The 144179-nt window shown below is 42.0% G+C and overlaps 2 protein-coding genes across 6 annotated transcripts; both read left to right on the forward strand.

The window, feature by feature from the left end:
- Positions 1-48016: 48016 nt before the first annotated feature.
- LOC100538470 (epigen) lies at positions 48017-106203 on the forward strand. Of its 5 annotated transcripts, XM_085222490.1 has the most exons (11): positions 48023-48205; positions 52396-52580; positions 53527-53649; positions 57101-57253; positions 58008-58115; positions 61513-61605; positions 64925-65050; positions 103220-103303; positions 103747-103870; positions 104445-104591; positions 105796-106203. In XM_085222490.1, the coding sequence occupies exons 1-11, from the start codon at positions 48078-48080 to the stop codon at positions 105854-105856; spliced, it is 1332 nt and encodes a 443-aa protein (XP_085078616.1). In that variant the 5' UTR covers positions 48023-48077; the 3' UTR covers positions 105857-106203. The 5 variants fall into 5 exon arrangements, with proteins under 5 accessions (XP_085078617.1, XP_085078615.1, XP_085078616.1 ...); XM_085222491.1 differs by lacking the exons at positions 103220-103303; positions 103747-103870; positions 104445-104591; positions 105796-106203 and adding exons at positions 81437-81557; positions 82202-82354; positions 82647-93161 and having other exon boundaries at positions 48017-48205; XM_085222489.1 differs by lacking the exons at positions 103220-103303; positions 103747-103870; positions 104445-104591; positions 105796-106203 and adding an exon at positions 72289-73785 and having other exon boundaries at positions 48020-48205.
- A 9539-nt stretch (positions 106204-115742) lies between these two features.
- On the forward strand, positions 115743-122570 carry AREG (amphiregulin). Its single transcript, XM_085222498.1, has 6 exons — positions 115743-115902; positions 115989-116147; positions 118254-118437; positions 118887-119045; positions 120680-120782; positions 121344-122570. The coding sequence occupies exons 1-5, from the start codon at positions 115860-115862 to the stop codon at positions 120765-120767; spliced, it is 633 nt and encodes a 210-aa protein (XP_085078624.1). The 5' UTR covers positions 115743-115859; the 3' UTR covers positions 120768-120782; positions 121344-122570.
- Positions 122571-144179: the final 21609 nt, after the last annotated feature.

The raw sequence follows: 144179 nt of genomic DNA on the forward strand, positions 1-144179 counted from the left end.
AATCTTGTCTATATACCCTCATAGACTTCAGTGGCTTATACTGCAAACGGTAACCAGATATTGTTGCAAGTGATGCATAACAAACTATAAAAGAAAGAGACAAAAAATGTTACTGGGGAGCATTTGCAAAGAATTAAATTGTGTGCGTCATTGTCAGCAGAGTAAAGAAAAAGAATTGCCTAAAACACAAGGAATAGATACAGATAATGATAAATAGCAACAACAACAACCACCACCAGCTTGGAAAGAGCTAATTCATAGGGATTTTTCTAAGTGATTTAGGCTGCTTGAAGTACAATACCAGCAACATTGCAGTGAGCAGGATGAGAACATTTATTGTTAGGGATTTGGTTTTGATATATTATCCAGGCAACCCACACTTGCTGCCATTTCAAAACAAATAAAAGCAGACAGCCAAATCTATCACTCAGACTTGCTCTAACACTGAAACAAATTACATGTTTCATTAACCCACTCTGCTACAAGAAAACTGAAACCAAAGTATTGGATTTTTTTAAAAATCTAGTTATAAATCACGGGAGCATGTATGAAAATACTGAACTACGGTGTATGTCACAAAATGCTCAAAGTATTACGTAGTTTGTTCACACAACAGAAATAGACTTGCCCTGTCAGTGCTGTACAGTGGAACATTTGCTATTCAGCAACATCCACCACTCCTGTCTGTCCAGTGCCACGCACAGCAGTAATGACATTACCACTCATCACATTTTTATATTAATTGTCAATAAAACCCAGTATATCTGAGGACAACGTCTAAGATGCAGTCCTTGACTCAGGACCAAATGATTTATTCCTAAAAATAAGTAATATTTATTTTTAAAAAATAAAGAATAAAATCTGCCAACAAGAAGCTTTGTATGTCCATCATTTTTAGCAGCTGCTTTGAAAAACACTGTAGAGGTTCACTGGAATACCAGGCATGTAAAGTAAAATTTGTTTGATATGCTACATGGAAATTCTTAAATTCTACCTCAGATTCTAAGTAGATTAAAACACCGCTTTTAAAAGGAGGCAAACAGATTTTTACAAAGCCACATCTGATCATACTGCATTTTATGTTCTGTCAAATGACCACCATACACCTGTGAAAGAATGAAAAAATAATTCCTCCTTCAGTAAGAGAATGCAGAAAATCTCTCTACCTTGAGAAGTCAAGATTTGCATGCTCTTTAACATGCCATTCTAAGGGGAAGTTAAAGTCAGTTCTATATTCTGCTGGTACACAGTTGGAACTTTCACAACCTTTAGTGCTTCGTACTTCTTAAACGACTTACATTTTTTCACTACCGAACTCTCGCTATCTACTTTTTTTCTTTGTATCCAGAATCAACACTATTGGATAATACATAATGCTGGATAAAAACACACTCGAAGAAATGTTATGGATAAATTTTAGGCATATGATCACCATGGCTAGTGAGGTCCGTGTCCTATTTATCAGGTATCACAAGGAATAAGGCAGCCTGCATCCATGGTTTCTTCTGAGGCCAAATCAAAAGCATGGAGCTCAATTGCATGCTACAGACACAGGTGAAAAAATTATTTGGAATTAGACTTCCTTTATTCAGTGCTCCCTCACAGGCAGACCTGTAGCAAAGTGTAATTTACTGTCAGCAGACAACAACGATTTCTGCAATTTCCACTCTGTGTTGGGAAATCTTCCTAGGGCTCCATGACCTCCACTTTGCAACAGCGTCCAGAGCCCTTTGGGGGGCCACTGATCACAGGACTTTTCCTTTGCAGCACACGCTGCCTTCCAGCCTGTTTTCTTGCTTTAGCTGTGAACTTTTACTCCTCTTCTGAGCCAAAAACAAGCAGAAAGATCGTGGGACTACTGCTGTCCTGCAACTAGGCAGGGGAGATTGTGCTATTAGCTTGAATGCAAAAGAATGTGAAGCAGAGCATACAATGACTCCTTTTGGGTTACACACAATCTAACTAGCAGTTATGCAGAATTATGTTCTACTCTCCACCTGTAGACCATGTATTATTTTACAAGAAAGCATTATGTTTATTCTCACTCTACAGATGAAAAAAAAATCAAATTTTTCTAGGACACCAACACAGTTTAAACAAGAATCAGGAGTCAAACCTTGACTGACAAACCTGTGTCCTGGAAAGTCCTCCAGTTCCTGGACCAGACAATTTTGATGGGATATTGATTAAGTGATCTTATTTGTTTTTCAGGTTAACTAAACATTTTGAGATAACAGTATTTTTGCATTGCCTTACACAGACTAAAAAAATTAATCTTTGACAAAGCAGATTTTAATAGCACAATGAAATACTCTGAAGTTTAGCTTCTTCAAACTATCAGTTGTCTAAATACTCCAGTCACAAACACACCAAAGTCTCAGGAATTACATAGTAAAGTTTTAATTTCATGTGGACAACTTGAATAATGTTGAAAATGTGAATGTATGAATTTTTATAGGTTTGATATTGTGTAATGTGTCCACTGTCCAGCAGTGGACACAGTTGTAATATCAAATTGCAGGGAACATTCCTTTGCCTTACAGAAAAAAGATCAGAGACAGTTTATCTCAAATATGAGAAATATAGATATATGTTCAACAGTTGGCAAAATATTTGTGTTCAATAAAAGCTGCCACAAAGAAGTTACAAGAAATCATTTATGTTCAAGGAATAAAAGCATGACTGAAATTATTTTATTAGTTTGTGTACCAAATAGCATAGCAGTGGGCAAAGTAGAAACTTCAAGTGATTGCTCACTAACCATTTTGGCAGCAGAAAACTATTCATATATTTGCTTCATAAAGCAAGAAACCTAACCTTGCAAAGAAAATAACCTGTGTGAATTCAGATTTAAGGGTAAATATTCAAGTAAAACATTGAGATGACAGTCTCAGAAGAGGTATGTAAAGTAATTATTTTTCCTAATGAAGAAAAGAAGGAAAGCTCAAGAAAAAACCTAAGCAGTTCACATTCTGTCATAAAACATTGATGCTGATGCTAGAGTATGGATAAGGAGTTGGAAAAAGTAAATGGATATAGATTTAAATCCAAAAATCCACGAGTAGTAGACTTGGCACATTTCAGAATTCATGAAGGAAACTTCGTTTGAAATAAATCATAAAGCATAACTGTCAAGTAAAGCTGAGAATTAGCCAAGAAATATAGAAATACAAGATGCTAGAATTGAATTTAATTGGGATTTCATACCTGAGTGGAAGGTAGATTTTTGACAAAAAAAATTTCAGACTTTGAAAATCATTTGGAAATACCAAGTCACAAATGCAATTCTGGATATCTTTAAGTACTGTTACATTTTCACATCTACTCCCTTAATTGTTAAGCTCTGCAGACTGCAAAGTGCCGTTACCACTGGTTCACAGAGAAAAGTGTGTATACTTGGGAATCCTACCTTCCAGAAAAGAACACTCTGCTCATCAGGTTAATGGTACAGTATTCCCATTCCCATAGCAGGATTAGTGGGGCCAAAAATTAAATTTTGCAAGAGAGAGTGCTTGACTCTGTTTTAACAGTTAGCAAATGCCCCTGTTCCTGCACAAAAAGAAGATGTAGCTGTGATCTTACAGGCTTCAGTTTATAGAAGCTGGACATAGGAACTGTTCAGCTACAGCCTGCTGAAAAGTCCAATAATTCACCTTGGCATCCACCTTGTTGTATACCTTCACAACGGAATCTTTGGTGTTTACGTAGTGCTGAATACTTTAGTGTCAGTTTCATCTAATCATATTATTTAACAAGGGGGAATTTAGGAGATGGTTTTGGAAACCTTGGCAGTTTCTTCTCCTGAAAGTGAATTTATCTATCCTACGCTAGCTAGTCACTGTTTACTAGGAGGCTGTCATGGTTTTATGACTTTATGATTTTTCATTATCAGTATTCCACATCATAGCATCATGTAGCATTAGGAGTTAAAGAGTTAATGTTCCAGTTCCGGGTACCTGGTTCCCAGAAGAGAAGAACCACATACCCCAGGGGACTTTGCATTCAGAGGGAACAAAAAACTCTTGGCAAGTTGTGAGACTGTCTCCTCTTTTCTCTTCTGCTCGACCCAACTGCACATCTTGCAGCATTAGAATAAGGCCTTCAGTTTTCAGATACTCTCATTTTATTTGATTTACTAGCTTCAATTCTAATCACGTTGTATTATATAGTATTATAGTGCATTATCTCGCATTCTGATATTTTATTTAGTAAATTAGTTTTTCTCCTCAGATCATTGCCGCTGTTTTGTTTTTAGGCCCATCTCTCTATCCGTTTCCTCTTTTCCTTTTCCCAGGGTGCAGATCTGTTGGTCCCTTCACCCTGCTAGTCACAGACCTGGGCCAAAACAGCCCAGAAACCTTTGACATTCCTGGTGGAGAATGCAGGCGTAGGCTGCTTTTTGGCTTTTAGAACAAATCTCTCTGCTCTCAGAGAGCTTCATTAGAAAACGTTATCAGTTCTTTACTGAAAACACAACCTTGAAAGTCCAGGCAGATTGCCAATATTCTGGGATACTTGTAAACTTTTTAGTACTGCTAGCTAGCTTCTGTAAAGAGGAAAAAAAAAATTGATCCCACCTTCTCTTTTAGAAAAGACCCCAGAGTTAGCTGCTAATTCTACAGAACTTGAAGAACTTTTGATTTTTGAACAGTGTTTTATTCTCTCCCTCGTAGCCTTAATGCATAGTTTGAATGCCTGTCCGATCATATGTTTTGCTTCTATGGTCACGTGTTTTATCACCCTGATTGAACTACTCGTCACTTTAATACTTTTACTCTGTCTCTTTATTTGCAATATTACGAGCAAGCTTTCCTCAGAGACAGAGAATACAAACCGGCAGGGAGTGTGGAAGGACTTGGGAGAAACTTTAGAGAGAGTGACATCTTCAGAGTCTCCTGAACCACGTGTAAGATCCTGTGAGCCTAAGCAGATATTTGAAACAGGGATGCTCTGGCTCAGGCAGATCTGAGGAGATGCAGATTATTTGGCCTGCCTTATGATTTTCAGGCCTTAGTCAATTCTATCCTAGGCAATAAAGAGAGATTCCTAGGCAAGAATGAAATTCTCCAGATCTGAGCAAGAGAGTCTCCGAGTTGAAAAGTCTCCAATCCAAGAGAGAGAATCTCCAACCTGAGAGAGAGAAAAATCCAATCGAGAGAAAAGACCTCCAATCTGAATCAGACACCCTTCAAAATGAACAAGATGCCTTCCAATCTGAGCGAGATACTCTCTGAACCAAGCAAGACACCCTGCAATACAAATTCAATAGCCTCCAAACAGAATGAGACAGCCTTTAATCAAAACTAGACAGTCTCTAATCCAAACGAGACCCTCCAAACCACACAAGACACCTTCAAGTCCAAGTTTGATAACCTCTGAACCAAACAAACACCCTCCAGTCCAAACCAAACAGTCTCCAAACCAAACAAGTCAAACTTCAATCTCAACAAGATATCCTCCAAGCTAAATGAGACCTCCTCCTAACTGAATAAGACAGACTCTGAGCTGAGCTAGAGAGTAAGAGTGTCAAAACTGACCAAACTAATCAGTAGCAGGAGGCACTAGAATCAATGTCATTTGCCTCTGTAAAAGGACTGAAAATGAAACAAGCATCACCTCATTTAGAACAGAAGAAAGGGGAAGAGAAGGAGAAAGCAGAAGCAGCAGAAATTATAAGAGAAGAGGAGGAAAGAGGTCCAGAGGAGCAGCTCCGTCATCCAAAGGATCCAGAGAGAGGACTTAGACCCCAAGTGCCCAGGAGGGTAACAATAAGCCCTGAATGAGTAGAAAGTGGGGAAAACAATATCACCATTACTACTTGACCTCTAAGAATGACTGAAATTTAAGGTTTGAGAAAAGATTTTTCACAGCAACCAAATGAACTCATCATCACCTGGTTACTTCAGTGTTGCAACAAGGGGGCCAACAGTGTATTGCTAGATAGAAAAGAAGCTCACCAACTGGTAGCATTACTAGGGACTTAGACATTGGCAAAGGGGTATTAGTGGACTCAGGATGAGGCCTTCCCCCTCTGGAAGCAGATGCTGCTAGCCGTAAAGGAAAAAAAACCCTTTGAAGATGATCTGTTGCCTTAGATAAAGAAATAGACTGCTATGAAAAAAAAGCATCTATTATTTGAGAGAATGAATCATGGTGGAAAAGTTACATGATCGCACATTCATTCCTGATGATCCAAACCAAGATCATGATCCTGACACAGTCAGGAGTACACCAAATACGTGGCATAAATTCACACGAACTGCACCAGAAAGATATGCCAGTACACTAGCAGCAATGCATGGCAGAGAGCAAAGACCACCCCCTTCAAATGAACTGATAAACAGACTTCATGACTTTGAGTTACATTTAACCCCTCTATGAGCTTCTGTTTCAGCCATTTCAAAAGTAACCGAAAAACTGGACAGAATGAAGAGCAATCAAGAAGATATGATGGACGAACATTCTACTGTGCCTTACTGTGATGAAACTGATGAATTCATGGTGGTATCAGAGGCACCTGATGGGGATCAGGATTATCAAAACAGCCTACTGGAGGTGTTGATCCAATTGTTTTCCTCCCGACCTGCATCATCTAACATCTCAGCTATCAAAAGACATCCTCCTGCTCGACTAAGAGATGACAGTAAGATTATGTCACATATTGCCTTGCGGCATTACCTACGTGACCATGGAGAAGATATGAAGTGGCATACAAAACCCACTCCTGCACTTCAAGCACAGATAATTACAAAACAGATCAACCACAAAGGCAAACTCCTCCAAAAAGGTGATTGTTCCAGTTGCAGAGGAACGTGGCAAAAGCTATAAGGACTCTGACTGATCATGACTCACAGAAGTCTGTGAGTCTAGTCTGATCTAGCCTGGTCTAGTATTAAATGTGGAGGTTGGTGGCCCTGCATGTGGCAAGGGGGTTGTGGATTCATGATCCTTGAGGTCCCTTCCAACCCTGGCCATTCTGTCATTCTGTAAGAACAATAGAAGCAACAAATAGAGGGACCCTGCCACCAGCCAGTGGGGGGAAAGGGATAATTGATGCACTGTACTGTGTGGATTAAATGGCCTTTCCCCTTTTCCCTTTCATAGGGTGCAAATCTGTGGGTCCCCTCACCCCACTCGTCACAGAACTGGGCCAAACCTGCCAATTGATAGAGACATAGAATATTAAGATTGGAAGGAAGACAGCTATTATCCTGGACTGGAATTCCTGGCTCAGGAACAAGGACACAAATAAATAATTTGAAGCTACACTAAATACTAAAGAACATTACTCATTTTCATTTTCTTCTGCTTTAGTGAATCTTTGACTCTTCAGAACAGCACAGCTTTCACAAGGGTTATCAGTGTATGTATCCATGTAATATGAGCAACACAAAACAGTAGAAATGTGTAGAGTTAAGGGAAAAGAGTTAAGGGAAAATAACTAAACCTATGTCAATTTAATGAGATTTCTAAACATTAGGATGAAAAATGAAAATTTCATCTGTTTCTTCCAAATTTCACCTGAAATCCCTACTAACATGAAAATCATTCATGTGAGTAAAAGGAAGGACACAAACACTTACTAACAGAAGATTGCCACCTATGACTGTTGCTCAGAGGGAGGCACTTAAATGGGCTAAGCATTTAATCTATATCCTTCAGACAGGATACCTGCTCAAGTGGAGAGGTCTGACCTGGGTATATTTACATTGAAAGCTGAGTAACTTGGCTGCCCAAGATGGACCGATTCCATTTTGAAACATCTGATTTTGTCTATTTCAAGACATTAGGCTCAGCATCTAACTCACTGCATACAAGGTTGCAGAGTAGGTGCCTAAACCAGAAGTGGTACAACCCACAGCACTATTGCACAGACATCATCTTGCAGATATATTCCAAAGTTTATGAATTAAAATACTTCAAACATTGCTCACATATAGCAGTATTTCCTGGACAGAGCTCTGAATGTGTTGAACAATAATAATCACCCATCTTATTTTTAATAATCCCTGGAAATTGTTAACTTTGGTATTGTATTGAGTGGAGGAGTACAGGGCTTTAATGTGACTACCAGCAATTCAATTTTTGGATGATTTGTTTGTGGTATGTACACAAACAATGTGCCCCTTTTTCACTTACATTGATAGTAAATAGTAACAACAAAATTATCTACATGGTCTGAAAGATTTCAAGTTACACTTTCAGTAAGACTCATCTCCATCAACAACTAATTTATCACAATCATTCAAAAATTGTAAGGTGAGAATACAGAGGTGAAGGTTATTTGACCTCACTTAACCAAAACAGAAATGTAATTTGAGTAACTCATTTGATCTTTTAAAATCAATAGATAAGAAGCATATTGCTTTATCAGAGTTTTCCCATCAATCTAAAATGTATTCTCTTTACTTTTGCTTAACTTCCCACACTACAAAATCGTAATCACAAAACTAGAGATTTTTGAAATGACTACAAGCATCAAAGCAATAAACTACTACAGTTGTTAACCTTTATAATTGTATAAATTAAAGAAAAAATAAGTTGGTTGCAAATGGGCTTATTTCCAAGAATTTACAGGCTAGAAGTAGCAACATTAATATGTGTCTCCAGACTCAAACTAAATATCTGCACATATAAAGAGAACCATGAAATAATAACTAACTGGGAGAGATAAGCAAGATCTTACTTGGAGAAAGAAAGTAAGACAAATAAGACAATAATCAATATCTGGTTAAAGCTTTTCTAGCAATATCTTCCACATAGACATATCCATACCCAGTTTTGACAAAATAAAAACTGAACTGATTAAAAGGAATCAATCAACTGACACAACTTAGAGAATCAACTCACATGGTACTGTGCTTCAGGAAGAGACTTCTTATTCTTCTTGGCACTCAAGAAGTTTGCACTTTTAGAAAGGTGCCTGTGCTATTCACTCAAGCAGACAGTCCAGGTAGCAGTATGACCTTGCTTTTTCATTTTGTGTTTTCACGTGTCAAAAGATGAGCTAGTTAGTAAGGGAACTAACAGAGATGAGGTAACTGGTGAATTACAAATCTTTCATAATCTTGGCAAATTGCCTGTCCTTCCTTTTTCATATTTTCCAATGCTTTAGGTATACATTTTCTCAAAAACAACCCTAAACAGTGGGTCACATTCCTATCTTAATTCTATCTGCATGGCCTCTGTGATTTGCCTTCCACCAGAAAGTGCCTGTCTTCTTGACTACACTTCTACATCTCTTGCAGGCATTATCATTCATCTTACTGAAGATAGTTTCAGATATTTCAAGTCTGAAACAGAATTTGTGTAAAATACATGTGAAATATCTGAGATCAAGGACCACACGATAGCTCAAAGAGAAAATAGGTGGTCTTCAGCAACCTCTGGATAGCCTTCAATAAGCTAGTTCTACCTATGTCTCTTTTTAAGAGCCAGTGTAAGATGACTGTTCTCTCCACAAAAATTACATGGGCTGTCTTCAGCCAGAGCTGGTCTTCACTTTTACGCATGACATCAGGAGCAAAATAGGATTAACAGAGATGATAGCAGTTTGTTAAGCCTATGTTCAGTGATATATTCATGTGTACATTGCAATTTTTCATATTAAAGAAGTTCAGTCTTCACTGAAACTAACTGAGAAGGTTTGGAACTAATTTGAATTCTTTTGCTTTGCTAGAGAGTAACTAAAACAAAAGAAGCATTGAGATTAACAATTAACACTAATTCTTAGAGGCAATCCATTTAGGATTAAGTAGTTCAGGAAAGTCTTATGTTTGTTTACATGTATTGTGATTCTCCAACCAATAAATTAATTGCATGTTTACATATTTCAGCTTCATTCTTTATACTCCTCACTTTAAACATGTCCTTTGCTGCTCTTCAAAGGAGAAGCAAGCTCCTGTGCTAAAGTTTCCTTGCTTATTCACCTTTCTACATCCTCAGAGGAATTCTTTGTTATCACGTTTTCAGCAGAACAGGACAATCTCAAAAACGAAAACATTCCCAGATAGTAACTACCTTTGCTTAGAAACAGTGAAGTGGCCTATTTGTTCTTAATTTTAGACTTCTAACTGCCACCTAAATGCATAACAGATACTTTCACTCTGAGCAGAACACAGTTTCAACAACACAATTTCTCCAGCTAGCAAATATTACATATAAATTACATATAAATTTACATTAATTTCTTGTAAGAAAAGAGGTTTCGAAAAATTCACTTTTCAGGCACTTAGATTTTTTTATATCATCTTCAGAGCTCTGTCTTGTAGATAGACTTTAATGTCACTATCTTACTTTCTTTGTCATAGCTATCAGTGGTGTCCTGGATGGTACTGTTCAGACAGCAGGTTAAAGATAACAGCAGTTTAAATTGAATAAGATGTTGCAGTCAAGTGAGTAAGGTGGAAAAACATCCATGACTACATAACATATTGGGTCAACTTCCACTTGTCCCTGGTATTATGGACTGGCTGGCAACATGGCAAACAGTATGCTCCTACACTGCTCTTAGGAGAATTATTTCTCTTAGAGACTGAGGTGTTTTGTAGACTAGGTATCTTACCTTGACATGATAGGGACATGAACTGGGAAGACTGAAGGTTTGTATGGACTGTTTGTATACTTGATTAATAAATATCTTGTTCTAAACAAGAACTACTTGGCTTTAAAATAGAAAAAAAAGCAGCAAAAAATAGGATGGAATATAGCTGTGTGTTAGTTGCCGTTCGGATATCTTTCATTTTCGATGCACATTCTGCCCTGCTTCACAAACTATACTTCCCACATCTCCTTTATATTCCTGCTACCCAACCCTAAATTGGATGCCATGACTTAAACTTCATTTATACATTATTAATTTGAAAAATGAAACATTAGTAGATTGACTACATCCTTTAGATTATTCTGTGTATCTACAGTACAGCAGATGCAGAAGTTTTTTTTAAGAAACATGCAGCAGCTGAGGTGCTTTCACTAGTGAAGACAACCTAGTAGCAAAGACCATCTGAGGTACATTCATCTGTATCACAAATAGGAAAAATTGTTTTCACACTCTGTTTCTAGAATTACATAGTTATGTAGTCTCTCTTGCTGTTAAGATGATGATGATGTCCTCTGAACACAGTACCTCTGTCCCTGCTTTGTGTGTGGAACCATAGTTTTGCAAGTTTACTTACCTGGAAGTTCATTTCACATGCTGCATGCATTATACCCTTGCTTCTCATAGCATGTTTTCATTAACAACACATTATTTGAATAGATATTTCATGTTTATTATGCAGTTAATTCTTTCTTGCCTCAATCTTCAACCAATGCTGCCTTGTTTGAATGGTATTTGTATATCAAATAAGTTTTCTAAAGGATGAATCTTTCATTAAATGAATTTTTATCTTACATACACATTTTCAATGGGTGAAACAAGAATCAAATCAAAAGATGATTCCAGTAGCCAGAAAATAAATAAAAAATTTAACTGTCTGCTTAGTCTGTCTGAAAAAATAGATATCGCTTAAAAATACATATATTCAAGCTTGTCTCAACAAATGCAACTCAGTAGCACTAGAAATACGATAAAGAGCATCTAGAAAATGCTGGCATCTACATGCTGAAATGTGTTCTAGAATCTGGTACTCCTAAATTGAGCCAAGAAAAATAACACACACTGTAAATGCTTCTAAACTGCCTTCTCCACCCTCTCCTCCCCTCCAGACAGGGGGAGTACTTCACCAACAAAAGTACCCAAAACTGGAATGCTTGACACCTAATCAGACAAGTGTTTTCTGTCTGCAGTAACAATTCATAAACCATAAAGTAAAACTCTGATCATGAACAAGACTGCTAACATCTGTTCTGGGCATCGTTATGGTAAAAGCTCATCCACATGATGACAAAGGAGCAGAAAGACAGTGGCAGAGGTGAGGTGTGAAGGAAGCCCAACAAATATTCTGCTCTATTCTATTCTAGGCATTTGAACATAATCTACTGCATTGATTTGGAAAGTAATATGACAAACACATACATATTTAGAAAGCATTTATGACTTCTCTACTAGCTTAAGTAAAAGGAAATGAATAATTTTATAGACAAGTACTCATCCTTGCATATGATTTAGTACCATACAAATATTTTTTTCCCCATTGTAACCAAGAAAGTCTTTGCAGATTTCAGTCTTCACTCCATGCTCTTTTCATTAAAAAAAAAAATCCAGTTATGCTGACAGTCTCTTTTCCACAGACAAAGAAAAATGAAGAAGAGAGAACATTAAGTAAATAGAAATATAAGCAATGCTACCTGCTATTTCAGGTAATAAAACAAAAGTTACTTCTTTACTAAGTTACTTAATTACTGAAACTTCTGCACAGAAATGATAATACAAGACTGGAGAAAAATCAGAGCATAGATCTAGAATAGATCTCCTGGTACACCTTCGTACCTGGTATTTTGGAAGGGCAAAGAAGGTTCAAACAAAATACCTTTCAATGAAACTGTACTTAAGTATTTTGTCTTCTAGAAACAGAGTCCATACTGCTACATACACTGCTTATCCAGGTCTCTGATGTTTCTAATTTGGCAACAAGTATCAGTGGGTACTTTCTATTGCAATTCTGCAAACTGATTCTGCAACTCAATGGGAACAGTGTATCACCTTACGTAAGGCGGCCTGGGGAATATAAATGAGTTTAATCAAATAAGGTACTGCGGACCATTTCTAGTGACAAGGTTTAAACAAATAATATTTGTATATTGAATGAGATATGGGATTTGGCTTTTAATTATAGAAACTTAGGCTATTTTCCCTAAAATCTGTACCATAATGTATAAGCAGTTCAATCAGCACTGCACAATAAACTCAAATGTAGTCTCCAAATTCTTGGCTTTGCAACATGAATATTTCTATTGTTATGATTTTCAAATTATCAGATTAACCCTTCTCAGCAACTCCCTCACGATATCCTTGATGAAAAGAATTACAGATCACATTTTTTTTTTACTCTACCATACATGCTTTTCTTTCTCATATAAGGAATGATTATGCCAGTCATAAATGTCATGAAACAGATTACCTGCCACTGTAGAAACACTGATCACTTACTCAAAGAAGGGAAGAGGAACAGATATTTTTCTTGAAGGAACATATCTAACCTGACCTAGTACAAACCTACACAAAGAGGAAAATATTGTTTAAGATCTGATCTAATCTGTTCACTCTACTTGCACTTTCTCCCCTCTAAGAATTCGGTTTTTAAACACAGTATCAGAGATCAAATTCTTTCATGTCAATTAATTCTTTTGCACCTATCAGATGCATTGCAATAGTGGGTATTTGTTTTTTGCAACCATAGTGATGAAATGTGTTTATTGGCTACAGTCACAAGAACATTAAGCAAGTATTTGTCTTTAAGTTCAGAAAAATCTGAACATCAAATAACAGGGATTTAGGGAGTAGAGCTACAAAAGAAGTTGTGCAATATTTTTCAGACACCCATCTATCAATGTGATTTTTCAATTAATTAAAAACATTATAACATAGGTAAAGAGGAATCAGATAACAAGTTCTTCATCTAGTGCTGTATTATGGATGAATTCTCTCAAATTCTTCAAATTCTTATTCTTTAAAACTTTTTTTTTTTTTTTAAGTCCTACATGTATATTTTTAAATTAATCTTATCAGTAGTTAACAGAAATTATCAGGTAACATTTCTTAATATAATTTAGGTGGTAGTGTTGTGATCCAGCAAATTTTAAACTATACATTCTTAAGGGAATTTAGGAAGTGCAGTGTTTGTCCCTGTTTGGCCATCAAGAACTCATGATCCATCAAAGTCAATAAAACTGTTAGCACAGTTGGTCAGACTCTCAATGAATGACAGATGTTGTAAAGAAGATAAATATTAAATGGATGATATCACACAAGAATGTACGCCAAGGATTATCAGCATCTTTGTATAGAACAATACAGAAGAAAATATAAGTATTGTGTATTCTAAGACTATCAAAGAAATGTGAAATGCCACAAATCTGTGCTAAAACAAAAATAACAGTCTGTGCCTGATGCCAAAGTTACTGAAGCACACAGTGACTTCACTAGCATAAGCCTTTCACTTCACTCCAGATGGGGAAAAAAGCCTAAACTTTCTATTTCTATTCTAGCTTAATTTTAAATATCTTTCTTGAGGTACAGAAATTACAATCACTGTATCAACTAGAGACTTCATGACAGCTGCAGATTCCTTTAATTCAGTGATATACATTTCAGTGATCTGTACTGTTTCCCTTCCTCAAAAAACTTTAACATCTACCTCTTCACGCAAAGACATGGAAACAAATTGAGCTTTTTTTATAGTACACAGCATAGGCTTGTTATCAAGACAATAGGCAAACAAGTAGAAACTCCAAAGGGATACAACTGTATTCTACTTCATTTCTTCAGTACTTGTTTTTACAAAGTTACAGTCATTAAACCACACAAAATAAAGCACTATGGTTCAGATGGAATTAAAAATACACTTATCTTCTCACTGGAAGAAATCCAATTGATTAAGACAATGGAGTAACTCTTGATTATAAAAATTTGTTTGTTCATTGTAGTTTCCACAGAAATAAGAAGGATGCACTACTTTCAGAGTAACCTATAATAGACATATGAGTTTACATTATTCTAGGCATCACATGAGTTTTATCTCCTGAGGAGTACTAAAATGACCAGAATTATACCATCCAACTGATATTTCCCACATATTGAAAAATTGCTATTATCATCAAATAACACTTCAATTTAACCTACAGTGTGATAATTTTACATGATGTGTAAACAACATGGCATAGAAACATTTCTGCAACAACATACACAGTCGTAATGCTTAGACATGTAAAAACCCACTAAATAACGAGAATAAATATTGCTGTTTACCACCACCAGATAGTACTCCGGACTAGTTTGAACTTCATATCTCACACGCTAGCTTTGCATTTTTTGAGGAGCAAGAGTCTTTCATCCACTGAGAAATGATAGGTGTACTTGCCACTTAGCTGTGTAAATATTCTCCTCTTCCAGTTCTGATTTTTGCTTCAGTGAGATGGCCCAACATATTCACGGCCAGACTATTGGTAATGGCTTGTCCATGCCAATATGAACTCTCAGTAGAATTTTTAGATAAACATTGCTCTTTGACTGCCTGGCTGAAACAATGAACATATGTTTTAAATAGATGAGTCTCTTCTGGCTAGATAAAATAACCTGGCATTGAAGAAGGCCAAAGACATCAGATAATAGCAGATATTTTTAAATATTATAGTAATTTTCCTTTCTCTAACTTCTGTGTTGAGTACAGAAATGAAATGTCAAAAAATCACCCATCACCAAGCTCAAAGAAAACCAAATTTTCTGAGAAAATGAACTGACTTTGATAGCCAAATGATTCCTTCAACTGAAACGATCCTTATTGTCACTCTTTATCATAGTGTCCCTTTATGATACCACTATAACACGTACTGGCAATCTGATCTTTTACTTCATTTCTCACACTTCTAAACAATTTTTTGTGTGTGTGTGTTACATAACTCCATAATTGCACTGTGACACAGCAACTAAATTTGGCTTGCCTACAATCAACCTAACTTGTACTCTCAAACAAATACTTGACCTGGACTGTAAGAGATAAAAACAAGCTTTTTTTCCTACATCTAAACACAGTATGTCACAGATTTTTCAAAAGCACTTCTGAAAAGTTAGTAGAGACAAAGGCTGTTAACCATCTTAAAATAATCATTATCTTCCATAAGAAGAAAAGAGAAAAAACATCTTAAAAGCAGCCTGTTTTTAACTTCATAGCTATTATTACAGAGTTAAAACTCGATTCTCTAAAGTTCAAAATCAGCATGGATAAACAGAATGTTAAAAAGACATCTCAAAGATGATCTCATAGTTCTGGAAGACCTGTCTTTGTTTTAATGTTCCTACAGATGGCAATACAAGTTGAGAATTTTGATACTAACTAGACAGTTACAAAATGAATGAAGTATGAACATTCAGCTTTTGACTGATTATCCTTACAAAATGCTTCTTCTGTTTAAAACACTGATTTTAAAAACATGAAAGTTTTATTTCTGAAAGTTAGATTGCTATGAACAAAAATCTCCATTGCTGCAGTCTTCATTTGTCTTGCCTTCTAAAAATACACTCTGAATTTATTAGCTTGCCATGGAATTATGAAGACACTGTATCAAAAGCAATACACATTAGTGAAGGTTCTTATTTGAGTACATTCACAATTGTACTCGTTTCATAAGATTGAAATACCTTTCCATTATACCTAGATCACTTAATAGAATTCCCTGGATGTGACACACAACCTGATTTTTAAACAGTTTTCAAAACAAAACCTAAAAGGCCCAAATAGCAGCTTGTGCAACTCCAAGCTGATTAGCATTTTAAACAAATGTTCCAAAGTAGCCCTAAAAAACCAAAGTGTTTTAGTAGGACTAATCTATCCAACCTGCTCAAGATATACAAAAGCCTGTATTTGGCTTCTCTTCAGCTTCAGAAATCTCAGACTTCAAAGCGATTTTCTTCTGGTTAAGAAGTGTCCAGAATATGCACGTAATCCCTCCAAGAGTTTACCTAATTGGGTCAGTCCTTGTGACTTAAAATTGTCCCTACATACAGCTACATTGTAAGGCAAGTTAAACTTCTAGTTTTTCTGACATTAGATGAGTTTGTAAGGGATCCATATTAAACCGAATAGCATGAGCTACATTAAAATTGTTTAACTGTGCATAAGGTTCCCAGCACCATTTAAGTAATATTTAAGTGATAAATGCTTGCATTTTGGAAAGAGATACTGTAATTATGATGCACCTTTCCAGTCATTTTATCCACATAGAGGAATATATTAAGTCTAGTTAGTTAACCATAGACTAAAACCAAGTCGCCTGAACCACCAGCGAGTGCTCAGAGGCAACTGGGCAAGATATATACATATGCAATGTTAACAGAATTTCATAGGGCTTCTAGGGCACATTAGTGAGATCCACACTGCATTAGTGCATAAAGCATTCTTAATTGCATTAATCAAGTGAAGTTGTTAGTAATAAGGCGTTTACAACTTCAATGTGTATGCATCTTCTAACAAAAAAACTGGGATCCTACTATTTAGCCTACTACCAAAACTGTCATGGGAAGAACTGTTGGTGCTATAGAAGTTTCTAATTCAGAAAGGATAGATAAATTGCCCATTTACTTTAATCAGCAGCATAGTGAATGTTTTTAAGGAAATATCAGATTTTCAATGTCTTTTCAGAAAAAGACAAAAGGAATTGAAAGAAAAAAAGCCAGGCTAAAACCTTAACTCTGCTCTCGTGAGGCCTTCAGCTGTGTAACATTAGATTAACAGCAAATGCAATCCTTTAAAGATGAAGGATATTTTCTTTCACTGATACAAAAGTTAATTCCGCTTGGCATTGTGCTTTTTTTTTTTTTTAAACCACATCTGATGAAGAGGTTTCTATTAACTGCATTTTAATGAATAATTCTAGAATGATACTAGAACTATTATAGAAAGCATTACCTGAGATGCTTACTTTGATAGTTGAATAATTTGATTAAGAAAACAGGGAATTCAAATCCATATAGAAGATAGAAGGCAAAAAAAATTAACGGAAATACATGGTGATTACATTCTGAACCCCAAAATAGATATTTGAGCTCTTTATTTGACTACAATATAATCTGAGAATGCATGGAAAGACCATTAGAAGCTGATGAGTAACCAGGAATAAGTAGTACTGAAGAGTAAGGCTTAGTTATACAGCCTTTCTGGAAATAATTATTCCCTTCAGTTGTGACCAAAACCATGCCAAATTTTGTTTCCTAATGAAGTTCATTTGTTTATGAAGGCTTTTTTTTTTTTTTAAAAAAAAACATAATTGGGAAAACAAAGAACCAAACCACAGAACTAGAAAACTTGTCAGGGTGGGGCACAACAGCTTCAAAGCTGTTCATTAATAACACTGCCCTGTATAATACAGGGAAAAGGTCATCAGCAGCAAAGGCTCTCCCCTTGACAATGTTAAAATTTCTAAATACTTAAACAGTCATCGGGGGGGAGGAGCAGGACAAGTGAAAGAATATCTCAGCTCACCTAGGATGCTGGAAGTCATATATGTGTGTTTTTATTTATTCATTTTCATATTCTTTAAGAAAGTACCTATATCCTGAGACCAAAGAGTGGGTCTTTTCAAAAAGCTCATTTCTACAAAGAACATGAAGCAGATCTCATATTTATGCCCTTTGCAAGTTAGTTTTACAGACAACATCTGGACTAAACCCAACCACATAATGCTTCACAATATTCATGTGATCTTTCTCCCCAGTCACGTAGACTGTCTCTCATAAAATACAACCGAAATTGTAGTCTACTGATTTTTAGTGCCTTTAGAACACAACCGCATTCTGGGCCTTTCCTTGTGGTCCTTGCTTTGTAAGTGTATAATTGAAAACACAATGAAGGAATATATCAACAAAAAAAAATATTACTCTACCAACAAATAGACTTTTAAAAACATCTCAACTTTAGATTATTACCTTTCCAGCAACTACTTCACATAAAATATTTACATAAATGTACCTATTTATATTTTGAATTTAAGACATGATTTTTTCTATGTCATTGAGTTCCCTCTGTGTAAATAGTTTGTAATATATGTCATTCTAGCCTATTTCTCAATTTTCCTATAACTTCTCAGTGGCCAGGGCCACTATTAGCTCCACTTTACCATTACAGAAAGAGACAAGAGGTGTTGTCAGTATTGTATTGAGAGTCCTTGAAAATTTCTTCCCTGACACATAGCAAGTAGTGCATACACGGGGGAGAGACAGAACAGCAGTGGGGATCTAATCATTTATTTTTCTTATTTGTTGAAAAGCCCACAGCTTTCTCATAATATATTAACAAATGTCTTACCATAACCAGATTAACAAACACATGCTTACAGATAAAAAAGAAAGCATTATAGTTGGGAAAAGCACATCTTCCAACTACCTACACCTTCCCTCCTCCCCCCCTTCTTATTTTCTTTGGTTTATTATTTTACTTAACGAAAGCTGTCACATGGACTGTCACATGGTAAGTGAATAAACTTTTACTTTCCATATATAACAACTTTTAGACTTCAGGAGTATTATTTCAAGAGGTAAACTAGCGTTATGCAAAGAGAAGACTTGCTGTCTTGGAAAAGCAGTTAGCAGTATTATATTTATTTTCTGACAGATCATTAAGAATTTACCCAAAGTTAGAGCTAGCAGGAAGAGTTAAATTTCTCTTTACAACACTAGCTCCCAAACCACAGTGTTTCATCAGGCAACGTTGCCTCCATTGTTTTATTTTCAAAAAATGTGTAATACCTCAGCAAAATATATTTTTTCACCCTGAAAAAACATTGAGTAACTGTTGTAAAAATTATTTAAGATGTCAAATAAACATATTGTGTTTTTAAACGGTTGTGTAAGAATAGTGTTCTATACGCACAAACCACCACAGTGAATGGAATTAAAGAAAACAGAGACTGTTGAATAATCTGTGCATCTCAGAGAGAACTGTAGACAAGTGTATCACTCCTCAAGAAATAAGTCTTAATACAGAAATACTGGCAGAAGTGTACAGGTAAAGTTGCAAAGAACCTTGTAATATGTCCTCTTTTGCTTTGCACTTTTGTAGGTTTTAGATGACAGAAATTGCACTTAAGTATATTTGAAAGGGTATTTCTAACTGTTGCTATGTTACTGAAAACAAATCAGTTGATGTGTAATTTGAGTTGAATTTAGGAGGAATCTAAAAATGCTAGTTAGAGCTCCCAAAATTACTGATCATATATTTAACCTTTATAGTTATTTAAGTCTTCCTTTAGAGCTAACATTTCATCTGTTCTATACAGCAATTTCTCACAACACTCAAAAAAAATCACAACGTCAATACACTGGTTAAGATCATGTGCTCACATCTCCCTCTAGTGCCTTCATCTGTTCTGCATAGTTTTAAGTGAATTTTAAAAGGTGACCATCAGTAGAGCCTGTAGTTTGGTAAAGTCATCACAGAATTCAAGCAAGGAGAAACAGGTCAGATGTGAAGTATTTGTAATGCCTATGTATAAGTTTGTATAGATATGTATTATAAGTATGTGCCTACAAATACTTGTTTGTTTGCTTTGGGTAGAAGGAATGTTTAAGGTAAGGAACAAATAAAGAAAATAGGAACATAATTATATTTCAGTATAGTCTGTGATATTTTTCAGTGATCTCTTCTCAGTCTTTATTTTAAATTTGCTAACTTCTTTCTTCAGTGGGAAGGCATGCTATTAAGATCTTTTATCTAAACCTTTTCAGAGTGCAAAAACAACACATCATTATAAAATGTACAGATGACTTTAAAAGCTTGTTTGCATTCGAAAATACCACAAAAATTTGGTTTCAGTAGACTTTGCAAACAGCTGACCTCCTGCTATGTGGAAGACACAAAGATGGGAATTTTGGTTTTTCCTCCTACTCTCTTTCATTACTGATAAAGCTATAAGTGGCAGGAAAATAGGTAACTGCATTTGCAGCAGCTCTCACCAGTCATATATCACATCTACTATTATCAGATATTGCAGATTTTAACTACTTAATGTTTTGTTGTAAAATACTGGGAAATGGACAAAAATTCTTCTGAATTAGATTGAAAGAGTCCCTCAATAATCACCATTCTCCAGCAAATTGAATTCACAAATATAACTAAATGCAGCTTCATGGTGGTTGTTTTTTTTTTTTTTTTTTTTCCATTTGCAGCCTTTAACATAAACAGTTCACTCAGAGCCAGCATAGAAACACTGCAGTATTCTGACATTTATTGTATGACAATCATAGAATGGCCTGGGTTGAAAAGGACCACAATGATCATCTAGTTTCAAACCCCCTGCTATGTTGTAGGATGGCTAACCACTAGACCAGGCTGCCTAGAGCCATACCCAGTCTGTCTCTAACATTTGACAATGTCAGTAAACAGCCTATAATACCAAGTCATTTTATCTCTATCAAGGTAAATGAATTCTGTTACATCTGAATGTATGGACATTGACTTTAAGTTGTTTATTGCACCTAATAAAAGACATCTGTTTTGTGCTACAGTTGAATTCTGCAGGACATACTCTCCTAGATTTCATGTATAGTACCCTTAATCTTGTTTTCTGTAATTAAAAAACATAAGAACTGGTTAAGTTCATACCAGTCAAACATAAGGTAACCTTCAAAACAATGTTTTCCTAGATATATTAATTCAAAAAGAAAAGAATTTAACAGGATATTCTGCTCGTTAACACTTCTGTTATTCTTTTGTTACCGAGTAATTTTACACTGTATTCAGCCTATTTACTTTACAACTCACAAATTAAAATTAGCAGCCAGAAAATTAGAAACCTAAATCAAATGAATCTACCGTGTGAACACCTAGGAAGTCTAAGTCCTATCAGGTTTCCCACCCAGTGAGATGAGTGAAACTATTTTACTTGAAAAATATTTCTCCTGTGACCTTAAGATTAGCTGTATTCCCATCACATTCTGTGTTTTGGATGAATTTTGGTCAGTTATAATAATCGAATTTTGTGTTCATTTTTCAAAGATTTGCATGAAGAATCTCCGAAGTAGAAATTTCATAAAGCTGTTCAGCTATTTATATTAGAAAATATTAAGTGATATGCACAGTATCAATGATGAGAATACCAAAACATTTATCACATAGGGAAACCAACCTAGATGCAACAGTATCTAAATAATATTTATTATTTGTAGTGCTTCATGATTTTGAGCTGAATTAAGTAAATCAAAAGAAAATGCTGTAAATTATTTTTAATTATAGTATGAGAACGTAAATTTATATTTCTTACACATCATTACAGTTAGCTTTATACATGAAGCTACTATTTGGGGTTTGAAAATCACCTGTCCTATTCTTAAAAGAAAAGCAAATTTTAAATTGAAATACATGCAAGTACATATATATACATACACATAGCTACAAGCAACAGAGGTAACCTTATTTGGGACATTTACAGTAAGATTGCTCAAAGCCTCTATTTTATAGGACCCAGGCAAAAAAAGATTTTTTTTTTTACTGTTGTTTAAATAAAAGTGCCTGTGGTCTATTAACCTTTATGCCATTCAGTCTCCAAACAGTTGGAGGGCAGACGCTCTCATTCCTGGATTGCCAGAATATGAGAACTTAATACAAAGTTTGCTATGTTAAGTAAGGAAAACCATTTGTCTAAAAATAGTCTAACTTCGTAAGAAAGTAATATTTCTACAAGAAGTATTTCTCTTCAGAATATATTTCATAAATAACATACGCTGTAGCAGAACATTTAATTTTATCACACTTTTCAAAACTGAAATATAAATATTTTTATATAACTGCAGTTTGCTCTTCTCCAATCAGTCTTACACCCTTCTCTGCCTTTCAGTTTAAAACACCATTTTCTATCATGTCTGTCTCACTCTTAGAAATAATGCAGGCATGCTTCTGGAATCTGTGATGTATAATACACCCAGTCCTTAAACATGTATACAAATGAGTCTCAGACAGAAAAGCTAGGGAGAGTGCTGCTATGTTATTAGTTCCAAGTACCATCTCTGGTTGAGAATTGTAAGAAAGCTCTGTGAATGCTGAGAACACTAACCACTATGCTCTCATGAGTCTAATGAATTATTATTAGGTAAGTTAAAGTGCAATGCTAGTTTGAGTGTTTATATTGCAAAATCTGTTTTTCACAATATAAAAATACTTCTTAAAAGAATTTTTACATCAAAATGCATTCACCAGAAATATGCACACAGAGTAACAGCAAGATGCTGTGCAAAGGTACTCTGCATGCCTGTGGGCTTTCCAAGCTGGAATAGAATCTGTTGTTTCTACTAAGAATGTGAAGAAAACTCCTTACTAGTATCCCTTCTGTGGGAGTAGTTGCTCAGATGTCCAGTTATGCTCTCATCACCTACAACAATCAAGCTCCCAGGAAAACTGGCAGTCACACACTTCACTGTATTTAATATTGGCCTCCCTTTGTTCAGTTAAATCAATTATTTCTTCCATCTTAGTTTCAAACAAAGGTTTGGGAAACAAGAGCAAAAGCCAAAAACAGAGTCCAAAGAGAATCTCTCTTTCTTCATGCAACTCTGATGGATGTGACAAAGTTCCTTTCTCAGCCCTCACAAAGTGAATAAAAGGCTCCATTGACTAGAACTAATTAAGCTTTACTAAAGATCACGTAATTAGACAAAGTTTTTCTCCTCATTCAGACTAGTTTTACATTTTATTATAAATAACCACTGAAAGAAGGCAGATGTCTGTCTCAGTATGTTGCTATTGGACAATTAAAATCTCTGAAATATGATAACACTTGCTGGCCAATTTATCAGTTACAACACATGCAGGAGGTAATCTGCTGAGTTAAAATTTGCTTGGCATTCTCATAATGGCAGCATCAGATCATGATCTTGACCACACTCATCCTAATTTTTGAATATCATTCATAACAGTTAACTTACATATGTTCTGTACAAGGAAAAAATTGGCATTTTCTTCTTACTGAAATCAATCAGCTTGCTTCCTATTGCAGTGTAGTGGATAAAGGTGAGGATATGAATAAACAAGACTATGTAAACCTACAGTTAGAGTTTCATATCACATTATTTGCTGTAATAATCATATTTCATCTAAAAAAGCATTTTATATGGCATTGTGTTGAGGCAGTCTCAACTGTGCCTATAAAATTCACACAAGATTGCAGTCACAACACATTCATTAGTAGAACTGAAAATTTCTGCCTGCTCCAACATACATTTGCTAAGTCTTCATTAAATTAACTTACTCTCAAAGTGACCTCTGAAGTCCAGCAGGTGAAAATCAGCTCCTTTAAGATGTTTATTTTGCCAGATCATATATAATTTTTATGTCTAGTACAATGTGCCATGCATTAATGCATTTAAGTTTCTGAACAGATTCACACTGGCTTAATGATTTTCAGTATTTAACTAAGCAAAAGGACTACCTAATTTCACTTCATTTTGAAACATGGCCATTGAATATAAAGTGTTCTGTTACTGTTTTTGTTCATTGCTGTGTGTGTTTTTTTTTAATACTTGCCAAGCCCTTTATTTTGTTTGGAAGCAAGCAACTGTCAAAAATTGAAGGTTGTCTTCTATAGAATGCATTCCTTTGCTACTTCAAGTCTGTAATGCTTTTTCTTAGTATTACTGAAGAAATACATGCATTTCTGTGACTTTTTATTGACTGTGCTTGTAGAGAATCTCAACATGAAGAGATACATTAATGGAAAAAAGGAGAACACTTAGTGTTAAGGTGTTATTTCTCAATTAGATAAAAAGAATTGCATTATTCATAATCAAAATGGATGTGACATGATAGCAAGAAACTACACTCTTTACGTGTAGCACTCCTACCCACGAAGGAGTCATTCTAAGAAATTTTCAGGCTTGCACTCCAGTAAAACAAAGCTCTTCAACTGGAACACTGGATCATTTGAATAACAGTATGGAATATCAGGTCAGTAGCAGATTTCAGTGCTAATAAAGAATGGTACTTTACACATCTTATTGGCTCCACAGGAAAGTGACCCTGCACATAGCAGGGGGGTCGAAACCAGGTTATAATTATGGTCTTTTTCAACACAGGCCATTCTACAATTTGAATAAACTTGTTTGATTATGGTATTTTTTCAAGCCGAATATTCATCACCACTTGTGTTTTCTTCTCCCCACATATAACGGAAGGATGAGGTTTTGACACTTGCTAGCCAAAGAACCTGAACATTTAAACAACATTGAGTAGACCGCTCCCTGGAAACAGTCCCCCCCACTAGAGCAAGGGAAAGACATAGGAGAAATTGTGATTCTGAATCACATTTCCTGACTGAAACTGGACTCACAGATTAAACGTCTCCCACTATCCCCTACTGCATAGGATAAACCAGAGAAATACAGTTTAAACAAATATAAACCTCAAAAAAGTAATCAAGGGAGTAGAGTGAGTCAGCTATAGCTGCTAAAAAATATACAGCCTTCTGCATACAAAGTTCACTCTCTGAACTTAAATGTTTCTAGGAATTCTGTTACTTCAGATCTTGCTAAGTTTTCAAATTAAACACACCTTGGGGAAACCATTTGACAAACTTCAGACCAAACCACACTTTTTCAGAAGCCTCTAGTTTCTAACCAAAGTCATATAAATTGTTCTTTATTAAATTTTGGCAAAAAAAAAACGTAAGGTAGTCTCAAATTAGTTTAGACTGTGATACTTCCTAAGAAAGGAAATATATTTGAAGTGTTTTCTAGCTGAATCAGATTTGAACATGGTAGATCAACCGAAGCATAAATGCAAAATTATCACTAAATATCCACTTAATGTGACTGCTATATTAGATAGTGCTACCAAGAATCTTTCATTTTATTCTAGTTCTCTACAAGAGTTGACTGTATCTGGAATGTGTTAAGACTTATTTCAAGCTGAGAATGAGAATTAACCACAAAGTTTTGAGTAAGATGGAAATACAAAGCTATGTTTAAAGAGAACCAGCATGTAGTTACGTGTATTAAGTAAAAGATGAGTTAAACTCACTGAACATACGAAAATCATCAAAACACATTTGTTCAAAATTCAGTATTATGATATAATAAGAATTTGGTTTTTACATCATAATTTTATCCTGGAGTAGAAACAATACAAGAATGATGTTACACACAATCATAATTAAAAAGTACATATTAAAAGACAGGATGAAATGAACAAAAAAAGTTTGTCAGGCAGTAAAATTTATAAGCTCACACTGAACATGGTGCATTTTTAATTTTGCATTCCAGGAAAGCAATCAGAAATAGGTAGAAAAAGAAAAGAAAGGATATGAAATTAGAGCAAATGCATTTCTTTTAAATTACTCCATTCAATCTCTGATGAAAATATAAAGCAACCCAAAATTGCTACAAATAGCTACGTTGAGAGAAAAAGGTAACTACAATACCAACACTCTTTGGACACAATCCATTTAAATCAACATAAAAAAAAGAAAGCAACCAACTAACTTCTTTTCTTACTTCGGGTTTTACAACACAGATCCGAGGCACTGATCCTGCACTGTGTGAAGCAAGGTTCAAAGAAACTCGCACCATTAAATCTAATCTACCATAATGTAATATGGGAACAAGCAAAAAAAAAAAGTCTCATGCAGAGCATATTCTTATATAGGATGTTAAAGAAAATTTATGCTCAGACTTCCCCCAAATGTTGCACAAGTTCTGATTTCAAACGGTGCTGTAATTCCTTGCCAAATACAGTCGTGTGAAGTAGATTACAAACTATGGTAGTTTGGATTGAAAACTGTACATCAAGCAAAAGCAAGATGTTTGGAATTCTCTAGCAGATTTTCCTATGTTGCTTATGGATATTTAGCACTGAGTTTTATTTAAAGGCCAGGTTAGTTTTTCACTAGTGCTTTGACTTTATACTTTTGCTGAATATAGAAAGAGTAAAACTTGGTTTTGTGAACTGTACTCTCAGTTCCACTTCAGTACCGGATATCTGTACAATACACATAGTATTTACACACTAAAAAAAGAAGTCTCAAAACAAAGAAATGCTGACAGATAGAAGATTAATATTTTTTTCTCATGGCAACTGAACTCTTTCTTCCGCTAAAAATACATTAATCACTTAAAATATTTTTATCATATTTATATATTTTTCCATAGAGAAGAGAACTAATTCCAGTGAGCTAGAATTGCTCATACTGGTTGAATATATCATGAAAAAGTAGCAAAATATTGCCCAGCTTAGGTGATATATTGTCTTTAGTATCAACTTGTATCAAATACATTTGCAATTGATTCAGATCAGTCCATATAGTGTTTTCAAAGTTATTACCCCTGAATCTTGTATATAAAGTTAGTTGAAATATTTTTGAAATATTTAAGCAAAATTTTTTTCATTTTGAAGGAGTTTGTAGGAAAGTTTTTGAAAAAGAAACTTTACAAAGTTTGTAGGAAGTATTTGAAAAAGAAAAAGGCAAGTATTTTCAAACAAAACAATTCTGAAGAAATATTCTGACATGACAAAGGAATAGAGTTGCCTTTCAGCTAGAGTCACTAGTACATTGGTGAATTCACTCAGCTATGAACACTCAGACACAAAGCTGTTACGGTCAGTAACAGGGCAGTTTTTGCCTTGTTCTTCAGAGAGAAGATCTGCATGTTCTTATTTTCACTGAACTCTCATGAGAAAGCAGAGTGCAGGCAGATTGTCCCCACAGTTTACATGAGGAAGAGATTTGTTTATCATAATGATCTCTCAAATAACGACTTTCTAAATCACTGTTAAAAAGGGAAAAATATCTGCATTTGAAACCCTTCTCCCAGCTGTGTATTGCTCAGTTGTTGGTTTTTCAAGACATTCAGGAATTGGTGTAATTAGACTGAAGGGACACTGGGTCATGCTCTACAATTAACTTCACTAATACAGCTGATGTGTCCAAGTGTTCCCAATGAGTATTCGTGTAAACATTTTCTCTTAATAGCTCTCTACTCTCCACTTCTTATCATAATGACTTGGCAGTACCTTCCAATATCTGCAGTCTGTATTTATCAACTTCTAAGATAAATATATTTGGATACACTTTCTCCTTTATTAAAAAAGATTGAAAATAGTATATTTTCTATACGAGAAGGATAGGATGACCTCAGAAAGCAGATTATGAAATTACAGTATTTCAGCATGGACAACAAGATTTATAATCCATAAAGAAAGACTGGAAATTGTAAACTGATGAATACTTCCCAAATTGCAAACTCATTGACTCAGTGACACATAATTCAACTGTTGTATTAGTCTTTAATTTAGATCATGTACTTTGCAGTTAGGCTACATCTGATCCTTCAGTGAGCAAATGTGAGTTACTACAGGTAATCGGACTAAGTATTTTACAGAATCAGCCCAGAAACAGCTATCTTTGTAGTTCTCAGAGCAAAAGGAGGATCAGAAAAATCGTTACAATAATAGAGCATATTTGAAAACAAGAAAGCTACTTTGCAAAAAATAAAGTCAAATACATATACATCAAAGTTATGCAGTTAAATCATCTGTCACGATACCAGCACCATCTCACTGTAGCAGTGATGGGAATAAATAAGTCCAGTTGGAAGAAAAGCAACATGAAGTCAATTGCCTCTACGCTAATGAAACACACACTCACACCCTTGTTCCGCTGCTGAAACAAGGTAAGGTATTTCCCTCTTCTCTGCTATTCTGGTATTATATTTTTCAGAGCCTTATCTCTCAGTTATTTTTGCACAGCACTTAACAGGGCAGTTTCTTCGTAATTATAAACATCAGGAATGATTCTCATACAAAAAACACCAGCCACAGAAATAATTGCAATGTCTGAATTTAAAAAAAATCGCAATTAAATATATTCACTGAGTACCACTCTGCTTATTCTCTTAAACTAAACCCTGATTCCTGTATAATCAATATAATAAATGATAACATACCATAATAAAAAGCAGAGTCCACAGCTATCAGGCATTTTCAGGTCATGCCAAGCACACACCAACAGTAACTTACTTCTAAACTTCACTTTAACTGCTATGACCACATTTGTGGAGAAAAACAGCAGGAATGCAGCCATAGTCTTCCTATACCAAAAGGAGGAAACCATGGTCTGTGACATTAGTTACTTAGCTCACTCCTTTAAGATCACTACCTGATCCGATACACTCTGGATTTCCCCTTGTCTCTGTACCACCAGGGTGTTCCTCAAAGAGATCTGCATTAAGGTTTTATTTCAGACTTGCAGTACACCATTCACATGAGTCTTCCCGCTTACTGTGCCTTGCATCAAATCAAGGTTTCTCATTTTGTTCAGAGGAATCTCAGCTGAAAACTTTAGCCTAGTTGTCATCAAATTCTATAGGAGACACTCATGGGAACAAACTACCACTGGCAAGAGAACCACCACTGCTTCTCCTCTTGTTACTCATCTTGTTCTCAAAATTTTAGTTAGGAAAATCAAAACATACGGTGCAGAGTAGTTAGCAGATACTTAAATATTATCCAATAACATTAGTAACCAGAGCATAATATTTGCACCTATTTATCGTACTCCAGTCATTGCTAATCCCATCAGAAGCAAGAGCAAACAATAGGAAATTTGAACAAATCCTCACAAAAATTTAGTGCTAGACAAACAGCTAATTTGGCGTAAAATTGTTGTCATTATCCTCACTTCATAATCGCCACCCGCTGCAGCACTCTCTTGAATCAACTCCCCCTATTAAAGGCAATACATACCATCAGCTACAGACCCCAATACAAAACCTCTGTGCCTATCACTCTAAGACTTTCAGTATCACATATGCACAAAAACAAGGAGGAATGCTCTCAGGTTGCAAATTATTAAATGACAATTAATCAAAAATGAAAAAACTTAAGCACCAGTGAGATCTTGTTCTGTTGACACAAACTCTTACAATTTGCTACTACTAATGAATGCAGTTCAATTGTACTAAGACTAAAAGTCTTTTCCTGCTCTTGCTTACAATGAAAGAGGCCCTGCTCATCTAGTAGTGTTCTCACAGTGCATAGGATCTTTCTTCAGCTCTTGAATCTTTCTAGACATTCTGTGAATAGCTGTCTTCATGAACTTGAGGACAGAACTGTGACATGGAAGAGGAAGATAAGGCTCCTCTGGAATAGCTCAGATTCTGCCTGTCTAGCCCATAAAGATCTGGGAACACTCTTACTTCCTTTCCCATGGTCATAAACTCTGGATAGAATGTGGAACTTGTGTCAAAGGGGAAGACTGCTTAGCTAATGAGTTATGTTGCTTATCCTTATTTAAGAATTTGTCTGAATCAGATGATTGCTATCAGAAACATCCTCCTCTGTTAAGAACTATGGGGGTGGTTTCATCCTGTAGACATTGCCTGAGATGGAGAAAATCCTAATTTAAGACTTCCTTGACTCCTTTTGTCTCCCATATACAATCTTGGCTCTTGGGCAGTTGTTGTAAGGCCTCTCATATTTTAGTGCTCAAAAGGACCAAATCCAAACTGAACTGTGTGGTGATATTCGAAATAAGTTGACAACAAGTTTTAGGCTACAGCAAAACTGAAGGAATAATGAGACCATTTTTACTGGACATTATAAAAACAGACTAGAAAAAGCGTCATAGATGAGTAGAGTTAAAACTTTCTCTGATTTCTCTGCTTCTGCTCATGAAACCTCATTTAGTAAGACAGTCCTTTCTTGGGGGTCCTTGGCTGCCACTAGACCACAACAAAATATGAAGAAAAAGCAATTGAACTCACCAAAGTTGATTGTACAAACATTCTCTTCCCTTCTGTTCCTGGGAAAGTAGCTATTAGGGATGGAAGTGTACAGGTCACTACTCCCTTAGGGACACTGAACACTAGCAAGAGAGACTGGTTTTATACTGGCAGTATACTGGCAATATTTCGTATTTGTCTGCATTTGGATAGATTCCAGTCATTGTTCAGTTTTGAATAAGAAAGTGCTGGGGCAATGGGTATATAACAAATTCTTATAGTATCTTTCATGAGCATGAGCCTACTTCTGTTGGATTTTAGTTTTTTAAATGAATGACAGAGACGCACCAACTTATAAGATGCATACAAATGACAATTGCATTCATCATGTATTTTCATTTTTCATACAAATTAGCAAATTCAAAACAAGCCTGGACTCTACAAAGCTTAATACCACTGGAGAACAGAACATGCCATTTGCAAAGAAACATGGGAAGAAATTCTTCATCAACTTATGCCACAACATACTTCATTCTCCCCAGACAGCCAAACAATGAACTGGACAAGGAGATTCTGTCTCTTGCTCAACCTGAGACATTCTGCAATTAAGTGGCTTAGTAGTATTGAGCTCTTGTTCCCAGAGGATGAAGATGCTCTAATACAAGTAACATTTGACTTTACAGATTTACTGGAATAACTTGAGGCAATGGTGACATGAGGCAATACTATCCACTCACACCTCATAACACAGCCAGTATGACACAGCAGAGCATCCTGCCTGAGCAGCCAGCCTATTCAGCCCTTTGGGATTGACAGTCAGACAGTTTATACAACTATTTTATCTTATTAAACACAAAAACAAAGTGTGCTGAACTGTAAAGAATGTCAAAGCTTATAGATGTCCCACATTGTTTCATAAATGATGCTGTATTTGATGTGAAACATTTTCTAAAAAAACCTGTACATGTAACACCATTTAAAAATACTTTCTTACTTGCAGACTGTAAACAACTGTAAGATGAATACAGTGATGGATAGAAAATTGGTTAATGAAAGAGGTTGATAAAAACTACACCAGAGCACTTGTTTTATTAGTTACACGCAGGCTAAGGTGTTGATTCATATTTTTTCCCCCCCCTCACACAGAATTCAGTCTGCTACCCAAAGGGCCGATGAAGCACGTTCTTTCTGATTCCTACTGAAGAAAATGCTTTCACATTATCTGTGATAAAAATGAAGTTGAGTTTCCATATAGGTAACAAGGAAGGAAACCTCATTCTTTCTAGCATTTGTTTAGCAGCTAGACTTCAAACATTCTATGAAAAGCAAACAACTCCAGGAAAAGACAAATTGAAACACAGCAAGCACACTGAACAGATGAAAGGTTCTTAACTGCATCTACAGATTACATAACAGGTTAACAATGATGGGAACGAAACCCAGGGTTACAAATTCAAGATAAAGAAGGGAACCAAGCTACACAGGGCTCATGACAAGTACTAACTCTTTCACAGTTAATTTCACAGGGTTATTGTTCTTATTTTATACAAAATAGAGTGAGAAATTTCTTCTGTGGGTACTGAGGTATCATGAAAATTCAATGCCACAGTTTCTTCTTTTAATGTCCACATAAAAAACAAATAGCAGCTGAAAGCACTGGCATTTTAAGTGAACTACTATACAATAATTGACTTTCTCATCTGATGCTTTACCCTCTAACAAATGATTCTCATCATGACTCAAAACAATTACCCAGAAATATTTTGACCTTCTGTCTTGGAAAAATAAAGCAAGAGCTCCCTCTGTGTAACTCTGGATGTATTACTTCTCAGTATTTCGTGTTACAAATATATTAGTCTTAGATATTACAAGTATCACTGTGCAAGTAAATGTCACACATAAGAAAATAAGCAAAATACGCAGAAAATTCTCCTGTAACAGATGGATTTTTTCATTAAAATTATAGAGATAATTATAATGTAAGAGTGTAAGCATACTAATTCTAAATAAGTTGATAGTAAAGATCCACAGAAGGTAAAAGGCCAAAATTTCAGATGACTCAAACCAAGATTTGGACACACAAACAGCTATTCTTCTATGTAAGATAAATCAAACTAAGAAACACCTGAGGAAGTTTGCTACTACTGCTGTCTGAGTGTAGCAGCAAAATTTTACCATTCTTGGCTGACTTCCTTGTCTCTCTATCTAAAGCATGGATGTTCAACCTTCTGGCTTGCCTGGGCCACATTTTTTTAAAAACATTTCTTATTAAAACTTAAAGAAAATGTAACAAAAACGTAGAAGTAGAATCTTGTTCTTGTGAATCAAATGCATTAATATCTGGTTCAGTTGAATTGTCTGCAATTCTTAGAGCATTCAAGGTGTCTGTCAGATTTTTTATGATTTCCCTGTTTCTGTACTTAATCTTTGAAAACAGTTGTTTGCAAACATACATACTGCCAAAATCAATGACATGAATGAGGCATGATTATGAATCCTGAAATATCTTCTGAAATTCAAAGCAGAAAAGGAGGCTGCATGTTTCTTTTGTTGTTCACAGGAGTGTGTTTAGCCAATGTATCAAAAGGCACGAAATTATTTGCCGTAACTTGAGCTTCCTGCATGTTAAGACTCATCTTGAATACTGCTATGGTATGAAGCAGCATAGTTAAGTTGATCATTTGCCTTCAAGATGGATCTTTAACTCATTTAAATGAGAGGTCAAATTCAAAAACTTTAGCACAAATTTTCCTTTTGATCCCATTACCTTTGGTTCTGTTTCTCAAAGGGTCAAATACTTTTTGTATTTTACACTAACATAGCCACCTTACTTTAGAAAATTACATTCTCATAATCAGCTTCTATACTTCTAAGAGACTCATGGAATTGACAACGCCAGCTCCTTAGATTTCATGAAATGCATAGCTTTGATGATGATTTGCATAACATTATCCACTTTAAAAGCTTTTGTGCGTGTTTTCTTGATATAAGATGCAGTTATATTTCATCAAATTTGAGTTGCTAGCAGTAATTGCACCAGCTTTTTTTTTTTATTTTAGAAGTCCCTCTTTTTTTTTTTTTAATCAACATCACTGGAGCACCACCAGTAGCATTACCAGATATTCTGACAAAGGATAAATTACTTCAGTGCATTTTTCGCTGCTTCATACAAATGAAGAGATTAAGTTGGGTCTTCCAATGGCAGCAAAGAAGTCATTTCTACAACTACATTACATTCATTATCAATACCACTAACAAAAATGGCAAGTTGAATAACAGTAGCAACAGTACTTTCATCTACTACCATAGCCTAGCATTCAATCTAGCAGAATTATTCTGCAAGCGTCTTTCCATAGGTATTCCTGTTTCATCAATTCAGCTACAGTTTGGAGAGAAAAGCTGATTTTACAAAACTTTCTTTTAAATGAGGACAAATTATATCTGCCACGCTTTCCATGTATTTCTTAATAATCATCAGTAAATTTTGACTTTTTTTTTTGCAATTAGATGTGCTACCATAAACAGTTTCCACTTGAGTTGAAACTTTAAAAAATATTGTTGATATGACAGACTTTCAGTTCTGTTCTTTTGCTGTTGTTTTTTTTTTTTTCCCAAGAAAATCCTTGCATTGAATTTGGCAGCATGCTCTTGTTTGCCTTTTTAAACTGTAATCTTTAAAAACAACACAATTTCCTTACAAATTAAGAATAGTATCATATCGTCTAAACAAAAAAATTACCTGTCCATTTTTCATTGAATTCCTTCATTAACTTCCTCTTTTTTTGGGGGGGTTCTGTTTTTCTGAGATAACATTAGGTAGGTTGAAACACTTTTAGCAATCACTATGTTTTACTCAACAAGTGGCACAAGCTGTATCACTTGTGTCAATTCCATTTTAAATTTAACACATCTTAAGGGTGACATGGTTAATGATGCAGGCCACTACCATGTTAGCAATATGAAAGCCATACTTCCTGCATTGAGGCTTCCTTCCCTTCTCCTTAGCGGCTAGGCTGACCAGCATTTTGCAGAGCTATAAAGAGAATGTTGAAAGCTAGTAGCTCATTGACTTCACAGATTGCTTTCTCATACTCTGAGGAAAGCAAAAACATTGTTTAACTCCAGAATCACTGATTATCTAGGAAAAATACTGCCTCGACACCTGAAGTTTCCTAAGATAGAGCACTTTGACCAGGGCATTGTTTTATTATCAATCTATGCTATTGAGATATTAACAACCTAACCTGTGAAGAGATACTCCAAAACTACTCTCAGGACTTTCAGACACAGAATATCCTAAAAAAGGCTATTGGGAGTCTTAGAATTTACTTACCCCAAGAGAGATTGTCCCCAGCCTGGACAATCTGATTACAGACTATCTACACTTGCATTTTGTAAAGCATATTCCTCTCTTGAAGAATGGACTGTGTTTGGCTAGGTGACTTTAGAATTAACAAGTATCGTATCCAGATCTTTATGCCAGCAGTTCACTGAGGAATGTGTCTTTGGATTATACTATTAAGTAGCTTTGCAGAACTCCTCACATTTACACATTCCCACTACAGAACGTTGGCTCTAAATTGCTCATCTGAAAAACTCACTTCCACTCCTGAGGTTTTCCTGGTCAACTAATACGTTAGGAGAGCAACAATAGAAAATGCTTCTCTAGACAATTTTGACCACTCTGGAGATGGCACAACTAAGAAATTAGATTCCAAATATAGACTTGTAAGGCATGAGGCAGGTATGACTGCAAGACAGGTGAGCATACAACTGATAAATATAATATGACTAGTATTAATTATTTGGTGGCAACTACAATGTAAGTTCTGATAATTCTGTGCACATTTTTGGGTTGCTCAAGCCTGTGCAGTTGTATTTTTACTACCTTTGTGAAACTAATCAATTTCACTAAATTAACTGTGTGATCATATCATGAGTAATTTGAACAGTCGGGTCTAATAAATAACATTAATCTTTCCAAGAAATTCTGAAGTACAGGGAAGAACAGCAGATATAGCTGAATCTTCCTTGGCTGCCAAATGGAGGTAGACCATTGGCTGCTGCATATTAGACAATGTAGCCTTTCACTGTAAAATAAAGTATTTTCTTCAAAGTCTAAAACTGTATACCAAGCAATTCAGATAGATAATGAAATCTCATATTGTGCTGATTTGTCTTTACTGAAGAAGGACATCTTAATACTGAACTGTATCTTTTGTTCCTATTTAAATATGGGTCAGGCAACAGAAGTGTGAGTTTACATTCATAATTCCTTTCTGAAAAGATAATTTGACATGCTCTCCCTCTTTCCATTTTGCTGCGTATCCAGCTTTAGTTGCAAAGATCATTTACTGTCCTAATGCTTTTCCCCCTTCAAAAGTGTCTACACATGCTATGTCTCGCGATGAATACCCATTTGTAAACAAAGCAGTGATTCATTATTACAGCTGAAGGGCACTGTTTTACCTGAATGTAAACTCACCATTTTTTAAAAACCTCACAGCTTGACACTTGAAATCCCATTGAGCACTCTGAAAGCCTTGCTGACATGGACTGATGTTCCAAACAATTAACTTAATAACATCAACAACTGGAGGTTAGTTTCAGCCAGGGAAAGCGAGTCAAGTTCATCCCTACTGTAAACCTAATAAAGTCAAGGGAGGTAAGCTAGGGTTCTACTTATTACGGACAAGTATTTGACCTCCATTTTTCCTGCTCTGAATTAATTTCATGAGACTAGCTTACTGCATTAACTGCTCTGTAGAAAACTAATTGAAACAGTTTTGTTGTTTTTATTTAAAAATTAGAACCTATACACTATAATCCTGCTTTCTCAGAATACTTTCTGAAATATTAATCTGTTAACATTGTTACAGCTCAGAAGGAGATAACCACTTCTCAGCTGTTAATTATCCCTCACCTGAGATATGGAGATGTGGTAGCTGCTCACATAGGTATTTCTGTTGCCCTTCTGGCTTATGGATTGTCTGTCCTAATGCATCTCTACATAATTTGGAAATCAACTGATCAACTAAAGACATCATTTGAATTCATGTTGAATCACAATTGTCTGAAGAACGAACATCTATGGACTTAAGGACTGTGATCATGACAATCTCCTTATTATCACCTTTGCTATCAATTTCTCGACAGTGTATGTTGTATTAACCTCAACTTTTAAAGAAATACCCTGTACTAACTTAAGCTAGCAATTTTATTTCTTCCCTACAACTCGATTTAACAGTGATAGTTCAATAGTGAGCCTACTGTTTTGTGGCAACTGATGTTATCATACCTGGCAAACAATACCTGGGAACATCCAGTTTCAAGCTGGAGAATGACAGATTAATAGTTTTTATTTCTGAAGAGAGACAAGTGCTTGGAGTTAGACGACAGAATGACCTGGGTTGAATCATCCAGTTTCACCCCCCCCCCCCCCCCCCCGCTATGTACAGGGTCACCAACCACCAGACCAGGCTGCCCAGAGCTCCACCCAGCCCAGCCTTGAATGCCTCCAGGAATGGGGCATCCACAGCCTGTTCCAATGCGTCACCACCCTCTGGTGGAAAAAGATGTAAAGATGTGAAGGACTAAGGCATTGCCTTGAAGTTAAGCTGTTTCCTCCTCTCTTTGATAGTCATACATGAGAGAAATTCACAAGTCATACAGAAATACTCAGGCTCCAAAAATAACATCTGCCACAGCCTGTCCATAGTGGGTTTTCATTCTAGCTTTTATCTATCTTCATGATACTGATAATTTCTATTGCTATATCACTACTTTAACAGAAAGACTTTAGAGATTTAGTACAAGCTTTTCAGTTATTTCACACCAGTTAAGTCTTCAATGGTACAGTTAGGGTTCCCATATTAACACTAATCCTTTTCCACTTGTACATGCTGTGCTACAAAAGAAGTTAGCAAAGTAGTATTCCTGCTTATAGAATTCAGGCACACTTATATACAGTAGCTGCTTGCATTTGCCATCTCAGTCACACATTGATGACCTTGCCATTGCAATTTAGTTGCAGGAACAGTAAAAGAATATATGATATGAAGATACTATTCAGTAGTTCAAGTATAATTATTTGTAATAGTTTTAGGAATGTTATTAACACAATAATTCAGGCACTGAGTAGCTGTAATGAACTTGTCTTAAAACACTAGGTATGTTCAATATGAAATTGCATTCAAGAGAAACAAAAGTCATTAACGTGATTTTTCAGAAAGACTATTAGGTACAACACCATAGAACTGGAGATGATTATTTATATATCCAAAAAGAGGAACTATCAGGGAGCATACTGACATACAGCAAGGTCATGCTTAGATCAACACATGCTCCTAAAGCATGATAAGCTGTAGGGAAGACAAGGAGGCATATACTTGCATATAATTTAAAGGCATTTCTCCAAATCTTTCAGAAGATGAAGTTCTTGGCTATTGTTAATGATTTCTGAAAAGCAATGAATGTAGGTTGAAGGTTGAGGTAAATTTTCTTTCATAATATAAGAGCAAGGAGCCATTTAAAACTGATAAATAACATGTATGAAATCGAAAGAATCTTCTATAAAGTGCTCATTTAATACATTGAGCTCTCCACCATGAGTAGTAACTGTGTTAACAGTTGACAACATTCACATATCTATTAGTAGAAAAACACAGTAAAGAACATGACTGCTTCTGCATGCCCAGAGTAAGTCTTAATCTTAAAATAAAGATACCTATGTAGCTCACAGATTAAGCACATTCTTTTCATGCACAGTTAAGTGATTTGTATTAGCACAGAAACTGAATTTTCCAGTATAGGATATGCTGGATAGATATAGGATATAGGATAAAAGCACAAAGATTTGTCTTGCACATTGCTTATACTTCTAACAAGTTAGAATTACAATATATTCTTAGTTTGCGCTGAGAATACAGAAAAACAGTATAACATACTATGCCATTTCATAGACACAGCAACACTGAAAACATTGCTAAAGCAAGTTTGCCAATTACCGATGAGATTCAGGTGAAGTTCTTTAACAGGCGTTTTCAACATCAAAATTGTATTTCGTCTGCCCTGATTACAATGATCCTGAGAACCCATTGTTTGATTCAATGGTCAACACTTCTTCTGTATTCCTTTAACAAAAATTTCTTGCAATAGATTTTCCTTCCACACAGCAGCTGGTAAATACATTTATGGCCCTGAGTCTCTTACAGCAAAGTTGTCATGAACACAGGAATGCTGTAGTACAATTAGGGGTTTATCAACAGTCATACTCCAACAAAATGCATATATGTTATTTTCTTTGCCTTTTTAAGCTATTATCCTTGCAGTGAGAAGTGACTACTATAAGTTGACCTGGCAACCAACATATTGAATATTTCTACTGCTGTGCTCTAAGATGATTATCATTTAATATATATTTACTTCAACAAGCTTCGACAACTGTTATTGTTTTTAGATTACTTCTAACCTGCAATGCACTGTTCAGTATTCACTACTCCTACTAAATAACTTTTTCTTCAATTTCCACCATTAAACATTGAGACATCCTTCCAAAAGGGACACTGAGCTCCAAAATAAGAATTCACCACTGTAGGTGAGAGTTTCAATAGCTAGGAATGCAATTGCTCCAAAAATATAGCAGATAGAAATACTCAATAAGCTTGAAAATATGGATGATAAAGTAACATTGTTTTAACATAATATCCAGTATCTATTTCATATGTTTTGGTTTTTTTTTTATTTTTAGGAGTCTTCAAATCTAGGATAATGCTAATAACATAACATTTGCTTCTTTAAAAAAAAAATTGTATACTTCTTCCATTTCCACTGATTTTCATAAAGAAAATACCACAGCTCAATTCAATTATGAATAATTCAGGTACTTCGCATGGCATGATTTGCTTTTGAAACAACACAATATCTTATGACTAGGCTGAAAAAAGACATAAGCCAAAACAAATATCTTCTCTTAAGTTTAATTTGATTATAAATACCTACAAACTTTACTTCGACTAATGAAAGTCAAGAGTTACTAATTGAAATTAATGGACCTTTCCAGCATATAACTAGCATAAGAAAAGACTCTTGATCTCAATAAATACTTCTAAACAGCACGTCATCCTATTTGAGCTGGACCACAAGAGACAGTAAGCCACTGAAAAACTGCTTAAGTCCAGCAACACAGATTTTCTAATTGCAGTGCTCATCCTGGGCAACATAGAAATTGAACATAAACTCACCTTAACAGCTGAAAACATACATTTAACAATAATATCACTTTGCCTGTCTCTCGCACATAAATCATGTAGTGCCACCTCATCTTTGCAACCCGTATCTCCTCAACTACTAAAAATTGCTGGCATCACTAACTCATTTCATATTATGCTATTTCTTTCTGTCCAACCTGTCACTTCCTCATTTGCTCCTGCACCTCATGGTTTGACAGATGCACTTGTAGGAATGTTTCTCTATTTCTTGCCTTATTCAGATTCTTCTATGATGCCAGCTTCCCCAAGAGCACTGCTGCATCATAAACTGCTTCCTATACTTATAAATAGAACTACAGAAGACATTGAAACACTACAAGAGTTGTAATACTGCATATGCGTAGGACACAACTTATTTCCAACATAACTTATGTGGGTTTACTCTCAATTCATAAAGCCAACTGACATTTATAAAGGAAAAGCATACAGCCCAGATCACTGTGGCCTGAACAAGTCTATCTCACTGAAATGAGCAGGGAATATACTCCACATGTATACAGCCTAAACAGAGTACTACACGAAGTATATTCATAAATTCTGAAAAAACCAAGCAGATTTGTATTACGGGGTGTTTGATTTTATAGGCTTGATTTTTAGAGCTGCTGCTGATAGCTATACTTGTGTACCTTGAATGGTCTAATACAAAAACAGGTATGTAAGTTTCATTTTTCTTCTTTTATAAGTTTAAAAGGGAAATTAGTGTACACTGGTGAGTGGCTAAATTGATATGAAACAAAATTAATGAAATTGATGACACAACATCAGTAGGGATTTAAAGTACTACTAATGAAAAAACCACCATGGTCTCCCATAAATCTTATCAAACAAGTCTGTTGACCAAGTAAGAAATCAAAATACATAGCTAAAGCCAAGGAAATACTTGTGTAGCTGTTATTTCTCTCAAGCTGATGAATATTTATTTGAAAGACAAAGTTTGAATGTACAGGTGATATAAAGTTAATGATTCATATGTGACTGCATGCAAACAGAAACTGCTTCTTCCCAAATTATTTGTGTTTTGTTAATACCAGCCTTTGCTTTTTAGTCCACATCATCTAGTCCAGCTAGAATCTTAGAACTATTTCTATGTAGTATCTGACAATTTAATTAATGGTTTGCTTAGTCCCTCTTCCAAGTCATTAATGAAGGTGTTAGCTGAGACCAATTCAAGCAGTAATCCCATGGTGCTCTGGCAGACCCCTCTCCTCACAACATAATTCATCCTATCTTTTGTTTGGAAGATACAGCTGATTCAAAAGTAGGCTGCCCACCCACTTAGTGTGTTAACCATAGGGAGCATATTACACCAGTTACAGAAAATCACTGACTTCATTACTTGCTGCAAGCGGAGTATGTTGACAAGGTATCAGAGGAGAATTTGAAATCTTTTGGTTCTCCACACCCAAGAGACAGTTCTGTAAATGGACAATTCACAGAATCAGATCCCTACCTTCTGAAGAGAAGCAGTGTTGAATTACCCGAGATATGAACTGAGGTAAAAAGGAAAAAATTCAAGTTGAGGGAAGCAAGCTATTTTTCTTTTAGTGTTCCCAAACAAGAACATAAACTGAAAGTGACTTATGAGAAGTCAGCTCCCTCTGCACCTGTGAGGGTAAAGTAGCTGAACTAGCATGCTTCTACAGATTAAGGATTCAAGATATTTTTCTCCTCCAGATAATCACACAGGTAATGTTCTTATCTACGTGGAATCATTGATTAATTCCTATCCACCCTCCACTCCCCTACTCCCCTCAGTGGTTTGTTTCTCTTCCTATAGTCTGTCATATATTGTTGATAGAATTTTCTTTTCTGGTAAATCAGCTTCCAGGTGTTAAAAGCAAGATCTTTCACCCTTTAAACAAAAGAAAGTTATAAAAAAAGATTTTGGTTTATTTCATGCAGTTCATTTCTTCCACACCCAACTCTACTTAACAGTAGCAAACAATATTTTCCTAGTACTTTGGTACAAAACATTTTACAAAACTCACCCTTCTAGTCACCATTTTAAACAGCTTCTCATCTCCTTGGACTTAACTTACAATCATACTATGGGAGATAGGTAGGAGAACAGGCACAGTTCACTGCTTTTTTAACTGCTTTTTCCTTAGCCTGAGATGGGCCAGACTACAGTCCACTATACAAAATTCTAATCATTTATTATGTCTGCATGAGGGAACTCAAAGTAGAGTTTGAAACACTAAAAAAACATTCAAAATATCCACAGGCAAAAGAAATATATAATTACTTGTATTGCAATATTACCAGCTATTAAACTGAGGAAATGTATCAAAAAAGCAAGGTTTAAGCTTAACAGTACTTTTATCAAACAACTTTACACCATGTCATACACTGCCAAATAACTTTGCTGCCAAGGAACATTTTCTCCACAAACCATGAGAAAGTTAATGGCACAGGAGCCCATCTCTTACTGCCAAAGCAATCAAAATCAGCACCCCTATACTGTTAGTCCTCTGCCAGCACCTCTTAAAAATAGTATTACAGTATCAGAAGGTGAAAAAGATAGGAGCTAAGCACATACAAAACAGAATTTGAAATTCAGTTAAATGGCATGAAGAATCTTGTACAGAACTCAAAAATAGCCAGAGACATATAGCTGACAAGCAGTGTGGATCTCAAATGCATAGAAATACACAGACTGGAAGAGACCTCTGGCATTCACCCAGTCCAACCTGCTCCAAGTAGGGCCCAATTGCAAGTGAGAGCTGTTCCCCAGCATCTTACATTCTTGGAGAATATTCCTAATGATGTTTCACATACACCCTGGACAACTCATTTATGTGCTTGCTCTTCATGATTTTTTCTTTAGTACAGTCAGAATTTTCCTTGCTGAGCAGAGTTTTCCCTCTCCCTTTTACTGTGCAGCTCTCTGAAGAGCCACTGCTTCCTTAATAAGTTCTCCTCTCCTTAAGTAAAAACAGCAATTGAAGCTGTGTATAAAGTCTCACCTTCTCTTCTGTTAAGTAAGCCCTGCTCTCAGCCAAGGTCATTGTGTACTCCAGCCCCCCAGAAAGGCACTGGTAGAGCTCAGCTGGTCTCTCTAGTTAGAGAATATCTTCATGCAGTGAGAAATCCAGAACTACACAGATATGGTCTAGATAAAGTTCCACACCCCCCAAGCAAAGAAGTAACCATTTCCCTTGACCTGATAGCTATTTCCCTTCCAATGCAACACTAAATGCAGTTCACTGACCCTGCCATAAGCACACAGAGCTGACTCGCTTTCTGTGATCTACCACACTCCTACAGACCCCATCCAGCAAAGCTGCTCAGAAATGTACATACTGACATACTTTGTAAAAAGCAGCACCTTTGCAAGCCCAATCTTCTGTTTCAGTTTTCTCAATGCTACAGAATACCCTAAACAAATACTCCACAACCATCCACCCTGACATCTAGCAAGCTATCTAGTCTTTGAGGGGGACATGTTTTTTCTTTCCTTCTGCTTCCTACTACTTCTTGCCCTTAAGAGGAAAATAATTCATTCTGGTTGGTCCTTCTCCTGATTCCAAAGCTCTTTTCAGCTTTCAGACAAAGAATAACATGAAAACTTCAGCTACAGCCCTGATAGGCTGCTTTCTTCTAGTCAAGAAAAAAAACCTGTTTTACTCTCCATAAGGAAAGTAAGAAATTGCTTTAGACCTAAAGCTCTTTGCCATATTTCAATTCTGTCTCTAGCTTTTATCAAACTCATTCTTCCCTTTTACCCTTGACTAGTGGTTCAAGATCAAACAGCAAGTGCAAGGTTTTTGGACACGGGCTTGCACAGCTTCATCAAGGAGCTTTACACCACTTTTGAGCACAATGAAACAGCGAGTACTTCAGAAAATGAAAGCAGAAATAAAGTTCATAAGAAGCAACATTCATATGACTTTCATGAGTTAATTTGACTTCTGTTATTGTATTCTTACCTAACTTGCTCATGGAGTGAAAGTAAAGATAATAAATAGATGTATGAAGACATCTAGTTTAATTTAAATGACTGTTTGAGAATCTATGAGCTATATCAGAGATTTAATCAGATTACTGATGGAGCAGAGCATAATCATTCTTCCAACACAACAGCTGTTGAGAAGTTGCCATAATAACAGTTACTTTTAATTAAGTGAATAACATCAAAGCCTTATTAACTTCATATCAATAATGCAACTTTGATTCAAAAGTTACTAAAGAGATAATCCCCAACTTTTTTATTGTTGTTGTTAAGACCAGTTTGTGAACATCAATGATTTCAATCCTAAAGTCAGTTTGTGGGTTTTTTTTTCTCCTCTCCTGTACTTGGAAAAACATAAATAACAGAAAACATTCTCACAAAAGTCCTTCAAGAAATGCTACCTATGTTCAGATAAATACATTTAAAATATACTCAAAATACTATACAGACAAAAAAAGAATTGGAAAATACCTAGTCTGATGCTATAGGTATTGCTAATTAAAAAGCTTCAATGTGTAAAGCTAGATATTTCACTAAAGGATTTACTAAAAGGGTTGCTTTAGTGATTTTGAAGACCCAAAAGAGTAAGTGAAGAATCTTGATTTACCTTCTGCTCTTCCTGATTCTCTCTGTGATTCAATAGTGGCTTCATATTTATTCATTCCTTATTTTCTGAGCACATGCTTAGTTTGTGAGAAAAATTAGAGATCTTTTCTCTTCCTCTTAAGTGTCAAATCTTAAGGCTATTTAAAATGGAGTACTACACATACACAAACGTTAGATGAATGCTTGCAGCAAGGTATTAGGAATCATGTTCAGGCATAACAGAAGAAAAACCTAAATACATATCATACTACCATTTCTATAAAAGCCCTTGTTTGTCCTCTGAAGCAGCAAAACTTCTTCTGGTAAGTTCTTTACAGTATCAGGCAAAGTTTTACAAGGGACAGCAATAGTCACATCATTACAATCAGAAAGATCAACACAATGGAAAAGTGACACAAGAAATGTAATGGTAGAGAAACTAACACAATAGAGAGAGAAGGAAAAAAGTCTGCTCACCCCTCACTGAAGATCTAGGTTCACAGGGAAAACTCCACAAAAAAGAGAGCCTTCCAGAGTAGGGTCAGCCCTTAAATGGGAGTCAGGCTCCACCCCTTCTGGTCACACAGCTAAATTGCCTTCACCTGTGCTCCCAGGGCTAACCGGGTCCTTTCCCCAGGTGCTCAATCAGTGGTTCGGGCTGTGACTCAACAGTTACACATACACACATAGAGAAAGAAAAGTTAACTCACTCAGTTGGTGATAAGGATCTCTGCCCGCAGAGCACGCCACCTCAAGAAGTTACTTTCCTCCAAAAAACATTCTCCTTTCAGCGGCTAACCTTTAAATAAGGTGCCCAGGGGGAGGCACACCCTGGGTTCACTTATTCTGGTCATGTGGGAAGCGCCAGTAAATTGTTTGCACCTCTGCTTCTTGGGCCAACCCTCTACCAGATGCTCAATCAACAGCTCAGGCTATGACCAAACCGTTTCCCCCACACCCTTCTCTGCACTTTTTACTACAATCTTTGCTTGCTTAGTTCTGTTTTTAAAGTTTTTGAGATCTTATCAAACTATCTAAGTTTTTAAACAAATATTTGTGATGTTTTAAAGATAGCAAAAAAGTATGACATATAAATCTGAAGATGGCAAACTCTTCATCCCGTGATTGTTTCCTCCTAACTCATCTTTTCTACTTTTAGAAGTAGATATCCACACTAAGAGAACACACCTTGGAGTACTACGTGTATACAAACAATGCAAAAAAAAATATAAAGAACATTTCTATCTCTCTCCAAGCACCAATTTTCTCTTTTTCCTACTGTCTGTTTTAGCATGTAATTAGCCTAGGGGCACTGCTGGACTTTTCCTTAAATACCTGCAAGGTTTTACTCTTTGAATAAACTACTGCAAGTTTTAAATATTGTCTTTCCTCCTCCAGGCAAATACAGTAACTTTCACTTCATTTGGTTAAGAGCCAGTATTTGTCAACAACAACAAAAGTTCTGCTGGCACCAAATAGTGTCTTGAGATGTAGTAGTTATGAGTGCTGTTCTTAAGCTCTGAGTAGATTGTCTGCATGTATTCCAAGAATATCCAACTTCAATGAGATCTACTGTTCGTATCCTAAGGCAGTTCCACATTGCTGTCAAACTTCTCAAAACAATTGTCTAAATGAAGTTAAACTGTGACAATAAAACAGATTGTGATATCGTGAATGGGCAGAAGCACCTTTGCTGATGGACCTGGCTACCTGAAAGAAACCAGAGGATTTGACTGGGTATGGAATGACAGCTTTGGAGAAATTTATAATTTTCAAAATAAATTTATAAAATAATTTGCTGGGTTTTTTTAAATGAAATTTTCAAACATTTTATTTCTGAATTTAGGCAAGGTCTTGGTCATTGTTCTCTGATATTTCTCTGTTGTTCATAAACTGTAAAACATATTTTGTTTCTTTGGGCAAAATATTTTGGAAAAAAAATTCAGGAAAGAGACTGGATAGTGCTTTTTATGGTTATAGACTTTGAAACACTACAACTCATATACTATGCTGAACATTTCTGAAGGCATCCACATATTTTCAGATCTTTATTTTTCTCAAGTTCTATTTTCTAGCATATTCACAAAAAAAATAATAGTATGCCCTTCTGACCATGGGAGTTACAAGAGTTTGAAGTGTTCATCTTCCGCATCTTTCTGTTCTCTTATGAGTTCTATTCAGAGAAATTGATGTTAGCGTGGCTTAAAATTACATTCAGTTTAACTTAGTTTATTTTTGCCATACAATAATATTCCTTGCTACCATCTTTTATTTTCAAAGCTTTGTTAATTACAAGCTTAACAAATGTATTTAAGCTGTGTACCATTGTTCCGAAGATAATCGTATGGGGCTGCGAATCACGGCCTGAACCTCTGCTTGATCACCTGAGGCAAGCAATGAGTCAGCTACGGGAGCACAGGTGAAGGCAATTCCCCTTCTGCTGCAGGAAGGGGTGGAGCCTGGCTCCACCTCTCCTAGACCCATTTAAGAGCCGACCACCGGGGGAAGGATCTCTTCTAGAGATCCACTCCACCAGAGTTTCCTATGCAAGCCCAGGATAGGGTGAGTGTCCTTTTTTTGCTCTAGTATAATAATTGCATAAGCTAAGCTCTCAAATATACTATATCATCTGTGTATTTGTTGATTGTACAATAATACATTAATACAAGGGAGAAAATGCACATAAAACAGAATTTGAGCATTTAGATGTTGGGAGCTCTACTCTTGCAAGCCGATCGCATAAATGTAATATAAAATGTCCTGCAACACAAACAAGTACAGTGAGGCAGGGAATCAGTGCTCATGTGCAAGGTTTGAAAAATGGAAACAAACAAATAAAAGCATGTGTATGCTTATCATAATTCTGGGGAAAGCTGTCAGACTGGTATCTCTTAGTGTGCTGCCGCCACTCTTCTGTTTCAAATGCATTCCTAAATCCTTTTTATAAAGTCCCAAATCTTTATCATGGGACACCTTAATATGAAGCTCACCAACAAAGTTTCACACAAATCTTGAGTTCAACTTCTAGTGAAAACGAAGTGCACACAAGTTTAATTATTGTAGCTTCTCTAATTAAAATTCACTTGTGTACATGAGCGGGAAAGGGGTAGAACCTTATTAAATGGTTAGCATTGGAATGTCTAATTGGAAGTGAGATGTGGAGTTAAAAACCAAGCATGCTGAAGCCATTTGCAGAAAAATATCTAGTTATAAATTCCCTGATCACAAAATACAGTTTATATGATAAGCAAATAACAGGAACTGTTACTTATATAGTAGCATAGAGTAAAGTTATTTTGTTACACATCTGAATTCACATTTTTATTTCAGCAAACTTAATTAACCACACTTAGTCGTGTCCTTTAAGGGTAAAAGTGGTCATCCTTTCAGGAACTGCACAGATTGTATTCAAGGCCTGATCCTTGATAGAAGACTGGGTATGGTCTGTTTGTGCAAGAAATAATTATCACAGAGACACTTGTGAATGCCTCATGAGGTGCATGTTAGGAAAAGGCATCCAGTGCTCTACCTTCAATCCTAAGGAACCTGAGTATTTGTTAAGCTTGTGGAGTTTACTATATCCCTTCTTAAAGGGCAGAAGGAAGAAGAATGGATGGTGCACTTGGAAATGGCACGGTTATGGACTTCCCAGACGTGACTATCGTGTGTACTTTCGTCTTTTTAGTGATGAAGTAACCGTTCTCTCAGGGATAAGTCTCCAGATCCCTCACCCGCTCCCCGCAGCACTTACGCCTCACACCGCTCACAGCTCCGTCGCCCATCTCTGGACACGCTCCACCGCCTCAATCCCGTCTTTTAGCGAGTGCACCGCCCAGCCCCGCTGCCCGTCACAGCGACCGGCACCGCCCTCCTCGGCCCTCCGGGCGGTGGCGCTTCCGCTCGGCGCAGCGCAATGGCAGCTGCCGCGTTCTGCTCCCCGTGCTCCGCGCTGCGGCCGGGCCTGGCCCCGCTGTGCCGATGGCGGGCCCTGCCTCGCCTCGCGTCCCGCCGCGCCGGCAGCGTCCCCCGGAGCGCCGCCAGGTACGGCACGCCGCCTTCCTCCTCCTGGTCCTCCCTGCTCCTCCTCCTCGCGCTGTTTGAAGGGAGGGGAGGCCCGGCCCTGCCCTGCCCTGCCGGTGATAGTGTTCCCGGGCGGGCCGGGCCCTCCCCGGGGTGGATGGGGCTCTATTTTGGGCACAGTGTCGGTATTTCTGAATGAACGCGCGCTGCTGCTGTGCTCACCTGCCGGGAGCTGCTGCTTTCCAGCACAGATACCAGCGGGTGCTCGCATCGGGTCAGCGTTAGGGATGCTTTCGTTGGGAAATAAATCGTGAGCAGGCTGGAGAAGATCCTGTTGTGACAGCTCCTGTTTTCAGGCTTGTGTAGACGCGGATCTAAGTTAGCAGCTTACCGCTGTGTGATGCCCCGCACGTCGTCGGCAGCGCAACCGAGAAGGATGCAGAATGTGAACCATGGATGCAGTGGGGTGGAGGGCACAGTGACGGTGCTGGCTGCTGTCCCACCACTCAGGGGCTACACGGGGTTGTTTTCAATGGGGATATATTGATTGCAGTGCCTGGACTGACTTGCTGCACTGCAATCTTCCTCTGTACCTGATGCCTTACTATTTGCTGTAGTTTTGTAATCCTGTCTCTGTTCAAAGAGTTAAATGAGATTTTAAACTTGAGAAGCATTGGCACAGAATCACAGAACCGTTATGATTGAAAAAGACCTCTGAGTCCAACCATAAGCCCATCCCCACCATGCCTACTAACCGTATCCCTCAGCATCACATCTTCACGGTTTTTTAATGCCCCCTGGGACTGTGACTTCATCACCTTCCTGGGCAGCCCATGCCAATCCACCACTGCTCTTTCAAAGAGTAAAATTTTTTCAAATGTCCAATCTGACATTCTCGCCATATGTTGAGGAATTGCCTTTTTTCTTGTTTAGCTGTGCTCCTGAACATATACAGATGTGAGCTATTATGTGACAGGTTGTTAATTGCAAGTTATTACACTCTGGTCCTGTAGTCTCTTATAGTAGAGGCAATATAGAGTGCAAAACTTTGTTCTGTGTGTTCTGAAAGCGCAGTCTTGTTTTCCCGAAAGAATATGGCTTAGACAGGAGAGGAACCAAACACTGATCAGGCTTGTACAGGTGGGAAGTCAATCCAGTCTTAATCTGAACCAGGAGGTTTTATTGCTTTTGCAAGCTACCTTCCAAAATGATTGTACAACTTTTTTTTTTTCCCAGAGTGATTCTTATTAGGAGCAGAAAACACATTTCTGTTAGACAAAACATAGTGCACGTTTCCACGTACTCTGAATTTCTACGCTTGTCTTAGAACTCTAGACAAAATTCTGAACCTGCTAGAAATTAAATAATAATGATGAGAAATAATAAATACTGCTGCCTTCCTAGAAAACGGAGGCAAAATGCCAGCACAGGTTCTTCTCTTATTTGATGTGTCAGGCAAAGTTTAAGTAACAGATACCAAAGTAACTAAGAGCAAGATGTAAAAATAAATTTAATTGCCAGAATTAATTGCTTGTTGAAAACTTTCCTAAGATAGTATGTTGGCTTGCTGTCATGATCATCAGATGAGATAATTTCTTGTCAATACAACTAATCTTAGGGCATCTCTCAGTGGTCCTCATTTGACACAGCTGTTTAAGTGCTGATAGAGATCTGGGTTTGTATAACTGAAATACTATGGTTAATAGTAAACACGAGATGGTCTTTTCTGTTGCATTTAACCAAATAGACAGCAGAGTGGTAGTGTGTGAACTGCTATATCTGCGTACAGGAACGTAATCTTTGTATTCTAAGTAATGTAATATTTATTGTATGCTTGTTTGTTTGTTTGTTGCCATTAGATTTGTAAAGATTTAGATACTGGCTGAGATGAGGCCAAACTCCTGGGTGCTTGGCCAGTGAGGTGGTCCTCAGGGAAGGCTGACAAAAAGGTCGTGCTACATGTGATGGTTCTTGAGGTAGCCATATTGACAAGTTGGGTATAGTCATGCCATTTTCCAATAGAAGGTCAAGCTGGTGGGTATGTGGAGCACTTCCAATTGCCTGTATCTCGCGACAACTGGAACACTGGCTTGCTGAAGCTTTATACTACTGTGCTCTGCTAAAAAAAATAAAAATAAAAAAGGGTGTCCATCAATGGCTTTGTACTGAGGTTGGCTCTTCCCTTCCTTTGAAGAGAGAATGCATTACTTGACAAACTTTGTATCTCCTTGAGGTGCTCCATTTTCCAAGGATTTGTCTCACTTGCTTCATGGTTTGTTGTCAGTCAGTCTCCAAAGTGCTAGCTTGGTATTTCAGCCAAGTATTCCTTTTCTTTGTACTTTATTTTCACTGTGATACTCTCTGAGACTGGGGGTTGCTCTCCTGGCTGTTTGCTGTAAATGTGTCTGCTCATTAGCATCTCACTCCCAAGCACCTCAAAGTTAGGAATACAAAAAAATAGAGCTACTCTTTGAGTTAATACCTCGTTCTGTGTCTTCTGAGTATCTCTATTGTAACATCAAAAAGGGATAGCTCACAGACAGTCAGACTGTTGTGCACCTTAATGCAAAGATGGAATGTTGCTTGCTCATTTCTGCATGCGTGAACTAACGTGGCGCTGACTTGGTCCCTGGTACCTGGGGTACCCCCGTATGAGTTTCCATTCAAGTTTTTCTCCTTTGTAACTTACTGTCACTTAAGCTTGTGAAAGTTGCTCTGTGCTATCTTCAGAAAGATCCGAGCATGGGAGAGCCTGCTGTCAGGCTCCTGGCTCTGATAGAGAATGTGCATTGTATCCTTGCTTGTAGGATGCGAGAGTGTTTTCTGTTTGTGTGCATGCACGGTTGTGGGTTGTTGTTTTTTTTTGTTTGTTTGTTTTTGTTTTTTGGCTGGTTGGGTTTTTTTGTTTGTTTTTTAGCATTGTAGTTCTCTTCATTTGCTTTGGATTTTTTGATATTTTGATGGCAGAGGGGATGGAGTGTGATGGGGTGAATATGGTCCAATTTCATTGTGGCAGATCTTTGAGACTTACTCAGCAATTATGTGGTTATATCTATAAGGGAGTAGCATACACTTAAAATCAGTTGCCCAGAGTTGAGGAAAATGAATACTTTGGCCATGCACTTAGAGCAAAAATAGCGTAAATGGCTTTTGTGTGTGGGTTGAAAACCTTTTTTGGCACCAGAAGGTTGTTAGCTCTTTCTGTCCTTAAACATTTATGGCATTGCTACATTGTTAAGCACTAACTACTTATTTGGCCAAAGAAGTACATGGAAACAAATGTCTTGTGCCAATGCTATACATGGCCTAAACGTGACTAATGGCAAGGAGAGAAGTGGGGAATGAGAAAGTACAGAGTAGACCATTAGGAAAAGAATAAAAACACATGTATTGCTTTAAAAACAAAAAAATCAAGTTAAGCAATGCCAAAAATAACCTTGAATGTATCTAAAACTGGAGTAAAATTGATGTCAACAATGTGTTCATTTATTGTGTTGTATGATTGTCATTTTATTGCTCCAAAGTTATGTTATTTGAAGAGAGTGAGCAGTAGGAGAAATTCAAGAGTTGGGTGCTCTTAGTTCTGGTCCAGAACTGTGTGGTTTTGGATACTTCGTTCTTCCCTCTGCAGCAAAATCTTCATAGAACTGCTCTGTGGTAATTAATACAAGCGTAGCCTGGATTTCTTCATCCATCAGTCAGATGTAGAAGACTTGTATAAATAAAGCCCCGATTTGGGATTTGGGTACTTTGGAGGATTTCTTCCTGCCCCAGTCTCCTTCTTGTGCACCTTCCTGCTTTTGTCTCCCACCCAACAAAGTCTGTGTTTAATGGCTAGATTACGTGATACAACAATGGCGGTATTGTAGCATTTGAAAGCAGTGCGTGCTGGAGGCTTCTCACTTACTGCAGATTGATGGGGTGCATGGGGGTTTCCACATCACTGCTTGGGGTCTTGATGACAGCAATGAGAGAGAGGAAAAGAGGGTGGGTGGCAGGTGCTGAGACAAGCTCAAGGCACAAGACTCTTTCTTCAGCTTCCCTCTGTCTTTCATGCAGGAAGCTACATGAGTATTTTTCAAGTAGTGTTAGAATTCAAATTTGTGCATCAAAGCATGTGCAAGTATTTAATGCAGTAGACGGTGTGCTCAGAAGTGCCATGGTTATGGACTGTCCAGATGTGACTATTGTGTGTACTTTTGTCTTTTTAGTGATGAAGCAGCCATTATCTCAGGGACAAAACTCGCTAAACAAGTCTTGAAGGAAGTTCAAAGGGATGTGGAATCGTGGATATCCTGTGGGAACAAGAGACCTCATCTCACTGTCATATTAGTAGGAGACAACCCAGCTAGTCATATCTATGTCAGAAATAAGGTAAAAGCAGCTGCAGCTGTAGGTATGTACTAGGTAATATAAGTGTTCCTTTGGTGAGCACAGGACGCTGTTCTTTAAAAAATTCTAAAAGTCGGGAAGAGAATCCCTTTGGATCTTTATCTCATGTCACACCTTTTTCTTCCTCACCTTCTCTGATTTACCTAAGGTGAAGAAGTTGCAGTGATTTATAAAGGAAGTAATTCTTATGTCATGTGCATGGTAGGCATAAATTTAATGGTGCATCTTAAAATGTTACTGGGAGGTAGTTTGCACTGTTACTTTTAGAAACTGCAAATGAAAGGTGAGTGCTGAGGAATAACATTTTTTTTTTCATAGCATCGTATTTACCTTCATCTGTATGTGGTGCATCTCATGGAATTTCTGGCTTGTTGGATGCTGTAGGTCTGCAGTAAAGCCAGGCAGTCTCATCCAGAACCAAAGTTTCACAGCTGTATATGTGAAGGGCAGAGTTTTAGATATAAATCAAATAGTAAAGCTGAGGGACTGATTACCTGGAATACGACTCAATCACCTCAGAATGGAAGAGCATCACAGCTTAAGCAGAAAGCATTTTCTTGCTTTTGGTGGAGCTGCAATCTTGTCCTGTGACTTGAAAAATCTGTTGTAAGTTTGGTCCTGCAGAAGTAGAAGAGCCATCGGATAGTGCCAGCGTTACTAGCAAAGCTAGGTCCATTTGGTTTTACTCATAATTCTCAAGAGCATAGTTATAGATAAATTCTTTTATGCATTGATTTCCAAATATTCTTTGTCTTTGTTTTAATTTTGAAGCTGCTGTGTCAAATTACTAACTTTGTTGTGAGATTGCTCTTGATAACTGGAAATATAGCATTAAAGACCAGAGAGTCTTATTCAAGACAGTTGTTGAACATTTAACAGATTTTTGTACAGCGTGAGTAATCTCTCTCTAAATTTCCTGATACAAATAAGTGTCTTTCTTTTCCTGTCAGGAATTTCTAGTGAGGTCATACTGAAGCCTAAATATATTTCTCAGGAAGAACTCTTGGATATGACATTAAAACTCAACAAGGACTCAGCAGTTAGTGGTGTATTAGTTCAGCTGCCTCTCCCAGGTGGGTGTTATCTCACTCCCTACGTATGATCTATGTAAGAAGAAAATGTTTGATAACTTTTGCTGTTGCAAGTGCATCATAGTGACATCAGTGGCTCCAGAAAGAGAGCAAATATATAATGAAGGGTTAGATGAAGAGATGTCTTTTTCTGTTATTCTATAAATAGCAAGTCTTCTCTCAACTTTGTCAAGTTAACTTCTCTGATTTTGATTTTATTTTTTCCTACCATGTTGCAGTATTTTGTCTTGAATACCAAAACCTTTGTTCATCTCCTGCATTGTGCCAAGATACACTGCTTAGCAGATAGTGCTACAGTCTTTCTCAGAGTGGCTCTTGCTTGCACTCTAAATGTTCATTTGCCTGTTGTGTGCTTTCACCAATATTTGAGATAAGCATTGTGTTAAAGACTTGAAAGCCCCTAGCATGCTCCTGTTGATTGTTTCCCCACTCCAGTTCTGTACAATAATCTCACTCTTTGCAGCTGGCAGTATGGTACTTAGTGCTAAAGTTTGTAGCTCTTCATATCAATCTCTAACTTCATTAAACCAGTGTATGCTTTCTCTTAGGGATTTGCCTAAGCTAAGAGAGTCATTGTAATAGACTGGGTGACGTGTTGAGTTTTCCCCTCTTTTTTATTTTCAAATGTTGTCTTTTATCACATATTTAGACTCTGGGCACTGAAGGGCAGGAGCTGTCTGTTTTTTGAGTTCATAAAGGAACTGAAGGATGCGTTTTGTTCACGTTTGTAATAACAACCAATGTTAATTATTAGTAAGTTCTGTCATTTGTATTACATGAGAAAACTGATGGTTGTGGACAAGTTTGCCATCTGCTGCAGTGAGTTAGCCACTAGGTGGAAGTAGAACATAAGGGAGGAGGAGGAAATCCTGGGCACAAAGTCGGGAACAGCTTGAAAAGGTGGGCTGGTTTGGGAAACATCTATCCCTGCAATAACAGATTAAGGCAAACAGGTGATTTAATGAATTGTCCTCAATATTAAGAACTTACACAAAAGGTTAAGTACTGAGAACCTAGGGATAGAAGTCTTCCTCTCTGTGTGTTGCATAGTTCACAGACTCTCCATACAGATTCCCAATCTACTGCTGTGTTCTCCGGGAATTGGAGGTATTGTGCATATCTTAGTTGCACTGATACTCCATCAAATGGTTGGATACCACTTGGAGGAGTACTTTTTGTGTGTGTGTGTGTGTGTGTGTGTGTGATAGATAAAAAGTCATTGCAATCACCTCTTGAGCAGTCTGCTTTATAGGGACTTGAGCCTTGCAACTTGTCAATTTTAAGCTTGTTGAACATTTCACAAGGAAGGATCAGAACATAATTCCAGTTATGTCAGTTTAAGTCAGTTTAAATATCTGTTGCTGATATGTTTGAATATTTTAAATTCTCAGGTAGGTGGTGAGCTTGCCTATAAACTGATACGTCTGTTACCATAACCACATTAAGAATAAATAGTCTTTCTTCAGCCTGTGAAACTTGTTGTTTTGGGGCTGGCTGCTGTCTACCTTACTAAAACCTTAGAGGCATTTGATGAATAGTACAACGTTTTCAGCGTTACATTGTTTGTATACTTATCTAGCAGAGGTAAATATCCAAACCATCATGAACTGAAAATCTTCCGGAGATTCTTTCTACAGTAGATGTTGGATATAACTTTGATTACTGAATTATTGTTACTGCTGAAACACCATGTTTCCTCCAGACTTCTTGAGTGAGAAACGGACAGAAAACTGATGTACTTCCTTTTCCAAAATCCTTTTGACTTATCTTGTAACAGAAGGATGCAAAGCCCAGAAGTTGTGAAAACCTAATCAGCAGTGTCTGCTCATCCCACAGTAGGGGTTGTTGTGTGGAGTGTTGGATATTTATTTATTTTTCACAATAAGCCACACACAGGTGTGGCTTTTGATCAACACTGGGATAAAAATAGAAGCAGAGGATAGCTTTGTTCTTTCAGACCTGTGAGCTGCAGCAACTTAACTTTGAGGATTACCATCTTTGCCTGAGGAAAACTTCCTTTCTGTGCCCCTTTGGAGCACTGTACTTCTGATGTGGTAATGGCTTCGTGGAGACTTTGCTCTATCTTTTAAATTGCCTGGAAGATAGGAAGACATGTTTGATGTTTATTTGAGATAGAATGTGAAAAACTTGACATTTTCTTAGTTGTAAGCAGCAAAGAATTGTGGGATAAATTAGGATAAACATCATGTCATTTTGTGCTTTGGAACAGTTTATTCTTTGCTCCCTGTCTATACTTCTCAGAATCTTTTTTTGTTCCCTGTTTTTATTTTCATCAATTTCTCTTTTGAGAACCAGACTTCATTTCTAGTATGTGTAGACTGGAGAGCACATGCTTATTGTGTAAATAAGAGAGCATGTTGGAGTAGCTAGGAAAGTGAAGGCCAGTGTAATGATGCAAGTTTGGTTAACAAGAGCTGCTGCAAAAATAGTGCCTCCTATTTTATTGTGTTAGCCCATGATGTCACAGGCAGATATCAGTGGTATGACAGTAGAGATTGAACCTTCCTCAATGTGTAGATTTGTCGAGATCTTGCCTGGAATGGATGTTCTGTCATCATATAAAAGAGATAAATAATAATTCTGAGATGATACTGAGCTTTGAGTGTAATTCTTGTAAAAGTTTGGGAAATTATTAGACAGTGAATCAGTAGACTAAAATTGACTGAAGTATCACTAGATAAATGTATTTCTCAAACAGAATTTCCTTTATAGGTCAATAGGGGGACATAGTTTACCGCGTTCTTCCTCTGGAGTGTCCAAATCTATGCAGGCTTTGAACTTGATTTTGTAACTTTTCAGAGATGAAACTTGCTAATGCATATCTTTTTCATAATCAGGTATCACCATTTAAGCCACATTTTATGTTGTGAGCTCAGCAGTTTGAAACACTTATTTGTGTTCTCAATTTTCTGAAGTATGACGTAATTGGATCCCACTGATAAACAAATTCTTCAAGTCACTTGTGCTGTAAAATGGAAACTGAAAGCAAAAGTTCATGATTTCCTTACATTTGATTAAAACTTAGGACATAGATTCTGTTTGGTATGGGAAATATGCACTAAAAGAAAAATTCTCCTATGATTTTTTTAAATCATTTTTGAGCCAAATGATGATAACTCTTGCAGAACAGACAAGAGATACCTTGCTTGAACTTCTAGTTTTATAGTTATTGTCGTCATTCACAGCTTAGTATCAGCCAATAATTTGGACTGAACCTATAGCATTAGCAGCGTTACAGATGGAATCATAATTTTCAGTAAACTTTAAAGGTTGAGGTTGCAAACTCCACCTTTGAGGGGAGACGGTTACTCTAGCTAGATGGAATTTGTGTGTTTCTCTGTGTAATGATTTAGATAGGAGTGATGACCTTTAACAGTTGAAAGAAGTGTAATTGGAAAGCAATGTTTCCCAGACCATATAGATGAGCGGACAGTTTGTAACGCTATCGCACCTGAAAAGGATGTGGATGGATTTCATATTATCAACATTGGACGTCTGTGTCTCGATCAGCCATCTGTAATACCTGCCACTGCTGCTGCTGTCTGGGAAATCATAAAGCGGACAGGTAGGAAATTAATCTGTATTTAATTTTTGTTGTTGTTGTTGTTATTTTTTTAAAACACAGAAGGAATGAAGGATAAAGTCAGGTGTGGGTTAAAAGATGTGGACTGTCTTTAATGTACTGCTCTCAATGAAAAACCAGTATTGGATCAGTCTAATAAGGAGATGCCAAGGAGGATGGGATATTTTGCCAGTGTTATAAATATTAAATGTAGATTATAGTTAATGTCAAAGACTTTGAGCATTTTGAATATTAACTTATTTTCTACTGTTTAGTGTTGCATAGAATTTTAAGGAATTGTACTTACTTCCTGTATAATTATCAAATAAAAGACTGCAATGCGTAGATCCCTGTAGGGTAAAGGGAAAAGTGCAGAACAGAAATGGGAATATTCAGTTGGTTACTAGAAGGGAAAAAGATGCATTAAATAGGTGCCATTTTCTGAGTACAGTATGCTCCTACCAATGGACAAGAGAGCTTTCATTTCACTTTGTGGTCAGGAAAGAGAATTTTTGAGTCTACAAAGGATGACTCAGAAAAACTCAATTACTTGCCAGTTTTGTTTCTCTGCTGTGAAAGCTGAGTGTTATTTTGTGGGTTCATACCTTAAAGTTCAGCCTTGTGGGTTTCCAAGTCACACTGATGTCAGCAATCCACAATAGCAAATAATTGCTATTATTTTGGCATTGAGAAGACGGGTTTTGGTATTTCAAAATAGCAGAATAAAATGTTGTGTTCTGTTTTGGTTTCTTATAAGGAATACAAACATTTGGGAAAAATATTGTTGTAGCTGGGAGATCTAAGAATGTTGGAATGCCCATTTCAATGCTTCTGCATACTGATGGAGAACATGAAAGGCCTGGAGGTAAGTCTCTGTTGTCAGGTGTCTTAATGTTTCCATTTTAACAATTGATGAAATAGTTAAAATAAAGCTCACCAGAGCATTTGGATAAAGGGAAAGCCTTTCTCTTGTATGACATTAACAACTGGAGCAAGGAGATTACTAATACATTTGCTGATGGTTTCTCGGCAGAAAAGGTCAGTTTCTGAGCTGGGCTTTTTCTGATGTTATGTCATCATTTTTATCCTCCTTTTGAAACAAGTTCTGTTTAAATTTGAAGATGTTTTCCAGTCTGATTGATTCTGTGATTGGGACCTTGCACAGCTTCATTCAGTGGAAGGAGTCCCTGCATATGGCAAGGAGGTTGAAACTAGATAATTTTTAAAGGTTCCTTTAAAGGGTATGTTTTTGGATAGGTTTTCAGTTTTTTGGAGATGATAAGCAAAAATGAAAAGCTGCGGTCTGTCTTCATCTGTGATGTTTTCTTATGTTGCAACTATAATGTCCTGCAGGTGGCAATATGTGATTAGATAGGAAAAAGTTCCTTACAAAACAGTGTATTCCATAGACAGATCAAGACACTTTTTATTTTTATAAACTAGTGGCTTAACATAGCAATATGGTGCTAGGCCTTATTTGCTAATATCCTCTTATTTTCTATCAGAAGTAGCATTATCAAAGTTAAGTTACTTATTCTTTGTTCTGGCATTATCACAATTAAATGGAAAACTCACTCTTTCTGAGGTGAACTGCTATTTTGAAGGTAGGGACCATCTTTTTTTTTTTTTTTTTTTCTGCCTCTCCTTAATAGTGATGAGAGCAATTCTTTGGCTTCAGGAGCTGACCACAGGCACGTTTATCCTTAAGCTCTGGAGAGGAAATTAGTACTGATTTTACTGCTTAGAAGCTATGAATATATGTAGCTTTGGATTTAAACCACTGTTTACTCTGAGTCTGTAAATACAGTTTATGAGTCAAAAGAACCTCATAATGTATGGTTTTGGTAGCAGGGGTTGTAGTGTTAGGCAAGATACCTTTCTTATCTTTTCCGTAACAGAAGATTTCTCCTTTTTATTCCATCCTTATTCCATTCCTTTGTCTTGTTCCCCTTGAGTTTTGTTGTTTTATTTTTTTATTATTAGTTACTTTGGAGATCAATAGGTGATATTGCAGAAAGGGGGGAGGGGAGAAAGAAGGAAAGTAGACATGCAGGCTTTATGTACTGCTTGGGATGTTTTTACCATAAGAAAGTGCAGAGGTAGTTTGAAGGCAGTTGTTTATTCCAAGTTCTTGATGGACTTAAGTTATAGAAAATCAGTGGAAGACTTCTAACTCTTAGGAATTCCACTTATGTCAAGAAATAGCTTATGCACATATGCACTTCTCTGTTGACATTAACTGCACATGTCTTCATCTGCTTCTCCATGAGTGCGGAGACTGAAGAGGGACTGGTGATAACTGAAGGAGAGGAGCGATGAGAGATAAGGGAAAAGGGCAATGAATTCAGAGCGCAGACAGATTGAAGATGAGATTCTTGGGGAAGAGAGTTAATGAGATAAGAGGCACAGATTAGACAGTTAGACACATTCCAGAGGAAGCATCTGTGGTGTTAATGTCTGAGATGGCAAAAATCTTTAATGGTTAATGAAGTGGCTTATGAGTTCATGGTGGATGGAAGGTGGAGATGAACACAAGAACACTGAGCAGAACAAATAGTTGATGGAGATGCCATCAGAATCTGGGAAGAATCTCCTTCAATACCTTTTACCTTTGCATTTTTTGAGCAGCCTCAGAGAGACTGCCACCCTTGCTGCTGGACTCTATATGTTATTTTAGTCACTAATCCAATGACATTTTGTTTCGTGTGTAGTGGTCTTTCCTCAGCATCTCTATTGATCTGCACAAGGCTTTTCATGTCTTGCTGGCAGGGTTTATTTGTAGCTTTGTGCCAAGCAGTGTGGGTGCATGCAGGAGCGGGCCCCAGAGCTTTTGAGTTTACCCGAAAGGATGTGGTCTTACACTTGTGATAACTCCAAACACTTCCTACTCTGGTATAAAGTACAGGTTCAGCAGTTTTTGCTTTATCAGGAGACAGAAGAGCTGGTCAGGCATCCACGAAATCCCAGTACCTTTTTCAGTCTTTTCCATTCCTATTGTTGCATTTGACCTAAGTAAAATGATTACTTAGAATATCTTGACTGGGTGGGAAAATATCTGACTGAAATTGTACAGATCATATAAATATTGATGCTGCTTTTGATTGTGTTACGCATGTGAGTTCAAGAACATTTCTTCTCTATGAAATCTGTTGATGTTCCAGTTGACAGAAAGATTTGGCTGTCTGACCCTCGTGTGCAATCGTTGTTCAGATGGGAGAGTTGATTGATTAGATATTCAACATGAGCCAGCAATGTGCACTTGCAGCCCAGAAGGCCATGGGTTGCATGAAGAGAAATGTGACCAGCAGGTTGAGGGAGGTGATTCTGTCCTCTACTCTGCTCTCGTGAGACCCCACCTGGAGTACTGCATCCAGTTCTGGGGCCTCCAACGCAAGAAGGATGTGGAGCTGTTGGAGCAAGTCCAGAGGAGGGCCGCGAATATGATCAGAGGGCTGGAACACCTCCCCTATGAGTACAGGTTGAGATAGCTGGGGCTTTTCAGCCTGGAGAAGGCTCCGAGGGAACCATATAGCAGCCTTCTACTACCTGAAGGAGGCCTACAGGAAAGCTGGGGAGGGACTTTTTATAAGGGCAGGTAGTGACAAGACGAGGGGAAATGATTTTAAACTGGAAGAGAGTAGATTTACACTAGATATAAGGAAGAAATTCTTTACTGTGAGGGTGGTGAGACACTGGAACAGGTTGCCTAGTGAGTTTGTGGTTGCCCCCTCCCTGGAAGCATTCAAGGCCAGGCTGGATGGGGCTTTGAGCAACCTGGTCTAGAGGGAGGTATCCCTGCCTGTAGCAGGAAGATTGGAGCTAGATGATCTTAAGTGGTCACTTCCAACCCAAAGTCATTCTATGATTCTATGAAAGACTCTTGGCCCCAGAGTGTCATTGTTGTCATAGCTACTAAACTCATAGTTCAGGCCAAGGAGAACCTTGGTTGTCTTTTTCTCTTGTTGGTCAGATTATCAGCCATGCTCATTCTTGTAAGGGGGAATATCAATAAGAAATAATGTCAATCCGAAGTTTATGTATTAACTAATCCTGTGTCAATTTTTAAGAGTAAGTGCTTTTTCATATATGTAAAATGCAAATGTTGTGAGCATTCTGCCTATGCTGAAACAAGTGATGCATCACTAGACAAACCTGGTGGTCATCTTTACTGTCCTTCATGTACCAAAATGAGTCAGTCGTACTTGAAAGTAATTGCTATATAGGCCCTTTCTATCTATTAATTGTCAATCTTTATGTTTCAGGAGATGCTACAGTGACCATTGCACATAGGCACACACCAAAGGAACAGCTCAAGATCCATACTCAACTTGCTGACATTGTCATAGTAGCTGCAGGTAATGTGGTTAGTACAACCAAAAAACAATGTTTAAAACCCAAAAAGAAAAGCTTGGAGTCAATTGGTGGCACTACTTGGTATTTCATGTATTTTACCAAATAAGTGGTGCTCATGCTTGCCAAGGGTGTCATAGTGTGCAGGATTTCTTGTAAGATGGACAGGTGATCTGGCACTTTGTTCCTGTCCTTCGTATTTGTAGACTCGTAAACTGTTTCTCATCACGTGTGACACCTTTCCCTTAGGGAGACTTCAGAATGAACTCCAGATTGGGAACCAGTTGGTGTGTAGTTTATACAGGTATAATTATGTAAATTAAGACATTCTCTGTGCTGTGCAAAAATCATGAGTCATCTAATTTTTGGCAGGAGGTTTTCTTTAAATCAGCTGGAGGTGCCATTCATAAAAGACAATGGTATCTTTCTCTTGCTGTTTGAATTAAGAGCAAACGTAGCAAATTAAATAGTAATTTTGGTAACACATACATGTTATTCATAGCTGGTTTTTTGTTTGTTTACAATTATCATGTCAAGAGGAAGAAAATGATAAGTGCAAAAAGGAGGGGCTCTGAAAGATCTGTGAAATACTTTGTTTGGATTTTCTAGGACAAAGAAATAAGCAGTGCTACTTCTGAGCAATCTTTGGTTTTACTTTACTGATATCTATTGATGGAAATAAAAATTAAACTTAAAAACAAACCAGTCTTTGATAAAATTCTGTATCCCGTACAACTTGAGATATCTTCCTTCTCTTGTATGACTTTGGAGGATCATAAATGGGGAGAAATATGAGCATATTTACTCTTTTCTGCTCCTTCCCTCCCTGCTCCCCATCCTTGAAATGTAATCTTGGGAAGTTATTTTTCCAGATGAAGACAGGCACATGTCTAAATCTCCTTGCTTCTTGGTGAAGCAAGATGTCCATTCCTTCAGGGCTTCATTGCACTGTCATCCCTTTCTTGTGCTAGGTCAGGAACAAGAAGTGGCTTAGTTCTCCCACATGTGATTAGCCAACTGTGGGTCAGACTGGAATTCACATGCTGTGGATGAAAAATAACGTGTACATTATTTGGAAATAAAGCAGTAATATCAACATTCACTGCTGCTGATTTAATCATAGTTCGGGGTTTTTTACATGCTGAACAGTTTGTCATCAGTTAGACTTGTAGTTAAACACTTCAGTAGCAATTTAGCTGCGTTCATTCTTCTCATTCATTCATTCTCCCTGTGTCTTTTGTAAGAGGAGCATGATACAACAGTTATTACACAATGTGAGATAGACTTGAAGTGATGCACAATCCAGCTCTGCATTTTTTTAAAAAGTGTGCAGCCCTGCCCACTACCACTCTGTCTCTTCTCAAAGGAAGTGAAAGAGAAAATAACAGAGGAAAAGCCCCTTACTACCAAAACCTTGCTACATAAACTCTGTGCGCTATGTATAATAGCAAGATTCCTATTATCTATCTGTGAGGAATTTCTTATTCACTTTCATCCATGGCTGTCGAATAAGCCAAATCAGACGTTCATGTTTTTACTCTAGGCTTTGAGAATGCCCGTCTTGAGAAGTTGTCTCTTGTTTATTTCCATCCAAGAGAATTGGCTGTGCAGCTCTTCTTCTTTGTAGCTATTGATGCTGTTCCTTTCTTCTCATTCCCTCCCAACTTGTTGCATCATAAGGCCATCCCTCCATAAAGTCAGTGTGTCTGCTCCCAGCCAGAACTGCCTAAGCTCTGTGCCACACAGCTTTTGCCTTTTTGGCTAACGTATAATGTTTCCTTCTCACCCTGTCCCTTTGGATATAACCTGTGGCTCTTCTGTATGGAAACTGCTAAATTCCTGGACTGCTTGATTCAGCCTGTGGCTGGTTTGCTTTCTCAGTATTTTACTGTTTTACAATCCTTATATCTAAACTGGGATCATATAGGACTTGTTTGCTTGTTTGTTTGAAGCATGCTTCACTGTTTTCTACAAAGCTAGAAAGGAAAAAAAAATTCCCACATTGTTCAATCGCTGCATTTTAGGAATTGCTACTCCAACGCTTATCTCTCCCTGCTTGGTATGCAAAGCAGGCTTAAGTAAATGGATCTGTTCATTTGCTTTGGGGGTTAGTTTATTTGTTGCTCTTAAGTATTTGGCCTATTATCAAGCCATTTTACAAAGGGTGTAACTGTGCAACTTCCGTTAATATGCTCCCATTCCTATCATGCACAGATCGTTAACCCCATCAGACGGAGGCATTATCCAGTTAGCAGTCAGCCTGCAATTGATTGCACAAGAGTGTGATGAAGGAGATGTGTCCAGATCTTATCATCAGAATAGGAGAAGAAAAAAAAATAAATGAGGTCTTGGTTTGCTCAACATTAAAATCAGAGTTTCAAGGCTGTGTGCTATGGGGGAGTGAGAAATGGAGAGCAAAAAAAAAGCTCCTGTATTCCCTGGATTCAAATGACAAGCTGGCCAAGGTCCAGCACTTCAAGTGGAGTCATAGCACTCTTATGCTAGAGCTTGCTTCCAGTAACACTGGTCTCAAAACATATAGGTTTGCTTTCTTTTTCTTTATTTTTTTAATGTGTTTTTTGTTGTTGTTGTTTCGTTGTTTTTTTTTCCCCCACCTCAGAAAAGTCTCCCTCGGGGAGGGCAGCAGGGCGAGCTGCCCTTTGGAGATGCTCTGTTACTGAGGCAGACATTCCTCAGACAGCATAGAGCTTGCTGCTTGCCCAAGAAGCAAGGCAAAAATTGAATTTGTTTCCAAGTTCGAATCTCCTGCCTTCCAGAGCTGGTGGCTGCATAGAAGAAAATAAATTTAGGAGGTCTTCTAAAGCAGGTGCACAAAGAAGATTGCAGATGTTGCATTTAAGATATAATTGTCTAACGTCATGCAGATGTTAGCTGATGGCTTTATATTCCCCACTCTCTGATAGTATGTAGTGACTTTGCACTCAGATACTTATTTGCCTTAACAATAGAAGAGATGCTTCATTTTTCTGAGTCTGTCCAGGAATTAACTTTGAGATTTTGTTCCTGCAAGTCTTTGCTTCTCTCTTGCAGACTGTGATGACACTGTTTGCTGTGAGTTAAATATGATTTGGATACTTTTTTCCTGTTATCTATCTCCTTCATATATTACAGGAATGAAAAATAAGCTGGTAGCATACATCAGGTTCTCTCACCATGCTTAATTATTAAGTGAAATATATATTATTTTTTTCAGCATGGGGGGGAGGGGGGAAGAGTAGTGGGGGGGTGCATGCAAACTTATAATTTGGAACTGATGGCCTAAGATTATTTGGTCATGTTAATCAAATATCTTGATGATTCCAGGTATCCCGAAGTTGATTACAACCGATATGGTCAAAGAAGGTGCAGCTGTGATAGATGTAGGCATCAATCATATCCACGATCCTCTAACTGGAAAGACCAAATTAGTTGGGGATGTGGACTTTGAAGGTCAGTGGAACACTCTTTATGTGAACCAACTGGATTCATTGATGATAAATGCTTTGACTAGCCTATGTCTCAGAAAGCACTGACAGAAGTGCTTGTTCTCAACGAGCAATTTGTTCATATACCTGCTCTTAAGAAATGATATGTTATTTAGGAGAGGCAGTGCTACTTCTATGAGCAACCTTTGAGAGATACAGATGAGCTTTTATGGCAGTATGGTGGCAACAGTTCTAGAGATGCTTGTCTCCAGGCTTCTTTCATCCTCTGAAACTCTCTGAAGCCTCTCAAAAGTATTTGCACGTGTGCACACACAAAAGCAATCCACAGTTTCTGCATTTTCATAGTGTATGTTTCTCACTGATTGTAGCAAATACTGTTATGCCACAATTTCTCAAGCCTGCACTCTTCCTCTTCAAACTTGTATTTGAAAATATTCACTTCTGCGTCAGAAATATCCTTTAGGCTGAGAATTAAGGTGGGTTCATCTCAAGCTCTTGAAAATCTTGGTCCAGGCAAGCCCGGCTGAGATAACATATGATGTTACATATTGATCTTTTCATGTTGAATGTGTTGCAGAGCGAGTTCATAGTGTAATTGGATTAAATCTCTCTGCTCTGGAGGAGCTCCAGACTGGAATAGCAGGATTGTTGCAGCTGAAAATTAAAGCTTATTGGCAGAACTGTGTGTGGGAAGCTTAGACAGCGTTCACCCACATTATTAATGGTTCTCAGCAGTTCCTTATTTTGATAAGTATGAAAATCAGCCACCATTTTTTGTTGGTTTTTTTTTCATAGTTATTAACATCTTGGCTGGCACAATGTCTCAAAGCTTAATTGTATTCAGAATGTTTCTAGCCCACTAGATGTATTTGAAAATATATCATTTGCTTCATTCCTGCCTGTTTTACTCAATGAACTTTATATCTGTCTGTTGAAGCCTATGGAATGACTTGCATGAGCTCAGTGATGCTTTGAGCATGCATTTGGAAGTAATTAGCTGCATTTGTAAAATAGTTCCAGTAGAAATACATTTCTACAGGACAACTTTTTGTGTGTTATCTTCCCTGTGCCATCAGAAGTAAAAGATGATTTTCCATATTCAGAACTGAACTAAAATGAAGTATAGAGAGGAGTTCCAGGAATTTCTTTTTTTTGTTGGTTTTTTTTTTTTGATTGTTTGTTTTAGCATGTTTGAATATGACTTTCAGAAACTTGACAGTGTCTCCTTTCTGTTTGTTTTCTTTAAATGCATAACCTTCTGAATGCAATGTTGGGCTTGATTCAGTGGCCGTGCCATGACTCAGAGTTTCAGCGATGCACCGTATGTGTCTTGTCATGTCTGCTGTGGGTTGCTCTCAGGATTTTACCTGGGGGGAGGGAAGATCCAAAAAGGAGGGAGGATCTTCAACCTCGATTATGCCACTGCAACTCCAAGTAGCATTTTGCTGTGCATTGCCAAAGGGAAGTTGTTGTTGGTTTATTGGTATCGGTGAAAGTTTCACTAAATCTCCAACAACAAAAAAACTGTCCCTGTGTATGGAGTTGGAAATACTGCAAACCATGTCACTTGTGTCAAATCTTCTATTTGCCAGTTAGGAAATGGAACAAGCTAGACTATTTATGTACCAAATTGTTTTATCCTTATCCTCCTTTTGATCACTTGACTGAATTTATGCTTAAGCCTATGTCAAAATGTTTTTTGCAATATGTAAGCTGGCGTGACATACATCAGCTGTGCAATGTAAAGTAGCCCACTAGTGTATGTTCTTTCATCATCTCCTTCCTGAAGTAGGGAAATATCTGGGGTGGAAGCAAGGGGATGTGTGAGAGATTGAACTGGGCAATCCCATGTCAAACCTTTGTTGTAAGAAATGGATAGAAATGACAGACCTAACAAGGTCATTTGGCTGAGAACCTCTGGGAGTGCAAATAAGCTTCAGTAGGTGGGTGAGAACTGTTGTGATTTGGTTGTCATATCCTAGCAATACTTGGATGCTATCCTCTGATCTCTAGGGAGTGGGTTTGAAACAGAACTTTATTTTCATCTCTTACAAGATGACATTTCAAATACATATCTTTTTAATACTGTTCATTCATAAACTCAAAGTAAGAAACACCTGGTGGAAAATATTCTTAGCACAGGCCAAGAGGATTGAATAGCTATTCAAGATGAGTTTTGAAGCTCTGAGATCTGTGTTCTAAAGTGGGCATCAGTGTGAGCCGTGTCCCATTTGGCTGTAAGTGTTTGAAGGTGCCCAGAGTGCTATTATGTGAGATGCCAAGATATCCAGAGGAGCAAGACAGGAAAACACTGTGCATTTGGAGGTCAAGTATGCAGCTTGCAGAGAGCATGCAACTGGAATAGCTCTTACGGGTGGAGCACTGTTTCCAGGAGTCACTGTAAAGCAGGGTGGTGGCACAGCACTGCTGGAGCTGATCCTTGATATGGAGGTGCTCGGAGGTGCTCACTACTGTGCTGCTCCTGCCTGACCTACCCAGTGACAGTGGTGGACCTGCCCATGTTCTAATACACAGAACTGCTAACCTCGTTCAGCTCCCACCCTATCTGCCTAGTGGTAGTGGTGCACCTGCCCATGTTCTGGGAGCGCAGAGCTGCTTCCCAAGCTGTGCACCAAGAACTCCCAAGGACTTTCTGTGGTTTGCTGGCCAAACACTCTGGCATCACCCCTGGGTGCTGCTGGGAGCAGCTGGCTGAGGTTTGCCTTCTTAAGGCTTCTGGCAATGTGGTCGTGAAGGGCTGTACTAAAACAAGGGAGGAGCTTTGCACTTCAGTTGTCACTGCAATCTTCACAGCTTGTGAGAAGGTGGCACTGTTGCTGAATTGCGGTGCGCTGTTCATGGGACACACAAGTCTTTGTGGTATTGAGCAAAAATGTTGTTAGAAATGAAGTTGGCTACTGGTTGCTGGAAATGAGCTGGAGAGGCCCATGAAGCTGAAGTGTATGGAGTGGACCAGGCTCACTTCTAGATGGAGCAAGTGTACCAAAAGGCACATAAGTTTAGTAGGAACCAGGGAAATATATCCTGTTCCAATTAACTGCAACGCTAATTCCTACCAATCCATTGGGTGAGCTGACAAGTATCTTGAAACTTGTTCAGATAGATAAAAAATTTGGCTTTGAAGATGATCATGGTACATTTTTTCACTAAGTGTTGGCATTGTGTCTCACCTCGAGTTGGTGGGATGTAGAAGTGCAGGTGTTGTGGAAACAGTTCATTCTGACAGTTGTTTGCTTCTGTTCCACTTTCAATGCACTACCTTCCAGGCTGTGAGCTTTTTTTTTTCTCAAACTTCCGAATCCTTTCCAAACAATCTCTTGATGCTGCTTATCCAAACAGCAGTCCTGAAAACAGATCATGTGTATTCCAACTGCTTTCACTACTGCTTTTTTTTTTTTTTTTAGATAAGTTCATTTTGAAGAAGTGTCATTCTTTATCTAAGTAATAGAAGTCCAAACTGTGTAATGCTGTCTCTGTGGTGTTGCTTGGTAGAACTCAGGGCAAGATCTGCCTGTTGGTATGCTTTGCCAATGCAAGAAATTATTTTTTTTATTTTGCAAATTCCAAAGGCTTTCTATTCATTCCTTACATTCTGAAATGGTGGCTTGGAGGCTACTTTCATAGTTCAGTAGGATCCCAGCTGCAGTGGCTGCATACTCGAGCTTCTAGAGAGGGCTGTGGACAGAATGTTTGCTAAAAGCAACTGCTAGCTCTGGGTGGTGGCTGCCAAGAGGCCATGGAGCACCACTGCCTAGTGTCACTCTGTTTTGGGATGGAGAAGTCGAGGTTCTTTCTCACAGAGGAGGCCACATCTCATGCAGGGGCCTAAGGAAATATTCACTGGGACCTTTAATTTCTGCTGCCACTGCTCTTTATCCCAAGGCTATTGCAATATCTCACCCACTTGTCTGTGCTAATTAGCTGCATCTGAAAGTAGCTGTGCTGCTTAATTTTCTGCTGGGGAGCATTAGGGGGATAATATCAAACAGAAGGAATTTTGAGAAATGGAATCATTGTTTTCAGGTTACTATCCCACAGTGCACAGTGAGAAAAATCCCAGACTGTGTAAAGCAAGCAGATCATGGGATATCTACGATTGCTGAGCACGTGATTCACACTTGTGCAGTGCTGCACGGATGCTGTGATCCTGGAGAAGCTGTACGGGGACTAATAAAACCATGTGCAAACAATGCTTAGGCAGGAATTATTCTGCATCACTCAATGCAGATGCACCAGACTCAGAGCCACCTTCAGGTTGAGACTTGCCCTGGGTTTGTGTGATGAACCCTATTCCGTGTCTGATGTTCCTGCTTTAAAGGAACAGAGGAATGAAGGGCTGCTTCCAAAGCAGCAGAACCTGTTCATCAAGGAAATAATCTACATTTCATTTCTTCTGAAGAATCAAAGGAAGATTTGAAGATTCTAAAGAAGCTACAAAATAGCAGCTCTTTCCCCATAGACATCTCATCTGTGTACCAACATTTTACAAATTGCTGGTCTCCAGAAGCTAGGTTAGGGCTTTACCATTGCTGGGAAGCAGAAACGAGACCTCCTGAAGGAAGCAAAGGTGCAGCACTTGATTTACTGACATAAGGTGGGTCACACCGAAGTGCTGCCTTAGGACTGCTTTGGCTTTCTACTCTTCACGAGAGAAGGAGAATCTCTTTGCATTTTTGACGTTATTTTTACCCCTTTGCTCACTAATGTTCATCTTAGATCAGATGAATGCAATTCTCTATATTTATTCTTCTAGATGGAGATGTATCAGATGGTAGTTCCTAAACATAGACAACTGTCACTTGTTTACACAGGTTGCCTCAAAAGTAATGCCTCCTGTTTATTTCCATGGAAGCTGTAACAGGTTAACAGGTACAAGGAGTATAGTAACACTTTCATAGAGCAAATTCTTAGCTACAAAACACTATTTTTTCAACATAGTTACCACTGTTAGCTATGCATTTTGTTCAGTGATGAACAAGAAACTGCAGTGGAGCAGTTGTGGGAAGGTTCAACCTCTACTGCCGTACAACCAACATCCACCTCTGTTGTGGGCCAACACAATAAAACAGGAGGCATTACTTTTGGACCAGCCTTTGTATGTATCTGGATTAGCTTTTGTGAATAATGTATCCAGGTGGTTCTATGCAAACATATAAACTATGGTTTCTGCCACGTTGAGCCACAGTGATTTCCATAATGATAGAGTATGGGGGAGAAAATCCTCTGCAACCTATGAGAGCAGCGCTCTGTGTCTGTGCTCTTCAGTACAGCTTCTAACATGAGAGGCAATGATGTGCACGATGTGCATTGGAAGGCTTTCCTTAGCTGCAGCTGTGAACTGCAGCACTTGATAACTAAGATAAGAGAATTCCAAATAACACCACAAAGAGAAGCATAGAACATTGCCATGGAAATAGACTTATTTCAATTTTAAATGGTTGAAACAATTTGTATGGCAATTATGATGGTGTTCACTTCAGATGTGGGTACATTTCAATAATTATGACATTGAGTTAGGGATTTGCAGTAACTGCTAACCATAAACACCAATCTCAAAGAGCAGGTAGTTCAGAATAATTAGTAAGAGTGTGTGAGAATATTAAGAATAACTGTCATATGGGACCTTAATTTATTTCTTACAACTTGCATGTACGACAAAAACAAGGTAACAACAAAAAGCAATGCAAGTTGCAGTTTGTTAAGCTTTCCAAGTATTTTAATAGCATATCCGGTGGTACAGCCAGTAGAGTAATTAAAGCCCTCCCTGGTGTAATTAACAGCTCTTCTCAGCTACTTTTCAAATAGTAATGCTCATGTGTCTATATGACATGCTTGCAGTTACTTTCCCTGCCTTACTTCAGACACTTGGTGGCAACAGGGGAATGGGAGTTTTCAGGAAATCACTTGTAAACAAGCAAAGGAGGGGAGGGGGGGGGAAAGGTAAGGATAGTATGAAGCACACTCATGGTGGCTCTTGTGAAAATCTCTACGTCAGTAGTATGACACTTGCACTGACCATTATTAGCAAAATGGCTACTTATTACAGTTTGTCATGCAATGAATTCCCGGCCAGATGCATATAACTCCTGCAAAAGTAACCTGAAATTTCAGTTGGTTACATTTTACAGAGTAGATACAAATATTAAGTCAAGTTGTATTTTATGTGATATTTGTTCATCATACAAAGAGGTAACTTGACAGCTGTTAACTAAATGCTTTAAAAAATAAGAAAAAGGTGCATCTTAGCACAAGCATTCAAGGTACATGCTAACTTTGGACAGCCACATAGCATGGGTTGTTGCAGCTAATTTAGTTGTCAGAATTCTTTCTTTGACACTTCAGTAAGACCAGTGCCTCCCAGTCCAAGTTTGATGTAGGCACCATAGTAAGGCTGTTTTGTGATTTGGTTTGCTTTGGTTTTATTTGTTTGTTTGTTAAACAACAACAACAAAACCACACCTTCTCTGAAGGAGCAGAGCATTTATGGCTATTGTTGCAATGGGAATTTGTTTTTCTACAGACTCAGCTCTGTTTTGTTCTTTACCCATGTTGAGAAGCAAAAAACAAACCAACCAGGAAGCTGTGCCTTCTCCCACTGTGGTTTTCTGAAGTTCCCTTCAGAACTTCAGAACAGGTAGATATTTTTGTTAGAAGCTTCAGGTTGCAGTGGGGGAAGAAGGCTGAAGAGGCAACCTCATTGTGCTTGTGCTCAACTGTGCTTCTTGATGGACTCCTGCTCTTCTTGCAGCTCCTCAGAAGCACGCAGTTTAGGTGGCTGACCACAGGCTGAGTGGAGGTGTGTACTCCCATGAGGAAAAGGCAGCCTTCTGCAGGCAGATTGCTTTAAGCTGGTAGGGAAACCATAGCCCAAAACTGGTGCCTGGGTAATGACATTCACAAGAAGAGAACTACCTTGCAACTCTGGTCCTGAATGTATCCTATCGCAGAATCATGGGATCATTAAGGTTGGAAAAGATTACTAAGATCATCTAGTCCGACTGTCAGCACATCACCACCATGTCCACTAAACCATGTCCTCAAACTCATCCTGGAACTACCGTGGATTTGAGAAGACTTCTACAGTACCTTTTCACATATTCTGCAGTATTGTCCAAATCATGGTCCTTTAAGCTTGTTGCCGCTTGGACTTATCTGGAGAAATGAATGAGAAAAAGTTTTTGAAAACATTCTTAGTCAATCCCTTTCTCTCTTTTCTCTTAGAAGTGAAGAAGAAGGCTGGCTTCATCACTCCAGTGCCAGGAGGGGTGGGACCTATGACTGTTGCAATGCTTCTGAAGAACACGCTGGTAGTTGCTAAGAAGCTCATTTACTAGAGGAAGTGAGCTGTCTCGGAAGAAGAATGCAAGTTGTTCTATTTATTATTATACAAAACCTTTATTTTTTACTAGAAAGATATTTATTTCTACGTTGTATTTATTTTTTCATGTAAACTATATTGAACTTGATGGTTTACAAAATGTTACAATACTTTATGTTACCTCCTGCTGACATACTGTGAGCAACACTGAATTGAATGGTGCAGACTTTGTTGGTACCATGTTGTTGGTCAACTGTGTGCGTGGAAGTGAAGAACTAAACTTGAATTCCAGAGCTTGAATTATGCTTGTATATTTTGAGATGGGATGCTATTGATGAGATTATTTAAGCATTAAGTATGCTCAATCTGTATTAAAAGTAGGTTTCAACATAGTGGATATCTATTGAAAATGTGGAATGTTCTGGGTGTAATTTGAAGTTGGAAAACATTTAGATAACAGTGATCTATAGTCTGAAAGGAACGAAAGGCTTGAATTTGTTTCAGCTACCAGACAATAGTTCTGGCAGTGAATACAAATGCTCAGTACACATTTAAAGCTGTCCTGTATACATCAATATTGGCTAAACTCTCCTCTGAAATGTATGCAAGAGGTGTGCGTGAAGTACTCACAGTTGTGAGGCCAGAATTGTTTTCTTTCCATGTCTGAATTTGGTTGACAGTGTTTTCATGCATAATGCCACAAAAAGGTTTTGAGTAGGTGATGTGATTGGGTTGGACTTCAGTTGGATAGAATGTTGTTAAAGCTGCTATGTATGTACATTTTGTATAAGATGGAGGGGAAGAGGAAGAGAAAATCAAAAGTTTACTCATGGCAGAAATGCTTGTATTGGAATTTAAGCCATTTGTTTATTCTCTTGTCTTCTGAAGCAACATGAAGGGTTCTTAATTCCTGGTGTAAGGCTGAGCCCTGTGAGTATTTGTTGACAATGTTTTGCTTCTTAGAGAGGACTATGTGAGATAATAAGATGTTTGCTGTAAAAGGAAATAGAAATCATAAAAATAAATGGGAGAGGAATGATTATCAGCGTGTTTCTGTACCCTAAAGGTGTTCCAAAGGTGAATTCAGAATAGTCTCATGCAGTGTAAGAGTCAGAGAGTTATGTTACTGCTAGGATGCCACTTTTAATATGCATATGCTATATTGACTTGAAGAGTCTACCCTGGTTCCCATTGAAGCTAGTGGGAGTCACTTTGGGCTGCTATCTCCATATTTTTATCTTGGTTGGGGTAATTTTATTTTAATCAGGAGCCTTTAGTGTTTGCAAGTAGATTCAAGACTACTCTAAAAAGTAAGAAAACAAAAAGGTGTGGCTAAATACTACTTCTGTTTATTTAAAAAAAAAAGTGCGTACCAAAATAAAAAAAAAATAAGAAACAGATGGAGAATTGCTTCTGTGCTGCTTGTTTCTTCTGATGCTCTGAGAGTTTTGCATAAATGCATTTTTTGCAGAATAGCTTGACAGATCCATTGCTATGTGTATGGAACCAATAGTGCAGACACCCTCGTATCTGTTCAAAATGAGGTGTTATGAGAATGTTAGGGGTATCCAGGGGCATGTGCAGATAATGCTCAGATAATTCAATCCATCATTGGCTCAGATGGAATAAAATTTGCCCATTCTGCTAACCTTTCTATGAGATACTTTGATACAGTTTGGGTTGGATTTTTTTTCCTTTCTATCTAAAGAGTGGAACAACAGCAGCCTTTTGCGTGTTCATTCATTGCCTTTATTTCAGCTGTTTGCATTGCTTTTCCAAATCCGTGTTCATTTACTTTGCTTTAGCTAAAAATAGAGTCTGCATTTTTGATGGAATAACAGCTTGAGGCACTTTGCTTATGTCACTGAAATGAGTCTGCCTCTGTCATATCCTCCCAGCAGCTTATAGTGCATCCTCAGCTTTTTCTCTTTTCACCTCCCACGAGTGAGTTAGGATGACATAAAGCCAGCAGGACCAAGGTTTCGCTTAGTGGCATGTTGTTTTCAGAGCTGCCAAACGCATCTGTTCTCCATTGCAACTGCAGAAGGGTTATGACTCCTATTTCCAGCCTGCAAAGTGCTCATGTGCCAGGATCAGGCCAGGTGGGGACAGCCAGAGCCTCATCTGCTGCCCTCTTCTTGCCGCACCCACTGCATTGCCCAATGGCAGAACCACTGCTCACATTCACACTGGATTAAACTCCCATTGTGTAGAAGTATGTTGAAAGGAAGCTCCCTGCTCGGGACTGATAGCAAAGGTTCTGCAGGTAGCACAAACGCCAGTCCTGGCAAGTGGGGAGTGCACAGGCTGCACTCGATCAATGTGCAGGCATGCAGCCATTCAGGATACTGAAGGAAGGGAAAAACCTCCTGGAATGCAGCCCATGAGCATCAGAACACATAATTAAAGTGTGCATAACCAGCTTGTGTTTTTCCCTGAGCTTATGAAGTGGTTACACTGAATCCCATACATCACCAAAGAGCTTGGTGCAGAGGGAGAACTCGAGCTGACCGGAGTTGCTAGAGCATCTGTCATTACGTTTTGGCTAAAGAAAAGATTAAGTTGTGAAAAGTTTTTTATTTTCTGAAGCTCACAGTGGGGAAACTGAAACTTGGAGTGAAGATAGTAGCTCTCTTAGGGTGAGAGTGAAGCCTTCCTGGTGATCTGCCCCAGTGCTACGTAACGATGTTGCAGAGGGAGCAGTCCTGCTTGTTCTGAGCTGCCTGTGACAAAGGAATTGACAGCTTTTAGGGCTGTGGAGAGTGGCGTTAAGAAACGTGTATATACCTACAGATACTTAATGTAAAAAGCATGATCACTCTCACTGTGTGTCTGCACAGCTCCAGGTGGCCACCCTTGCACAGCTCCAGCTGCGATCAAAGGCCTTTTGCTGGCAGTCACTGATGGGGAATATCACCGTTATCTGTCTGATCACTTCTCAGTCTCAGCACGGCTGTTCTCACCGTTCCTTTTCTGGATGAGAAGGAGCTGAAGTGCAGGGGGAGCAGCAGGGGCTGGACCCTGGCTCCTGGCATCTGGAGCAGCAGGCTGAATGCTGACCACCCCCCTGGAAGTAACGTGAGATTTCATCTCCGAGGGACCAAAGATCTCATTTTTCACGAGATTGTTTGTTTTGCAACCTTCTGGTTTTGCCGTATATCATTGATCTGCTCTGGCAGATGCCAGGTCTCTCTAAAACTACATCTCTGCATGCACAACAATGCCCACGGGTAATAGGAAACTGGGGTTTCAAGAGAAAACCCGATCCCAGTGCTAGATAATAGCAGTTTCCTAAATAAATGTGTGGTTGCCCTAAGGGCTGAGCTTGCTGCCAGATGCACCTTTTTTTGATTGGTGAGAGCAGCAAATGACGCTTCGTGGCGTATAAGTGCAAGAGAAAACACAGCAGCACAGATAAGTGGAGCCAACGAGCACCGGCAAAGGAGAGTTGCAAAGGTGTCAAAGCAGCTGCTTGCCATGGCATTTGGAATGCTCATCTACATTTTGCTGAAAGGTGGGTTTGGAGGGGCTTTTCCATGTCATGGTATACTGGGGGTTTCCTGAGGAAGAGTTTAGTCTTTCTGAAATAAGCTGAAGGGGTGGGAACCATGGCAATGCGAAGCAGATTTGTTTCACTTCTTTTTGAAATTGGGGAAGGTTTTAAAGGATGGAATGGAACCAAAACCTGCCTAAATGAAATTTCTTTCTTAAATAGGTGCAACATTGTTTGTAGTACATTGCAGGTATCTGTGCCATAAGTTACATAGGTAACAGAATGGATGTGCGTTTGGGGATTCTGCAAATGTTTGTTTTCCCTACAATCGTAATAGTAGTTCTGTAACTAAAGGAGGTTTGAGGCAAGAACTTCCTAAGCCATGCATTTCTGCATTGCATCAGAAGTGAGTAAATGTTATCTGGATGAAATGAACCTTGAATAGCCATGCTGAGTTTTCTGTTTCAGTCAGTGTCTGTTTGCATTACACAGCAATGGGGGCACTGAGTGAGGACGCAGCTCTCACTGTTTCATCCCTCAGCACAGAACTGTGGAATAGCTGGACGAAAAACAACACTGAAGGTATTTGTGCTTTGTTCTGTTTATTAATCGCTGAGTAAAAGGAGATATTTTGAGGCTGTTTGGGATAGATTGCCTGCAATTTTGATGGTCGTTTTTATTTTCAGTAATGCCTGGTTTCTGTCTGCCTTCAGTCTGAATCTTTATGCGCTCAAGTGAGAATGCAGCAAACCAATGTAAAGTGATGCCACGTTCATTGCTGTTACTCAGGAGTTTTTCTTTGTTGCAGTTTTGCTCTTGGCTATCACGGCTCCTGCAGCCCTTCTCAGAGTGTTAGCTCTCTTTTCTCTTTCTATTCTGACTGAAATGTGAACTCAAGCTATTTACCTGCCAACATCTGAGCCCAGAGCGCTGTGTTTAACCTGCCAGCTGCATTCTTGATGTTACTTCAGGTGCTAATGATGTCATTGCTTTGGGGAGAGCCATGCAATCTGGACCTGAGGTTTTGGCAGGTCAGTAAAGGAGGAAGGGATTTGAACTGTGATACTTATTAATGTCTTTGTACTTTTAAAAGAATATATTGCATACGAATCATCTTGTGGTAATTTTAGGTCATCTGTCTTGCAAGCTTTCTTAGCAGATCCATATGCTGTTTATTTTTCTCATAACAAGTCAAGCTGCTGTGCTCTCTTCTTGTATCTAGTTTCTCACAGTGGTACAGTTTTACAGATATGTGCATTCATATGTATGCTGTAAATGTTAGACTGTTATTTTGTGTAATATATACACATGCTCGCACATACACACACATATATATGTACAGACTTACAGAAGTCAGGGTGCTGTTGATTTTTGACAGCAATAGTTTGACTTAGCAGTACAGCACTTGCATGCTGGCTTACTGATTTGTCTGTAATATGGTTATTCCAGAGCACACAGGAATTTAATGAAGTAGTAATATGTGTTGTTACTCCAGAAGTACCCAGTAGTATTTCTACAAAGCAGGAATTATGGGTCAGATTTTACCAAATAAGAGAATTTCTGTTTACAGGAGCACAACCAAGACTGCAATTGTTCCATGTGTATTTATGCTAGTTGCAGTTGTTCAAATCAACTAGGTACCCATGCTTCTAGTTAGAGAATGTTTCCCTTGGAAACGTATGGCAAGAAGATGAGAAAGAAATGCCAGAAGAATCACCAAAGAAATTGAATTCCTGGATAGGACTCACTGGAGGAGCTGGCAGTTTTCTGTGGGAGGTTCATTTCTGCTCAAGGAAGAACAAATCCATTTGCATCCCTCCTACAAGATCATGTCCTGCTTCCTTATTTTATACCTCAGGCGGGCCTGTGTAGCTGTGCCAGGGCTGGGAAACGTTAGATTCCATGGTCATAGAATCATGGGATCACCAAGGTTGGTAAGGACCTCTAAGACCATCCAATCCAACCATCTAGCTTTCCCCAATAGTTCCCACTAACCCGTGTCTCTCAGTACAACATTTACCCTTTCCTTGAACGCTCCCAGGGACAGTGCCTCAACCACCTCCCTGAGCAGCCCGTGCCCAGCACTTCAGCACTCTTCAGGAGAGTAAATTTTTCTTAACATTCAACCTGAATCTCCCATGGTGCAGCTTGAGGCTGTTTCCTCTCATCCTATTGCTAGTTATACAGAAGAAGAGGTCAATCCCCTCCTCATCACAACCTCCTTTGAGGCAGTTGTAGAGAGCCGAAAGGTATTCCCTGAACCTCCTCTTCTCAGACAGAACAATCCCAGATCCCTTGGCCGCTCCCCATAAGACTTGTGCACCAGACTCTGCACAACTCTGTTGCCCTTTTCTGAATGTGCTCCAGGCCTCAATGTCTTTCTTGTAGTGAGGGGCCCAAAACAGAACAGAGTAGTCGTGGTTCAAGGTGGATCAGTCGCAGGGGAAAATGATGGTGGAGAGGATGCTTGGCTGGGAGCTGGCTAAGCAGGAATAGGGAGTTTCAGGCACAGCTTCAGCTGAAGGGAGGTCTTTGTAGCCTTCCTCTATGTGATGGTAGGGAAGGTTCCGACCCTGGATCTGACTCCTCCTCTCCCCTTCTGATGCTCTCATTCTTCTCTGAGCTCCATAGTGAAGGCTGAGCTGTTGTGGCCTTGGTGGCTCACTCTTCTTCTTGCCACTTGGTCTGTGTTGACGCGCCTTGGCTTTCAGGTACCTGCAGGTTTTAACTTCGTGTCATATCTTGCCAGGTGGATCTGTTTGAGTGACTCAATTGCAGGCAGCTGTCAGGTGCTTACACAGCATGCTTGTCTGTCTTTCCTCACGGGACTTGAAAGGCACATGTGTTTGTTCAACAGCTTGCTTAGTATCGAGGTGGATAACATGATAGGAGTTAGCATCATGCTCTGGGATGGGTTAGAAAATCTTTGGTTTTGAGACTCATCATTCTTTTGAAGGTCATCATTTGTACTTTTGCAATGTCAGAATAATTAAGACTTAGGATTTGTTCCTGTACACTAAGATCAGATCTTGCAACCAAAACTGGACAAAGCTCTTGCTACTGACAACGATGGAGGCTGTGGTCTGTGCAACAAAGTGTTTGTCTCTAGCATTTTCTAGTCAGGTTTCTGTTCTGGGCTGACCTTTGTTTCTAAGACAGTGTTAACCACCACGGTCCACAGGGGAAAGAGGTTTTCCTGCTCACAGGAAGGCAGCTTTCCTCAGCAGTGGGTGGATAGGAGGCTGCCATCTCCTGGCAGAAGTGGTGTAAACCAGGAGAGATATTGGGCTGAGATCTGAGCAGAGGCAACTGCACATCCCACGTATCTGACACTTGTATTTGCACCTTTTCCATTTTTTTTTTCTTTATGGCAGAGACCTAAGGGCAACACTATGACTATGCAGTAAATGTCTTCTCAGATCCTGGTGGAAGAGCAGCAGGGATGGGCAGTGAAAGGTTTTACTTGAGGGTCAGATTGAACTGCTTCATACTGTGTGGTTTGGCCCTGTTGTGCTGGAAGCTGAGGAGAGCCATGAATGAGTGTGAATGGCTTGTTCCCTGAAGCTCTCACTTGCAACATTATGAAAATCAGCCCTTGCAGTTCTCCTGTGTCCTGGATCTCCTCAGCATGCTGCTCCTTGCAGAAGTTCTTGCCATATGTTTTATCTCATACTATCCCCAGCAATGAGCATCATACTCATCATAATGTCCTGTAAACTGAGTAGTATCATGAATCTCTTCTCATGAGATCAGCGTTGTCTTCCTTAAATCTACCTCTCCAAGGCCTGGTCCTCTCCTGATTGTGCTCTTGGCCAGTGAGCCCAGTGTCTTGACTAGCATCTCTAGAGTGTGTCTGCAGTGCTCCCATGCCAAACATATGAGTTCCAAAGCTCTGTATTGGAGCTCGTGTGCCATCATTGCTGGAGGCTCCCTCACAGAGTGCGTGATCCAGGGTCCTGAATGTGTCTGCCCTGCGTGAGGCTTTCTGAGCAGGGACAGCATGCTGGTTCCAGTAGATGGGGACAGGCTAGCAGTTGTAGTGTTGTTACTTCATTACTGTTACTGTGTGTAATACAGAGAATAGGGCATAACCTTTGGCCCCTCCATCAGCATTGTTTCATTTTATAGCTGGGCCAAAAATGTGCATCTGATGGATACCTTCTGGCACTGTTTCTAGCTGTAGGTCTGCTTTATCCCTAGTGTAAAGATGCACTTGTGAATCTTTTTTTTCTTTTTTCTTTTAATCATGCCATTTTCTCAGCCAACAACAACTTTATTTTCAAAAGCAGTTGATTTCTACCACTTCCACAGCTTTCCCTGGAAACAAGGAGCTAGTCCATCGTGCTTTTCCAAGAAGATTTGAATTGTCATTTGTTCTCTGTAAGTCTCTCCAAGTCAGATTTCTCTCTCAGATTTTAGAGGACACTATTTTCAAAGCATTGATGTTCAATTGGATTAGTAGTGATAGCATCAAACCTCTTTGATATCCAAACCAACTTTATGGCTGAAGTTGTGAAGTGCCTCAGCAGGTCATAGCAGCTGTTCACCATCACTTGCCATGTTTGGGATGCAGCTGCACAAAGGACAAAAAGTCACCAAGCTGAGTACACAGTTGGATCGTGGCTAAGGAGTGACTCAGACTAGAGTTTGCTCAGGAAATGGGAGAATTGGTCTTGCAGCTCCTGAAAAATGTGTCTTGACATCTCGAGTTGACCACAGAAGAGCTGGAGGCATACATATCTGACAGTCTGTTCTTCAGTGTACCATCTCTGAAGCTTGATTCAGCACTTAGTCAGAAGGAGGGTTTCTGCTGCTGCCCCATTGCTTCATCACTAAGCAGACGTTGTCACCTTCCTGCATGATGTTATTTTGTTTGTGGTCATCACAGAAACCTGGTGTTGGCATATGCTCAGTTAGGAAATCGCCATCAGTCATCTCTAGGACAGTCCCCTCAAATACAAAGTCCCTCAAGTTTAAACACTGAGCAGTTGCGGTCCTGGCTTACTCTTACATAGAAGGGCCACGTGGGGAGTGCTGATTACTTAAAACCATAACTGGACACTGTACTAACATAGAACCATGGAGAATCATTCATCACTAAATTGTGCAACACTGATGGACAGGAATGCAATGATTTGTCTTGGGATTGGAAGAAAAAAATAATTCCCTGTTTGAATTCTAGCAGGGAAACATACTGAGAATAATTATATGCTGTTGTTGTATCCTTAACCCCTGATGATTTGGGATATTTTTTCTGATGGATTGCAAGTTGGATAATGCCAGTGTTAGCCAGGGTGAGTTTTCCATAATCATTTTTATACACACTCCTCATTAGGAAGTGATTTATTAACAATTTGTTCTTCCTCCAAAGCCAAATTGATATGTTGCAGAAGTTTGTTCTGATCAGCATTGTGTAAACCATCTTGAGAGACACATCACAGCAAACTTATATGTTAAGTTTGTTTCTGCGGGAGATGTCTGTTCATCTTGAGTTGTGAAAATACTTCCAAATGCTTTCATTTTTCTAGATGTAACGTGGCTTTTTTCTGTGTTCACAGCAGACTATGCAGAGCAACCAAGGCTCCTGAAGCTCATGCAGGCCTGTCTGGAGGAACACCACAGTTATTGCATAAACGGGCTCTGTGCTTTCCACAGCGAACTGAGGAAACCCATATGCAAGTAAAGAGCATTGCATTTAAGTACCCTTCTTGGGAACTGCCAACAGTGGCATTGTTTCTTTGTCTGCCACAAGTTATTATTGTAATTTGACTAATTTTCAGCAAAGCGAAACTTACATGTGCCAGTGAAGTTTTTTCAGGCTTCAAGTTTGGCAAAGTCTGGAGTGCTATTGTGATACCAAGGAAAGGGGAGGGAGAGGTGTTGACTTGATGGTATCTCACATCAGAACTGTGAAGAGGCCAGGATATTTGAAGATGTCAGCTGAAGCTCCATCACTTCACAGCTATTTCCATACCAATCAGAGCCATGGTGTGCTTGAGTATCTCTAAAGTACTGAACAACTTTGGAGATCACAGCAGCTGAGGATCAGCAGGGCACACAACTCTTCGTCCACACCCTCTGCTATGAGGGTATGTTTAGATGGCATTTGGTGCTGTGACTGCAGTACTGGAGCTAGCTTTAAACTAGATGGACTGGGACAACTGGTAGTCTTGAGGAAGAGGCTCTGACCAAGCACCACATTCAGCCCTTCCTAGTTCAGACTCATTCTACGTGGTTTAAAACTACTTAAAACCAACATGTATTTCTGAAATAGAGAACAGAAGTTCTGAATAGTTTTTACATGGTGTATCTTTATTTTGTAGGTGCCTTGCAGGTTACAATGGAGAGAGGTGTGAACATTTAACTCTGAATTCATACGCACATAATTCTTATGAGCGCTACATTGCTGTGGGAATTGGCATAGGGATACTCACAAGTGGGATACTTGCAATCATCTACTGCTACGTAAGAAAGAGGTATGGGAAATATGTAACCTAGTTGCATTGATCTGATTTATGGTGGGGAGGAGAGCAGAGTTGTACAAGAGCATTGGGAGTATGTTCTTGTCACTGCTGTGTGATCTTAAAGGCACTGACGCTCAATACTTCTGCTGTCTGTTCTGCCAGTTGTATAGCACAGTACAATTTTACTTAAAATGGTTTTCATTGGGGGCTACTTCAGTGAGTTAAACAATTAAATTGAGTTCTGTTCAGACTACTATGGTTTCAGATTTGTCTGATTAAAATGTTACGATGTCTTCTATTTTAGATGCAGGAAATTGAAATCTCCCTACAAAGTCTGCATGGGAGAGACAGCGCTGTGAAGCCCTGGCATCAAAATGCTTACCAGTGTGTCTGTAAACAAGAGGCAGTTCTGTTTCGAGGGCCACTCCATGCAGTCTAGCAATGCCCCAGCCTCGCTGATGGGATGAAATAAAGAGAATGACAGAGTGAGGGCATGAATGGAGCTCCTGCAGAACTGATGGGCTCCATTTGCTTCTGAAGAAAGACTTAATGTTTTTAGACAAGGTTGCTAGATGAGTGGGTCAAAACAGCGGAGAATAATTGCAGCCTTCTCACCGCTCTCCTGTGCTTCAGATTTGATGAGGGGAGGATTGATTTCTTTCACCTACTTTCAGTCATTTCAAGCCCTACTGGAGTATTCTGCTCTGCTCTTTTGTCTTTTTTTTTTTTCTTTCCTTTCTGCTCTGGAGGAGAAAGACCACCTGTTTCACAATGGAACTGTATTCTGAACATCACATGCTGATGAGAAGCTGTCTGGATTCTGCTGTCGCAGTGTTGACTGCCTTTCAAAAGGAACTGGACATCTTTCTTCCAATGGATTATTGAGTGTACTCATGACAAAGAACACAACTCCTCCCTAACATCATAGGGTGGCTCATTACATTCCTGAAACTTAAAGCAAACCTTGCCTTGCTGCACTCTGATTTCAGAGCAAGACTCTGGTTGCTACAGAAGCTGGAATTATCTTATGAAATTTGCTAGAGCTTTGCCAAGGAAGCAGAACAGCTTTACTCCTTTCTCATATTACATGCACGATGTGATCACTCAAATAAAAAGGAAAGAAATGAGCATAGGGATTTTGTTCCACTCCAGCCAGACAGGCTATTTATTATCAGATGCTTGTTTTGCTTCATCTTTCCTACAGAGAAATGCAAAGGCAAGAAGAGAAGGTTTTGTTCAAGGAGAAGTGAAGAAAATAAGAAAATTAGTTCCAATGATGGTGACACTGTGATTTCTCACTGACGTTTCGAGTTACTTGCCAGTGCTAATGGGACTGGAGATGGCTCCCAGATACTTTTTTCATTTCAGCTGATGCACATTGTAGACACATCTTCCATGCACAGTCATCCACAAGGGAAAGACAGTTAGGTACCTTGACAATCTTTGTGATTGTTATGGAGTGATACAGGCTCCTAATTTAGGTAAATTGCTGGGAAGTGTAATTTCTTTGTTCCATGAGTTTGTTTTTACCAAATGATGAGTATGATTCCTTTATTAAAACAAAAAACAACAACAACAAAAAAAACAACTGTGTATTTATGAGACTACAGTGGTAGTGCTGAAATGTATATGAAAGACTGGGTTTTGAAAGGGTAAAGGTGCTTAAGCACTTGGCTGGTCTGAAGTTGGTGGCTTTTCACATGGGGGTTCCTGGTCAGTAGCTGAATCCTGAACTGAAATGCCTATTAAAAACTGCATATCATCAGGAAAGCACAAGTGAGATATCTTCCTCTGAGAAAGTTGTAATTGCTGGTCAGTCCAAAAGAGGAAAAGCTGCAAAATATTGTCGTCATCTTCTCCTGAATGTCTCTTCCTGCTGTCACAGGGCGATGGGTTTTTGTGTATGTGTTTTAACCATTTGTGAATTCTCTCATTGATGTACTTGACTGTCCAGTAGTGCTTCTTGAAAGAAATTTACTTGTTGCAGTGAGATGCTCTGTACCTAGAGAAAGGCATAGCGACTTTCAATGGTTTGATAAATATTTAAGCCAGCTGGAAAGGAAGGTGTATTTCAGTTAGGGAGAAAGTTAAACACTGCAGTGTTTTCTTCTGGTTGCTTTGTGGACTTAGCCAGCTCTGTAAGGGCAGTCTGTGAAAGCTGGTTGAGGTTTTAAGCTAATGGAAGAAAAGCTTGAGAGCAGAACACCAGATGGGCCCCTGCTTTGCAAAATGAGACTTGGTGTAAGCGCAGGGAGAAGAAAACAGAGAGACAAAGGTGGGGAGAAGGAAGGGAAAGGATATCTTTGTTTTATATCTTTTATTCTACTTTTCTAAATGGTGCTGAGGTTTCCAGAAGTGGGTTACTCCCCACTTGGGTGCTATATGTGCTTAAGCCCGACCTGGGAGCAGGCTGCCAGCATCTTGCCTGCTCAGAGGGCCACCCACCCAGATGATGCTTTCTGTCAGTCTGCAGAGTGTTCACAGGCTGTAGCCTATGTGGAAGAAGAGTCGTTGCTGCAGTTCTGAGGTTTTCATCTGGCCAATTGGGTCTGAGGCATCACTGCAGGAACGACTCACCATTGAGTGTGGCTCAATGCAGTGACCACGCTGAGGAAATCCATGCTGCCTCAGATCGCTTTGTGGAGTTGGCTGTGCTGAGCCCTGCCTCCATCAGTGACAGATGCTGCCTGGCTGGTATTGCCTGCTGCTGCTTACTGTGCGGAATTTCCTGCAGAACTGGCCTGGCAGAGGAGTGGGACCATCTTTCCTGCCTTGTTTATCAGACTCCTTCTGTAATGGCACACAGTTGGAAGCTGCACATGCCAAGAATGCTCTCCTCTTTGGGAAGAGATCCTGTGATTATTTGGCTCCTGGGCAGTCTTGTGTCAGGCTTGTTGGGGGCAGCAGCTCAGTAGAGCTGACAGACAGACACTAAAAGCTGAGACTGCCTTCCCAAAGGGCAACAGCACCTGTGATCTGGTCCTGGCTGCTGGAGCCATACTGCGTTTTCTGGCAGTGCATCACTCCAGCCTGTCTGTCCTCAGGCCATCAAGTCCTGTCCCTGCTGCACAGGTGCCTGCTCTCAGCATTTCAGCGTGTTTCTTGCTACTAATGCTGGGGCTCAGGTACCTGTCCAGTATCCAACACTCATTTCCATCTGAAACATCTATGTAGCCTGCAGTTTTCTGACCCCAGCAAGGTCCCCTCAGAAGAATGGGGTACAAGCCTGTGGGAAAAATGTCTGTCCTTGCAAAATAATATTTGTTATGGCAGAACAGCTGCTGCTTGCGCATATTAAAATAACTCACCTGAAGAGTGACGATGTGCATGGCATAAGGCCACCTAGTGTCAAGATTGAGCCATATAATACTGAATTGTGTCCTAAGAATACTGTCTGCAGTCTGAGTCCATTGTGTGTAGGGTCTCCAATGATCCTGTTCCTTGGGAGCTCCTGGCTCAGAGCAGAACTTCATGGCTGTCTTTAGAAAGGTCAGCTTGACAAACAAGAAATGCACAGAGGGAATGTACAAGTTACTGCTAGCATCTCAAAGCTTTGGGTGGCCCTAAGCTGTGATTGAATACGTGGATGAACCTGACAACAGAGAGATTGGAAGTGCTGCTTGCACAACTCTGTAAGCGCTCTGAGCAGTGGAGCACTGATGGCACCTGCAGTGATGTGTCACGTTAGCCTGGCTCTGAGGAGGAACGCACCTGTAGAGGTCTCCATTGTACTGTAAATCCAGGAAATCATTCAGAACTCCTCTATGACCCAGTTAACAAACAAACAGGGGGAAAAAAAGAGTGCAGGTACTCATTAAAAGCTCATTGTAAGTAGTCATTAATTATCATGACAACAATAAAATCTTGTACTGTGACAAGACTCTGGCTGCTCCTACTCTCGCTGAATTGCACGGGAGCGAGAAGGCTCTGTGAGAAGCAGATTTTGGCGAGCAGAAGGACATGTCGTAGAACTGCTGATGCCTCTGGTTTGAGCTGAAGAGGAAGATGTTGATTGTGGTATTGCTTGGAGAACTGTTCTTCCTAGCCCATTTTGGAATTGCTGTGCAGATAGAAGGAGCACCCACCCACTGGAGCTCTGGCCCAGACTCCTGGGTGGAGAGCTATGTTTCACTCAGTTCATGTGCTCGTGGCCATGTAGGCAGGTGGACCCTTGCAAGAAAGGTGAGGTTGGATAACCACAGTGAGAGGAGAATGCCTCTTTTGTAGGAAGTCAGATGGAACAAGAGGAAGGAAACAGAATCCTGGGAAAGCAAAGCATGTGTAGATCCTAGGTCCGCAGGCCACCCACTCTGGTTGTAAGGGAAACAGCAGAGGTGTAATGCCTGAAAGAGACCAAAAAAAGCCCACCTGGGGCAGGGCTGCCATTTGCTGGGTTTCTCATTAGTGAAAGGATGGAAATCTATTAGCGCTTTTGGTCGCTTTTCCATAGCCCAAAGTCTAGATCTTTTGTCTTCCTTACTGCAGTTGGATAAATGGTCTCATAGAAAAGGAAGTCCAAATGTAGGCAGGAACTAGCACAGAAAAATGTCAGCGTAATACCCCTTGTCATGGAGTTTTCCTTGCAGCTCATTTGTAAATGTTGGTTACGGTCTGTGGCTGTTACATCCGCGTAGGAGCAGCAGTTCCCTCAGCCACCCTGAGGCTGTTGCATAGCCAGTCCCAAAAGATTGCTATATGGATTGATTCAGACAAACTAACATTTCAATTTAAGGAAGGAAGAAAATTAAAAATTTGCCAGAGAATTTCAAAAACCAGGGCAAAAGCAGTTTTAAATGTTCACTATACAGTTCAGCTCTGGAGTTCCATCTTTTGGGAGCTTTCCATCTCTTTTTTTTTTTTTTTTTTTCCCCACTGTGACAATAAGGCCACCTCTGCAATTGACTCGGAGCTGTGGGATTTTCTGCTCTGCTCAGTGCTGCTGTGCAGATGCCTCTCTGTAGCTCCTTCTGAGAAACAGCACAGCCAAGGCTATGACATGAGCAGACAGCACCATGCTTTGCGAGAGCATCTGACTAACTCAGGCAAAGCTAATTTGTTTGACATCATTTCTGTACATAAGGCTAAGTCTGTTTGTGTCTCATTGTTATGAAAAATCCCATGGTGAACCACATGTCATTGACTTCTACCAGCTGTTTGACAGAGCTCAGTGGCAGATGTGAATGAGCATTGCTCCAGGAAGCTGTCCAATAAATACTAATCTCAATTTGGAAGGCTATAGGCCAACCCATAGGCTGAGCAGGTTGCTGTGGTGTCTTTGCATAACAGGGAGGACCTGGTGTGTTCAGTGCATCCCTGGTTTGCTAACCTGCAAACAGCCAGATCATGCTGTTTTTGGCTAACAGTTCTTGTGCCATTTTCCCGTCTTCAAGACTATGGTATCATATGCTCGTGTCATGGAATGATAGAACTACAGTATCATTCAAGTTGGAAAAGACCTCTAAGCTCACCAGATACAACCACCAACCTATCCCCTCTATAGCCATTGACCATGTCCCTCAGAGCGACATCTCTGTGGTTCTTGAACACTCCCTGAGGTACAGTGACTCCACCACCTTTCTGTGCTGCCTGTGCCAGTGCCTCACCACTCTTTCAGAGAAGAAATGTTTCCTAACATCCAACCTGAGAAGGTTGAAGGAATGTCTGTATGAAGGATGGTGTTCAGCGAGCAAAACATGAGGAAGGTGCCACGTGGCCTTATCTGCATCTGTTCTTTTTGGAAATACTCAGCATCTCACATGTTGGTTTGTTGGGTGCAGTCGTTCCAGCTCTGGCACAGCACCTGATGCAGTGTTGGTGTTGATCTGCATGCCCTTATGCTGAATAGTGCAGATCTAGAAGAATATCCAGCCTGCTTTGTTTTGTTTTTTCCAGTAAGGAAAATAACTGCAGGGACAGTTCCCAGCTGAGTGCCTGTTGGCTGTGCCGTGGCATCCAATCCTTTTGTCTAACTTCAGTTCAGATCTGGGTCTACACACAGAAGCAAGTCCAGTGATGGCTGTGATAGGTGGAGTGGTGGCTGTGGAAATCTCCAGGTAGGAATTTCTGCTGATTTCTCTTGGAGATTTCGCATGGCAAGGGGCAGAACTGTGAAATTCAAGATAAGCATGAATATGATGATAGAGGTAATTGAGCCTGGCAAAAGGCACTGAGGCACTGAGCTTAATGGACCTGTGAGATTTGTAACTTCCAAACTGATCCTGTAAAACAAATCAGGAGAAACTGGACTGTATATTACAAAGCAGCAGACTCCCAAGGAGCTGTGGGACTGGAAATTCTCCTGCCCTTTCCCCTCGCCTTGTTAATGCTTCTCCTGACTTTTTTGGTGGCACGTTCGTGATTTCTCATGTGCAAATATGTTTGAATGTTCTCTTCCCTCAGGCACTTCTCAGCCATCTGAATGCCTTCCTCCATCACCAACTGCTTTTTCCATCAAGATTACAGCAGCAAAAAATGTTCTCTATGGGCTGGGTGCTCCCCTGTGCATGAAAAATATGTGCAGGAGCCAAGAAACACCAGGAGTTTCTTCCTGATTGTTCCAAATAAGAATGGGCAGTGACGCAGGCTGGGGGGACGACCTTGCACACATATATGCACGTGCTCTGGAATGGGCACAGAAGTGCCCATGACCTCAGCAAAACCATACAGAGTCTGGGGGTAGCTGGACTGGGCTGTGTGGTCCTGGGTGTTACCCAGGGCAGTTTGTGCTGGGTTGACCTCTCAGTTCACTGAGGCAGAAGAAAGATACACCAGTGTGGGAAACAGCTATAAACTGCTCAGGTGCACTCTTGTAATTCAGGTGCCATTTTCAAACTACAGAATGGAAAGTCCTGAAAGAGTTATTCAGGCACCACTTAGGGTTAGTTTGGTTGCTTTATGAACTATTAAGCGTCTGTGAAGTGTAGAAACTTAATGTCTCCACTGGAAGTCTTTTAATAGAAACAATCATAAGGTGGGCATCTGGGATTCCCCTGTTAGCTCTGGCCTGACTCCCAGCCCTGCTGCAGCAAACCTCCACTGACTTCAGTCGATGTGGTCCTGGGCTACCTGCATTGTCTGCATCCTTGGGTGTTCAGTCATTTCTGCCTTTTGAGTGCTATGGGATTCTTAAGGTGAATGTTTTGCTTTTTCCTTTTTTTAATTATGAAGCACCATGAGACGTAGGAGGAGCATAATAAGAGGTGCAATAATTCAGAGGTGGAAGTGTGTTCTCCATATTCTTGGAAGGCTAGAAACCCTAGGTGGAGGACAGAAGTATTTTTCTAAATATGGGGATAGTTTGGAAAGAGCCTGCCAAAATGCTGGTCATTTTCCTACCTAGGCTTTGGAGCAGGCAAGTGGTGGCTATAACACTGGAGAATCCAGGAGCATCTGCTGTGTGTGTGCTGGTTCCGCCTCTCCTATTCTTACAGAATTGACATAGAAATATACAGTCAAATATTCAAGAAGTCTAATGTTCTATCCATATGTAAGATAAAGCAATTCCAATTTTAATGCCCATATATAGCCTGTGTTGGTTCAAAGCTGAGGTGATGATTTACATCTCAACGATTCTGATAATATTGAATAGCAAGTTTGTCTTTAGTTTCTTGCAAAAATATCTGTTCATGTAGAACTCGGTATCACACAGATGTGAAGAAAGCTCTGCAGAAAGCACAGCATTATCCTCAAAAGAATGATGTATGGAACACTTATTGGGAGACCATGGTCCTGAGAGCCTCATACACGCTTTGGTCTGGTTCCTACCTTTGGGCTGGACCAGTGCTCAGAGTTCTGCACTTGTGGAACAGCTCTAGTAAGGGATGCAGCACAGAGCCCCAAGTGCCTCCTAATTAATGACTGCTGACTGCTGCATGCAGAGGTAAAACATCTGTTTTCAGCCAGAGCAGAAGTCAATGACACATGGAGCTTTTTCATGCCCTACACAAAATCTTGAGCCCACAAATTAAATTTCCCAGAGGATTATAGCCTTATGCAAAATGATACTGTCACACAAATAAGGCAGAATTACAATTCCGTATGATATAATGAAGATCCAGACAAGGGTTTCCACATCTCATGAGGATTTGGGTAGTAGCTCCAACCTTATGTAGACCTCCCAGCTCTCCCATTTCTTGTAAGGCAACAGGTTGCCAGGGTTCAGGGTTCAAGGCACGAACTGCAGGCCTACCTGGATGTGCTAAGAGGGAGGAGGCAGGCATAGGAATAAAGCAAAGCTTGGTTCTTCTCTGAGAGCACCATGAAATCTCCCAGCTGGCAGTGAGTGTATCCAAGGGACAGAGTGGTGGCTACAAATTGAACCCCCACATACACCACACCATCTGCCTTTGCTTTGCTGCCTGTCTCCTTTAGCTCTCTCACCCTCAAACAGCCAAGGGGCAGTTTCAGGTGTTAATAATTTAAACCAAAAGGTTTTAGGAATGCTTTGCCCCTCTGCAGTTTTCATCAAATGCATTTTGTTATGTTAGCATCTGGTGGCTGCCGATTTGGAATGTTCTGTTACTGGGACTGTACATCCCCCACCATGGTTGCCTCCAACTCCCAGTCTCCTTTGCTTTTGAAGGCTTACGTCAGACTTTTAGGTACTATTGAGCAGTACTGTTTCTGTTATCAATTTACCAGGTAAGGAAAAGGTGAACAATTTTTATGCTTTAAATGCTTCTCATATCTCCCCAAGGGCATTGAATTAAATCATTTCTTAGCTAGAGATACACTCATAGTGGGTGTAAGTTAGTTTCCTCCTGATTTATCTGCAGAGCTATCTGAAGGATAGCTGAGTTCATAGTGCAATACACAGAACAAGTGTCATCAGGGCTTCACAACAATATATTGTATCACAGTATTCTGTGATATTCTTAGGTCTCCCTACTGTGCTCGAGTAACATTGAATGTTAGATCAATTATTATTTCTCGAATGCTTTGCTGTTACCTGACCTTAACCAATCACAGCTGTTGCCTGGAGCTACAGTTTTTTAAGGCACTAGTGTTGGAGCTGAGGATGTGCTGTCAGACTGCGCTGTATCAATACGAACCCAGCAGTGGGCTATTCATGCTTGTGCTAGGAGTGACAGTTTACCAGTTTATGGGCAGATCCTTACTCATTGACCATCAAAATGTCCTCTTCTGCAACACTCAAGGAAGTCCCAAGAAAATTTTAGAGAGACAGACTTTTTCCACGTGTATGTGCTAGTGTGGACACTCACGTGTCTCCATCTCTGTTTAGCTGAAGGGAAGTTTCTGTGAAGAACGAAAGGTAATGCAACAAACAAACCCTCTAGGTAAGGCATAGCAATGGGAATTTAGAGCTGTGTAATTCTCTTGCTATCACTGAATACGGAAAATGATGACAAAAATAGTGCTTTATTTCTTTGATTCCTTGTTCTCCAGGAAACAATCTGAAGATGTACCAATCAATCTCCAGAATCAATGTGTGGAAGCTAGGAAGTACAATCATTGGTACGTGCAATTAGAATCATAGAATCATTTGAGTTGGAGGGGACCCTTCCAGGGTCATCCAGTCAAGTCCCCTGCAATGAACAGGGACACCTACAAGTAGATGGGGTGCTCAGATCCCTCCAGCCTAACCCTGAATGTTTCCAGAGATGGGGCATCCATTACCCCTCTGGGCAACATGTGCTACTGCCTCTCCACCCTCACTGTAAAAAAACTTCTTCCTTACATCCAATCTCAATCTCTCCTCTTTTAGTTTGAAACCATTTCCCTGTGTCATATCACAACAGACCCTGCTAAAGAGTCCATCCCCTTCTTTCCTATTACCTGTCATTAGATACTGAAATGCTGCTCTCAAGTCTCCCCAGAGCCTTCTCATCTCCAGGCTGAACAGCCCCAGCTCTCTCTGCCTGTTCTCATAGGAAAGGTGTTCCATGTTCCATCCCTGGGGTCATTTTAATTGTCCTCCTCTGGACGTGCTCTAACAGGTCCATTAGTAGCAGTCCTTGTGGTCAGAAATGGTCATGCAATGTTAACAATGAAGTTTTAGTAAGAGAAAGACTCATTGCAGATGAGCATATACTAAACTGGTCTATCGTGAACTTGGAAATCCACAGCTGATGGATTTCCAATGGATATTTACAAATTGTTAGCATCCTGTTTATGAAAACTGTAAACAATCGAAGGCCATTGCCTAGAGGCTCCAACCTTATTTAGATCTATGTAAAGGACAATTCCCACATTTGCAATGCAGTCAGCGATGCTGGCATGTCACATGGTTACTGCACATGGTCATCAGAGTTGCTTCAGTGTAATCAGATGCATGCCACCGTGTGCAGTGCATTGTGTAAGAGTGCTCTATGAGAGGAGAGAGAGAATTGCGCAGAGACCTCTTTTCTGATGTAGCTAACCCACGTGCCCTTTAAAGGGGTTGATTTGGAAAGACAGGCAATTAGCTTTACATACAGTAGTCCTTCCTGGAAATTGCTCTCCTTGGTCCACGCAGGGGAATGTTACGAGAACAAAGCAGGGAGGGCTGGGAGGTGTGGATGGAGCAAAAAGTTGGGCTGTTTTCTGCATGAGCTCTGCTGCCTGGCATGTTCCACCTGAGCACAGGCCATCTCCGGTGCTAGCTTAATGCTCTGTGTTGTGATTGATGTCAGGCTGCCTGTACACCTGGTTGGGCAGGGTGGATTAATCTGGGTGTGGAGCTGGAACATGTGTTATGTATGAAGGGGTGACCGCAGCTGTAGGCATGCTGCAAGTTGGTGGCTGAAATTGTCTCATCCCGAACATCCAATGCACAGCCTCTATTTAGAATCTTACAAAAATTAAAAGAAATTAAAAATAAAAGACAAAAAGTTCTTTGTGTGATGCCTGCTTTCTCTGAATATCTTTCAGAGGGACCATTGTTGCTGAGGAATTGAACTGGATTCAGAAAACTAAGTGTGTTCTGTAGCTTTGTCCAGTGTTTCCCAGAGTGCATTCTTCCTCACCCAGCATTTCATCCTTAGCTTCAGCTCACACTGGAATGGAATGAGGTGAAAGGAAATCAATGCTGGAGCAAAGAGGTCCTGTATGGGATGGAGCTCCCCACTCTTCTCAGCTGTACAGAGGCCAGCAGCTTCTCCCTGCAGCTCCCCATTGGTACCCAGCCCATGACCCAGCTTTCTCATCCCTTCCTTCTGTCCATCACCTAGAGATCATCTCCAGGGACGCTGGATACCTAAGGTTGTGTTCAGACTGTGGATGGGAGGGGAAGGTGACTGGAAGATGATTTCAGTTACTCTTGGTCATTCCCACCCAAACTCTGGACCTTTCCACATACCATGTGACTCACAGCTGGCTCTTGGAGCCAGTGATATGAAATTCACAAAGACCAAAGAATATGGGGTTCTATTGCAGGTTGCACTAGCAGGGTGCAAATACAGAAGGGAAACATCCTGTTGAGTGCTGAGATCCCGAGATGATCCTGGCCAGCTCCTCACCCTCCAGCCACACTTGGACAGAGCGTGATGCCAGCATACAGCTCCAAGCAGACACAAACGAGGCTGCTCTAGCTCAGCCCAAGGGAATGCTGTGGTTTGTTTTTGCTCAGGTTGTAGGGGAGCTTCATTGGACACTGCAGTGTCCTACTTTGCAATGTGACTGTGGTGATGAATCGGGCACCACATTTATGGGTTCCCTGGGGCGGGCTGTCTCATCATCCCTCCATGACAACACTGCTCCAATGATGGCCTGATCCTGACTGCTTTCTTTTTGGTCACTGCAGTAATAGTAATGATTAACAGTAATTATAAGAACAGTAATAGGAGTGTCCCATAATGCCAGTGGATGGGGGAATTCCACTAAGTGCATCTGCTCTCGTGCCTAGCAGCCATCACTGGGCCAAACAAATACACCATAGACCTGTGCCTCTTTCCTAGGTTCTGCGTTGGGAATGTGTGCTGGCTGATCTAGTTCCAGTGAATTGCTGTTTACTTCATCATCCCCAGCACCACACCTCATGCTGAGAGGGCACATCTCTGTGCACATGGCCAAGCGTGCGAGTGGCACTCACCACTGAGTCACAGACAAAATGCGGAGGCCACGGCAAGCTGTCTCCTTCCCTCTGATGGCTGCACTCAGAGCATCTTCCTCACCCTCCGCCTTCTCCAGGCTGTCCACAGCAAGGATGCAGGAGAGGAGAGAAGGGCAGCGGTGCAGAGCCCACAGCTGGGACTGAGTGCTGTGGTGAAACCCAACGGGAGACAGTGAGTGCAGCTGAGTCACACCACCTCACAGCAGTGGCTCTTTCTGCCACTTCTCTGTCCCCAGAGGCTTGCTGTGCTCAGAGCCATTGAGCATAAGTGCCACGAGCTTGGCTGCCAGCAACACACTGTCATGTCATGATGTGCTTGCTGTTTGCTAACAATAAAATGCATTTAGATCACGAGGAAGGCAATTCAGAAATGTGGCATCATGCTTCTCTGAGCGTTTGCTGTATGCACGCACAAATGTATCAGTTGTGAGACCAGGTAAAGGGGGGGAAGGCAAAATGGCTCGTAGCCTAATTCTTGCCACTCACTGAGGGGAAATCACTCCTCTTCCACCTTGGTCCTACTCAGAGTCTTAAAAATAATTAGGAGCAAAGAATCCAAACTGACTAAATTCATGGATGGAACCTTGTTCAGTGCACCCTTCACATGGGCACAAATACAGGTTTGCTTAGCAGCATGTCAAGACAGAAGCCATGAAAAGATCCTGTAAATGAAAGAAGCTGCCACCTCCTTGGAGGCGAAGGAACCACTCTGCAGAGAGCTATAATTAGGAAAGGGAAAACAGCAGATGAGCACAAAGGAGCTCTTCCTGCCTGTGGCATGTGTTGGGACATTCAGGAGCTGCTCAGAGGAATGGAAATTTCCTATATGCCAGCAGAGTGAAAACCTGCTTTTGCCCTTACCTTTCCATCTTCTGAGATGCATCAAGGTAGATGGGATTTAGAGTTCTTTTGTTTGTTGTTTCTGTTTTTATTTCAATTTCTGCTTAATGCTGACCCAAGAAGTTGCCCAAGAAACTGCTGAATTTGAGGTAACTGTTATTTTAAACAGCAAAATGTCTTTTGTCCAGGAGCTTTGACCTCACCCTGTGTTTCCAGGAAGAGCCACTTTCAGCCTTGGGTTAGCATTTTGAACTCTCATCGTTTATGGGAGACCTTGGTTGTTTAAGTACGCTGGCCCTAAATGATTCATCACAGACGTAGTAGATTTGAGTCTGAGTCTGACCTCTCTATAGAGTAAGTCTGGGTCAAGGCTTTTTCCTTACTCCATTTCCTGCAGTCTATCTCAAGTATGGATCCCAGTTAGGTATATCCCTTCTTACAGTATTTGTGGTTGTGGTTTTCACCTTTTTATTTCTCGTGTGAAGTTATCCAGTGCTTCAAGGCAAAGTTGTGATTTTCTCCTCTTTTCAAAAACACTTTCTACCTAACAAAAATATATTGCTTTTGGAAATAGGTGGTATTCTCAACAGACAAAAAGCAATGCAGATCAGTAGCCAGAATGGCAGTGTGTAAAACTGGATGTGGGTTTTACAGAAAGTAGGAGTCATCTGTCATGTATGGGTTTGGTTATGCAAGAACACATACATAAAGTGATAGTTCACTATTAGGAATGCACCTGTATTATTCTACAGCCAATCACCATGAAGAAATGCATTCTCAAGCAAAGGAAAATGTACATCTAACTTGCTTTTCCCCTTGGATTCATGGGATGTAATGAATCTGCCTTACATTGGATCCATTGGTGCAGGAAGGTGCTACCCAAAGTGAAGAGAAGCAATTGGAACATTAACACTTAGAGTCTGTACAGGCAGTATCCAAAGAGGCACCTCCACATAGTGGAAGAGGATGGTGAAACGTGCAAGTGGGGTGGCTGATGTGGAAACATACACCACAAGACAGAGAAAATTACACAAAGGTGAAGCAAAAATCTGTATGTGGTACTTCTTGCCCACAGATTCAAATCTGAAAGAGGAAATTCCAATGAATGGCTTCAATGGTGTCAGCGTTACCTGGTATCTGGATACCGGTACAGAACTATAATTAAATGCTCTCTTTTCAGAGGATAAATCACACAGGAATTTAAGGGTGAAATTAATTATAAAGTGGAAGTTCTGCAATGATGTTGCTTTTAAGGCATCCTGGAAAATGCCCACATGCAGAAACGTTTTCCTATGATTGCAATTACTTCCTTTACTCACTGTGAGCCCCAAAAGAGCAGACAATAAAGTCCTTAATAAAGGGGATCAGCTCCAATTAAAGAAGCAACAAAAGCAGTCATGTGGCATCAGAAAAGCTACCACCTGCTCACCTTAACGCAATGAAGTGATCATACTGGGGCCATAGCGCTGCAGAGACAAAAATGGACTTGGGAAAAGATTCAGGTTACATTATGTTCCACTTCCTTACGAAGTGAACTTCGGCTGCATGCAGCTATTTTGGTGCCCAATCTTGCCAACTCTTATGTTTGCATAGTTAACTGGTTATGCTGACGTAATGCAGTAGTAACACACTGAGCTTTTTACTTTCAGCATCTCCACGCTTCTGTGGATCTAAGAAAGTGCTCCCAAAAAAAGCAGAAGAGTGACTTGTAAGTACCAGATCTGTTCCCAAACTCCCCAGATTAATGTGTTTATTGCTTAGAACTGGAACCTGAGCATGGAGGCATATTTGTCATGTTCTCCAGTATCCTTTGTAGAGAACTCTGTTGTATTAATAACACTTGTGCAGTAGAGAAACTATGAATACCGGAGTTATCAACTATTTAACTGCACCTTGATATCAACAGTCACATTCCACGCACTGTGAGGTAGGCTTATCAGTTCCGTAATAAATAGGGTATAACCTTACCTTTTTTGATGAAGAAGGTAATGGTGTTGCTTTAAAAGGAAAAGAAACAGCTCCCACTGCTGAGCAGTTCAGGCAAAAAACATTTCATCTGTCAGACATGCGTACAGAGAGATGTGGGGTGGCATATCCCCCAACTCTGATGGCGTGGGCAATGAGGTCATGCTTCACCTAGCAATGGAGTGCAGCAAAGGCCTTCAGCAGAACGCAGGAAGGACTAAACCCAGCCAAGTGCTGGTCGGTTGGCACAGCAGCTGCCCACACTGCCAAGCGTTGGAGGGGCACTGTGCCCTTCAGCCATCCCAGCAGGTGGAGGTGAGGTGCTACATTCCTGCGGACTGTGTTGGAACCTAATGGACCGTTTCTGCACCTAGTGCCCAGGCTCATGGCACGCGTGGGCTGAGGGGTGACGGGAAATGCCAGCACGTAGGAGACTGGGGAGGGCAGCGAGTTTGTGGCCACCTGCCCCACGTTGTTGGTCAACATTCGGCAGCGCTGGGGGTATGTATGCTGCATCCCCAGGCCCCATCCTAGTAGTTCTGCACCCATTTGCACTGGCCTAGCCCCTCACCGTTACACCCGGCCCCAACAACGCTGTGCTCAGCCGTGGCCACGAGTCCCCGAGCCCGCTTGGCAGCCCGTTTTACAATCAGGAGTGCCAGCGCAGCAATGTTTGCTGAAAGAGAGATAATGGCAGCACGTGCACGGGGGGGCGGAGTCCGAGCCGAGGGTGCCCCCGTCTTCCTCGGGGCATCGCCTCCGGGCACAGGGGGCGGGAGGAGGCGGAATGCGCCGCGGGAGGAAGCGGCGGGGACGGGCACCTGTTCCGAGCCCAGCCGCGTTTCATCACCGTACCGCCCCGCCTCCCCGCCGCACATAAAGACCGGGACGGCGCGGCCGCCCCACAGCGCTCCGCAGCTCTGCTGCCGCCTTCCTCCTCTCCTCCTCTTCCTCCTTTCTATCTGTCGACCTGACAGCGATGGACGCCAGCGGCCCGCGGACTCGTAGCCTGCTGCTCTTCCTCGGTGAGTGCCAGGGATGTTGGATGCGCAGGGGTGCGATGTGACGGGGGAAGGTGTGTGTTCGTTCCCTTCTCCCTGCCCGGTAGCAGGAGCTGCTCTGTCCTCTCGTCCTACTGCTCTGGGTGAGCTCAGTGCTCTGGCCAAATAGAGGGGCCTCTGCTTGCCACAGAGCAGGCCGTTGGCGTCTCCACTTCTCCCCTGCTTACCTGGCGTGAGCACTCTCGGGTTGCGTGTGCTCCTGACAGCTGGCACCAAACAGCGCATCTTTATAGCACACAGAGCACACAGCTGATCACCGCCCTACAGCTCCACTGGGGCTGTGAGGTAGTGACCCTTTGGAGTGATGTACACTGTGTGCAGCAACGCTTGAGGCAGGGCTGAGATCTGCAGCACTCACTCTGTCCTCATTACAGAGCACGTTCTCATGCTTGCAGTGCTGCGCTCAGGCTCTGAGGCAACGGGGCAATCAGTCCCAAGACCAATTGCAGCAAGAGTTTCTGTCTTTCCTCTTGGCCAGGTTTTCCATAGGGCTCGTGGCTCAGCTGCTGCAGTGACAGCAGGTTAAACGTCTTTTAGCCTGTGACTCAGCTGGGCTTTGCACACAGGTGGCACTGGAAGGAACTGGTATGTCTTCATGGATTTATGTACAGATTGATGTATTTCCGGGGCAGGCACAAAATCTAATGGTAGGGGACAGATTAGTCACAGTGAGGTGGCCTCATACCAAGTGCTGGGAGCACTTCGCTGCCTTTCTATCCCAGGTCAGCAGTTCCAAGCAGAACTCCATAGTGCAGCTGGGAAACTTGTCTCTACAGCAGCTGATGGCTGCTGTAGTGCTAAGCTCCGGAGCTTCACTGCCCCAAGGCAGGACTTAACTCCAGTGGCCATCATCAGTTCCATATCCAAGCTGTCACTAGCTCAGGGGAACTTTGTGGTTTCCTGTGTCATGTCTGAGCTGACTGCAGAGGTCTCTGAACCTGGAGATACAGAAGATGGCAGCAGGTGTTGTGTCTGACTGGAAGCAATAATGGATTTCTCCTTCCCCTGCAGTGCAGGGCCCTCTGTCCTGTGCTGAGAGTAAGGTGTGTGAATCCAGTCATTGGTGTGAAGGTCTGCACCAGGGTGGAAGTGGTGCTGAAATGACCGGTGCACATAATAAGTAATTATCTGAATTACCTCTTCTTAAGGGTAAGTCCTGGCCCAGAGTTCAAGGGGATCGTGTGGGCATTGATGGGGTGATGGTCATCCCATACAGGCTGCTGTCTGCAAGGCTGCTTTAGGGCATCTGTGTCTCTGAGTCTGCAGTTCTGAAGTCATGGATGCAATACGCAACATGATGAAGTACAGACACTGCTTCCCAGAGACAGGTACAGATGCTTCAGCTCATTGCCCTAGGGGTGATTTATTTGGATCTCTCTCCTTACCACCATGTACACAGAGTATAGAGCTGGGGGGCAAAGAGGGCTGACAACATCTCCTTTATAGGATGGGAAGAGCAGCCTGTGTCCCTGGCGTGTCTCATCCCAGGAAGAGGAGTGTTAGGCATGTGTTTGCTGGGCATGGCCATACAGCCAGCACAGGTACATCCCACGTGGGGCACTAAGCAGAAGCAAGGTGTTACATCCCAAGCATGAAGATGGGGAGGTGTGCTCTCTCTGCAGTGGTTAAAATTGTCTCAAATGACTGCGTCCCCTTTCCCAGGGCATGTGTTCAGCATTCATGGATAACCCAAACTCCAGAGGTGCTGGTGTGAGGGCAGAGTTGCACAGCCACATGTTGAAGTAGAGCAAGCCGTTAGCAAGGCTTTCATGGCCAACCCTATGGTTCTGTGATCCTCACCTGGAGTACAGGCACCCCACCTGTCTTTACTGCCAGAAGGGCTTGCTTGGTCTGACATGGCCTGGAGAGGTGTGTGGTAGGGCAGAGTGGTTCACTGCAGAAAGAGACGGAAGGTGATGCACTGAATTTGGACAGTGGTGGTAGTGGTGCTCACAGAGCCTGTGAGACAGGCTGAACTGTGTTCCCTGCTCCCTCTGCACAAAGAAGGCCTTAGGCAGTCAGGTGGATGAAACCAGATAGTGGGGATCCAGCTGGATCCATCCCCCAAGTTAAGTGGACTGAGGTCCACCAGGAGATGACACCTGAGTACTACTGTGCTTGGTACTTCTTTGGTAGTGAAACCCGAGTGACAAGCATATGGGGGGGGGAGCACAGAGGTGCCAAATGCTAAATAGCATTAGGGAACTTTCTGCAAGTGAATCAGTACATGGCCAGTGATCTCAGGAACGAGTGAAGCCAAATCAAGTGATGATGGGGACCTAGCACTTCTCAGGAACCAAACAATTCCCCATTAAAGTGGTGTGAATCTTACAGAGACTAGTTCTTGGTTCCATATGTCCTGTATGTCCCTCATCCTGCAGCTGGAAGCCACAGTAGCTGACCCAATAATTACCATAGCACATCACCCCTGGCAAAGGCTGCAGGAATCTGAGGAGCCACTCTCTGTCTCTTGTTCATCTTTCATGAAGAGTCCACCAAACTGCAGCAATACTCCCATTCCAGAAACAGAGTTAATCGTAGAGTGATACCTGCAGGACCTGACCAGGTATTGCGTGCTGGTAACATAGCACTGGCATTCCTAAGAGGCATTAATAAATACCAACAACCTCATTTCTGTTATCTTGTACCCTGCGCAGTATTTACTTAGTGAACAGCAAAGGAATAAAAATATAAATACCTCTCCCAGGTCCTACGTTTGATATACATCACTTGATAGCTATTCTGGGAAAGGTCTTTCTCTGCTACTGCAGCATGTGGATCCCTAATCCTCCAGCAGGATCCCCCTCCCACTGATGTCAGAGGAAAAGTATGTGCATGGGGGAAAGGGCAAAATGTAATGGTGCAGAGCAGGAAGGACTTTGCCCAAATGCCGAAAATACTGCTGGGTGTCAGCAAATACCACACCTGTGCTCTAGCCTCTGGCTTGTGCCCACAGTCAGGTGAAGGTTATTGGCTGCTGGGATGGGGCAGGCTTTGCTCAGCTTTGTGTGTCTGTCAATTACAGTGTCTAGTGTTTGTCTCTGGTGCTCTGAGCACAGAGAAGGGCTGACCTGCCTCTCAGTTGTAATTTTAGTCCACCTTGGTTGGGGTTTCTCAGCTATGTTCTGTTATCTGTCCAACAGAGAGCTTTGGACTAAAAAGGAACTGCTCGGATCTCACTTAGGTGGAGGAAGCATGCAAGCTAAAGCAGAAGTGTGTAGGCTGAACAGAGACCTTTTGCTGGCTTAAAACTCATCTACCCAACCACCAGCTGCTCCTCATGAAATCTGTACTGAACACAAAGTGCTGTAAAAAAAATAAATAAAAATTAAAAGAATAGTAATAATAAAAAAAACCGCCCTGAAAGTAAACTTTCAAGTCCTGCCCTGTCAGCGTGCGAGGCAGCTCCTGCTGAGTCATGCAACAGGAGCAGCTGTCTCTGGCACACTCCTCTATGGTCCCTCATGTCATTGCTCTGTTACTGTAGGTCTGGTTGGGTGCACCCAGTCTGTGTCCTTTCTCTAAAGCCCTGTAGTAACCTGGCTGTGCAGGAAATGTATTTACGGCAAAAAAAAAAAAAAGCTCCATCCATCTGTGGCAGATGTTCTGCCTTTCTAGCATCTAACTGAATAGCATCTTAAGGGATGTCCTGCTGATCACCCAGAAATGGATGATCTGCATAAAATTCCTGAATCGTTGTACATCTAGCAATGAAGGGTAATGAAGCTTTCTAATAACTGGAGTTGGAGTGATCAAGAAACTATGAAGGCACATTCCATCTATTAGCCATGCAGGAGCTGGTAAGTTAATGGAGGTGAACAGCCCAAAGACACCAACTGCAGGTTGCTGTGGCATGGGGCTGGTAGCTGAACAGGTTAGGTTGTGACCACAGCAGGGATGTTCCCAAAATGGATTCATGCTCAGCTGGGACGAGCCTTCATTGCTTCTTGTGGGCTAGTCATGGAGCCTTTAGATCCTTCTTGGAAATGTTCATTCAAGTACTGGAATGCTTGTCCTGTGCAGCATCACAGGACACCCCAAAAGATGTGAAAACACGTAGGCTGTATTTGTGGAAGAAGGAAAGGAGGATCTCCCTGCTCCCCAGGGAAATGCAGCCAGATTCCTCTGCCTGCATGCTGCAGTCCCTCCCAGTGTGGTGGGTACCCACACCAGGCCTGCTGAACTGCGGTTATTAGAATTGCAGAACCGTAACGATCAGAAAAGACCTCTAAGACCACCAAGTACAGCTGCAACCCATCCCCACCATGCCCACTAACCACGTTCCTCAGTGCCATATCTCCACAGTTCTAGAGCACCTCCAGGGGCAGTGAGTCCACCAACTCCCTGGGCAGCCCATTCCATTGCCTCACCACTCTTCTTGAGAAGAAATGTTTCCTAACTTCCAGCCTGAACCTCCCCTGATGCAACCTAAGGCCATTGCCTATCATCCTCTTCTTGCTATAATGTGGGTGGTGGAGGAAGGACAGCGGTGTCCTCATTTCTTCCCAAGGCCCTCCCCAGATGAGTGACACTGGTTCATGACCTGTGAGTGGGTTGACATCTCTTGAATCTAGTGAGCAGAGAGAGTTTGTGATCTTATATTAGTTCTTTTCAAGTGGGCTTTCATTTGAATAGTGGAGTGGAGTGAGTGCAGGAACTGGCCAGCATTTCAGGCAGTGTGCAGCAAGATTGAGAGAGCTGTCTCCCGCGGAAGAGCAGCTTTGTTTTGATCTTCCTTTGGACAGAACATGACGGGCGCTGAGCCTGGCTCAGTACTGACCCTCACAGCATGCTGCAGCACTGCCATGCTGACTGCTGGGTCCTGGGAAGTCCTCTGTCCGGGGACAGCTATGACCCCAGGAGTTCTCCATGTAGATCACTTCCTGTGATGAATGCAGGCTTGTCATGCCAATGCATAACTGTACTCAACAGGAACCTTATTCTGACTTTATTCTCTCTTAGGTTACCTATTGCAAGCAGTCATGGGCACAACAGTGATCCCATTATGTGCACCTGGTGAAATGGAAAACTGCACGACAGCATTAGGTAAGTGTACTCCACAGCTCTCCTTGCAAATAGCAAGTCTTTGGTTGCTGTCTTCCTCAAGCTGGTGGCCTCACAGAGTTGCCCCTAGAAAACTCTTCAATTCTACCCATAGGTTATTGCTGAATCACATTCCCAACATCTCACAGAGTGTTTGCTGATGTTGAACATGAACTTTCTTAAGGCCTGTGTTCTCTTTAGTATCACTTTTCAGCATAGTATCTGTGTCTTAAGCTGAGAGCTGCTGTGAAAGCAGAAATACGTGATGTGGGACTTGTAAGGGAAGAGTTAGTGTAAGTCCAACTCTATCCATAGGGCTCACCTGCTGCAGTGCCCACTGCATTGCAGCTCTGTTGGTAGCCAGGCTTGTTGGACATGTAATGCTTGCGCATTGTTTGGGAAAGGGAAAATGAAACTGATGAGATACTAACTAAATCTCTCTGCAGTCCAGACAGAGAACAGTCCTCGTGTGGCTCAAGTTGGGATAACCAGATGCAAGCCTGAAATGAAGGACTACTGTTTCCACGGACAGTGTGTGTACATAGTGGATCTGGATGAGCACTATTGCAGGTAAGGACCGAGCACAGTGTGCCTGCAGCCTCCCTGATGTGGTCTTTGGGATTAACTGCTCGTGGATCTGACCTTGGTGACATTTAGGGGACCACCAACCCAGCAAAGTGTTTAAATACTCACAAGAACTTAAAGAGAAGCAGTGTATCTGTAACAGACCACAGCTGGATTTAAGCAAGTATGAAGCATATGAGCTGGCTGCAGTGAAACCGAAGTGAGAGTCTGAGACAAGTGAGGTTAGTCACCAACCCACCGTAGGCACAGCACACTCATTGTGATGTTCCTCCCATTGTTCATCTTCATGTACAATAGCAAGAGGTCTAGATTGCAGGCAAGGCAGTGAGGTTTCTTCTGAAAAATGACCCTCTGGACACTTTAAGGGTATTCCCTTAAAGGTATTCCCGGTATTCCTCACTTACTTGAAGGATTTATATTCCGAGACCCACAAGGGATTTGACTGTAGAAGTTGGAATTGCTTGTCCCTAAGGAAACAGCCAGCAGCACAGCATGCTTTGCAGAGTGCTGAAATGTAACCCTGTGGCAATTTCTCCAATTATGTCTCTCTTATCCTCAGGTGCGATGTAGGCTTCTCCGGTGTCAGATGTGTGCATTCAGAACTCGTCCGACAGCCCCTCAGTACGGAGTATGTGGCACTGACAGTCATCCTCGTTCTGCTTTTCCTCATCGCCATCTCTATCGCAGGTTACTACATCTGCAGGAGGTAAGAGCATTTCTTTTGTGGTTCAGCAGTGTGCATATAGTAAGATGTCCACTTGGACAGAGGTGCTTATACTCACTTGATTGCATGGAGATAGTTTGAGGAAACCTGCTGGCATGATCCAAAAAAAACCCACCATGTATTGACTGTATAACCCAAATGGAAGGCTAGGTCATGCTGAGGCACAAGTACCTGCAGATGCTCTCTGACCCTGTTGGGTCACTGAGCAGGTTGGTTCTCCTGTCTTAGAGAATTTATTGGCGTAGATGAAAGAGCAGGCAGGGAGTGGGAAAGCTCTAGTTTCTTCTCTTGGTAATGCCATTTCTTTGGTCATTGGGAACTGTAGATCAGCTGGGTAGAATCATGGAATCATTAAGGTTGGAAAAGTTCTCTAAGATCATACAGCCCAACTACCCGCCTACCATCAGTACCTACTAAATCAGGTCCCTAAGTACTACATCTATCCTTCCATTAGACACTTCCAGGGATGGTGACACCACCACCTCCCTGGGCAGCCCTGTTCCAATGCCACACCACTTTCTCTAAGAGATTATTCTTAATATCCATCTTGAATCTCCCCTGGTGCAACTTGAAGCCGTTCCCTCTTGTCCTACCATAGCTAATGCTATCTGCTGTGCTGTGGTGACTGTGCCATATGGCAAGCATTTTTTTGCCAGCTGCGGGGCACATGGGACAGCAATTGCTCCACCAACAGACACAAGGGCAACAAGAATTGTTCTTTGTGCTAATAACTAATTGCAAGGTGCAGTCAGAGAGCCAAGAAGGCAGAACGACTCCAGAGGGAGATCTGAGCCTCACAGATCTGATAGGTAGGTGGTAGCTGCCTAAATTCATCCTCCTTGCCTGAAGTCTCCATGGCACATCTCATCTCAGAGAAGATAACATCATTGGTTGGGGCATTCAGCCCCAGTGGAGTCAAGGATGCAGCAGGATTTCACGGCCCACTACCAGCACCAAGATTTCAATGTAGGTGTGAAATCTTCGGGGCTAAGCTTATACATGAGGCTCTGCATGCAAGTTATCTCAGACCCAGACATAAGCACAAGCAGAGCCCAGCTGCTAGAGTTGGAACAAACACAAAGAGGTCATGTTGAGTTCTCTGTCTTCCTCCTTCCTTCTATTTGTTCCTTAAAAAACCCCTTGGGATGACTGGCTTTCCAGAAATGACACTTCTCACTGTTTTCAGGTACCGAAACAAGAAGAGACACACCAATGCTAATGAGTACAAGGAGGTTGGTGCCCTGTAGAAGAGAATGTGATTTCCTGCAGCATTCTGTTCATCTGGATGGACTTTGTGGCTCCCCATCTATTTAAATGTTATTTTTATTAACAATATTTACAATATTTATATCCTTTTACAAATTTCAATTGTTTGGTGATCCAATCAGTATAGGTCAAGTACTTTGTTTGCAGTGTTTTATTTTTTTATTAAATAATATTTCTTGAGAACCCCATGTCAGTGGTTCTGTGCGACAGAGATATATTTTTGTAAAAAGTCGTCTTCTTACTCTGAAGAGTAATTTTATATTTATTCTTGTGAATATGCTCAGAACAATTTTGCACCTGTAAATAAAAGTTCTCAACAAAGTAAGAATGTCTGTGTGTTTTGATCAAAGTGAAGCTAAGCTTGGCTGAGATGTTGTAAAGCAAGAATGCTACTGCAGAAGGTGCCATGCCTGTAGGGAGAGCTGATGCTCACCCAGCAGATTGCAGAGTCACCTCTTTTTCCATCAACTTAAATGCTGTCCTGTCTTAACTGCTGTTGAAGTCAAGCAAATGAAAAGGGTACCTGTCCCTGTTACTGGACAACATCACAAAAAAACAGTTCTACGTGAACTTGAAGGCAGCAGGAGTTAGGCCTGTCTTGTGCCATCCTATTTCTGTGTCAGCCTGTCCTTGACAGCCACCGAAGGGATTCACGAGCGCTTTTACACACAGCAAACCAGCAGGAGGGCAGTTGTTTCAAGGCTTTCAGCTCTTGTTCAAGTGGTCCAAGGGCCCAAGGAAGTTGGGAGGTGAGGTGGGATGGGTTTTCCCAGTGCCCTGACATGTGGCCAAACCCTTTCCTTCGGAAAAGATGAGTCACTGAAATGACAGCTCTGCTTCTCCCCAGCTCAGTACTCACTTCCTGACCTTGCCTTACTTTCTCTGTTATCTTCCCACTGACGAGCACCAAAGCAAAGGTGTGGTTGGGCAGAGCCAGGCTGCAGCTCTGCCCAGGTTCTGCCTGCTTTTGTTGTACTTCTCCTCCCCAGGTGCCTCAGTGGGCAGTGCATGCAGCAGTAAGGAGGAAAGAAGTCTGCTTAGCAACACAAAGATGCAATCTGAGCACAGTCCGACATTACTCATGGCAGATTTCTCTAGCAGTGCATAGCAGGAGAGCCCTCATGGCCTCCAGGGTTGTGCCTAGTACCAAGGCACTTCTTGTGTGTGCTTTGCTCACTTTCCAGCACTCGTGGTCCCTCTAGCAGAGGTACAACCAACTCCTGGAGCCTCTGTGTTGAGGCAGTACAAGTCTCCCTGGTACCCAGTTAGAAGAGCACTGCAGGTCAATCCCTGCTAATTGGGTAATGTGTCACAGGCTCTCATTATATGCTCCTCAGCTTTTCACTTCCTATCTCCTTCTCTTGTAATGTCACAGAGGAACCTGTTCTGCCAGGTGACAGCTGATGGCAGCCACAGCCCCATGCTTGCACAGCCTTCCCTGGTGGGAACTATTTTTTTACATCTAACTTTGAGCTGACTGCCTTAGTTTGGCTTGGGCATTCCCCACCTAGCTGTTGCTCATCTCAATCCCAGCCCATAGCAGCCCTTCAAATCCTGTATTTTCTTCCCTCCTGCATACAATTGAGCAAGCGGTGAGCTCGGGGTTGCATACCGGGCTGCCAGCTCACAGCGTGCCAGCCGGACTGTGGCTACCAGCCCCGCAACCGCGTGGCTGGTCCTCTGACACACCCGGGTAATTTCTCTCTGAGAGTGAACCTCCCTCATTCCTCCCATGGTTTCTGCTGGCACCACCTCCATCTCTCCGGTGCAGGCATGCAACTCGGGAGGCCGACCTCTCTCTGGCCGGAGGCTGTCCTGCCTTGCGTACTTCATGGTAATGTCACTGGCGGTGCTTCGGCAGTCTGAAGTCTCTGTGAGTCATGTGTCCCCCCAGCGGGTTTCCTTGCAGTGTGTCAGCCAGCGATGTCACCAGTGTGCCGAGAACCAGAGGAAGACTCACTGGTGATCCTGGCTTACATCACAAGGCCAGAGGATGTTTGGAGAGCTGGTTGTCAGTTGCACAGAGGCAAGTCTGATTGCACAGAGTGCCTCACCTCAGTCCTGCTCGTGAGAAGGGCAGATGTGGGGCACAGGGAGGAGGGGAGCTGAAATAGGCTGGAAAGGCTTACAGGTCACACATTCATTGCACATCTGGGCTGGGTCAGCTGCAATCATCTTTGTTTGTGATGAAGAAAAGATGGATGGGTGGATGGATGGAAGGATGGGTGGGTGGATGAATGGAGGGAGGGAGGGAGAGATGGTTGGAGAGAGGAATGGATGAAGGGAGGGTTGGATGGATGGATGGATGGATGGATGAAGGGAGGGTTGGATGGATGGATGGATGGATGGATGGATGGATGGATGGATGGATGGATGGATGCGTGGAGGGAAGAGGAAGGAAGGAAGGAAGGAAGGAAGGAAGGAAGGAAGGAAGGAAGGAAGGAAGGAAGGAAGGAAGGAAGGAAGGAAGGAAGGAAGGAAGGAAGGAAGGAAAAGTGTGTAAGTTTGGTCTTGCAAAAATAGTCATTATTCTTTTAATAAAGCTGGTGCCAAACCTAAATTACTCTAACACTCCCATTACATAATTCCATCCAGTGTGATTAAAAGCTTTCCTAGCAAACTCGGAGATTAAAACAATTGGCCAAAAAATATTGAGAAATCACTTTGCGCCACCCTGGTGGCAGCTGGTTTGATCCTTCAGATTCAGTCAGCAGAGGGAATCAAGATGTTGGTATGAAAAGCAGCAGGAATTTAGGAGAAGAAATGCAATAATGACCCAGCAGCAGCTTCAACATGGAGCCACTGTTTGTCCGTGGATATTTGCTAGTGGTCCTATGATTGTGGCTTTTTTTGTTCTGGTTTTTCAGGCTGATGGTCAGTGCTCTTTATTATAACGGAAAACTGAGGTAGTTGTATAAGCCACATATGAATGAGGAAGAAAAGCCAGTTTAGCTGCTTCTTCCAGAACTGCTGTCATTTAGGCAGCAGAAGATGGGGAAACAGGGCTTATTTTAGCAGATAAGTTAATGGTAGATGGATCTCCACTGGGATGCATGAAACAAGAAGCGAGCATATTAACAACTTGCTTCTGAGAGGGACACAGTGGAAACCAGCCCAAAGAGTTATAATAAGGTATCAGAAAATCAGGCAATAATAGAGTTTAAATAAGGGCAAGAAAAGTCAGTGAGACATTTTATTGTCAAAAGGACATCATAATAAAGTGAACAGCAAATGGGAGGACTCAATGCCTCTCAAAATCGAGAGAGAAGAGAAGGAAAAGTCTTTCCTTAATCAGTATTCCTGAACAGCTGCGACCCATGAATCTTCTGCCACTGGTTCTGTGCCCACCTAGTGGTCACATCGCAGACTGCCATCTCTCATTGCGGATCCTAATCTCTTGATGTGGGGCATCGTGCTGTGCACCCGCTCTTTCACCAGGAGCCAGCTGGAAGAAAGGAACAACATGCAGAAGTCTCTTGTAGAAAAGGAGTGTTTTGTGCCCCAAACAGCAGATAACATTCTGAGCTCACCGAATAAAGGATACTTTCGTGTGCACCAAGAAAATCTGTTCTAGCATTATGTCAAAATTTGTAGCATTGCCAGCTCCACATGGAAAAAAAAATTATTCTGAAATTTCAGTGTAACACAAAATGGAAATCGAGGTTGGAGAGTCAGACTACCCCAGATATGTGGCTGCAGTCCATCCTGATCTGACATTCATCTCCAATGGCCTCCCTGTCCCCCATGTGCTCTGTCCCTGGAGCAGCCAAGGGATCAGGTTACTGATATCTCCCAGATAAGTCTCATCTTCCCAAGCCTGAGCCTGGCAGCAGATCTCTGCAGCTACAGAAGTCTTGTTCCTCAAGGCTGCACGTGTCCTGAAACTAGCTCATCCTCAGCAGAGCCTAACAGCAATGCCAAGTGGAATGATAGATTTTAGGCACCTCACAGATACCCTTCCTGCAAACTCATCCACTTCAAAACGAACCGCTTGAGCTCACAGTCTGAGAATGTAGGAGTCATTGTGTCTTTCCAGGCTTTGGCAATGAGCTCAGACAGGAGTTGCTCGGCCCACCGGTGGCACTCGAATAGTGACAGCACTGAGTCTCCTCTCTGCATTGACGGAACGATGCCTCCCATGCAGATCCAGCCTGGACCAGGGGGTGAGAGCAATCACCCAGCAGGGCTGGTAGCACAGCACTCCAGGTCTGCATCTGTGGGGACATCAGGAAAATGTGGACCTCCCATTTAGCAGTGGGAATAGGGTGGAGCTTATGTGCAGATAGCATCCGCAGAGGCATTTTTAACATTCAGTGCAAGTCTCTGTGACTGTAGACCCATAAGGCCCCGGAGTGCCTGGATTCAAGTCCATTCAATTCCCTCCAACACTCTTAATGTGTTTGCTTACCATGGCACACAGCGTGCAATACATAACACCTGGAGAATGGAGCACTTGGCACTTGTGTGGGTCTGTATACTGAAACACGACTCTCTAATGGAAACCGCATGGCCATTCCTGAGTTTCCATACAAGGCCTTGTGCATGTTTTCCAGTTCAGCCCATTCTTTTAAGTGTTTTTAATTTTATTTTCCACCATTCCACTGATTTGGGCAGAAACGTCTTTCTGGCTGCAGTGCTCTGCAGAGTCTATTGTTAATTCATAATAGGATTGTTAAATGAGGATTGTTAAATCCTCACAGGACAAGGGAACCTGTTTCAAACTAAAAGAGGGTGGGTTCAGATCAGATGCAAGGAAGATGTATTTTTCAGTATGGATGTTGAGGCACTGGCACGGGTTGCCCAGAGAGGTGATGGAAACCCCATCCCTGGAGACATTCAAGGCCAAGCTGGGTGGGGCTCTGAGCACCTGTTGTAGCTGTAGGTGTCCCTGCTCATTGCAGGGGAGTTGGACTACATGACCTTTAAGGATCCCTTCCAACACTAGTGATTCTGTGATTCTATTACTCAGTGATTCTAAATATTTAAATTCTGAAATATTTTAAATTTAGACTAATTTAATTAAATTCCCTCTTTTTCTATAGAAATATGTTCATTCCAGGCAACTTTAGCAAGCATGGAAATAACTTTTTGGTGTTAAGAATGGAAGAGATTGTTCACTACCATTAAGCAGGTACATCTTGAGCGAAGATGTCAGAAGACACTACTCAAGGTGGAGGGAAAACCTTTCACCAAAGCTCTTACATTAGGGTACACCTCTGTAACATACCAATGCCAACAAGTACAAGAACTTTGAAGAATATGGGCTTTTCCTAAGCAAAAGAAGAAGGAAATAAGACTGTGCTTTGGAAGCCTCCTTCATGTGTGATTGTGCCATCTTTATGCAAACGAGGCCTTACTCACGCGGTGTCTCAGCAGTCCTCTGCTGGGAAAGCAGTGGCTCCATGCTCCAGCCTGCTGGGGACAGATGCAATGCGAAGGAAGAGGGGACATGAGGAGCACTGCTGATAGATGGATGTGTGTGACTGGAGGCAGCCAGCGTCACGGGGCACGGGAGCTGCAGCCAATTCAGGCACTGCCTGCACAATGGGATTTCCAAGGAAGCATAACAAACTGCTCATGAAGTAGAGTGTTCTCCTGAGCTTTTTTGCTTACTCACGGTCTGTGAAAAAAGAAAAAGAAAAAAAAAAACAACAAAAAAAAACAAAATCCAGAGCAACCTACGTAATCATTGCTGTGCGTAAGGAGGCTTGCCCAGGCTTTGTTCTGGGGAAAAAATCCCGCTTTGGCAAAGGTGAGAGGAAAGGAATTTCTAATTGCTTTGGGCTTCTCTTTGTGATTCATTGTTTTTTCAAACAAAATGACTTCATGTAGGTAAAGAAAATTCACCACTGATGCGCCAGTGGGAGGGCGCTGGGAAACACTCAGCTGTGGCATGACGCTACCAATGCCAACCCCATCCCAGTAATTCAGGTGATTCAAGTAAAAAGCTGAAAGTTCTGCTGCACCTCCAAGAGAGAATTCCCAAATGATTCTACATGTACTTCACTTCTATAATGGAAATAACCCATGACATGGAAGGAAAACGTCAGCTATTTTGGTCACACACTCCCAGTCCTCATGTGAGGTGGGAGTCCCCCAAAATGCTTAGCACTGTGTCATTCATTCACATGCTGTGTGCTTTCAAAGGGGCTGATAACACTTCCCCGTGGTGATTTTATGCTCAAGCCACTGAAGTGAGAAATGTGATGTGGTATTCACCCCATTAAGAGACTCAGTTATCCAATCCATCTCTTGCAGCTTCCTTTGGCACCAGTGTGCTTCATCTGGGATGCATTTCCACAGGCAAGGTCCTTCTGGGGCAGCCTGACACCTATCCCAAGTGATGGCTAGTCTGTCTGTGCAAGGCCACTCCAAGGAACTTTGCCTTGTACTGCAGCTACAAGAGGTTGCCCTTCTGCTGTGAAAACCAGCGGCTGTGTTTGGTTCTGATTGTGCCACACAGTACTCCTTACAAAGGAGGGGCTGCGCTCAATAAGAGTGAGATAATTAAGGGCTAAGGGCTTTTGCTGACAGAACGTCAGTTTGTCATAGTGTGCAAAAAAGTGATATTGTGTAAAAGTTGCATGGGATAAAGAAACCAGAAGATATGTAACTAATATTGCAAGTATTAGAGGCAACTGTGTTTTAGGTTTTAAAAATGCAGTGTTGCAGGACTTTGGGGTTTTGTTTGTTTGTTTGCATGTTTGTGGTGGGGCTTTTATAATCTGATGTTTTGTGCCCCGGTCTTTTCCAACTCAATCTGTAAGACACTGGAGAAAGAAAAAGCCTATGTTTTCCCAGCAATAGACATTAATTCTTCAACAGCCTCAATGCACACATAGTTACACACATTGTCTGAGCTGAAATTGGATGCTCATTTACCGGTGACATGATGTTCTCAATGTATAATACCGAATAATGGAATCATAGAATCATTAAGGTTGGAAAAGATCTCTAAGATCAAACAGTCCAGCTGTCCACTTACTAGCAACATTGCCTACCATGTTCCTCAGAGTCACATCTCCATGGTTCTTGAACACCTCCAGGGACAGTGACTGCACTATCTCTCTGGGCAGCTTGTACCACTGCATCACCACTCTTTCTGAGAATAAATGTTTCCTAATATGCAACCCGAACCTCTCCTGGCACAACCTAAAGCCATGTCCTCATGTCCTATCGAATTGTGTGCAGGATGCAGGTGAAACACTGATGTGCAAAGTGAAGGGCCAAAGGGACATTGGTGCATCAGCTCACACTGATGACAATAGCTGAGGTCCCAGTTTCTTTAGGGATTCCTGTCTAATACCTTTACCACTTGTTGTGCCTCCCCTGGAGCAGCATGGTCAGGAAGTGGTATTGTGCTGTGGGATCTTGGAGAGCTGCCTCCAGGAGGATGTGGGCAGGACACAGCCTGAGATTGCTAGGGAAGATTCCAGTGAGTGGATCACCCGAGGAGAAGGAGGAATGGACAGCGAGTTCTAGTGCTCTCCCCATAGGATGGCTAGCTGTGCTGGTGTAATTACATGCTGCCTCACCCAGCTCAGAGCTTCAGCCCTTACAGTGATCACTGGGGTCAGAATCTGCCCGAAGGATTTGCTGAGTTATTGCACACAAACGAGTGGGGAAGCATTAGAGGATGTGTTGGGTCAGATGAGAGATGCTGGGTGCATGCTGGGTGAAAAATGGAGCAGTCAGAGCTGGTAGCAGAGTGCTCACAGCAGGCAGCTTCCAAACATCCTCCCAGCACTGGGCAGAACTTCTGTCTCACCTGAGTTGTAACATTATTCCCTTTCTGGACAGGTTTTACCCATTCAAGCCCTGCTCCAGCATAGGCGTCTGAGAAAAGAAGGGTGTACTGTGGGACTGTCACCATCTCAGGAGCAGCATTGCTGTTGAAGATTTTCAGAGCAGGAATCTGAATGCCTGCATGTTGCAAAGAGGAGCATGATCTGTGCTGATTTCCAGAGGTGCAGCATCCGGGCCCTTCCCTTCCCTCCTCCCCAGCATCCGGGCTGGGCTTCCACGTCCCCTTTATTATGGCACTCCTGGCTTGCATCAGCAGGAACTGGAGTCACGCACACCACACTTCAAAGCCCTCTCCCAGCCTGTGAGGTGGCTTCTGATAGCAGAAGATATGGCATCTGCAGATCAGAAGTAGAGAGAAAGTCATGAGCTGCCCAGACAGACACCGCTTGAGTCATCCCCCTTCCACCTGTTCTCACCTGGATGCATGGGAAAGGATAACTCATGCTCAAACACCCAGCTCAGCTGCGCCCGCCCCTACAGAACAAACATTTGATGTCAGTAGAGAAAATTAATGGGCAGCAATTGCAGCAACTTCCTTTCCCTTCACGCATTTCTCTGGGGTTTTATCAAAAGTAAAGAAAGTGAATAACGAGATCACAGTTGGCACGTGGACGCTGGAGGACGTGATGCCCCATCAGGGCTGAGCAGGCATCAGGATTGGTGTCACTGGGCAAGTCCTGCCCACACCTCAAGGGCTGCTGCATGGTAGTGAGGGACAGGGGCAGAGAGGGTGGGAGCGGGGTGGCTCCTCCAGTAGTGGGGTCAGGACAGGGGAAATGTCATCTATGTATTCTGTCTGTTTGATGGCTGAACATGCATAACTTCACACCCTGCGCATGTGAGTTCCACTTGGATCATCTCAAGTGGTGGCTCAGTAGGTGGCACTCTGCACCCACAAGGAAGCAGCACCTTTCTGAAGGCAAACCCTGCACTACCACAGCAGGACGGCCCGTGAGGAGAGTCTTACATTCCTTCATGGCTACTCCTCCTTCCACCACCCCTGGGGTGGTCCTCCAGCAGCTCAGCCGGGGGTGAAACCCAACGCAGTTTCCAAAATCTTCCTATTCCTTTGGCTCCCTCTGCAGTCAATGGAAGTCGTGTGGGCAATGTACGGCAAAGCACTGGGGCTCTGAGGGACCTTGCATGTCCCCAGGAGAGGTGACTTCCACAGGGTGTCCTCTCCAAGGAGGAGCTGCAGAGTATAGGCTGCAAGAGGAAGTAGGGAAAGTGCTGGAGAAATTCAGAGCATGCTGAGCCAAACTCCTTGCCACTGCCAGCCAGCAGAGCAGAGCCATTGGTTGGAGATTGGAGGAGAGAGGAATGAGTCAGGCGCGGGATGTGCTGTGTTTGCTCTCCAAACACTGCAGCTAACGGCCACTTGCACTTGGTCACTCAACCTTTCCTCCACTTTGGGTGCTATTTTCCGTTGCTTAGCAGCGTATCAAGCACAGTGCTGGGCTGAAAGCTTCAGTGCTTCTCATGCTGATCTGGAAGAAATTATATGAAGTTCATATATCCAGCATGTATCCATCTATCCAGAATCATTTGAGTTGGAAGGGACCCTTAAAGGCCACCCAGTCCAACTTCCCTGCCATGAACGGGCACACCTACAACTACATCAGGTGCTCAGAGCATCTCCAGCCTGACCTTCAATGTCTCCACGGACGGGGCTTCCACCACCTCTCTGTGTAACCTGTGCCAATGCCTCATCACCCTTGTCATAAAAAGCTTCTTCCTTATGCCCAATCTAAATCTCCCCTCTTTTAGTTTGGAACCGTTTCCTTTATCCTATCACAACAGACCCTGCTAAAGTGTCTTTGTCTGGTCAATCTCCTTCTGATCAAAGGATGGGAAATCAGAAAACTGACTGGGGAGGCTGCACCCCCCATCCTGGGAGCACATCGTGGGGAAAGGTCTCAGCACATGGACCATTATTTGGCCATACCCACTGAGCAAACCCCAATCGTGGGCATCTCTGCCTTTGGAAAGACACACTCCATCTCTGCTTACCCGCCCTTACCTGCGCCCCGCCCTCACCTGCCCGCTCCGCCCCGTGACGCGGCCCCGCCGCCTATAAAGCGGTTGGCGGCGGCGGGCGGCCCCTATGGAGCGCTGCGCACCGCCGGGTCTCCGCTCCGCCCGCGTCCTCTCCGCGTCTCCGCCGCCCCCGGAGCCCCAATGCGCGCCGCGGCGCTGTTGGCCGCGCTGGCCGTGCTCGCAGGTGCGTGGCTGAGGGCGGGGAGGAGGAGGAAGGGGGGATGTCGATGTGTTTGCGGAGCGCTCACCGCGCTGTCTGTGTCCCCGCAGCCTGCCGAACCGCTGCCGCATCCGAGCCCAACGGCACCGAGCCCGAGCGGCGAGGCGGCCCGAGGGAGTCTGAGCCCGCGCCGGGCTCCGACTACGAGGAGGAGGAGTACGAGGAGGCACCGCTCGCGCACCAGTACCTGGTGGGGGACCTGGTCAGAGGTGAGGCTCGGGAAGGGGCGTGGAGGTGCGTGAGGTTTGTGGGTGGGCTGAGCGTGCCGCTGCTCTGCGCTAATCCTGCCAGCCGGGCTGTGATGGAGGGACAGCCTGCCTGGAAGCACCGGCAGGAGCTCCGCGTGCTGCTCGGCCCCAAAGCTGGCGTTTAAATGAGTTCATTAAGCGTCCTTTAGGCCATGCTAAATTGTGTGCATGTGTTGTAAGCTGCCTGTGAACCACGAGGACACCTGAACAGTCCTCCAAGCAGTGATATGGCAGGGTAGGAGCGCTGTGTTGGTTGTGTGGCTGTAAAGTGAGCCACGGAGGCACTTCTTGAGCCTCAGCCTCCAGGGGATTTACTCCTCTACAGAGCTCTCTAGGTGAGTGCTGCTGTCCTCCAGGGTGGGCTCCTCTGTTGGAGGGAACACCCTGAGATGTGGATGAGACCAGAGGGACTCTACTCCACATGCTGACTTGGAATAATGGATGCTCGCTCCAGTTTTTTGGGAGTGTGAAGCCTCCATGGGGAGCAGGAATATCAGATTAGGGAGCAGTTTGGCCAGCAGAACTACTGGTGTGGTGACTTGTGTTGTATAACTGCACAGAAACCAGACTTACTACCAAGGTGGTTGGTTTGTAGACCAGCTCTTCTACTTGGCAAGAGGTTTATCTGTACATCCTTCAAGTTATGATTCAACTGTGGATGGCTTTCTTGGCTTTGCAGCTTACATACAGGGCACAGATCAAACTGACAACCTCAGCCATGAAGAGGGGAATGGGAACAGCCTCAATTATCCAAGTGTGAACCTCAGCATCAGGTCGAACAGGACAGAAGAGAGGACTCTGCTGTGAATTCACAGTCCTAGGGATAGGAAACCTTGCTGCAGGGGCAGTGCTCCTGGTTTGCATATTAATATAGCTTATACCATTTGAATCAGACTTCTGGTTGCTAAAGGCAATTCTGCTTTTAAGTGACTTCAAGCCAAGCTTGTTGCTCTAGAACTTAAAATGCTTTCTGTCTAGACAATAGTGAGCTACACCTTGTTTCTTTCTGCAGGATCTCTTCTTGTCACCAGACACATAGGACTATGAAGTAGTTAAAACCATTATGCTTATCTTTGTAGCACAATATAGAAATAAGCAGCTGGGGAGACTGCTGCAGCTGTCTGCTATTTTGAAGCTTGTTGAAACTTACCTGGTTAACTGCCACTCTCAAATAGTGTGGCGTCCCTCTGGGAGAACTTGCCTTATGGCTAGCAGTAAGGAGATGGCTTGTTTGGAGAGCCAGAGTTGGTCCGAACTGCTCCATAATAATGCTGCGGAGCTTTGTTGCTATGTAGCTTGTACTCCCCTGTTGATGACTGCGTTGTTCTCCCTGTGCAAGGAAGGAGATTGCCCTTCCTTAAATCCACAGACTACTAAGTCACCACCGGCCTTTAAACCACACTCTTCTGGAGATTTAATTGAGATAATGAGGGGCAACAGCAAGTGGCAGAACAAATAACCTGTCTCTTGTGGATGATCCTGCTTTCACCCTTTGGTGTGCTTGGCATCTCTCTCAAAGTAGGAGAACTGGAAATGAAGCATCTCTTCTACTGAGGATCGCACTGCAGGTTATTTGGGAGAAACAAGTCTGATAAGTGGGATAGCAGGCTGTTGTGCCTCTACAAGCGCCTGGGACTATCTAGCAGTTCACAATGCCTTTCATCACTGATGCAAATAGAGAGTTTAGAGCGATGGAGTTGGTTAGCCTTGTGTCTGAGTCGATATAAAATGAAGGGATGGTTTGGCTCAGTGCAACCTCATAATATTCAGCACAGGTCCTTGCTTGAACCTATACGGTTTCACTTTATCTCCATCTCTGGTGGCCTTCACAGCCCATCTTCTCACACCACTCTGTCTGTGTTGCTCAGCATATGGTGGCAGAGTTGAGCTCCATGAGCCTTGAAGCCTGCTGTCTCTGTGCTGGATGTAAAGCACTCAGCTTTTGTTGACATGCATCCCATGCTTCCTGCTCAGAGGCTCTCCTGCAAGGATTCCCAAACCCTGTAATAGCATTTCACAGCATCTAGTTTTCTGCAATGCTAGACTGAGTGACCTTGTCCCTTTCAGTGGAACCTGTGGTTAAACCCAAGCCAGTGAAGAGGGGGAATGAGAAGAATGCTGGCAAACCGAGGAGGAGGAAGAATAAAGGGAAGAACAAAAAGAAAGGGACTCCTTGTGAAATGGAGTATAAAAATTTCTGCATCCATGGTGAATGCGTGTACTTACAGCATCTTCAGATGGCAACCTGCAAGTAAGTTCTGTGCAGTGTGTGAGTGAGGTGTGGTTTGCATGTGCTGGTGGCATAGAAAGGCTTAGAGGGAAAAATTGGTGTCAGCTTGGCCTAGATACATCTCCTACAGTATTTTGACTGAGAATCTTTCTGCCATGTAAATTAAGTGCTGATGGAATCTGAGATGCATAACAAGCCACTGAACTCATCGGTTGGTCATAAACTTGAACCTAAAGAATGGAAAGGTGTGTCCTGCTGGGACATCACGCCCAAACTAATCTCAACTTGTTGAAATACTGACAAACCTTCTGCTAGAGCAGTGACTGTGTTCTATGAGCATGCTCCAAGTGAGCATCTTGAGATTCATGTACAACTCTGAGGATGTCGAAGTCGGCCTTGACTGTGTGTGGGCATCATTGGCTCCAGACACCATGGGAGCTGATAAGAACTTGTGTTGATGTTTGTTGCAGGTGTTATCAGGATTATTTTGGTGAGCGCTGTGGTGAACAGTTCATGAAGACTCAAAGGAAGAATGATGTGGCAGACTACTCAAAGACTGTGTTGGTTGTGGTAGCTGTCCTGCTCTCCAGCATCAGCTTTGTTGCTGTACTTATCATTGTGATAGTGCAGTAAGTATTATGCTCTTTAGTGTATGCCTGGCTCAAGAGCAGGACTTGTGTCCAATAGGTGCAAAATATGCATGGCTTTTCTGAATTACCTGTGTGTGGAAGACCTCCAGAAGCACAAGTTCTTATTCCGGCTTGCATGTGTCTTAAGAGCAGAAGGTCTGAGAAGTTTCTAAGCTACTGAGTGTCCATTTCCCTTTTTTTTTTTTTTTTTTTTTGCAATGGGCAACTTATGAATGCTGAGTTCTAAAACAAGTCTTCCTGCTCCCACTACACTTAGCACTTAGTGCTGCAGAACATCAGCAGGAGGTGGAGGAGGAGCATTCATGCTGATGCAGCAGTGCATTTCCCAATCCTTGTGCAGAAGAGGCCTGCCAGCAGGAGTGTGTGGCTGTGATCCAGCAGCTGGCTGCACAGCTGGAAGGAAGGAGTGCTCCAGCTGATCACTAATTAATGGAGGCTGCTGGATTTAAATACTAACACTGCAGGGGTATCAAATAGGAAAGTAAGTGCTGTCAGTTTGAAGTGCAGTACTGCTTGCTGCTAAGAATAAGGAAGCAATTGTTCTGTGATTAACAGCTGTAGTGTGGTAGATAACCTGAGGTCCTGCTGTGAATCAAGTTTAAAAAACAAACAAACTGAGTGTATGCTTTGAACATTGCATCAATCTCTTCTACTTGCTGACAAGCAGTATCCAGCAGCTTCTGATTGCTTGTGCCTCTGCATCTTGTCAGTTGGTTCTCCAGGAGTTGTGCTGAGTTCAAGTAGTTGCACTGGGAACCTGGCTCTGGTGTTTCTGAATGCAGAAGCAGTCCTACAGGTCTGGCACTGCAGCAGGGCTTGGGTAGTGCAGGTGGAACTCAGAAGTGCAGTCTAATTTTAGATCTCCAAGTACACCAACAGAATTTGGTACATGCTGTACCCTTCCCTGCATTTCAGGAAACAAGGTGTGCATTTGTTTTGCTGCTTCATATTTAGATCTAAACTTGAGGCACGCTGGGAGGAACGTTTTTGTTCCACTCTGCTATGAGAAAGAACCAGTTCTGTAGTGAAAATGAGCATTTCTCGCTTCTGAAGCAAGCCATGCAGTAGGACGGTGGTTCTAGTTCTTCATGATCTAAATCCTCACAGGCTTAAGCAGTGAGATGAATGTTACTGTACCTTCCTCTAGAGAAGCTGGGTGGTCTATTGGAAACACTAGTAAAGACCTAACAATGAAAAGTGCTGTTAGCAGCTGGCTTTTGATGTATTCATGGGACACATGCACTTGAATTCCTGTCCCCTTGAAGTTTCCAGGGCTCTGCACACTGCAGCTGTTTGCTATAGTCTCCAGAAAATCTGGCCCACAGAAAAATCTCCCTGTGCTCTACATGCTCCCAGCCTCTTGCTACCTGATGGTGCTTGCATCAGGAGGCCCCAGCTATGTGTGGCAAAGCTCCATGCTTAACCCAAGGCTCCTTGATGTTATCAAGCTATTGAATACTTCTTGTAGCTGAATAGTTAAACACTCACATTGATGTGCTCAATGCTTTCTGGTGCCTAGGAGCTGCTTGAGGATCCAAAGGGCATAGCTACAGAGCATGGGATGGATGGATGTCAGACTTTAAAATGATATCTTATGCGCTCCAATTCCACAGGGTCAGGAAAAAGTGTCCTCAGTATGAAGAGAAAGAAGAAAGGAAAAAACTTCGACAAGAGAATAGAAATGGCCATGTTGGTGTGTAAATGAGGAGAAAGCAGGTACGTGAGCCAACTTCCAACGTGTTTTAGTTTTTCCAGGCTGGAGCTGCCCATGCAGGAGTTGCATGCAGGTTTAGCAAAACTAGCATTGCCTTTCAATTTCTGTTTAGCACTCAAAGTGCCTTGAAACATGTAGGTTACATTTGTATGACCCAGCTCACTGGCTTTCTAAAACCACTGGATTTTATGCATGTGAATTCAACAGCACTCTTTAAAACAGCCAAAAACCAAAGGGAAAGTAATCCATTCCAGCAATGGAAAGCTCTATTGAAATGAGCTCCCTTTTGGGGAATAAAAACTAATCTCTAGACAAGAATGAGTTAGTACCAGAAACCATGGCAGTCTTCCATCATGAGATGGTGCAGCACCAGCTGGACTGTCACCCTCGTAAGAGGTGTACTGAGCATTTCCACATCTCCTCAAGGCATTAGGGAGTTCCTGGTGCTTACAGACTGTAGGCAAAGGCAAAGCTGCCTGCCTTGGGTGTAGGCTTGCTCTGGTTCTAGTGCAGAGTGCTCGTGTCTTGAGTGATAGTTAATGTGCCTGGTCTTCCCCTTACAGAACAACTCCGTGGCCACTGCCAAGCTGCAGGGGACCTCTGGCTACCTGACACATCTACCTGGACACTGGGCTGGAGCTGTTGCCACTAAGCCCTGATTCATCAAGACAGGCTGCTGCAGGGAGATGCCCAATGTGCCATTTGCTGCTGAATCACTTGCTGGGGAGGACAGTTAACTGCTACAACTTGGTACAACAATGTGGAAGGAGCTGCCACGATAAAGGTAGAGGGCTGCTATCAAGACCTTCTGGAGATTACTCCTGAGCTTTCTCTATTGGTGCTGGACCTCCAGACTCTGTTTGTATGTGGATGGACTTTCTTCTGCTCGCAAGTCTCCTTTGGCAGCTCTAGCTCCAAGGGGCAGAAGCTGTGGCTCCCAGGAGAGCAAGATGGAGGGAAGGAGATACCTCTCCTCAAAGGTAGAAAAGCGAAGATCTCATCTCACTAGACCTCAGTGGACAAAACCAAATTCTGTTGCTGTGCTCCCTGTTGATACCTGCTTCAAAGAATTTCATCTCTAATTCTGACTTGCAGGGTGTTGGTGACAGGCCTGTCAACCACACCTGGGTTCTGTTACTGTACATGTGGAAGATATTCCCTTTGAACCCAGTAGGACTTACTGTGTGAGTGGAGCTATCAATCTGTGTGTGTGTGTGATGCAGAGTTAAAACTCATCTCAGGATGCTGAGACAACAAATGTGAGATGTGAAGCTCTGTCTCTGAAGGAATACATGTGATCAAACAAGCTGATAAGTCTGGACAGTGATGTTGCAGAATCTATCCATTGGCTGAAACACAATGCTTCTGTTATCCAGATGGTTGGTACTGCTTTGAGCAGTTTAATCAGATCTGGCAATATGAGAACTTGACCAAAAACCAGTTTCTTTGAAGAACTAAATTCAAGCATTGTTACTCAGCATGCAGTGGTCTCCTATGCTCTTCATTATGATGTGAAGAACGTGACTTACCTCAAACCTTTCTGACCTAGCTATCCTCAGTTTCTTGATGTCCATGAAATTTTGAGCACGCTGTAGTAGTTGAGTTCAGTTTCTTCTTGGAAGAGTGAATGTGTTCTGTATAAACAGAGCAGAATTCTTCTGGTAGCAGAGCAACACCATTAATTGTCAAGACGTATCTGTAAATGTGTAAATATTTATTATTGTATTTAATATTTAATGCTTCCATAACAAACTTATTTATTTTATAATTAAACTTTTTACATAATCTAACCATGGTAAGAGTGAGTTCTTGCTCTCAAGAGTACATGTAAACACTTCTAATTAGAGCTTGGTTTCTCCTCTAAGTGTGAGTTTCATGAAACAGGGTTATGAAGAACTACAGCAGCGTGTAAAATAGAGCTCAGTGCTCTCATAGGAATGCAAGTTGTTTGTAAACAAAATGTGCAGATGCCAGTACTTGTTTCAGTAGGAAGTCCATTTAATTCAACTACAAAGGAGTCCTCCAGGTACTGGACTCCAGGGAGGGGTTTGGTGAACTACCTTATTGGGAGCAAAATTTCAAATGGAAGCTTAAGCAAATAAGTGGAGAGCTGGGATTTTAAGTAGGAGAGAGTCTTTCATCTGTGTGGTCAAAAGATGTCAAAGGATTGGAGCAGCGGCTTGGGATTCCATCCTAAATGAGGAAGAGTGGAGTAGCCCCAGGCCCATGACTCGGAGAGGCAAGGGAGCCTTGGCCTCTAAAGTCTACCTTTAATTTCTCTTTTTCCTGCAGGTAATCATTAGTCCAACTGCATGCTGGTATTCCTGTTAGGTGCTACCAGGAGAGAGCTGGGGTTCCGAGGTCAGTGCTGCCCAAAAAGAGGTACTACAGGACGAGTTCATAAAATTTACGGTTATGATTTATGAGGACCTTCTTGTGGGGTCTGTCTTCCATAAGGGGTCTCTTATTGGAATTAATTTCTATGTCTTAGCTTGTGGCAGTTTAGAAAACTTTGAAAAGAAACCAAACCCCAAGCAAATTTTCAGTGGAGACTGAGGCTGTGTACTTGTGGGAGTAAGGTACATTGCTGTAAGGAAGATCTGAGCTTCAGTCCTTTGTCTCCTGGCTCAGCTGAGCAGTTCTCAGGCTCTGAGTGCCTGTGTGGTATGGTACGTAGCTGAGACACAGGTAAGTGGATTGCAACATCTTCTGGGAACACTGCAATGCTACATTCCAGGGAACTCACCTCATTACCAAAGTAAATAGCACTTCTCCGAACAGCTTTTGCAGACATTTGGTATTAGGGCTCTGGCAAGGAAATCTGTTGCTATAAGTTGTGCCAAGCTTCTTGCTTTCTGTAAACAAGCCTAATCTCGGTGGTGGCTGAGCAATAGCACAGTGAGCCTGGGAATGGATTGCACCTCTCACCTGAAAGCCATGAGGCTCTTCTTCCTCAGTCATTTCTATCTTTTGTTTTCTTTCTAGTAAATACCAGGTTTGCTACTTAAGTGAAATCACTGCTGTCACGAGATGTTTTCCTTCTTCCCTCCCCAGCTCTAAAGATTAACACCAGTGTAGCTACTGAAGTGCAACTCGTGAATTTCCTGTTCCTTTCTCAGAATTTAGGTTACATTCAGATTCTCTGAAAGTTGGGCTGCTGCATCTGAGAGAAGCCTTTTGCTGTGAGTCAGTCCCATCCAGCACTGTTGTAGCACTTATATGGGAGCAGAGCTGTCCATGTACTACTGCTGTTCAAGCTGAGTGTGTTCCCTGCTCCTGCCCAATCAGGTCTGCTCTTCAGGATAGGTGCCATTTGGCTCCTAACCTGCTTCTCTCACCTTGCAGTTCCTTTTGTGCAATACGCATGGGTTGTTAGTCCCACATTTGGTCAGAAGGTTTTGCCCCTGCATTTATTTTTTTTTTTGCCTTCTAGTGGTGATGCTACTCTGCCTGGAGAGCATCTATGCCCATGTTGTAAAATAATTGAATGGCTTAGGTTGGAGGGGGCCTTAAAGATCAAGTGGTTCAGATCCATTGCTGCGGGCTGGTTGCCATCCACTGGGTCAGGCTGCCTAAAGCCCCATCCAACCTGGCCTTGATCACCCATCTTTGTAGCTGCCCCCTGTGAGACATGGAGCAGCCACCTGATGTTTCTTGCACAATTTTCTGTGCACATGGCTACTTCTGCAAAGCATTTTTGGTATTTATCTCAACATCCTAGAATTATGGTACAGTGAGGGCCATCTCTGCTTGCACACTACTTTCTCCTTTCCCATGTGTTGTGTTCTGTGATCTTTTAGGAAATTTAGTTCCTCACACTGTTTTTTCCCTGGTGTGCATCTGGGGAGTTCTTTCATGCTTTGCAGATGTCTATGAGCAGAACTGCTTCCTGCCTATTCATGAGCTCTGTAGCCTTCCTTCCAGCAGTTCCATCTTCTGCTCTGCTTTAAGCTCCTGTTGACAAGTGAGTGCAGTAAGTGAGCGTGCTTCTGGAGCAAAGACACTGTGCCTAGTAGAGGCCCTTCACATGAGATAAATCAGTGACTGAAGGGTCAGACATCCTTTAATAAGCAAAGTGTGATTCCTTCTCATTTTGCAAATAAAGCTCCGCATACCTATCGTTCCTCTACTGGTTACACCTTCCTCTGGTGAGTAATCCCCATTCACTGCAGGTCTGGCTTTGCCTAGGATTGGGGAGGTAGCTCAGCTGAGGCAGCTGTGCCAGTGAGTGTCAGAGGGAGCAGCTCTTGTTGGCTTGCTATACTCTGGGCTAATGCCAAAAAGCAGGGTTTGTGTCTTCAATGTGAATGTTGAGCCCTCTTTGTGGGCATGCAGATCCAGGTAGTGCTGTCGTTACCTCTATCTGCTGGTGGGTTCCTGCCTATGGATGCTTTGGTGAAGACCTTGAAATACAGCTTCTTTCTCTTAGTATATTTTCCATTACACAGCTGGTGGTTAGTTTCTATCTGGATATCAGACTGCAGTCACTCACAGATTCAATCAGTTCAAACCTGCTGTTTCTAAGAGCTCAGCAAGGATGTGTTTGGTATCAGGTTCCTGCTTAGGAAAGGAGATCATAGAAACATTACGACTGGGAAAGACCTCAAAGGCATCTAGTCCAACTGCCCACCTATCACCAATAGTACCCAACAACCATGTTCCCCAGTGCCACATCTCTATGGTTCTTGAACACCTCCAGGAATGGTAACTCCACCACTTCCCTGAGTAGCCTGTGCCAATGTCTTACTGCTCTTTCTGAGAAGAAATTGTTCCAAATATTCAATCCAAGCCTTCCCTGGCACAACTTGAGTCCCTTCTCATTCATCCTATCACTGTTAACTGGGAGAAGAGGCTGACCCCCACTTCACCCCAGCTTCCTTTTGAGGAGTTGTAGAGAGCTATAAGGTCTCATCTGAACCTTCTCTTCTTAGACTGAACTATCCAAGCTCCCTCAGCTGCTCCCCTTAAGTCTTGTGCTCCAGACCCCTCACAATCCACCGCATGGATCACTCCAGTACTGCAGGTAGTGTGTTACAAATAGTAGAACTGGGAGTGATTTTTGAGGTGTCCAAAGCAATTAATGCAATTTGAAGTGTTTCTGTTAGATTATCCAATTATACAGCTCTGATTGGCATATGGTCTGAGAACCTCTAAACCATCCCAAACTGTACAAAGCGTTGCCAGATCTGTTTTGCACTCCCTGTTTCACCACTGGGATGATAAGATGGAGCGGTGGTGGTCGAACCTGAAATGACCTGGCAGCTCTCCAACATCTCAGTCACAAGACTGCCCTTCCTTGTGCATCCTCTGCCCTTGCATTTCTAAGTAGCATGATTTATGTTCTGAAATGATTAAAGGCACACATGGAAAATGCAAAGAAAGAGTTGCAAATGCAACTTTCAGATGTGATTTCCATAGGCACAGAGTTAGTGCGGCTCCTGCTGCTATCTGTCTGCATTGCTTTCATGCAGGATCTGCCTGCCGTGGATCTGGCTGCTCTCCCAGCCAAAAGGCACTTTCCTGTCTTACACCCAGAGATGATTACTGTTGGGGATGAAAGGCAGACAGCTCCTGGGTGGAGTGGAACGGAGTAAAACCACAGCAGGGCTCAGGGCAACAGTGTCCTCCCAGGGCCCAGTCCCTCTCATTTGTGATGAAAGCTTTTCAAGAACAGTAGCTGTGTGTTTAATCCTGCTGGGATGTTCTGTACAAGCATTCACACATTGCCTGAACAAGGCAGCAGTGCCTGGGATGTAGCTGGAAAGGGGTGAGATGAGAAACAGAGTGCCAGATCTAGGTAAAGCAGGCCAAAAGTACAGGTTTTTGCATTTTGATTCTCCAACAAATAATAATGCCCCTTTGGTTTTAAACAATGTCTCCTTGCTTATGTTTCTTGATCATGTTTGGAGTCTTTTTGTTTATGAGATTCTTCATGGAAAAGCAGTGTTACCATCAGCTACATGACCATGCCTTTCAAAGAGATATTTGAGAGTTATGAGATCCACAGATAAAATTACTCTTCAGTTTCAAACCTCTAATTAGGTGCTGTTGTGTGTACAAGCTGGGTGACTGCACTTGCAAATAGGTAGCCCTTGAATTTGGCATTTGGAGAGGTGTCTGCAGATAGAAGGGTTATTCTGCTTGCTGGGGATATGTCTTGCAATATGTCACTACACAGGGTCTTTGGTTTTCATGTCTTTAAAGAAAAAAAACATCACTAGCATCTTGGTTCTTCTCTGTTCTGTGTCCATCCCAGCAGTGCAGACTGGAACTGAACTGGTTTTACTGTGGGCTGGTACAATTTACATAAGAAATCACTACAATGTTAAGGAGCACACAGCACAAGGTTTGATGGTGTGTGTCTGTTAACAAAGACAGCACTAAAGGGAGGGATGGTGGGCAGTGATGGAGGGAGCTCTCAGCCATCCACACCATCTGATCTCATTCTCTCTTTGCCTGGTGTTGAAGCACACATAAGCAATGCTCATAGTTCAGCTGCTTCATCTTCAGGATGCATTTAAGGCCATCCTCAGTTGCAGAACATGTCATGTAAAGCTGCTATGCACTAAATCCTGAGTGGGAGTGGGTTGAGCATTGCCACTGAAATAGCTTAGTGCTTTCCTGTCTCACTTCTGTATTGCACAACACTCTCCAACAATTCCCATTTCTGTGGGATGTGTCCCAAGTGGTTGTGTACAGTTCTACACTGTGATTCAACACTCACAGTCTCGCTGGAGGGATGCTGCATGCACTGAAGGTGAACCTGAAGCAAAACTAAGTCCTGAGAGCAGCACTGTCTCCATCAGAGGGTGAGGGCCTTCCATCCCTTAGCCCACATTTCATAACTGCTATCTCCAGGTTCAGCTCCATGTGGAGGGAGCTCTTTGGAAAGCACTGCTGTTCTGCCAGATGGGATCCAGTTGCATCAGCACAGGGCAGGAATGCTCCAGGGCTGGTGGGACCAGTTCTGGCTGCTCTTCCCACAGCTCCTCCCGCACAGCTCCTGCAGGAAGCCATTTCCCGCATCAGAAGCGTGGCACTGGGTGATCCATGGGTCCTGAGATAGAACAGCAGATCCCTGGGGACCCAACGAGGGGTCAGCCCTTCACTGGGCTGCAGCAGGACAAAGGGAGATATCAGTGAAACAATAATGACAGTTCTCCCAGCCGCTATCTTGTCACCATCACAGCTGCAGAATTATCATGGCCAACATCTGCCAAAACACAGACAAGCTAGGCTCTTGTTTCGTGAGAACTAAAATCACCTGCTTTGCACTGATGGCACCGATAACACAACAGGAGGCACTGCAGCCCTTCCTTCAGAGTGGCTGTGTCAGATCAGCTGCAAGGTTATCACACTCATCTCTCTGCTGTGAGCCTTCCCATCACAGCTGGAGCAGCAGGGAGGAAATCATTGTAGATATGTTTCAGCATGAAGCTTTAGGGAACCCTGAGGATGTCAGTACTTTGTATGCATGTGCATCAGGTCTAAGTATCTCTGGCCTGGTTCTGAAGAGTCTCTCACAGTCTCTCCGGCCTGGTCCTCACAGGTCCTTCTTTTGATGGGAAAGAGAGGGGGCAGCAGATCAAACCCAAGTACTGTTAGTGACGTGGCCCTGTGCAGCAGCCACCAAAGTGAGGTGTGGGGAGGCCCACAGCTGGGGTGGAGGAAGCAGGGATGGGGCCACTTGCTGCCAATGCCACGACCCATGCAAAAAGATGCCTGGCAATTGCTTCCTCCTTCACCCTGCTAATTACTGTTGGAAAAACTGTCTCCAATGCAAAGCACCTGGGCTGGCTTCACAGCAAGGAGAGCATTGCTTAAGCAGATGGTATCACCCATGCACACTGGTGAGCAGATGGTGACCTCGTACGTGTCTTGGGGTGAAGCAGGATATGCCACATAAGAGAATGCTTTGCATTGGCTTGCTGTGCCCACACGCCTCCTGCCATGACCTGATGTGTTCCAAAGGGCACCTGCAACCCACAGGTACGCTGCTTGGTTGCATGTGGCCGATTGCAGCTCAGAGGCCTAGCTGGTGTGGTTGGGGCTGCTGAGCACAAATACAGGGCCATGGGAGCAGAGACACTGAAAGCATTTGTTTCTTGGCAGCGGTCTGCTAGGAAGGGTTCATCCCACCTGAGCTTGGCATTGTATTACTTCTTCAGCCCCTTACTACAAGAAAGACACCGAGGCCCTGGAGCATGTCCAGAGAAGGACAACAGAGCTCTGATGGGTCTGGAGCACAAGTCTTATGGGGAATGGCTGAGGGAGCCGGGACAGTTCAGTCTGAGAAGAGGAAGTTTGGGGGAGACCTTATGGCTCTCTTAAACTCCCCAAAAGGAGGTTGTGGGAAGGTGGGGGTGAGCCTCTTCTCCCAGGTAACAGTGATAGAATATGTGGGATTAGCCTCAACCAGGGGAGGTTCAGGTTGGATATTAAGAACAATTTCTTCTCAGAAAGTGGTGATGCAGTGGTACCCAAGGAGGTAGTGAAGTCACTGTCCCTGGAGGTCTTCAAGAGCCATGCAAATGTAGCACTAGGGGACATGGTTAGTGGGCATGGTGGGGATGGGTTGGGGCTGTACTTGGTGATGTTAGAGATCTTTTCCAGATGTAATGATTCTATGATTCTTCCTCACTGTAGTTTCTGTCCTGTGTGTGTTCTCTCTCCTACACATGCCTTCCTGATCTCCCAGTTGCAATGCATTCACCAGGAGCGTCAACTCTTAGCTGGTGCCTTGTGTTTCTGTCAGCCTGCCCAGCTCCTCAGGTGCTCACATTTCCAGTGAGTAAATGAGGGCTGGCCCATTCTTTTCTCATTTGGGCTCCTGCTGCAGTCTCAACCCCATCTCCCAGTGCTGTGCAGCCAGAGCACAGCTGCCATGCTCACTGCTGAGCCTGAGTCCTTTCAGTTACTCCTTGAGCAGTTCCAGCTATGAGAGTTCAGCCCCCAGACGAGGGCCTGAAGATCTCGTGCAAAGCCAGATCTTTCTCAGAGGATCTCTCACAGCCCTTTAGGATATTTGGTGAGTCACCGGAAAACAAGGTGATGAGACCACACCGTGAGAAATACTCTGCAGTCATTGCTTCCCAGCCTGCCACATGGATTTGTTTCCTTCTCTGCTACTAGGGCAATGCACAGTCTCTGTACCTGGTTCTCACCCATCCGCTATTTCAGGATCTAGGTGTATCTACCTAGTAGCAAAAATTTATATAGGTTAATTCCCACACTCCCAATGAATGAATCATTAAGGGAACAAAGGAAGGTTCTTCCTTTAAAGTATCTCTGCCACCTGCATCACAAACACACGCCCAAGAGTACCTGTGCATATTTAACCCCTTATCAGAGCAAATAAATGACAGTCAGCTGCAACACATGGACAGCAGGAGGAAACACATCCCTGCATTAGAAAGTGGTGTGCAAAAATGCAAAAGAGCACTGAAAAAGAAAACAAAACCTCATGTAGGATTCATTGAACTAGAGCTGCCTGGAAGTCTGTCTGCCTCCCACACCTGTACATTTTGTGAGGCATTGAGGAGGAGTGGCTGCTGGTGGAAGCCAAAGGATGCTCCTTCCAGCAGCAAATTGTTTCTTCCTGAATGCAAGTGAAACAGCACACTGTTCAGTTGAGAGCGGCAGGTTGCCCCTAAGTGCACTGGTGAAGCAGTAGGATAGCTGAATCTCTATGTGTTTTTCCCACTTAGTTGGGTTGCTGGTGTACAGCCTTGCAAAGAGGTGTGCCCCAAGGATGTGAGAGGAGATAAGACAGCAAACTGCATTAGCACATGAAAGAAAAAGCAGTGGGAGCTTCCAAGGGGTGGCAGAGCTTCAAAACCTGCTCGCAGAGCACATAGTTGTGGATGATTGCTGCAGCACACTCCTCTAGCCGGAGGTGTGACGATGCAGTGTGAGATGGGAATGCAGCAGGAGGTGAGCCATGTCACTGCCAATCTGAGCAAAGAATCCTATTTTTAGTTCAGATTGGCTTGGACTGCAAATTAAAGAGCCAGTGAAAGGAGAACTGCCTAAAGGAACAACAAAATCCTTCTCTTCATTAGGGTCCCACTGTGTGCCCACATGGCAGAGCAGTCTGCCTTATTTAAAGAGCTTAGCGCACAGACAAAAGCCACATAAATAAACCAGGTCTTACTCTCTCCAAGACCCAGAGGTGGATGGTCACAGCAGAAAACAAGAAAAAATTAGGGAAACCCACATGCTTTGTGGGATCTCTCTCCTTTGTCATGTCACAATGTCTGAAATCTGTACACTTTTGAATTGGATTTGTTTTAGGAATACCTATCCAGACGCTGAAGATAGAGGGATGTAAGTTAGATAGAGGGAAGTGAAGTCTGATGTGGAATTTATCAGCTTCTACTGGACAGTGAGGAACCACAAATTGAGTTGGGGTGAGCAGGAACTTGCCCTTATGGCATAGCCTCTGAGTTGTCATTGCCATTCCATGTCAGCTGACCTTTGTCCTTGGACTGAGGCATTTCTCAGGGTGAAGGTTCCTCAATAGGGGTTTGCAAAATGTGGGGCTGTGCAGGGGGAAATCTGTCCTAGGATCAGCAGGCAGGATTGCTCATAAAGTGTTTGCTATTCATCCTTAACCATGAGTCCAGGTGGGAGGCATCACAGGGAGCAGGCTACTTTTCTCTCTTCTGCTCATAACACCTCTTTGGGAGATCTATGAAACTGGCTTGGGAATAAAGAAATGTAGAAACGTCTGATTTCAGCTTTTTCAAACCAAACGTTTTTTATTTATTCCAAAAATAACCACATCACTTGTACAAGTCTCACAGATGCCAGCAGATGTCCTCCTGAAATACTTGCTCAGTTTTCAGAAGCCTGGAGCACACCCTAAGGTTGGTACCTGCAGCATTTTCCCACTGATCCCAACAGGGCCAAAGCTGGAGGCCATGCTGAAGGTTTCTGAAAACTCTCAGTAGTTGTGATGCAATCCTCTCATCTCTGGCACAGTCAGAAATGTGTCACCACTGTGAGAAGAAGTGAGGTCTGACAGCTCTACTCATCTCCAGCCTCAGTTTTTAATGTGAGAGTTTACCCAGGTTTGCACTGCACTGGGCCGTGTTGTTTTGTTTGGTTGTTGCTTCACCCATGACTGTGTCTGTATGCAGATCCCTAGGGTTCTCTCTTAGGATGCACTCCAGGAATGGAGAGGGTATGAAGAGCAGGACCTACTGAAAGGACACCAGCAGGATACCATTGGGTTCTTGATTTCAGCAGGAAATGATGAAGAACTACTGTGGGTCTGGGTATGGAGGGAACTTGGCAAAGCTCAGAACTAGCTTGATGATGAGAAGACACTCAAGAGATGGGCAGTCCAGAAACAATCCCTATGCACATCAGTGCAGTGTTGCTCTGGTGCTGATAGAAGTCATAGAATCATAGAATCATTAAAATTGAAAAAGACCTCTAAGATCATACAGTCCAAACACACATCCACCATCAATACTGCCCACTAGGTCATGTCCCTCAGTGCCACATCTCCATGGCTCTCGAACACCTTCAGAGATAATGACTCCACCAACTCCCACGCTTATTCCAGTGCCCAACCATGTTTTCTGAGAAGAAATTTTTCCTAATATCCAAATGCAATCTCCCCTGGCACAACTTGAGGCCATTCCCTCTAGTCCTATCTCATCTGGCAAGTTTTTATTTGGCATTGGCTTTGACCTGGAGAAAGGAGAAGAACAGTACTTTCTGCACCAGTGATCTCCACTTGGAAATGCCAAAGCATTCAATTTCTGCTGGATTCATGTAGATGTGGCAGGGTTGATGCTGTGCCTCCTGACCTTTCTCTGCTCTATAGGCCATGTTCCTCCTGATGTCAAAGCCAGCCAGCTACAGGTGAGGTGGGTGACCTGCAAACAGGGGACCAATAGACTTTTGTCCTGCTCCAGTGAATCCTTTTTATTTGCCCAAGCAAATATTCTGGGGATATTCATGTTTAGTGAGGCAGTGAAGAAGTTGCTTGGTTTCCTTTTCCCTCCCTCTCTCCTCTATTTACAGGAGAAGGTATTACTCAGGAGAAAGGAATGAGGAAAGCACAAGAAATTATCTCCTGATAGAAATGACTGGGCCCATCCTATAGACAAACTCCTGCTCTCCCATGAAGGTGGCTGTGTGGGTTTTGGGAGAATATGCTGTGTTTATAACTGCATTTGTCCAGGCTTCTTTTTTTTTTTTTTTTCTTCTTTTTCCTTCTGAATCTGAAGTCTAAACAGAAGTGAACTCAACAATGGTACATGTGTACCTCAGTGTGCATGCATGTGCTCTCCCACACACATACCGCAGACAAAACTCCTCTGTGGCACAAGCTGAACTCAATTAATGAAAGACTTTGTACACACAATAACAAGCTGCACACTTTCTTGGAATAGCTCAGTTCTCCAGAAGAGAACTCAGGGAGAAGTACTGCAGGAAGATTCTGGTGCTCTTGAGGTCTCAGTCTGACTCTCCTCACCCATTCGAAAAGCCACCCAGGAACCACACAGTTCTGCTGCTTGTTGGTGGGAGCAAAGTCAGCAACACGTCTTTTTGTTCCAAGCTTCCAGTTCTGCTGAGATGTTTCAGACAAGCATGATATAATGAAAGCGTGCTGCAGCCTAGAGGCATGGTGGAAGAGCTGGTTGAACATGCTGTGGAGCTTCTTGGTGGCCACGCAGTGGGGACATGCTGCAAGGCACAGATCCACACTATTCGCACAGCGAAGATGAGAGTGAGTTCTCTCCCATTCAGCCTGCAGAAATCCTATTTTTCCATTCTAAGTTTTTTTTATCAGCTCTCACATTCCTACAGTATGATGCCAGCAAGACACAACCTGCAGCTAGTACCTCCAGAGAGCTCAGCAGGCCAGGTGCATTAACACAGAAGGCCAGCAGAAACACTGGTGCTGGACTCCTTGAGGGAAAAAAAAAAAGTGTGGAAATGGACACCAATGCCTTGAGCAGCCCAGGCATTGACATTCAACATTGGCTTCCAGAGATCCAGAACTATGTCCTGAGTTGGAGCAGACTGGTGTGGCTGTTCTGGTCCTCCTGGGCCTCTGCAGATGTAACATCGGGGTAAGTAGGTCTTTCTTCCTCCAAAAATCATGGCACTTTCCTTGTCCCACCCCAAGTCCAACAGCTGCCCTTTTTTCACTGAACAGAAATTTCCAACAAACTACATACACCTTGGGAAGGATGTGGGAATGCGACTCGGACTGTCCCATCTTGGTTATACCAACCTGAAATACTTCAGCACAAATCATTAAGGCAGATTTTCCCACCCCAGCACATCGCTTTATGAGAGTTGCTTGCCTCCTTGTTATCTCTCTGCACCACACCATGTGACCACATCAACCATAGGATGAGAGGAAATGTCCTTGAGTTGCACCAGAGAAGGTTTAGTTTGGATATTAGGAAAAAATTCTTCTCAGAAAGAGTTGTAAGGCATAGGCACAGGCTGCCCAAGAAGGTGGTGGAACACCATCCTAGGACGTGTTCAAGAACTGTGGAGATGTGGCACTGAGGGACTTGGTTAATGAGCAATATTGGTAGTAGGTGGAAGGTTGGATAGCATGATCTTCAAGGTCTTTTTCAATCTCAATGATTCTATGATTCTATAAGGTACCCAAGTCATGTTCCCATGCTGCACCATAGAGAGGAACTAAGCGCTGCTCGTGTAAGCAGCCCCTCTATTTTGGCATATCTCTGTGTAAGCCATCAGATTCAAAGCTTCCACAGGTGATACAGAAATACAGCACCTAAACCAACCTCATAGCCCTCAGATTTGCCTGTACTTAAGTGTGGGCAGAAGCTTCTGCTGATGTGAGCAGCAGGGAGGTGCTCAGCAATTGCAGACTTGATGGTAGAGCCCTGCAGAAGAAAAGCCCGAGGTCCTTCTGTGAACTGAATGCTTCAGGGGAATATTTTCTGTAGCTGCGGAGCTAAGAACAGGAGTGCACCATTCAGCAGCATCAGCTATGGAAACCCAGGCCTGAGGTCCCAAATCATGCCAAAAGTCTTAGAAATTTTTTGAATAATGATTATGGACAAGGAGCGATGGCCATCTGCTCACACTTACTCTCTTTTTGTACCAATTCCATAGTGATGTGTTCATAAGAATGAACAGATACATGTAAAAATGGCAGAATATTAGTACATGGAACTTTGGAATCAAGTTCTCAGAACAACCACTATGAGAAAAGAAACATAAAGCGTGGGCCTATTCAGGAGATGGCATCACTGTGAGGGCAAGCTTCTTCAGATAGGTTTAGGCATGACACAGGATCTCTCCCTTGTGATTCTGAAACCTGTGCCACTATTTCCACTCTGTACATGGTCTTTATTATATTTAACAATGCAGGTATCAATAGATTCCTTATCACTCACAGGAATGGTTAATAAAATCAATCTCAGAACTGTATATCTCCAACAATACTCATTACATCCATGCATGGAATACCAATGTAATATTTGCATGGAGATGAACTCAAGTTGTTTATATTGTGTTTCTATTTACTGCTGGAAGTGATAATTGCTGGGCTGGGCAGAGGCTGTCTGGGTCATTCTCAACTCAGATTCCAAAGAAGCTCAGCTTGCTATGAGTGCATTACATCTCATCCTTTGTCAGTCTCCTCATCATAACTGTTGGATACATTGACTAATTTCATCTCACTTTTACACAGGAATAGAGGTTTTGTGGTGGTGGGAGTACTAAGGACAGAATCATAGAATCACAGAACCATACATTCCCTGGGAAGGGACCCTTAAAGGCCATCCAGTCCAACTCCTCTACAGTGTACAGGGATGCCTACAGCTACATAAGAGTGCTCAGAGCCCCAACCAGCCTGACCTTGAATTCCTCCATGGATGGGGCTCTCTGGGCAGGCTGTGCCAGTGCCCCTCCACCCCTGCTGTAAATAACTTCTTCCTTATATCCAATCTAAATTTCCCCTCTTTTAGCTTGAAATCCTTTTCCCTTGTCCTGTCGCAACAGACCCTACTAAAGAGTCTGTCCCCTTCTTAGCATGTTTAGAGTCATACCATCACATTTATACATCAGCCCGTCACTCAGTGTCATTACATAGATGTTGGGTCTGTAATCCACAGGGGTTAAAGCCAAGACTGAACTTCAGGTGGCAAGAGCAGTGCACAATGCAAAGTGCTACCAGATTCACTTATGCTCAGGTGCTTTTGTGTCCAGCCACTCATCTGCAATCTCCAACTCAGGTGTCCCTTTCAGAGTTTCGGTACAATCAGACACATTCCTCCGCAGATGCAGTGGAAGATCAGAGAAGATAGAAAACAAGGCCAATGGAATTGGGTGCATATTAGGAAGAATTTCTTCTCAGTAGGAGTAGTGAGGCACTGGAATGGGCTGCTCAGGGAGGTGATGGATTCACCATCCCTGCAGTGTTCAGGGAAAGGGCAGAAAAGGAAAGGTAGAGGTACTAAGGGATATGGTTTAGTGGGTAATATTCGTGGATGGTTGGACTGGATTATCTTAGAGGACTCTTCCAACCTTAAAGATTCCATGAGTATATGATTCTATGAAATAAGAGGAGAAAATTATGGATGGAAAGATAATCTTGATTTTATTCCTCAAAATTTTTAAATTAAGGGCTTTTCCTAAGCACTTAGAATATGTCAGGCAGGAAGAGGGAAGATGCCTTTTAAAGGTAAAAATGATGTGAAAATATTAATAGCCACTAGTAGTCAAACTGATGGTGCTGCTCTTTCTGTGGTTTCTCAAAGCTTAGTTTTGAATGGGGAATGTAACAAAACAAAGCGCTCCCAGAACCAAGCCTTTGTCTTGTACTTTCCACTGAATGTCATCGGCTTAATTCCAAGCAGCATGAAGTCGGGCATTACCCTGAAGGCATTTTTTTAATGCCAAAATTGCAGTAAAAGGCTGTTATTCACATTTCCTACTTTTCATCAAAACCAGTGACTGTGCAAATTAATCAGCACTTCCTGTTCCCAACCTTTCAGCAAGCGCACGTCTCAGTTTGTGCTCCTCTCCCATTGCAGAAGAAAAATAAAGATGCACTTGAGAAAAGATGGATCCCTGCCTGCGTGTTATGTCTGCAAGAACAAACATCAGACATGTCTGGACAGGACACGATCTCAGTAAGGGCTTTGGTTCTCAGCAGTGGGAACACGTTGGGACAGTGGTTGTTGTTCCTGCTCCAGCCCTCAGAGGACACCACCTCCGCTATGGAGGTGGCTCAGCTGGTCCCAAGGCAGCTGCATTGCTATACTCTATGTATATCCAAATAACCTGAGGAAGTAAACCCATGATGCTTTCACATACATTACAGTGTAACTATGTGCATGGATGTCCAACCTTTTGGCTTGCTTAGCTCACAGTGAGTGAAATGAGACAGTCTTGGGCAGCATAGAAAAAACATAGGTTGCTCGAAAGTTATGCTTTCCATTTATTTCCATGGAAAATACAACAGATACGAAGATCACAATAACACTATTTGATAGAGCGAATTTTCAGCTACAAAACACTATTTTTCAACAAAGTCACCACCGTCAGCTATGCATTTTTGCCAGTGATGAACAAGAGCCTGCATGCCGAGCACCACCATGCAGGGGCCACACTGCCACATGACCCATGGTGCATCTCAGCACAGTGGGGAAGTTGGGCCCAGGCCTCCCACTACTGCTCCATGCCCTTTCCAAACTCCTGTGTAATCCGTGAGCCACACCACCAGTTCCAGCAGAGGACTACCCTGTCTGGCTGTGCATTTCATCCCAGTGATCAGCAGCAGCATGGAGAATGGGTTGATGTTCAAATGGCTATAATTAGGCTTCAAAGCAACCATTATGATGAAAGGGGAAATCTCACATTCCTCCTTTCCACACTATCATTTCAGGGTGTCTGGCAGCACCCCAAGAAGACAAAACTGCATCACCTTGTGCCACCAGGGCTACCTGTTTGCAAAGAATGTCTCACCTTTGCTTTATAGAGAAAGGCATTTTTCTACAGGAAGAGAAGCCGTGCCCTTTTGAATTAAACATTCTCTTTTCTCCGTGTCTGTGGGCTTTATCTGCCCGGTATGTGAGCACTTTGCGAATATTTGACTGGAAATGACATGAGATAAGGATAGGTAATGATCTACTGGCGCAGTGGGAGGCATGCTCCACTGAGCTGCTCCGTAACTGCAGGGGTACTGATAAGGGTCACCATGCTGCTGCTCAGTGCTGGTACTGGCTTAGTATGGACTTATTCTGAACAAAATTACTTTTCTTTCTTTCTGTCCGCTCTATGGAATGGGGAGTCTCCTACCAGGTTCAGTCCTCTGTGTTATTCCAGAGCTTTTCTTGAGGATATTAACAGTTTCCATCCTCCTCCTAATTCCATGCCATAAAACATCCCTCTTACTCATGCAGAACACTCCGATCCGCCCCCTTGCCTCCTGGCTAATTACCGTCATTATCCGGCTAGACAAACTCGTCGGGAGATAGGATCTCCTCCCAGCCAGGGTCAGCGCAGGAAGCTCTGCCATCCGCCACTGTGTCAGCGTCACCTCTGCAGCTCTGGTTCCTGACAACCAAGAGGGGAGCAGAGGAACGTTGCCACATCGAAGCTGCTCCAAAGGCTCCTGGTGGGCAAAGGCTGCACCTACACTCTTAGTCCTGGTACGGGAGTCCTCCTTTACAGATGCTGAGAAATACATATTGAGTCATTGCCTGGATGTATCAGTAATGTGATAAATCATGGAATCCTTCACTCTGAACTTCACAGTTTACCCCAGCACAAACCCTAGGTTTCTGTGCACTGAGGATGTAGGGCTTGTGCTGAGAAAATGGAGGATATATACCTCATACCTTTCACCTAATTCCCTTCCTGAGTAGGTGAGAACACTCCTTCCTCTCATAAACCTTGGGTGACACCTCATTTTGCACACACAGCCTGGCATGCCCAGCAGTGGTGTGTCACTGCTGTACCAAATAACCGTGCTGCGTGGTACCAGCCCTGCGGCACCAGGGACATCTGTATCACTCCATGGGTGCTCCAGAACGGAAATGTGCACATTTATGGACTGCTGCAACCATGGCTACAGCGAAACAAAACACTCCCTCAGCTGCTGTGGTGACCCACACTGGGGATGGTTCCAGCTCTTCTGAGCACCTGCAGGGCTGCAGCCAACCTTCTGAGGCTCAGAGATCAAAGGGATTGTCCTGCAGATTCAAGCTCAGCCCCATTTCTGTCAAGAGAGACTATCTGGAGTCCTGCAGTTGCCCCCGAGAGAAGGAGACATTGGCAAGCTGTGGTCACAGTATGACCATGACATCCTGATGTACTGAATGCCAATTGTGCATTGGTTGACTTTCACCTCTCTATGTCCCAGTTTCCAGATCAGCAAAAGGAAGACAACAGACACCTCCAGCTTTGAGCTCTCCTGATGGAAAAAAGCCAGGTTACAATGTGGGTCTTCTTTATACCCTCTACCAGACCCTGGAAACATTCACCAGTAGGAGGGAGGAAGCTGCAGTGCAAGAAGGGTACTCCAAGCCAGATGTGGAAGTGGGGATGCTCTAGACAATAGTCCTTCTCTGATTCATCCTTAGAGCAGGCCCTGTCCTGTATAGGAAAGGAGGCAGAAATAAAATGTTGCCTGTGTGTGTAATGGGGCTCTGTCATCATGCATACACATAAGGCAGCCAAATGAGTGCTGTACAGACATGCTACTTCCAAAGGTACCCAAATACAGGAAGTATCCCACTTCCTCCACATTGCCTCTATTTGAAGAAACGTGTGACCAAACCAGCTCTAGGTGAACTCCACCACCTGGCTGTCTGTGCAGCATGGCAGTGAGCACAGTGGGTGAGGATGGTTATACTGGTCTGCCTTCAGAGCCTTCTCAGCATTCCCAGCAACTGTGAGAGCACCCATGCCCTAAATTTATGCTGCAAATAAGATGTGCTCCGAGAATACATTTGTCAGTAGATTATTAAGCCTTCTGCATCTCCTATTCTTCCTTTTTTCTACACTTCCACATTGGTTTTGCCAGCTCTGTGAGATCTGACTGATGCTCAGGGTCACTCCCTATGACAGTATCTCAAACCCGGGCTACACACATCGGAATTCTTACCCTCAGCTCAAATTCTTTATATTAGTGAAGGTAAACAGAGAGCAAAGTGCTCCAACCTGCAGCCGATCAGTCTGAGTACCTGCCTGAGATAAAGCACTGCTTCCAGGCCTGCTCTGCTGGTTTCAGTGATTCCTGTCTCTCAGAGCTGTCTCTGAGTGATGGAGCTGCTGACCTCCTGGTCGTGATCCCCCTTCCTCCCTCCCACCCGCAGCTCTTCTCTTTGGCACAGCGATACCATCTTTCTCTCCATTGTAGCAAAAGAGGCAAAATGCACTGGGCCAAAAGGCTGTTGGGCCAAAAGGAATGCAGAAGGGCAAGCCAGCTGTGAGAACAACACCAGCTGTGCTGCCTCCTGCAAGCTCCACAGCAGAAGCCTGTTACTCTGGGTGGGATAGGGAGAAGGTTCTCTTTTGACCCAGGCACAGTTGTGGATGAGCGATGTTAGAAGCTGGAATGAGACAAGACTGGTGGAGATCTGCACTTGCAGCACAGGCATACCTCAAGGATCAGTCTCTCTCTATTGCTCCTGGAAATGCCTTGCAATCCATTGAAAGGATTTCACTGTCATGCAAACGTTCTGCAAGCCAAGATTGCATAAGTTGCACTAAATGACCCTATGTCATTATTTGCTGCACATCATTTTGTGACAGAGTAATGTCTAGATAGCCTTCCTGATAGAGAGCAGGAAGTCAAGGCCTGGGGATTGGTGTTAGGAAATAGCCTCTGTGTGCTTGGCCTGTCCAAAAGCCATTGCCTGGGATGGATTTTTCAGTTTTATTGGTCTCACAATCACCTCTCTACATTCCCTTGTGCATGATACCACCTCAGTACATTTATCCTTGGGGCTCTGAAGGAAAGGAACTCTTCAGGACCCTCCATGTGCCTTAGGATGAATCAGAATTCACAGCCATGCAGAAGCCCACTAAGTGTTTTCTCTGTGGGTACTCGCATAGCATTCACCATAGTCACGTTATCTGCCAGCAGAGCACAGTGCTAGACCCTGGAATCAAAGAATGAATTCTGAGTTCTGTCTCAGGTCTCTTGAGGACAATAGTGCCAGGACCATTGGGATTTCTGCTGGAAAGCAGTGCCCTGGCACAGAAGCCTGGTACTGCACACGCGGGTGGAGGCTCGTCCCTCCATCAAATCATTTCATGCATCACAGTGATCACTGCGTGTGATGTGGGCCTGGAAGGTCTGTCTCCACCCCAACCCCTATTCCTGCTGTGGATAAGTGCAGCAACATCTTCTCAAGCCCAGAAGTAACACTGAGAACATACACTTCACCTGTGGGATATACACTTTGAAAAAAGAAGAAATTAAAGACAGTAACATAACATACCATTATGATCCCTGAGTGCATGTACTTTGGATCTTTATAGGTCATTTCTGGAGCAGTTCACACTTTGGACTTTCAATATGGTCTGTGGCGATGAGTTCCACACGTAAATGATGCACAAAAAAGGTGAAAAAGATTGATGGCTCCAGAGAGTAGGGGCCTTGAAGCAAAACATTTTGTAATATCTTTTGCAAGACCATGGGGTGTAAAAGTGCTTCTTTTTCCTTTTTTTTTTTTTTTTTTTTCCCCATTAAAAAAAAAGATGATATTCTTGCATACACGCAGGTGTTGCAGCTGTAGAAGGGAAGGATTACTGTGAGCTGAGGAGTGCTGCCATCACAACTGGTGGTACTGTGGGTTGTTTCCTGAATAGCGCTGGACCCAGCCCAACATTCACCTTCAGGGAAATGTAACAGTTGAGCTGCTTTAAGAAAGGTTATGATTGCTGTCATTATGAATGTACAAGCCTTCAGCCAATGGCCATGGCACTATCTACCCGCCCAGGACTCCTCTGGAATGAATGAGTGGTCCTTCTTCCTTTGGTCGTAGCACTATCGTTGGTGCAGCATGCTGTGTTTGCCATAGCAAACCTGTTAGCAGCTTTGGGATCTATGTAAATGCTGCTGCTGCTGAATTCAGCAGTTTCCTCTTCGAGACCTCTATTGGGTGACTTCCACACTGCCCCCACAGCATCCTGCTCTTGAAGTCAATGGGAACCTGGGCGTGGATAGGAGTCAAGATCAGACCTGTAAGTAAACCGGGTGATAAGGAGAAGTGGATCAGTAGGAAATGCTCTTGGGGAACAACGTGTTCCCTCCCATAAATTAAAGACACAGGGAACAGCTCAGTGTATCTTCACTATGACACAAAAGACCATATTGTGATAGGATAATGACTGAGTAGAGCTTTCTGAAAGGTTGAGTATACTGGTGCTAAATAAATGTCCTTAGCCACCAAATAAAATCCTTTCCTGGAGGAGAATATGCAAATTGGTGTGGTTGCTCCAAGGGTTTTCAGATGTTGGCATGTCCTGTGGCAAAGCCCAGTCCCCAGCAAATTGACATGCTGCATACCATGTTCCAAATTGCTTGATGTGGCTGTTCTGGCTTCAGAGACTCAGCCCTAGGGAATGTGTTTTGCAGTGTCCATACCTTTGACAGCCTCTACTATCCATTGACTACTGACATAGCCGTGGCAGGTCACTGTGGAAATCACACAGAATCATGAAGGTTGGAAAAATCCTCTAAGATCAGTCCAACCTCCAGCCCACCCCCATGGGACCCCATCACCATGCCCATTAACCATGTCCCTCAATGCTATGCCTACTCTTTTCTCGAATACCTCCAGGGACGGTGACTCCACCATCTTCCTGGGTAGGCTGTGTCAGTGCCTCACTACTCCTTCTGAGAAGAAATTTTTCCTAATATCCAACTTGAATCAAATATGTCATCGTTGTCCTTTTACTTGCTGAGTTCATTCAATTAACTTTATTCCTACATCCTTACTGATGTCATAAGTTAGCAAAAGGTTGTCCACGACATCACTGCAAATGCAAGAAAAATATGCAGGAACATGCCCCTGTATGCAGGGACCAAAATGGAGAGGCAGAAATGATAAATAAGAGTTCACATTTCCACTGGCAGAAGTCACAGTAAGTCACAATATTTGAGTCATTGTTTGCTGTGCTGGCACAGGCTGGCACAGCCTTTGTCCCTGACAGATAGGTGGGCTTCCATTAAACATTAATGTGGGAAATGCTGCTCCCAGTGCTCGATGTCACCAAACATGTTGCCAGTGCTCATAGCATTCCACTCCCTTGTCCCTGTTACCAGGGCTCTACTTCTGCTACCACCCCACCTCAGGACTTTCTGCACCGCTTATGGGGCAGTGCTGGTGGAGCTGTGCCTTGTGATGCACTGTTTCATCATGTTGCTGGAGTCATGCTCAACAGTGGGACCAATCAAAGAACCTTGGAATGCTCTGCAGATGGGAGATGTCGTACTGGGAAGATCAATCCGCAGATCTCCTCTTTGATGGATCTAGCTGCAGGCAGATGCTTTCATGTACAGCAGCACCTTCCCAGACAGATTATTTCCTTGCTCACACTGTATACAGCAGTGCAAGCCCTGGATAAGCAGCTTCATACTGCAGCAATTTTATAAACACTGTGACAGTTCTTTTCTCGCTCTGACGGTTTCCCAGTGGCAATGTTTTGGGATAGAGGAGGGAGAAAAGCGACTGGCAGTGACCCTCTGACCCGGCACATGCAATCCCAGGGTAACAAGGAGTGGTGCAGAAGCACACCTCCACCCAGCCCCAGTGCCACGCACACAGATGAAAAGGAGGCTGAGCAAATACCCAGCGTGCTCATGGCTCAGAGAGGAGGCAGGAAACTGTTTTGTCAGCATTTCCAGTTGGTTTCCTCAACATTATTCAAGTCAAAAATTCTCTACATACAGCCACTTCCATTGCTGGGAGTGAAACGATAAGGATCAGAGGGAGCTCCGCTCAGACAGCCGTGCACAAGTGGTGTGTGGTTCCCATCGGCAGGCGAGACGCATTGAGACACGTTGTGGTGCTGCCTTCTGTTACTCATTATCACATTTGCACCTGGAAACAGCATGAAACTACCAGAGGGCCAAGTGTTACACATGCCAGCTTTCAAATAACCTCAATAAAGAGAGAAAAGGACATCCTATTGCATATGCAGATGTCAGACCACATGCAGAGACAATAACAAACCCAACCCATTGGCTCGTTGTTACATTTTTATAAGCCTGCGTTTTGGGAAGGAGTTTCTTCTCAGTGAAATTTTGTCTGGTTTCCATTTCCAACAAGCAAGACTAAAAGTAGTAAATTCCACCTCATCTCATCTGGCCTGACTCAGCCACATTCTTCAGCTTTATTTCTTTTTTATCTTGATGTCAGCTATTGACTATT

This window comes from Meleagris gallopavo, chromosome 4, assembly GCF_905368555.1.
Source record: "Meleagris gallopavo chromosome 4, MGAL_WU_HG_1.1, whole genome shotgun sequence".
NCBI classification, from domain to species: domain Eukaryota; kingdom Metazoa; phylum Chordata; class Aves; order Galliformes; family Phasianidae; genus Meleagris; species Meleagris gallopavo.

Bases quoted from the DNA above. Each gene is read 5' to 3' on its own strand.
- LOC100538470 (XM_085222490.1), top strand. From the start codon at position 48,078: ATGGCAGCTGCCGCGTTCTGCTCCCCGTGCTCCGCGCTGCGGCCGGGC. The intron at 58,116-61,512 runs GTAAGTCTCTGT...TTTATGTTTCAG, and splicing joins AGAACATGAAAGGCCTGGAG to GAGATGCTACAGTGACCATT. The intron at 103,304-103,746 runs GTAAGTGTACTC...ATCTCTCTGCAG, and splicing joins AAACTGCACGACAGCATTAG to TCCAGACAGAGAACAGTCCT.
- AREG (XM_085222498.1), top strand. From the start codon at position 115,860: ATGCGCGCCGCGGCGCTGTTGGCCGCGCTGGCCGTGCTCGCAG. The intron at 118,438-118,886 runs GTAAGTTCTGTG...TGTTTGTTGCAG, and splicing joins CTTCAGATGGCAACCTGCAA to GTGTTATCAGGATTATTTTG. The intron at 119,046-120,679 runs GTAAGTATTATG...CCAATTCCACAG, and splicing joins CTTATCATTGTGATAGTGCA to GGTCAGGAAAAAGTGTCCTC.